At 41.4% G+C, this 144,179-nt stretch overlaps 1 protein-coding gene across 1 annotated transcript; it reads right to left on the bottom strand.

Annotated features, from left to right (window-relative positions):
• Positions 1-9,549: 9,549 nt before the first annotated feature.
• Positions 9,550-118,441, bottom strand: MBOAT1 (membrane bound O-acyltransferase domain containing 1). The gene is made up of 13 exons (XM_045847212.1): positions 118,012-118,441; positions 69,357-69,502; positions 68,277-68,354; positions 62,703-62,798; positions 50,046-50,101; positions 47,967-48,021; positions 46,325-46,508; positions 44,272-44,464; positions 39,357-39,460; positions 37,066-37,130; positions 34,956-35,088; positions 25,861-26,012; positions 9,550-10,900 (listed from the first exon to the last, which is right to left on the bottom strand). Exons 1-13 carry the CDS (start codon positions 118,105-118,107, stop codon positions 10,780-10,782), a joined length of 1,479 nt encoding a protein of 492 aa, XP_045703168.1. The 5' UTR covers positions 118,108-118,441; the 3' UTR covers positions 9,550-10,779.
• Between the last annotated feature and the right edge of the window lie 25,738 nt (positions 118,442-144,179).

A 144,179-nucleotide genomic window follows, 5' to 3' on the forward strand; every position in this document is an offset into this window, starting at 1 on the left:
TGGTTGCCACTTCTCCTCTTTCATTTCTGATTTTATTTATTTGCTCCCTGTCTTTTTTTCTTGATATGTTTGGCTCAAGGTTCCTCAGTTTTGTTTATATTTTCAAAGAACCAGCTCTTGTCTTCATTGATATTTTCTATTTCCTTTTTAGACTCTATTTCTTCTCTGATATTTATTTCCTTCCTTCTCACTTTGGACTTTCTTTATTCTTCTTTTTGTTTCTTTAGGGGTAAAGTAGGATTGTTTATCTGAGATTTTTTCTTGTTTTTTTTTTTAAAGTAGGTTTGTATTGCTATAAATTTGTGGCTTAGAACTACTTTGGCTTGCCCCATAGAGTTTTGGGGTCATTGTGTTTTTATTTCACTTGTTTCAAGATATCTTTTGATTCCTTCCTTGATGTCATTGTTAACCCATTCATTGTTTGTTAGCATGTTATTTAGCCTCCATGTGTTTGTGTTTCTCATTTTTTTCTTGTAATTGTTTTCTAATGTCATAAAGATGTGATCAGAAAAGATGCTTGATATGGTTTTAACTTCTTAAATTTATCGAGACTTGTTTTGTGGCTTAACATGTAGGCTATACCAAAAATGTTATATGTGCACTTTAAGTAATGTATATTCTGCCCTAGCCAGGGAACTCAGTTGGTTGGGTGTCATCCTGTACAACAAAAGACTGTGGATTTGATCCCTGGTCAGGGCATCAGGGCATGTACAGAATGCAGCCAATTGATATTTTCTTCTTACATCTCTCTCTTTCTTTCTGTGCCCCCCTCCCCCTCCTCTGTCTCTAAAATCAATTAACATCCTCAGGTGAGGATTTTTTTAAATATATATTCTGCTGCTTTTGGGTAAAGTGTCCTAACGATAACAGTTAAGTTCCTCTGGTTTACTGTGTCTTTAAGGCCACTCTCTCCTTACTGATTTTCTATCTGGTTGATCTATCCATTTATGTCAATGGGGTGTTAAACCACCCCCCCCACCCCGTAAGTACTGTAATAGTGCTGACTTTTATAACATTTAATATTTGCTTTACGTATTTGGGTGCTCCTAAAATTGGCTGCCTAGATGTTCATGAGAGTACACCCCCTTGCTGGATTGATCCCTTTATTATCATGAAATGTCCTGCTTTGTCTTTTGTTACAGCCCTTAATTTAAAGTCCATTTTGTCTAATATAAGTATTGCTACACTCTTTTTTCATTTCCATTTGCATGGAATATCTTTTTTCATCTTTTTTTTGATAGAATACTGAATTTTAAATTAAAAAAAAAGATTTTTATTTATTTATTTATTTTTAGAGAGGGAAGGGAGGGAGAAAGAGGGAGAAACATCAATGTGCAGTTGCTGGGGGCCATGGCCTGCAACCCAGGCATGTGCCCTGACTGGGAATCAAACCTGCAATGCTTTGGTTCGCAGCCTGCACTCAATCCACTGAGCTACACCAGCCAGGGCTTTTTTTTCATCTTTTTACTTTCAGTCTGTGTGTGTCTTTCAATCTAAAATGGATCTCTTATATGGAGTACACATATGGGTCTTTTTAATCCCTACAGTTACCTATGTTTTTTCACTGAAGCATTTAATCTATTTACATTTAAAGTGAATATTGATAGTTATATAGTTATTCACATTTTATTGTGTGTGATAGTTTTTGTAGTTCTTTTCTGTTCCTTTCTTATTCACTTACCCTCTTGTCTTGTATGTTGATTACTTTCTATCTATAATGTTGTGTTTGGATTCTCTGCTTTCTTTTTTAAGTTTTTTTATTGTACCTTTTCCATTTCCATTTATCCCAGTTATACCTTCTTCTACCTCCACCCATCCCTGTCTCTCACAATCACTGCACTGTCTGTGTGCACGAATCTTTATTCTTTTTTGATCAATCCCCACTCCCCAAACCCCCCACCTCAGAGTTGTCAGCCTGCTCTCTATCTGAGTCTGTCTGTATTTCACATATTAGTTCAGTTTGTCCACTAAATTCCACATATAAGTGAATTCATATGATAATAGTCTTTCTCTGATTGGCTTATTTCACTTAGCATTATGTTCCCTAGGTCCATCCAGGCTGTTGCAAAGGGTAAAATTTTCTTTCTTTTTGTGGCCAGGTCATACTCCAAATATACCATAGCTGCTTCCAAATCTTGGCTTTTGTAAATAACACTGAAATCAACATAGGGGTGCTTATATTCTTTTGAATTCATGTTTTAGGTTTCTTCAGAAATATATCCAGAAGTAGAATTGGTAGGTCATAAGGCAGTTCCATTTTTAATTTTTTGAGGTAACTCTATCCAGCTTTCTAGGGTGGCTGCACCAATTATCAGTCCCACCAACAGTGCATGAAGGTTCCCTTTTCCCCACATTCTGTTCAGCACTTGTTTGTTGATTTTTGATGTTGGCCTTTCTAAGAGGTGTGAGGTGATATCTCATGGTGGTGTTAGTTTTCACATCTCTAATGATTAGTGATGCTGAGCACTGTTTCAAATGTGTACAGGCCATCTCTATGTTCTCTTTGGAGAAGTGTCTATTCGGGTACTTTGCCCATTTTTAAATTGGACTGTTTGTTTTTTTGGTGTTGAGTTTTATAAGTTCTTTATAAACTTTGGATATTAACCTCTTATCAGATGTATTGACAAATACGTTCCATGTTTCAGTGGGCTGTCTTTTCATTTTTTTGATGGTTTCCTTTGCAAGAAAAACCTTTTTTAATTTCATGTAGTCCCATTTATTTTTTTCTTTTGTTTCCCTTGCCTGAGGCAATATATCAGATAAAATATTACTACAAGCATTGTCCCAAGATTTTACTACCTATGTTCTCTTCTAGGATTTTTATGGTTTTGGACTAATGTTTAAGTCTTTAATCCAATATACTTAGTTAATCCACTGATTTTACTGTTTGCCATTACCATTGAAAAAATTCTTTCCTATGTTTTCTTATTCATATTTTTCCCTTAAACATCTTATAAAACTGATTTAGTTTTATAAAGAAATTTAGTTTCCCTTATAATAATGTTTCCCTTAAACATTTCTTATAAAACTGATTTAGTTTGGTATGAATTTCTTTAGCTTTTCCTTGTCTTGGAAACTATCCCTCCTTCAATTCTAAATGATATCTGTGCTTGGTAGTCTTGGCTGAATGTCTTTGCTTTTTATCACTTTAAATATTTTGTGTTACTCCCTTATGGCCTGCAAAGTTTCTTTTGAGAAATCGACTGACAGTCTTATGGGAGCTCCTTTGTAGGTAACTAACTGCTCTTCTCTTGCTACTTTTAAAAATCTTTGTCTTTAACTTTGGCATTTTAATTATGATGTGTCTTGATATGGGCCTTTACGTATTCATCTTGTTTGGGTCTCTGAACTTCCTGGACTTGTATGTCTATTTCCTTCACCAAGTTAGGAAAGTTATCTTTCATTATTTCTTCAAATAGGTTTTCAGCCCTTACTTTCTCTCTCTCTTCTCCTTCTGGTACCCTATGATGTAAATGTTGGTATGCTTGATGTTGTCTCAGAGGCCCCTTAAACTCTCCTTTTTATTTTTTTTTCTTTTTGCTGACTTTATTGGGTGTTTCCCTGCTCCCTTGTTTTCCAAATTGCTTATTTAACTCTCCGGTCCATCTAATCTGCTGTTGGTTCCTTCTTTGAGGCAGCCACTGGCCAGCAGTGACTGCAAATGCTGCAGCTGGTCACGATACGAGAAAACATACACAGGGATGACGAGTCCTGTGGAGGAATAGGAACGGCATGGCCAGTCTCTCTAGTGGAGAGTGCCCTGAGTCACCGCCTGTGTAGGCTTTTATTAAGAATACAGATACAGTTTGTGGATTACAGTCTGGCAGGGAAGATTAAAGAAATAGATAGCTTTCAAAGGGGCTGGCAGAACTCATGCTGGGATTCTGGGCTGAGATTTTTCAGTTTTATCACTTAAAAAGATTACAGGACCTAAAAGCTTAGTTTCATTTCCTGCCTGTGACTTCATATTCTAATTCAAGAGCATCCTCCAGCAAGCAGATCTCACAGGATCTTGCATACTCTGTCCCAGGCCTGATTTCCCCGGGGGTCCACCGACTATGGTCTAGACTGCACCACCCCTGTTATTTCCATAGGCCTGAGTCAGGCAGAGGAGACAAAAGCAGCTGGGAGACTTGGATTTCTCACAACTAAGAACAAGGACTCAGGCTTTGGCAAAGCCGAGAGGCAGGGGTCAATGTCGATCACCCCTTCATTTCCACAGCTCCCCAAGTACTTTCCTGAGGCCTCCTCATGATCATGCCTGTCTTAGGCGATTTCCCCCTTGGGGAACCTTACCCGTCATTGGCTAACTAATCAAGCATTGGGGTCCACAACAGAATAGATAGTGTTCATGCCAGGGAAATAAGTTTTGTCTCCTTAGGGTCTCCTAGTTCAGAGGTCTCTTACTCAGCCTTAGCCACGGGGGGTTACAGCTTCCTGAGACCAGGCAGGGTGGACCCCAACACTTCTAATTTTTCTTTACTTTAGCTATTGTAGTCTTCACTTCTGACTGGATTTTAAAAAATGTTTTCTCCTTTTTCATGTTTTCTATTGCATTGTTGAAGTTCTAACAAAGTTTATTAAGCATTCTTATAACTATTGTTTTGAACTCTGTACATGATTGCTTGTTTTCATTATATTTAGCTTTTTTTCTGGAGCTCTTCATTCTGTTATTTGAGAAAAGTGTGTTTGTTTCCTCATTGTGGCTCACTCCCTATGCTTGTTTCTGTGTGTTAGGTACATCAACTATATCCGCCAGTCTTGGCTGAGTGACCTTATGTGGTAGGTATCCTATGAGACCAAGTGGAGCTCTCTCTCTGGTCACCCAAGCCAGGTGCTCCAGCAGTATCCCTTGTGTGGGTTGTGTGTGCCTTCTTGTAGCTAAGCCTTGATGTCTGTTGGTACATCAGTGGGTGGGACTGGCCCTTAGGCTGACTGGCTGTGAGGGGTGGCCTAGCAGATAAGCTGTTTGTGGGGCTTGACCCCACAGAGTAGGAGTCACTTTAGTGGGGCTTTGGTGCCAGTGGAACCCACCCTTCCTGTGTGTCATTTGTAGTGCTTGTTGGGTGGTTCTCTAGTGTGGTCTGAAGCAAGCCACCTGATGTGTTGATTCTGGAGACTCTTGAAAAGGGCTCTAGAGCAAGCAAAAGTTGGCCACCATTTTTGCTCCACTTGGGGTGCCTGGTTGGAGTTACAAAGTGATTTACAGTTGGCTGCCATTTGTGCTGGGCTTGGAGGCCCTTGGGAGAGGCTATACTGAGAATTGAGGCCAGCTGCCACTAGTACTGGACTTGGGACCCTTAGTGGGCACCACAATGTGAGCTGAGTCCAGTGCCACTTGTGCCAGGCTTGTGGCCACTCAATTGAAGCTACATTCCAAGCCAACACTGGCCACAGCTTATGACAGGCGTGGAGCTACGTGATGGAATTCACAATGCAAATTGAGAGTAGTCACAGCTTGAGCTGGCTTGGGGCCACTTAGCAAGAGATATAGGCCACAATGAGGCTAGCCACTGCTTGTTTGGGGTGTGTGGACCTTTGAGAAGTTTTAGGAAAGCCCACAGAGGAAGCCCAGGCAGGCTGTGTGGAAAAGCCATTGGAAGTGGCTTGAGCCAGTGAATGAGTTGGATGCTGCAGGGTCTCAGGGAATCACCAGGTCAAGATGATTAACCTACTAGCTATTAACCTACTAGCTAGGTTAATAGAAACCACAGGTTTGGTGTCCTCCTTCTTCTGTAAGGCTGGGTGGGAAGAGAGTTCAACAAAGAAACGTGCCTGCTGACATTTCTGTCTGGAGCCAGCTGCTCTGTCTCCAGCTCTGGCTCCAGTCCTCACCCAGAAGCTAGTCAATTCACTTCCTCCCTTTATGTTCCTGTCACTTTTTGAGCCGCTGTCCCTGCACTGGAGCCCAGGGTGAGTGAGATCTGAGCATGCAAGTCCATGTGAGGGCCACTCAAGGCAAACACCCAGGACTCTAGTAGACTTCCATCTCACTCAATTGCTAGCCCCATGGTTTTTCATAGCCAAATGTTATGGGGACTTCTTTTTCCAACCCCAGTGTCCTAGGCTGAGGACCCCTGTGTGGGGCTGGTGCCCCTCACTCTTCAGGGAGTCCTCCACAGGTGAAATGGTCCTTCGGATTCTTTATTACTGCACTGTGAGTGTGGGGCCAGCCAGTTTTGCATCTCTGCTGCTCCTATCAGTTTCCTCATGTCTTCTTTATATCCGTAATTATAGGACTTCTGCTAGTCCTCAAATGGTCCTCAATGATGGTTTTTCTATAACTTAGTGTAATTGTGACATGATCATGTGAGGGGCAAGCACAGTGTTTACCTACTCTCCCATCTTGACCAAAAGTCTCCCTACTACACTCTATACCTTCCTATTCTTAATCATTCTGAGCAGTCCACTTTCTGGGAATTAACCTTCTCCTCAGGCCATCAGTTTCTGCTGTCTCCTGAGTAGGTATGCCTAATTGTCCAAAGGTCCTGCTCATTTCCCTAGCAAATCAGTTTGTCCTCCTAACACAAACAAGTACTTACAGTCTAGCCCAACCTTTGCATATTTCAAAGTGTGCTAAGCATCATATTAAACAAAAGGACTTCTAGGAGCACAAGCACTGACAGCAGCTTCAAAATACCTCCCTTTGAACAAATTCTAAAATTTAGCTTAGCTCCCATCCCATGTTTTCCCTTCTCACCAGGTAGGATAAGAACAAGGTTACCACTGCCCTCCACTGACAGGACTTCTGCTGCTCCCCTTACAAGGCAGACATAGCAGCAGTCAGCATTTCCAACCGCAGATCTCTTTCCCCACTCCTTGCATCTTCAACAAGCTCCCCAAGTGACAGGGCCAGCCAGTCTGCATGTGGGACAAAGTGAGTTGGAGAGTTACTTTCAGCTATAAAATTTTCTCTCTGAAAACGAAAGTGCTTCTGCACCAGGCAATGAGATGGATTTTGGAGTTTGGCAGACCAGGATTCAAACCCCAGCTCCACTCACTACTGACTAGCTGGGTGACCTCGGGAAAGTTGAAGGCTCTGAGCCTTGCCTTCCACATTTGCATGAAATGGATAATAGTACCAAGTTCACTGACTGTATTTGGTTATACATACGAAAGCAGTCAATGACAGCTAGTTTTCTTTGCCTTAGTATCTGCTGGGTACCCTCTCATAAGTTTAGGGAGGTAGACAAAGCTTGTGTGGGCTGGACCTTCTCCTGAAAATATCTAAGGGCATCATGAAGTCATTCACTGAGCTTGGAACCTTCACTACAGATCCTCCTGGAGGGGAAACTAGCTCCCTGACTACCTCTATGGGCCACCCATGAAAACACGGCTTGCTCCTTTGGGCATTAACTGGTACTGATATGTTGCAAAGTCAGCATCCAATTTCAGGACAAGGGTAGGCTTATCTCTAAAACTAGTGGATGTGAGTCCTGGACAGGAAGCTGGAGAGCTGTGATGTTGCTCTCCCAAGTAACCTGCTGACACCGTGAAATGGGAGATTTGCAAACTTACAGGAAAACGAGGATATGCCACCCAATCACTGTGTAATTCTGATGCCGGGGTTCTCCTGGGCATTCCTACAGCACAGTCTGGATCATGTCTTTGTGATCACACTGTGAGCACTTTGATGGCACAGAATGAGTCTTTGTTAGCTTTCACCCGCACTGTGTAACAGAGTGCCAGGCCCACCTGCAGACAAGATGACATTAGATAAATAAGTGAAGCATTACTTAATGGTTGGACAGACCAGTGCAGTTCTGAGTATGTAAACTGACTGCCTGAGTGGTTATCCCACATGATGTGCTTTCAAAACACAAGCCTTTCTTTCAAAATCTAATTCTGAAAAGCAGAAGATTCCCAGGACAAAAATGACTCCATCACAACTGTCAAGTACAATGATGCATTAAACTAATTCTTTTCATCCCTCATTCATTCAACAAATATTTCCTAAATCTTCATTACATGCCAGGCACTGTGCCAAGAGCTAGAGACAAGAAGAGAAATAAGATGTGATCCTTCAAAGGGCTGGCATGAATCAATAAAAATTTTTCCTTTGTGGTCCTAATGTGCACCTGGGGTAGAGAAGGGCTGCCGCCCAGTAGGGCCATTGCTGAGCCTGCACCCCAGAGCCTGCATCCCAGTTCTGGAGACCACCTACCAACTCTCATTCCACCTCCCAGTCAAAACCTCAGACTAAATTATGTGTTGCTTTTTTCATCTACCAAATAATGTTCCTGTTCCTTATGGTTACCTTAACCAGTAAAATAATCAAAAACACTAAAATAGAATATTTTAAATTTGACTTTTTGAAACACAAAACCATAAACTGTATTTCTTTTAAACCAACATCTCACCAATTTAATAAATACATATATATTAAATGAATATTACATTTAAGATAACTTAGATCTCATGCTTAGAAACAGTCCTAACCTTCTATCTAAACTTGGGTTCTAAATGAAAATGGTTTTCTATGGGTAAAAGTCCTCAGGGGGGAAAGGTGCTCCCTTCAGTACTGAGTAAAGCTTCACAATAAGAAAAATGTGCCCATGTGCTTAGGCCCAGCACTCAGTTTGACACTGATAAGCCCAGATTCCAAAGATGTGTCTTCGACTCCATTTCATAAAGATTATCTGATTCTGGGTGGTCACTAGGGGAACCAAAGGTCCCAGTCTTCCCAGGTCTGAGGGGTCAGCAGAGTCCTTGGCAAAACAAGATGACTGGTCACTCTAGTGATCACCTCTACTCTCTCTACCAAAGTTCTTCTCTCAGAATTGAAGGTGGTTCCATACAGTGAAACCAGGTCATAAATCATATTGCAAGTCCAAATGCTGTGTTGTGATATGGATAATGCCATACACTTCATGCCAATGGGAATATCTACTATTTTTGCTGGTGTACAAGATATGTATTTTTGGTCTTATGCCTAAAAATACTCCTGTTGGAGACAGACCCTAACAGATTTCAGGCACCTACATGCCCCCCGCCTTACCCACTATCTAATATTCCTCCTGGGACAGCAAAACAGGGTTGCCCAAAGAATTCCTGGTAAAATTGGGGTAAGCCTCATACTCTGGCCCAAATGTGCTACTTTGGGCTACTTTGGGCCAACTGTCACTATTTCACATAAGAATTAGAGTTCAGGTTCAGGGACAAGCACATTGTTTTACATTTCATTGACCTAAGAGAAGCACCAGCTGGACACCTACCATATCACATACCATATCCCATTGCTTTCTTGGGGCACACATGGATTTGGATTTCAGCTCTACCACCATGTCTAACCATGGATGCAGCCAGAAAACACCTCTCTGCAAAACGGGAGTGCATGACCTGCAATGTTGGGAATGAAGGCCAGAAAGCACACCAAAAAAGAAAACCGTCCAAGTGCCTGACATAGAGGACAAATGGAACATGTTATACTGCTCAAGCTTTCAACAAGTAAAACCTTAAGTTTGTGCACATTTGTTAAAACACACACATACTTCAGAATATCCAGTCTCTACTGGTACAAACGAAAAGCAATTCCTCTGCTCAGAAGTATTTCTTTTATACAGAAACAGTTTTTATTCAGTAAGAAACTAACTTTCAAACATCTGATTTGAACAAATTTGCTTCTCCCAAGGTATGTGATTGAGGGCACACCACTGTAGCATATAATTTATTATTATTATTATTTTCCACAACATTTAATACCATGTTTCCTTCCCCCACATAGAGTATTAACCAACAGAAGTCCCCAGAAGGAGCCATAGCACATTCATAACAAAGCTAGAAAACTGTCTTTTCAGTTTTTGCTTTCCAATATGATAGTTCAACTAACACAAAATCAGATTTAATCAGCTCTGAGGCTGGAAAAATAAGTCAGCCCATCATAGCCATGAATATTAACACCACTATAAAAGGGGAGAAAAGAGCATAATTTCTTATCAACTTCTATATAACTTTAAATTACTTTAAAATTATTTCTTTGGAAGACATTCTTCTGCCTTTGGTGGTGTGACCCAGGGTGTTTTCTCAGGGCTGTCCTGGGCAAGCAGATGGTGCATGTGGAATGGAAAAACATCTGGAAAACAGCAGCCCCGCCTAGACTCCTGGCATATGTGTACAGGAGACTTTCTGATTTACAATCTTGGCTCAGTTCAGAAGAAAAAAGGGAAGAGATGCATCCTGGAAAAAATGCAGCCTACTTTAGGGCATGGCTGACTTTCAGTCCATTCAAGTGCTCACGGTGAGTCCTCCCGGCTCGCAGTGCTCAGTACCCTGAAAAACACCCCCGCGACCCTGCTCCTTGTGGTCTCCTGATGCAGTTTCTGTGTTCAAAACAGTAATGTCACAAGTCGAAGGATGTGGGGCTTCCCAAGGAACAGCCATGTGTGGGTATGTTCTAGTTTAAGAAACCTATGACAAGTCTCCTCAGCAATCACCTTCTAACTTCTGGAGCAGATGTCCGGGTCTCAACATCCACTTTCAGTGGCTGGAATCCCTGCCAGGGAAGCAAAGACCCAGCAGCCCAGATGGGCCGTTTCTGCAACTCTGGCAGGTTCCCCACACACCTCCACACCACTCAAATGTCCTATAAAACACTAACACAGATCAACTGGACATAGCTGATTTACTGGTACAAAAAGGCTTTACAAAAATACTCCCTGCACTTTTATTTTTAAAAATGCATGTAAACATTGCCTCTAAGTCACTGAAGAACACTTGAGCCTTTTCCTCTCCTCTTTCCAATGGTTTGCAGTTTTCCGTATCCAGCTTTTCCCAGAGATATCAATCTGTTTTTTTCTTATTAACAGAGTTCTGAGGCTGCCGTTGAATAGAAGATTGTGGTCTGATTGGCAGAAATAGTATTATCAGGAGACTTACAATGTGTAAATAAAAGTACATGGACCTAGGAATAAAAACACACAAAAGTTATATTTCAAACAAGGACACCAACGGGCAACCCCACATGAGCCGGAGATGGAAGGCTCTGCTTCCAGAGGAGTGCACGTGTTTGAACTCAGGCTCATCCTGGTCCACTCTACAGACACTGCCTTTGGTGGGGGAGTGGGACCAAAACTACAAAACCAGGCAGAGCAAACCCAGCAGCTGTTCTGCACATAGACATGAAGTATGATGTCCTGTCAACGGAACATGACTAAGAGAATGAACCCCACAAAAGCCAGAACCCCCCAACAGTCAACGTACAAGAAAGCACAGGGCCAAGTTCAAACACTGCACTATGTTCCCCACACACAAACGCACCTGACGCTGTCACTGGTGTGCACTACTCAAGCGTCCTTGGGTGTATTAGGGGCCAGAAGAATCCAAATTTTCAAAACTTACTCCTTAGCTCTGAAAATAACTTTCATCCAAACTAGTAAGAAACAAGTTTTACTTCAAGGTCGTGGACTCGTTATATTAAATGTGGTACTCAGCACAGTGGGTACAATGAAGACAATAAATACTGGACATATCAATAAATGCAAGAAATTAGAGGCAGGTTGCATCTGTGTAACTGTCCTATGATCATTTGGAAAGGCTGAACTTATACTTTCTCTAATGCTTTTTGAAGATCAAAGGCAAATAATGTTAAAAGGGGAGGAAAATCCCACAGCTGATTTATGTATCATTCCTTGGCTTCCATGATCACAAGGTCAGGATTAGAATCAGATAGCTCACATATCCCCCTAAACTTCCCCAGCCTTTAGCAAGAGAAAGGCCTCTCTGAAAATGTCTGCAGGACAGTCAAGTTCTCTAACAGAAGCAAACATATCTTCACTCTTTCATTCTTCCAATGAGGTTTTTTACTGTTTAGAAGGAACCAAAGCATTAAAGTAGGATCTACAAAAAGGCAAAGCCGCCACCCCATCCCTCAGGAACAGAAAACAAGTACAGGAGTAACAGTACTTTTTTTTTTAATGTTCAACAAACTTTTACTGTTGTTATTCTCCTATATTCTATCAGCCACTATACAGACATTGTGGTAGGTTGGATAATACCCCTTTAAGATAGCCACACACTAATCCTCAGAACATGTGAATATATTGCCTTTTATGGCATACTGGACTTTGCAGATGCAACAAGTATAGAATCTCAAAAAGGAAAGATCACTCTGGGTTATTGGGTGGGCCCGGTGTAATCCCCTTACAAGAAGTATATATGACAATTCCATTGTATAAATGTGCCACAGCTTTTTTATTCACTCATCTGCATTACAGGCACTTAGGCTGTTTCCAAATCTTGGCTATTGTAAATAATGCTGCAATGAACACAGTGGTACATATATTCTTTTGAATTGGTGCTTCAGGATTCATAGGATATATTCCAGCAGTAGAATCACTGGGTCAAAGGCAGTTCCATTTTTAGTTTTTTAAGGAAAGTCCACACTGCTTTCCACAGTGGCTACACCAGTCTGCATTCCCACCAACAGTGCACTAGGATTCCCTTTTCTCCACATCCTTGCAAGCACTTGTTTGTTGATTTACTAATGATAGCCATTTGGGTAGGTATGTGGTGGTATCTCATTGTGGTTTTAATTTGCATCTCTCTAATGGCTAGTGATGTTGAGCATCTTTTCATATTGCCTATGGGCCCTCTGTATGTCCTCCTTGAAATGCCTATTCAGGTCCTTTAGCCACTTTTTAAAATAGGATTGTCTTCCTAGTGCTGAGTTGTATGAGCTCTTTACATATTTTGGAGATTACACCCTTGTCCAATGTATCATTGACAGATATGTTCTCCCATACAGTCAGTTCCCTTTTCATTTTGATGACAGTTTCTTTAGCTGTGCAGAAGCTTTTCAGTTTGATGTAGTCCCATTTGTTTATTTTTTCCTTTATTTGCCTTGCCCTAGATTTATTGGCAAAAATATTGCTACATAAGATATCTGAAATTTTACTGCCTATGTTATCCTCTAAGATTTTTATGGTATCACAACTTATTATGCAGTAGTAAAAAAGAAGGAATTTTTACTTTTTGTGACAGTATGGATGGAACTGGAGACTATTATTACTAAGTGAAATAAGCCAGCTGGTGAAAGACAAATACCAAATGATCTCCCTTATAAGGGGAATCTAAAGATCAAAATAAACTTATGAGCAACACAGAGCTAGAAGCATAGAAACATGGAACAGACTGACAGCTCTAAGAGGGGAGGGAGGAGGTGGGGACTGGTTGAAAGAAGGTGACAGGACTAGTCAAAGAACCTACTTGGACCATGGACATGAACAATGGTGTGGGGGTTGATGGTGGGATCAGGGGGTGGGCTAAGTAGAGGAGGGCAAAGGGGGAAATATTGGGAAAACTGTAATAGCATAAACAAAACATTTAACAAAAAAAAAAGTACACAGGACAAGTCTACCTGAGAAAAGGATGTGACGGTGGAATCGGAGGTTAAACTGATGTACTGGGAAGACTGAGGAAAGGTTCATGAACATAGGCATACAGGCAGCTTCTACTAGCTTCCCTCAGAGATTGTTAAAGAATCCCAGAAACAGATTCAGTTGAAAGAGAATCACTTTTTCTCCCAAAAGCTAGATGTGGCTTCTGGCTGCCCTTGATGCCCCTGCTCTGCTGGAGAGAGGCCCGGGTGCCTGTCTACTCTGCACTGATGCCAGTGAGGATCCAGGCCCCGCTCAGGTCACAGGTGCCCGTGGGCTCCTGCTCCGTGCTGTGGCTCCCTGGCCTCACATCACCAGGCGCAGACGTTTCCTTGAACTGTACACACAGGTCATGGTGTTGGGTCCCGAACAGATGCAAACTTAACCATAGTCCTTTCCAGAACCCACTGAACTCCCAGTTCTGACACATCAGCAACTCAGATTCACACCCCCTGGCTTAGGCAAGTTCCACATGGGGGCCCTTTCTTTTTTCTTCAGACACCCCGCTGGTCCACAGCGACAGAGCTTTTGAGTGCAGTGATAAAAACATCAATATTTTCCTCCTGGGTGGCGTAGCTCAGTGGATTGAGCACGGGCTGTGAACCAAAGCATCGCAGGTTCGATTCCCAGCCAGAGCACATGCCTGGGTTGCAGGTCACGGCCCCCAGCAACCACACACTGATGTTTCTCTCTCTCTCTTTCTCCCTCCCTTCCCTCTCTAAAAATAAATAAATAAAATCTTTTTAAGAAATCAATATTTTGTTCTTAAAACATTGAAAGTTTTATTCTCATAAAGTCTGGGTTCTTCATATATTGTACCTTAAACAAGTTTGTTTCAATGCTCCCCTGCATACCAAGAGCTAATAAAAAGGAGCAGCTCAAATAAATGATGCTATCAAAACTTCCTGAGGACAATGATTAACGAGTCCCCTGATATCACCTCCCATGAGAAAAATCTGCTCAAAGGGTACATACTTATCCATATAGACAAGGCAGCTGACATAATTATTAAAACTGTGCCTCAGTGGGCAGGCATTCTGTGTCACCTCTCAAAGCTGGCTTCCCATTTCTCTTTAGTGCCATATTTTATTTAATTTTTTTTACTTTTCAACTACAGTTGACGTGCATATTAGTTTCAGGTGTAAAACAGTGATCAGACATTTATATAACCTACAAAGTGATCAATAAGTCTAGTTCCATTCAGACACTATACATAGTTATTACAATATTATCGATTATATTCCCTGTGCTATACTCTTCGTCCCCATGACTGTGTTTATACCTGGCAATTTGCACTTCTTCATCCTTTCATGTTTTCACCCATTCCCTCAACACCCACTCTAATCTGCCAATCACCAGTTCTCTGAATCTATGAGTTTGTTTCTGTTTTGTTCATTTATTTTTTTTAGATCCCACATATAAGTGAAATCATATGGTATTTGTCTTTCTCTGTATGACTTATTTCACTTAGCAAAATACCCTCTAAGTCCACCCATGTTGTCACAAATGGCAAGGTTTCACTCTTTTTTATGGGTAATACTACATTGTGTTATGTATCACACTTCTTTACCATTCATCTACCGATAGACTTAGGTTGCTTCCATATCTTGACTATTATAAATAGCACTGAAATGAACATAGGAGTGCATAAATCGCTTCAAAATATTGTTTTCAATTTCTTCAGACAAATACCCTAAACTGTAATTGCTGGGTCATATGGTAATTCCATTTTTAATTTTTGAAAAAACAAAACAAAACAAAACAAACCTCCATACTGTTTTCCATAGGGGTGCACCAATCTATATTCCCACCAATAGTACATGAGGATTTATTTTTCTCCATATTCTCACCAACACTTGTTTGTTCATTTATTGACAATAGCCATTCTGACAGGTATGGAGTGGTATCTCATTGTGGTTTTGATTTGCATTTCTCTGATTAGTGATATTGAGCATCTTTTCATATGTCTGTGGGCCCTCTGTATGTCCTGTTTAGAGAAATGTCTATGCAGGTCCTTTGCCCATTCTTTTTTAAATTGGGTTGTTTGGGGAGTTTTCTTGGTGTTGAGTTGTATCATTTCCTTATATATAGGGTCTGGCAGAAGTAATGCCTGCTTGAGTGTGGTTGGTAGGGTAAAAATATGGGTGTAATAATTTATAGCTTTAATTTGAGCATTTCACCTAAAATGTAATATGATGTGCTTGATTGTGATATTGTTATGCTACAGAATTACATGCTTATGAATTTGTAATTAAAGACTTTGTAGCCCTGGTTAGTGTAGCCCAGTGGATTGAGCACCAACCTGTGAACCAAAGGGTTGGTGGTTCAATTCCCAGTCAGGGTACACGCCTGGGTTGCAGGCCAGGTCCCCAGTTGGGGGGTGTGCGAGAGGCAACCACCCATTAATGTTTCTCCTCTTTTTCTCCTTCCCTTCCCCTCTCTCTAAAAATAAATAAAATCTTTTAAAAAATCCGTTTCTTTAAAAAAAAAAAGACTTTCTAATAATAGAGGGGCAATATTTTTGCCAGACCCTGTATTTTCTATATTAACCCCTTTTTTAATGTATCACTGGCAGATATCTTCTCCCATTCAGTAGGTTGTCTTTTCTTTTTCTAATTCCCCCTGCTATTCAAAAGTTTTTAGCAATGTAATCCCACTTTTTTTTTCCTTGCCCAAGGAGATATCACCAAAAAAAATATTACTAAGAGCAATGTCAGAGCATTTACTGCCTATGTTTTCTTCTAGGATTTTTATGGTTTCGGGTCTTACATTTTAGTTTTAAATACATTTTCAGTTTATTCCCATATATAGTATAAGAAACAGACCCAGTTTCTTTTGCATGTGTCTCTCCAGATTTCCCAATACCATTTATTGAAGAGACTGTCTTTACCACGTTGTGTATTCTTGCCTCCTTTGTCATAGATTAATTGACCATATGGGCAGGGGCTTATTTCTAGGCTCTGTACGTTGTTTCATTGTCCTGTGTGTAGGCGTTTATGCCAGTACCATGCTAATATGTACACTTCGCCCTGCAGTACAGTTTGATATCGGGTAGCATGCTACCTCCAATATTGTTCTTTTATCTCAAGATTGCTTTGGCTCTTCGGGGTCTTTTGCGGTTTCATATAAATTTTAGATTGATTTATTCTAGTACTGTAAAAAATGCCATTGGTTTTTTGATAGAGATCGCATTAAACCCGTCAATTGCTTTCAATGGTATGGACATTTTCAGATTGTTAATTCTTCCTATGCATGAGCATGGTATATCTATCTGTCCACTTATTTGTATCTTCTTCAATGTCTTATGGTTTTCCTAAGTCTTTTTGATGCAATTATAAATGGAATTGTTTTTTAAATTTCTGATAGTTCATTATTGCTGTATAAAAATGCAACCAATTTCTAAATATTAATTCTGTATCTTGCTCCTTTACTAAATTCATGTAGCAGTTCTAGTTTTGGGGGGCATTTTTAGGATTCTCTATATACTAGCTTTACAAAAGTAGCTTTACAGTTGTGAGTATGCAAAACAGTATTCTTGTATTATTTATTGTTGTGTTCTTTTCCATATGAATAACTATAAACCCATTTTCCCCACTCTGTAGTATCATGTCATCTGCAAATAATGACAGTTTTACTTCTTCCTTTCCAATTCGGATGCCTTTCATTCACTTCTCTCCCTGCCCATCTTGATAAATGTGGCTAGGACTTCCAATGCTGTGTTGAAAAAAGTGGCAAAAGTGGGCATCCTTGTCTTGTTCCTGATCTTAAGGAAAAAGCTTTTAGCTTTTCACTGTTGAGTATGTTAGCTGTGGATTTGTCATATAGTTTTTTGTATGTTACAGTATGTTCCTTGAATCCCCACTTTGCTTTTTTATTCACCTGATATGATCATATGATTTTTATCCTTCATTATATGTATGTGATGTCTCACATTAAGCGATTTGCATTACTAAACCAACCTTGCATCCTAGGGACAAATCCCACTCAATCGTAGTGTGTAATATTTTTAATGGACTGTTGAACTTGGTTTGTTAATATTTTGTTGAGGATTTTGCCTCTCTGCGGATTATGCATCAACAAAAGTCCTATGGAATCTAGCTAAAGTTCTGCAATTTCATTTCCTTTCAAAGGGCCTGCTCGTGGTTCAGTGACCTTTCTTGATGTTTAGACTCTATTTTATTTCCACTTGATCTTTATTACTTCCTTCTGTTTACTTTGGGTTTTGTTCATTCTTGCTTTCCTAGTTCCTGTAGATGAATGATTAGATTGTTTATTTGATATTCTCTCGATTCTTGATATAGGCCTATATTGCTACAAAATCCCTCTTAGAGCTGCTCTGGCTGTATCCAACAGCTTTGGGGTCATTGTGTTTTTACTTTCATTTTCTCAAATTTATTGAGACTTGTTTTGAGCCTAACATGTGGTCTGTTCAAGAAAATGTTCCATGGGCACTTAATGTATCTTCTGCTCTGGGGTGAAGTATCCTGAAAATATCAATTAAGCCCATCTGGTCTAATGTGTCCTTTAAGGCCACTGTTTTCTTGTTGATATTCTGGTTGATCTATTAATATACTGATGTCAATGAGGTGTTTACATCCCCTGCTATGACTGTATTACTGCTGATTTCTCTGTGTTCATCAACATTTGCCTCATAATTTAGGTGCTCCTACGTGGGGAGCACAGATGTTTACAAGAGTTATATCCTCTTGCTGGATTGGCCCCTGTATCACTATGAAATGCCTGCCCCTCTTTGTCTCTTGTTACAGCCCTTAATTTGACATCTACTTTGCCTGATATATGCATTGCTACCTCAGCTCTTTTTCTTTTGTCATGAAATGTCTTCTTCCATTACTTTACTTTCAGTCTGTGTGTGTGTTTTTTGATCTAAAGTGGATCTCTTATAGGCACCAATGTATGGGCCTTTTTTTATCCATTTTGCCACCTTATGTGTTTTTATTGCAGCATTTAGTTCATTTACATTTAAACTAATTATTGATAGGTATTAGTTATTGACACTTTTTTTTATTGTTTTTGTGGTTCTCCCCTGTACCTTTCATATTCTCTTGCTCTCTTGTGTTGACTTTCTCTAGTGCTATGTTTAGATTCATTTCTCTATTTCTTGTGCACCTATTGTAAATTTTTTATTTTTGGTTACCATGTGGTTCCTATAAGCTAAGTTATATTTATAACAATTTTAAGTTGATGGCCACTTATGTTCGAACACATTGTAAAATCACTAAAGTTTTTACCCACCCCACCTACATTTGTGTTTTTGTCATTATTTTTACTTTTGTGTATGTGTTCGTGTGAATCTCTTATATTGTTATAATTACACATGATTTTTCTACTTTTGCCTTTTATCCTTTGAAATAACTTTATAGTTGATTGATCCACTGCTTTACTGTTTGCCTTTGTGAGAATTTTCTTCTCTCCTGTATTGCCTTATTCATATTTTTAATCTTAAAATCTTTTCTACTTAAAAAAAAACCCTTTATCATTTCTTGTAAAACTGATTTATTGGTGATAAACTTCTTTAGCATTTTCTTGTCTGGGAATCTCCTTATCTCCTTCAATTCTAAATGACAGCCTCCCTGGAAAGAGTTATTTTGGTTTTAGGTCTTAGCTTTTCATCACTTTGTATATTTGGTGCCACTTCCTTCTAGCCCAAAATATTTCCATCGAAAAAACAGTTGATAGTCTTTTGGGAGCTCCCTTGTACATAACCTGCTGCTTTTCTCTGTTGCTTTTAAGATTGTCTTTAACATTTGGCATTTTAATTATGGTGTGTCTTGATGTGAGCCTCTATGAGTCTATTTTGTATGGGACTCTCTACATTCCCTAGATTTATATGTCTATTTCCTTCATGAGGTTAGGGAAGTTTTCAGTCATTATTTCTTCAAATATATTTTCAATCCCTTGCTCTCTTTCTTCTCCTGTGGTACCCCTATAATGTGAGTGTTGTTATGGTTGATGTTATCCTGGTGGTCCCTTAAAACTATCTTCACTTTTCTTTTCTTTTTGCTGTTCTGATTGGTTATTTTCTGCTACCTTGGCTTCCAGATCCTCTGCTTCATCTAATCTGCTACTGATTCCCTCTAAAGTATTCATTTCAAACTGGGTCTTTTGTGTTTTCTGTCTCTTTGTTGAAGATCTCACTGAGTTCACCTGCCTCCCCTAAGTTAACTGAGCATTTTATAAGCACTGTTTTTTAACTCTGTATATTGCAGATTGCTTGCCTCCATTTTATTTAGTTATTTTTCCTCGTATTTTGTCCTCTCCTTTCATTTGGAACATGGTTCTTTGTGTCCTCATTTTGGCTGACTCTCTGTGTTTGTTTCTGTGTGTTAGGTAGACTGGCTATATCACTCAGTCTTCACAGAGTGGCCTTAGGTAGTAGGTATCCCTACTGTCCAATGGCACAGTCTTCATTGTCATGTGAGCCACGTGCTCCAGAGGTGTCCCTTGTGTGTGCTCTTCTATTGTTGAGCTTGGATTGCTGTGACACATCAGTGAATGGGAATGACCCTTAGGCTGGTGGGCTCTGAGTGCCAGCCATGACTACAGTACACAAGTTGTTATGCAGAGACTGACTGCGTGGAACAGGAGCCACTTTAGTGGGGCTCTGGTGCCAGTTGAGTCTGACCTTCACATATGTCATTTGTGGAGTTGGATGGGTGGTGCTCGCATGTGGTCTCAAGATGGCCACCAGCTGTGTTGGTTCCAGAGCCTTTTATGAGGGTCTCTGGTACAGGCCAAGTCAGCTACTATTAGTGCCCAGGTTGGGGCTGCTTTTTGGGAGATACAATTGGCCTGCGGTTGGCTGCTGCTTATGCTAGGTCAGAGGAACTTAGTGTAGAAACTACTCTTTGAACTGAGATCAACTTGTACTAGTACTGGGCTTGGACCCTTTGGAAAACACCGTCATGTGAGCTAAGGCCAGTTGCCTCTTGTGTCAGACTTGTGCCAGGCATTAGCTGACGCTATGTTCCAAGTCAACATTGGCCGCAGCTTATGCTAGGCTTGAGACCATCTGATGGAAGTTACAATGGAAGTTGAGACCATCTCTGCTGGTTTCAGGCCTGGGGTGCTTAACAAGGTGTACAGGGCACACCGAGGTGAACCCCTACTTCTTTGGGGTTTGTGGACTTTTGAGAGATTTTAGGAAAGTCAACATCAGGAACTGAGACAGTCCACTCCTATGGAAAAGCCACTGGAAGAGGCTCAGGCTAGGCATGCAAACTGCATAGATTGAGGTCTCAGGGAATCATCAGGGCAGAGCAAACAGTGTTAGCCACATTAATAAAGAGCTCAGATTTGGTACCCACCTGCACTAGGCCAGCTGGGTGGTAAAAGGAGAACTCTACAAGTCAACATGGCACCTGCCAGTACTTCTATTCCTGGAGAGAGCTACCCTTCCAGCCCTTGCTCTGAAGCTTGTCAATTCAGTTCTCCCACTGTATGTCCCTGGTGTGTTTCAAGTTGCTGCCCTGCACTGGAATGAAGAGCAAGTGAATCTGAGTGAGTGAGTCCATGCATGGGACCCTCAAGAGGAATACCTGGGACTCCAGCAGGCCACCATCTCACTCAGACGCAATCCCCACTGGTTTTCACAGTCAGATGTCATGGGGACTCCTTTCCTGGCACTGGTCTCCTGACTGGGTCATCTGGTCTCCTCGCTCCTCAGAAAGGACCTCCACAGCTGAGATATCCATCCTGATTCTTAACTGCCACACCATGTGTGTGGGATCTGCCCATTCCACATCTCTGCTCCCCCTACCAGTCTCCTAGTGGCTTTTTATATCCTTATTTATGAGACTTCTGTTCAGCTAGTCTTCAATTGGTTCTCAATGATGATGGTTCTATAATTTAGTTGTCATTTTGATGGGGTCGTAGGAGGGGATGGGCACAGCATTTACCTACTTTACCATCTTAACCAGAAGTCTTCAGAGGAGTAACAGTAATGTAACCAGTGGACGGGTGAAGACCCACAGGAAATGGCCATCTAATGTACTGTGTAAATCAGGACATCACTGAGAGTGACAAAGAGTTCCACAGATAAGCATGCTGGCTCAACAAGTGTAAACTGGGACTCTCAGAGGCACACCCTACACATAGACATGGTAACTCCAGCTTTCAAAGTCTGCTCACCTAAAATACACTTTATTCTTGCAATTATATATATGTGGCCAAATGTACACTGGAGCAATTATGTTAAAACCAAATATTCTGGTAATAAAGAGAAAAAAACTTCAGTCCCCCAGTGAAGTTTACTGACTTATTCTGACATTCTATATTTCTCTAAAATTTTAAAGAGTACTTCATCTTCTTATTATGGAAAAGCTCAACTAACATTTATTGGGCAGGCTAGGAAGTGAACTAAGTACTCCAGATACATAGACGAATAAGGCATTCTTCCTGCACTCTACCACAATTTCTACACAAATTCTAACATTCTTACATGCTGAATTTTAAAAAGTGTTATTTAGTTGTGTGAAAATTTGTTTTACACAACTCTTTCATATAATGGTTCTGCTATGGACTGAATGCTTGTTTTCCCCAAGAATTCATGTTGAAGCCCTAACTCCCAATGTGAGAGTACAGTATTTGGAGGAGCGGCCTTTGGGACTTAATATGGTTTAAATGAGGCCATTAGAATAGGGCCCGCATGACAGGGTTAGTGCCTGTCTATGAAGAGAAAGAAACCAAAGTATTTGCAAGCTCTGTGTCTTTCCCCTTCCCTTCCCTTCCCTTCCCTTCCCTTCCCTTCCCTCCCCTTCCCCTTCCCCTTCCCCTTCCCCTTCCCCTTCCCTTCCCTTCCCTCTCTTCTCTCTTCTCTCTTCTCTCTGTCTCTTTGACTCAGGCTGTCTTGGTCTTTGTCTCTTCTTCATTGTCTCTCAGTTCTTTCTCGTTTCTCCTCCCTCCTGTTCTCCTTCTCCCTGTTTCTCTATACATCTTTTCCTCCTTCTCCTTCTGTCTCTCTCCATGATGCCCTCCCTGTCTCTCATTCCCTCTCCCTCTGCCATATGAGGACACAGTGAGAAGGCAGCCTTCTGCAAGCCTGGGGGACAGCTCTCACCAAGTATGAGACATAAATGTCTTGTTTAGGTAATCCAGTCCATAGTATTCAGTCATAGCAGCCCTGACTGACTAAGGCAGGTTCTTTCATGATATAGTAGCCTCCCTCTCCTTGTTCTAGAACTTCAGTTACCCGAGATCTACAGTGGCCTGAAAATATTAAATGGAAAATTTCAGAAATAAATAATTCATGAATTTTAAATTGCACACTGTTCTGAGCAGTGTGATGAAATCTTGTGCCATCCCACTCCGTCCTGCCTGGGCTGTGATGCATGCCTTTGTCCAGAGTCTCCACACTCCAGACACTCCCTGCAGGTGAGTAGCCTTTTCAGTGTCAGATTGACTGTCATAGTATTGCAGCGCTTGTGTTCAGGTCACCCTTATGATACCTAATAATGGCCCCAAAGCACAAGTGTGTGATTCTAATCATTCCAATATGCCTAAGAAAAGCTGTAAAGTGCTTCCTTTAAGTGAAAAGTTATGTATATACAGGGGGAAAACATAGTATATACAGGGTTTGGTGCTACCCATGGTTTCAGGCATCCTCTTGGGGTCTTGGAAGGTATCCCTTGTAGATAAAGGGGGACTACCATACATTTACGAGTTCAGTTAGGGCTCATTTACAAGTTAAAGAAAATAATTAGACTGAGAAATTTTAAAGTGGAGATTTGAAGTCACTAGAGTTTGAAAACTGACCAGACATAAAAATGAAACAAATCAGAAATTTAAATGTTAAGCAGTGAAGGATATACTGAGAAATGGATGCACATAAAACTGGTTTGCTGCCAGTTACCGAAATTAGCCCAAGGCAGGAAAAGATCTGGAATGCAACCAGACCCACCTCTGCTAAGACCATGCAGTTTAACTTCTTTTACCAGATACAGTGATTCTCTTAAAAGATTCTGAAAACGCTTTTTGGAGACACACTCTATAATAGCTGTTGACACTATGTGGCTGCTTAAATTCAAATTAACTAAAACTAGACGAAATGAACATTTCAGTTCCACAGTCACACTAGGCAGGTTTCCAGTGCTCAACGGCCACGTGCTGGTGGCTGATGCACTGGATGGCAGTTCTGCTGCTGTAAAAGCTTCTATTAAACAGCTGATCTAGATAAGGAATTTAAACTAGATATAGAGGCATACCTCAGAGACATTGTGGGTTGTTTGTACCACTGTAGTAAGTAAATATTTCCATCAAGTAAGTCACACACATTCTTTATTTCCCACTGCATTTAAAAGTTATATTTACACTATACTGTAGTAAACTCAGTATGCAACATTATGTCTAAAAAATAATGTATGTACCTTAATTTAAATATACTTTAACTATCATCTGAACCTTCAGAGAGTCATAATTTCTGCTGGTAGAGGGTCTTATCTTCAATTTATAAAATATGCAATATCTGAGAAGCACAATTAAATGAGGTATGTGTGTGTGAGCGACTATGATAATAAGGTAACACATTAGGCTGAAACAAGATAACACATTAGGCTGAATCATCTGAATTCACAAAATTAACAGAAATGTCAATTTTACCCCAAACAAAGGCGTTTTTGTCCTAATGCTCTATACTGGTTTAAAAAAAATGGAAATCTACTTGAGAGTCACCTGGATTAATAACTCTTTAATTCTCACCCTAGAGCCCTGCCTCAGTGTAGGAATTAGCAAACTTTAGTTGGTTCAATGCATGTAATCCCAAATAAATCACCACTTAGTGGGATCCCTGAACAGTAATTTTCTCCCAAAGTAACTTCTCCTTAAAGAAATTTTTAATAACTGTATTATTGATCTTGCTGTTAAAAGAACTTTGGTCTAGCACTTACTTGCTGTATAAGTTTTGTTAAGTTACCTCTGAGCCTTCACTTCCTCATGTAATAAACAGGGATACAACTACCTCTCTCTTCTCAGCTCATCACTTTCTACCTTGGGTCCTGGGTTCTGCACATCCTCATGTATCTTGAGTCTTCAGTGCACACAGCCTTTGCCTATCACAAGGGGGCTTTTCCCTGCTGTTCCCCACGTTTAGAGCACAGCTCGCAGTGCTCCACCTCACCCACCACCCTCACACGTGCTGTGCCCACCTCACTCTTACCATGCAGCTTTCAGGCCTTAGCTCAAATGCCACTTCTTCCTAAAAGCCACCCTTGAGGCCCCGTCTGAGTCAGATTCCTATTACCTGCTCTCTCAGATGTTTGTACCACTCGCTCAGAGTATGTGAGATCTCGTTTCCAACAAACTGTCCTCTAGAAAAATATGTATATTAGTAAAAACCAACTCAACTTCCATATTATACTGACATAACTCCTATGATCTAATATGTATTATAGAAACAAATTTTATTGATGAGTATATATAGCTCGCTCTACCTTCTTTTCCTATAACCTGAAAAAAGCCATCCTGTGCAGCTACTGTGAACAGAAGTGTCTTTGATCATTCCTGACCAATGAATCAACTATAGGAAATCCCCAACCTACAAATAAGGTATGTTTGCATTCCTTATTTCTAAGTTACTTTTCTGACCATCGCTATGCTCCAAAGTTTATGAAACTGTATTATATAATGTGCAAGCCATTAGATAATATAAATTAGCATTACTGAAAACAGACTGTATGCCAGGCACAGGCTGAGCCCTTTCCACATCTGCCTCGTTCAGTTCTAACAAATGTGCTTTGAGATGGATTCTATTCTTAGCTTCATTTTAGAGTTGAAGAAATAAAAGGCAAAAAGAGGTCAGTAACTTGCCAGAGGTCACATAACCGGTTTGAAGAGTGAAAAAATTTGACTAATTCAACGTAAGAGTGAAACAATGAGAGTAAGCAAGAATAGGTCTGCAGTTCAGCTGGACCACTGGCATTTGAATATAAGGACCTACACCCTTCCCCGGAAGACCTCTTGGCTCTTGTGTGAACCTCCCCCTCCACCACATGCAACTGGCCACGCAAATCCTCAGGCCCATCCACCAGAACTGCTATCTCTGTAGGACACAGAGGTCTCCTGCAGAACCCCCAAGTCAGCTGTCCCCAGCAGTGGGCAGAGTCCCCCACATCTCCCCACTTCAGTCCTTATCTCAGAATGGCCCACAGACTCCAACATAACCTAACCCTGGGAAAAGAGGCAAGGGCGGCAAATTCACCCTCTGAGTTTGTAATTCAGACCTGCCCCTTCGAAATTTACTGCTTTTAAGCACCCCTTAATTACGCTATGGACGGCTGAAGGGCTTCCTGTCAATTCTGCTCATCTGTACTGGTATGTGTGTTAGTATCTCTGGACCTAAATCTTTCTATGGACATTTTTACATTGAAGCCAAATTTAGAAATAGTACTGGTTGATCCCATTTACCAACTCCTAAGTCAAACCCAGAGAACATATACAAGTTTACTGAAGAGCAACTGAGAACAATGGAACTTACTTGTATAAACTGATGGTTGGTTCAACTGCCAACATCACGAAGGGCGCCACTGTGTACGAGACGGCCAGCTGCGTGGCAGCCCAGGTGATGGCATCATAAACAACCTTGAGGGCTTTTGAAGAAAGGAAGTAATGTCTATAGTTGTTCCTCACCTGCAAACCAAGGAAGGCAAAAGGGAGGGTAAAAAATAAAAAACAACTTCTACTCTGCAAGCAGGTATACTTTATGGACACAAAGGATCGAAACCACGTCAGTTCTGTTTTCAACTAAAATAGTACCATCGAGGTTTTTCTTATTGTGAAAACATACATGCTCACTGTATATTTTCACAATAAGAAAATTATTTAAAGAAGTAAGCAAAACCAACTTTCTTTTTCTTTTTTAACATCTCCCAGAGAAAAGCACTGTTTACAAATTAGGCACATATCCTTCCAAGGCTTATTTTATTCATAGATATCCACCCTTAGATTTTCAATGGCATCAATATATTTTTAGTCTGTTTTTTCTTTTTTTTTTCTTTTTATTAATCATTGTTCATATACAGTTTTCTCCTTTTTACTCCCAATCCAGTTCCCCCTCCCACCCACCCCCCCCCCTTCCCTCCCATTACCACCCTCCCCTTAGTCTATGACCATGTGTCCTTTAAGTTTGTTCCTGTGAACCCTTCCCACTGTCCCCCTTAAATTCCCTTTTCTCTCCCCTCCGGTCACCATCAGCCTGTCCTCTATTTCAGTGTCTTTGGTTACATTTTGCTTGTTTCTTTGTTTTGTTATTTAGGTTCCTGTTAAAGGTGAGATCATATGGTATTTGTCTTTCACTGCCTGGCTTGTTTCGCTTAGCATAATGTTTTCCAGCTCCATCCACGCTGTTGCATAGGGTAGGAGCTCCTTCTTTCTTTCTGCTGCATAGAATTCCATCGTGTAAATGTACCATAGTTTTTTGATCCATTCATTTACTGATGGGTATCTAGGTTGCTTCCAGCATCTAGCTATTGTAAATTGTGCTGCTATGAACATTGGGAGGCATAGGTTCTTTTGAATTGGTGTTTTAGTATTCTTAGGATAGAGTCCCAGTAGTGGAATTGCAGGGTCAAAAGGCAGATCCATTTTTAGTTTTCTGAGGAAGTTCCATATTGCTTTCCATAGTGGTTGTACCAGTCTGCAGTCCCACCAACAGTGCACTAGGGTCCCCTTTTCTCCACAACCTCTCCAACACTTGTTGTTTGTTGCTTTGTTTATGATGGCCATTCTGTCTGGTGTGAAGTGGTATCTCATTGTGGTTTTAATTTGCATCTCTCTGACAGCTAGCGATATTGAACGTCGTTTCATGTGTCTTTGGATCCTCTGTATGTCCTCCTTGGAGAAGTGTCTATTCAAGTCCTTTGCCCACTTTTTAATTGGATTCCTTGTCTTCTTAGAGTACAGTTGTGTAAGTTCTCTATATATTTTGGAGATTAGACCCTTGTCTGAGGTGTCATTGGCAAATATGTTTTCCCATACAGTTGGTTCTCTTTTAATTTTCATACTGTTTTCTTTAGCTGTGCAGAAGCTTTTAATTTTGATGAGGTCCCATTTGTTTATTCTTTCCTTTATGTCCCTTGCTCTAGGGGACACGTCATTAAAAAAGTCTCTTCGCGAAATATCTGAGATTTTCTTACCTACGTTCTCCTCTAGGACTTTAATGGTGTCATGTTTTATATTTAAGTCTTTTATCCACCTTGAATTAATTTTTGTATATGGTGTAAGTTGGTGCTCAAGTTTCATTTTTTTTGCACGTGGCTGTCCAGTTCTCCCAACACCATTTGTTGAAGAGGCTATTTTTATTCCATTTTATATTGCTGCCTCCTTTGTCAAATATTAATTGACCATAGAGACTTGGGCTTATTTCTGGGCTCTCTGTTCTGTTCCATTGGTCTATGTGCCTGTTTTTATGCCAGTACCAGGCTGTTTTGATTACAGTAGCCTTGTAATATAGTTTAGTGTCGGGTATTGTGATCCCTCCTACTTTACTCTTCTTTCTCAATATTGCAGCAGCTATTCGGGGTCGTTTATAATTCCATATAAATTTTTGAAGTGTTTGTTCTATGTCTGTGAAATATGCCAATGGTACTTTAATAGGAATTGCATTGAATGTGTAAATTGCTTTGGGTAGTATGGACATTTTGATGATATTAATTCTTCCAATCCATGAACACGGTATATGTTTCCATTTGTTTGTGTCTTCCTTGATTTCTTTCTTCAGTGTTGTGTAGTTTTCTGAATACAGGTCTTTTACCTCTTTGGTTAGGTTTATTCCTAGATATTTTATTTTTCTTTTTGCTATTTCAAATGGGATTTTTTTCCTTGATCTCTGCTTCTGCTGTTTCATTGTTGGTGTACAGAAATGCCTTTGATTTCTGGATATTGACTTTGTGTCCCGCTGTTTTGCCAAATTCATTTATTAGGTCAAGCAGTTTTTTTGGTAGAGTCAATAGGATTTTCTATGTATACTATCATGTCGTCTGCAAACAGTGATAGTTTTGTTTCCTCCTTTCCGATTTGGATGCCTTTTATTTCTTTTTTCTTGTCTGACTGCTGTGGCTAAAACTTCCAGTACTATATTGAATAGAAGTGGTGAAAGTGGACAGCCTTGTCTTGTTCCTGATCTTAATGGAAAAGGTTTTAATTTTTGCCCATTGAGAATGATGTTGGCTGAAGGTCTCTCATATGGCCTTTATTATGTTGAGGAATGCTCCCTCTATTCCCACTTTGCCGAGTGTTTTTATCATGAATGGGTGCTGTACCTTATCAAATGCTTTTTCTGCATCAATTAATATGATCATGTGGTTTTTGTCTTTGCTTTTGTTTATGTGATGTATTACATTTACTGACTTGCGAATATTGAACCATCCTTGCATCCCTGGAATGAATCCCACTTGGTCATGGTGTATAGTCTTTTTAACGTATTGTTGGATGCGGTTTGCCAGTATTTTGTTGAGGATTTTAGCGTCAATGTTCATCAGTGATATTGGCCTGAAGTTTTCTTTCTTTGTTGTGTCTTTATTTGGTTTTGGAATTAGGATGATGTTGGCCTCATAAAAAGAGTTTGGGAGACTCCCATCTTTTTGGATTTTTTGGAATAGTCTGTGAAGGATAGGGGTTAGCTCTTCCTTAAATGCTTTGTAGAATTCTCCTGTGAAACCATCTGGTCCCGGGCTTTTGTGTGTTGGGAGTTTTTTTGATTACTGCTTCAATTTCTTTTGTTGTTATTAGTCTGTTCAGACTTTCTGCTTCTTTTTCATTGAGTTTTGGAAGATTATATTTTTCTAGAAAGTTGTCCATTTCATCTAGGTTTTCAAATTTTTTTGGCATACAGTTCTTCGTAGTAATTTCTTACAATCCTTTGTATTTCTGTGGTATCTGTTGTAATCTCTCCTCTTTCATTTCTGATTGTGTTTATTTGGGTCTTCTCTTTTTTTTCTTGATGAGTCTGCTTAAAGGCTTGTCTATTTTGTTTATCTTTTCAAAGAACCAGGTCTTGGATTCATTGATCCTTAGAATTGTGCTTTTAGTCTCTATATCATTTAATTCTGCTCTGATCTTGGTTATTTCCTTCCTTCTGCTTGCTCTGGGCTGTCTTTGTTGTTGTTCCTCGAGTTCTTGTAGACGTAGGGTTAGGTTGTTTGTTTGGAAAGTTTCTAACCTTTTTAGGTGGGCCTGTATCGCTATGAACTTCCCTCTCAGGACTGCCTTGGCTGTGTCCCATAAGTTTTGGGTTGTTGTGAGTTCGTTTTCATTTGTTTCCAGAAACCTTTTGATTTCTTCCCTAATTTCATTCTTGACCCATTCATTGTTTAATAGCATGCTATTTAATCTCCATGATTTTGAGTGTTTTTTGGTTTTTTTTCCTTCGGGTTGGTTTCTAGCTTCAGTCCCTTGTGGTCTGAGAAAATGCTTGGTATGATTTCAATTTTCTTGAAATTCTTGAGGCTTGTTTTGTGTCCTATCATGTGGTCTATCTTTGAGAATGTTCCATGCACATTTGAAAAGAATGTATATTTAGCTTCTTTTGGATGGAGGGCTCGGTATATATCAGTAAAATCCATTTCATCAAGGGTATTGTTCAATGCCACAATATCTTTGTTGATATTTTGTTTAGAAGATCTGTCCATTTTTGATAGTGGGGTGTTAAAATCTCCCACTATAATTGTGTTGCTGTCCATATCTTTCTTGAAGTCCTCTAAGATTTTCTTTATGTATTTCGGTGCTCCTATGTTGGGTGCATATATATTTACAATATTTATGTCTTCTTGATGGATTCTTCCCTTGAGTATTATGAAGTGACCTTCTGGGTCTCTCTTTATGGACCTTTTTTGGACGTCTATTTTGTCTGATATGAGTATTGCTACCCCAGCTTTTTTTTTCTTGACCATTTGCTTGGAAGATTTGTTTCCAGCCCTTCACTTTCAGCCTGTGTAGGTCTTTTATCCTGAGGTGGGTCTCTTGTAGACAGCAGATATGTGGGTCATTTTTTTCTTATCCAATCAGCTATTCTATGTCTTTTGATTGGAGCATTTAATCCATTTACGTTTAAGGTTATTATTGATAGGTACTTATTCATTGTCTTTTATGTATGTGTGTTCCTCTCTCTCTCTCTCTCTCTCTCTCTCTCTCTTTCTTCTCTCCTCCTTAAAGCAGTCCTTTTAGAATCTCTTGCAGAGCTGGTTTGGTCGAAGTGTATTCTTTTAGACTTCTTTTGTCTGGGAAGCTTCTTATTTGGCCTTCAATCTTGATCGAGAGCCTTGCTGGATATAGTAGCCTTGGTTGCAGACCTCTGGTTCTCATTACCTGAAGTATTTCTTGCCATTCTCTTCTGGCTTGAAGTGTTTCCATTGAGAAGTCAGCTGTTAGCCTTATTGGGGCTCCCTTGTATGTTATTTCCTTCTTCTCCCTTGCTGCCTTTAAGATTCTCTCTTTGTCTTGAAATTTTGTCATTTTAATTATGATGTGCCTTGGGGTGGGTCTCTTTGGGTTCCTCTTGATTGGGACTCTCTGTGTTTCCTGGATTTGTGTGACTTTTTTCTCGTCAAATTAGGGAAGTTCTCCTTCATTACTTGTTCAACTAGGTTTTCGATCCCTTGCTCTTCTTCTTCACCTTCTGGTATCCCTATTATACGGATATTATTGCGTTTCATATTGTCTTGCATTTCTCTTAATCCCTCCTCATTCTTTCTGAGCCTCTTTTCCTTTTCTTGCTCTTTCTGGATGCTGTTTTCTACTTTGTCCTCCAGCTCGCTAATCCGATCTTCTGCTTCATCGATCCTGCTTTTCATTCCTTCTACTGTGTTCTTCAGTTCAGAAATTGTATTCTTCATTTCCTCTTGACCTTTGTTCAGAGTTTCTATTTCCTTTTTCATGTTTATATAGTTTGCAGTGAGATTGATATAGTTTCCCTCTAACTTCTGAAAGCTCATTGTGAGTTCATTGAACTTCCTGGTAATCATTGTTTTGAACTCACTATCTGATAGTTGGGTTGCCTCTATTTCATTTAGCATTTTTCCTGAGGCTTCCTCGTTTCCCTTCAGTTGGGGGTTGTTTCTTTGTTTTCTCATTGTTCGTGGGTTTCTTCTTTGTTCTTTTTGTTAATTTGAACTGTTCTGGTTCCCTGTATTTATGGTGTGAACTTCTGTGGTAGAATTTTTGTGTGTTTCAGTGGTGCAATCTCCTTCGTGTATCCTGGTGGTCACAGCTTCCCCCTACTCTTTTTTGGGATCAGTTGGAGGAGTAAGGCAAAATGGTTTAAAACAGCAAGATAGTATACTATGATATTTACTTTAGCAGCCAGTAGAGAAGAGATGGGTTATCCTTTGGCTCCTTATAGTGTAGCCGTGATCCTCCACCCCCCTGTCCACGTTTTAGAAAGGATGGAAAGAAGGTAAGACTCTTACTGGGGATGAGAGGATTGTTAGTTGGATCTAGAAAGCTGTGAGGCTGTGGGAGGTCAGCTTCTAAGGTAGGGTTGGACTAAAGATTAGTATATAGGAGTAGTGAGTAACAGAATAGAGACAACCCCCCACAATAGTATAGTTCAGAAAATTGCAAAGTGGGCTGAGATCAGGTAAGGGGTATTGAGAAGCATTTACAATTGTATAGACTAGGTCTTACTAGCAGTAATAGTAAAGTGACAGTCTTGTGGCAGAATCGATGAGGTCTAGGTAACAAGAATAAAGAGTATAGAACCTTGAGAAGTGTATTAATGGAACGCAGATGAAGGATAGTAACTTATCAATATCTTGTGACTGTTTTTTCATTTAGTTAATATGTCATGAGGCTTTTTCCCCACATCACTAAGTATTAACCCCCAAAGCAATTTTAAATTATTTATGGAAAAGTTAGCTTGTCTCCCAGCCCCCTGCTACAGTAAACAATGACGTGAGGCTACCGTGGTAGATGAATCTCTGCACTGTTTCCTAACTATCTTCTTTGAAGAACAGTAATAAAGTAATACTACCATTAATAATGATGAGAGCAGCTACCATTTTTTAAGTGCTCACTGCATGCCAAGCCTGTGCTGATGCTTTACCTGTAGCATCATGCTCACGATAGTTACATCAACATATCTGTAGTTTCTCCCAACAAGCCTGTCATGTAATCATCATTATGTTCATTTGACAGACAAGGAAACTGAGAGACTCTTTGAAATGGAAAATGCTAGGCCAAAGGGTATACTCATTTGTAGGTCTTTTGACACATGTGACTAGATTTGCCTCTAGAAAGACACCTAATTTCCAAATCTAAGAAGCAAAGGCAGAGCTGAAATAGGCTGGCTTGTGGGTAGGTCAACCTTCAAAAGCAGGAAAGGCCTCCCTGGGCTGCCAGGAAGCCGACTCCTCTCCTCATCAGGATAAAAGCTGGAGGTCCATGCATGGGGGGTGGGGGGGGGGGGAACGTGTGGGCAATGTAGGAAAGCATGTAGGAGATAATATTAGGGTGCCTGCTTGGGTCTAAGACACTTCATGACTGCTTGATTTCATTCTCAGTTCAGAAAAAAATGGAAATACCATTCTATTAACCCTTTCCTCTCCATCCCTCTACCTTACTAATTTGTGAAAAATGTTTATAAGCCACCCAGAAGAAATGCTTTACTTCAATCAATGCTGCTGGGCCAGTTGAGACCAACTAAATCAAAGATATTGTAAGAAATAATACTCTCAGTATATTCTTGATAACAAACCAAACTCTAGCTCTTGTTTCTTAGTTTGTTGTGGCCTCTGTTTCTCAGTTTTCTTTCATAATTCAAGTAGGCACATAAATTGGAGAAAATAAAATGTCCTCCCTGTTTCCTATGCACGAATAGATACATATATATTTTATTTTTCTTTTTTATTTATTTTTTAGGATAAATAGAATATTTTTAAATTTTATTTTAATTGTTGCAGTACAATTTTCTGTCTTCTACTCCCATCCTAGCCCTGCCCTCCTCCCTCCCATTTCCACCTGCCCCTAGTTTTTTATCCATGTGTCCTTTATACTTGTTCCTATAAACCCATCCCCTTTTCCCCTGAAATTCCCTCCCCTCACCCCTCTGAACACTGTCAGTCTGTTCTCTATTTCAGTGTCTTTGGTTATATTTTGCTTGTTTCTTTGTTTTGTTGTTTAGGTTCCTGTTAAAGGTGAGATCATATGGCATTTGTCTTTCACCGCCTGGCTTATTTCACTTAGCATAATGCTTTCCAGTTGCATCCATGCTGTCGCAAAGGGTAGGAGATCCTTCTTTCTTTCTGCTGCATAGAATTCCATCGTGTAAATGTACCATAGTTTTTTGATCCATTCATTTACTGATGGGCACCTAGGTTGCTTCCAACAGTTGGCTATTGTAAATTGTATAGCATATTTTTAAAGTGTGCTCATCAGTATGAATAGCAATCAATTATCTAATGAGGGGAAGGGATTTCAGGAACAACTATAAAGGACACATGGACAAAACCAACAGGGGTGGAAGCAGGGGAGGGAAGTGGGGATGGCTGGGGTGGGGGGCAGTAGTGGCGGATAAATGCAGACAACTGTACTTCAATGATGATAAAATAATTTTTTAAAAAAGAAAACCTAAAATAAATAAATTATCCACCTTGTTTACAAATACATTCCAACACACCTTCATCTAACTAAACTAAAAGTTCTGCAGGGGGTCTCTTGTCTTGTTCACTATGGTAGCCTGGCACCTAGGACCCTGACTACACATAGTAGAACTCCTGACACATTCAGAGAACAGATAAGTGAATAGCTATGCTGGGGCTCCAACATCCACATCCAAAATACAGCTCAACAAATGTCAGTAAAAGCTGTTGACATCTGAGTAAGAAAGGCCGCAATCATCATCGAAGACTGAATAAAATCAAATACGAAATTCTGTATTTGACAATTAGAGTACATTGAATTGTAATTACTTATATACAAATTCATCTCATTCTTTGAGGGAAGGCATATTTTTTATTCTTTTATTTTCCTGCTCTACAGCCAGCAAATAATAGGAACAGTCTAGAACAAAACTGCCCCCAAAACCTAGAGAACCAGACTTACAAAATTCACAAAGAATTTTACACAAACTAACTAATTGAATCATACATGAGAGGTTAGAGTGATCTCTAACAGAACACAGTTCTTGTGGCTGCAATTTTACCGGCTACTCAGAGGGTCTGTGAATTATTTCTAGACTTAGGATAATGAAATAAGAAATGAAGTTTAAGATAAATGAAGGCTTACAAAGACTACATTAATTACCAATCGTTGTCACTTTTGATTAGTAGACTGCATATCCTCACAGCCTTTAGTGATTAAAAATGTTTTCATCTCTTAAGTTATTAAACATTGTTCCTAAAATTGCTTTTGTTTCACAAACACCTTCTGTAAATATTATGAAGATAAAATGGTTAACCATTTTATGGCCACAAGTTCCTATATACCGAAGTATTTCTCTAATGGGAAGACTTCTGTTGTTTAATTCTTCAAAACATCACTCCCACCCCTCATCCCCTGTCTCCTAATAGGACTAAATGACAACAAACATACAGGCATCAGATTACTAAGGAAAAGACTCCACAACCAAAGCAAGCTTACCGTTCTGGCTGCTACTGTGACAAGTATTCCAGTCAGGAAGGTGAAATAGTAGCCCGGGTAGACCCCGTGCCACAGGGCAGACAGGATGAAGGTGAACACTGTGGGGTACCAGGGGACTCGCTCGTAGCACACTCTGTAAAGAGAGGCAGGTGTGACGAGCCACAGGTCAAGCACTCCAGAAACTCTCAGCTACACTGGCATCTCTTTGAGTTAGACCTGCAGAAATCACGCGCTGCATTCCTGACAGCCTGCTTCGGCCTGCTCGGGGTCTCGCAGTGCAACCCAAGCAGCCTGAATTTGAGTTCTCTGGACCACCACCAGACAGGCAATTCATGTTCAGTGTTTTAAGAAGTATAAACTTTTAATGTCCACAGAACTAAATGACCTGGACCCCATCACCCTATAGCTAATAAAAATCCAAGTGCTCAGTCTCTGCCCAGCTCTTTTCACCAATGGCCTAAGCTACCAGGAATAATTTTGGATAAATAAGGCCATTGGCACCAACAATTTCGGAATCAGGACAAGGGTCTTTAGAAATGGATATTTTCATTTAGTCAAAATTAATTTACATTTTCAACCTAGTCCCTGTGCCATCTAACTAATCAACTCTGCGACCCTTTCCATCACTCCTGGCAGTGACTCCAGCACAACATCAATGTGTCAGCTGTATGACCTTTCAGTTCTCACTTGCCTATCGGGTGTCAATCCACGGATTTGCCTTAAGGTGGGATATTATGTGGATCTAAAACTGTCAGCAAAATACCCTGGAGATCTTTGGCTTCGCTGTTGATTAGTAAAACAAACCAATAGGGGACTTTCTCCCAAATGGAATCTAGGATTGCCATGACACTGTAAGAAAGTGCTACACAGTTTACTAAAAGAACCCAAACAGAAAATAAACCAGAAACAGTCAACACCAGCCCTGCACTTCAACCCAAACTAAGGAGTATGGCTCCCTGCACATAGGAAGAGAACGCATTTAGGGGGAAAAACAAAGGACTGCAACCCCATTTGCAATGTTTCTTTGAAAATGAGAAATAGTGTGTATGTGCACTTGTTACTTACCTTCTGTACCTTTTTTTATAAATCAAGTATTTCATTTTCCAAAATGTATTTTTTAATTTTTTTCATTTTTTATGTGCACATATGTATGTTCAAATCATCTCAGAAGTCCGAATAGAGACTGTAGGACTCTTGGTACATTAGGATGACTCAAAATACACAAAGAGGGATTTATGCTAAAATTATTTGCAAAATTAACAGCAATAGTTATTAAGGGCAAATTTCCCAAAACTGCATGTTCAGATCAATTTTCAGACAACACTGTATGAGCTTACTTTGTCTCTTCTTTTACCCTAGTTTTCACCTAATAAAAAGGCTACTTATCAAAAACAGAATCTAAAGCTTAGTATTTTAATGCTCTCCCTGCACTTATAGGACAGGAATATTTACTAGCTAAAGTCTGAATGACAGCATATTATTCCCAGATAGCATATTATCAGTTCCATAATAAGCCATGTTTCTAATTTTGGAATGTGTAGGGAAACAGAAGTATCAACAAAAATGCAAAGTGTTGAAAGCATAAACATCTAAGGGGAGCTTTTAATGCTAGAAATAGATGTGGTGATCTTCAGTGACTGGATGCTAACAGTGACCCCCTCTGAGAGCTGATCTACAGACTCTCCTCTAGGCTAGAGGCAGCGCAGCCCGGAGGTGAAGGGCCGGCTCCACTGATCTTCTGCTTGGCCTCTCATCCATTACTCATCAGTTGTATGACTCTGGGCAAGTTACACAGCCTCTCCGTGCCTCACTTTGCTCATCTGCAAAGTGAGGATAATAACTACTGACATCTCATAGGGTTGATATGAGGTTTAAGGAGTGCCTGGTGCACAGGAATGGCGGGATAAAGTGTTTGATACATTAAAAGCAATATTCTGTATTGTGACCTCAAGTCACTATATTTCTACTTTTTCACTTACAGGGCATAAATGTTCATACAAAACAACAGTGACCAATGACATTACCGCTGGCAGACTACTGCTGTTCAGTCAACACCTCCCATCGAAACACACCCCAGCGCCACGCGTAATGAGGTCACTTCTGTTCTTACCGCTTTAGCCAAGTAGCTGTCTGAATATTCCAGTTTCCTAGGTACATTTTGAAACTTGTAGCAGTCTAGAAAGAAGAAAATAACACCTAACATTAGCTTTAAAAATACCCCTAGTAATGGAAACTCCTCCCCAGAATTTCCCTGGCAGCAGATTCGATGTGCTATTTCAATAGAGACTCCTCAGTCAGGAGTATATCAGCTGTTCCACTGAATTCAGTCAAATTCTGATGTTTATAAGATTAACTAAAACTTGGCTTGCAAAGTCTCAATTTTTCTCAATTTATTTTCAAATTATAGGAAAACTGAAGGAATGTTTTGTGGGTTTTCCTTCTTCACTGGCTTAAAAAAAATTGTTTAAGTCATCTGAATTTTAAAACTCAATACCCTAAAAGGGGATTTGTCATAGGAAAAGTTTCATCATGTGAATTTATGGTCTTTATGGAGACAACCTGAATATAATTGTCATCGTTTCACTATGTGGCCATCTATAAACTAGGTCAGTCTTGTGAAGTTCTACGAACAGCTGCATGTGTTCAAATGCTTCCTATTGTATCTAGAGCAGTAAGATTTTATGCATGAAGGAATCACAATACATAAAAGAAAACAAAGAAATATCACCAAAGTAAATCAATCGCTGAGAAAGACACATTCCAAAATAAGCCATCAGTCAACAAGGTCTCCTCATTCAAAAATAAATGAAGTAATTAAAAGTCTTATTAAAGGCCGGTGGTAGAAAGCATGAAACATACATTCAAAACCTGGAATGCCTAATGATGGTAGAAAGTACAAGTGCCACTTTTTTTCTGTTTCAACCATAAGAAAATCTGAGATAGGTCATGCACTGGACTAACATAATATTTTTGGAAAGAAGAGAGGGAGGGAAGAAAGATCATCGATAGATATCGATGATGATATATAGACAGAGTTTTTATTTCAAAACCCTAAGGAGTCCTATCTATCCATATCTTCTGTGGCTAACAAAATGTAATACACCCAGCATTAAGGAACCTTAACTAAATTGGATTTCCTTGGTTTTCTTCAGCTCCTTGCTCTATATCAACTCAATTAAAAATACAACTTTCTCCTCCTTGTTGTTCTTTATAATAAATATATAACCTAATAAGTTAGCCCTTTCCCCGAACACACGCCCCCAGTGAAATGACTCTGACTTTTGGTGCACAGCTGAGGAGACTGGTGCGCCACTGAAGGTCAAGGGGAGCCACTATAAAGGACATTTACCCACAGCAGCCAGCAGTGGTCCAAGAGTATTGAGAGAAAAACTTTAGAAGAAAAGGGGAGGAAAGCCATAACACATTTGTACTCTCTCTGACATCATATGTATAGAAAAGAGGAGCCTGTAGATTATCTACACTGTTTTTCCAAAAACGAGAAAGGTTGTTCTGGAGGCTAGAACTTGTCCATTTAAGATGAAGAGAAGCCTCAGGCATCAAGTAAGTGGAGGGTATCTGCCGTAGTGTCCACCTAATGTGGGTAGCAGATGGTTGGTCAGTCCCCGCACCGCTGGCTTCTTGCTCTCCATGCACATCCCCTTCTGCCCAGACTCTCCAATGGCACTCTGCCTCCCTGTGATGGCTAGAAAACTCCAACCAATCACAAACATGAGTCATCTGGCTGCATAGCCAACACTGTCTGCTGAGGACCATGCCCTTACTCCTATCCCACTGCAACAGCAAAGGGTCTGAGACTTGGTATTCCTATCAACTTGGACTGCTGACAAGGCCAAGAGTGACGTGGCCCCAAGGAGACCATCTGTAGCAATGAAGACATATCGAGAACTGTGGTTCTAGAACACAGCCAGCTAAAGAAAAACCACACAGTTTCCAGTGGCCTAAAGGCTGTGTGCCATGACAATCCTTCATAAACACAAATGTATTATCAGTGTTCCCAAAGGAAACACAGAGAGCACTTGCAATATTGAAATCTAAATACAGACACTTTCAGTCTGTGTTCTTGATTGAAGAGAGTAGAAGATGAACAAGAGAAAATGGCTTCTGTACTTTCTAGTAGAAAGAACAGGAATGTAAATAACAAGATTTTTCCTGGCTCCTTTTCATATATTTTTGTGCTATTATTCCTTGAAACATTAAAAGTATCACACAGTATCTTTTAAAAAGAAAAATACAAGGAGGAAAAATTTCCAAGATACAAAATGTGCAGGAGGCTGCTGGACCTGCATCTGCTGAGAGCATCTTTTCCTTGGACACCGTGCTCACAGCAAACCACTGCTTTATGCACTATGGCAGCTTCGTTCAGAAGCATGACAGACTCACCTCAATTTTCCAGATGTTTAGGTTAGAAAGCAGATCCCAAGAGAAATTTCCATTCTTATCCACTCCGCTGAACCCAAAGCCAGCTGCATTATTCACTGCATCAGCTATGGTTTTTAAAACAACACATTAGGATATGGAACAGAAGTCACATTGCCACTTTAAAATTTAGATACCAATGTCTGTCTAGCTTTAAGATTGAGAGATATGCAGTAGTTTCCTTGGAAAGGAAACCCCCCAAATTTAAAGCACCTGGTACTGCTGTGAATCTGAGAAGCATTTCTGGCTTTTTGTTGACCTCAATCTTCATTCATTTTTACCCATTCACTAGCATTTAGTGAGCACCTGCTAAGTAAGAAGAGAGGCACTAGGTGCCTCACAGAATGAAACATGAAAAAAGGAGAGAAAGGAAGAACCAAAACAAAGCAATACGGAGGATTTAGTGACCAGCTTGATATAAGAGGACAAAGGGGAAGAGGGGAAAGTGCACTCAAGCTCAGAAGCAGAGACCAGAAGAAACGAAAGACCCCACTAGGGTCCAAGAGCTGTCATTACAGATGGCAGGACCTGAACTGGGAAGACAGCACTAAGTCAGGAGACAGAGCTCTGAAGAGAAATGAGAGTTAATTCTGAATATATTAAGTATCACATGCCAGTTGGACCTGCCAAGGTGCAATTAGTAAAGTTTGGAATATGAGAAAAATGAGAAAGCTAGAGATGTGAATGTGGGGCCAGCTGCCTTAGAGGCCCCATGTATACACGATACCAATGTTGTCCTTCCCATCCAGTCATTCTACAAGCTCCTGCTACCATATTTATTTGATGTCACTGAACTCTAAGAAAATGTCCTCCTGCAGTGAGTATACATTTCTAATCAATTCCTTAATGAAATGTTTTTATAAACAAATAGAGACTTGATGAAATCAATATACCTTTACTATGATAACCAAGAGGATAGTTTTCTCTTTTTATTTATCTTAAGTTCATTAATTATTTTTTAAAGAAAATGCTGTAGTAAAACTAGTGAAATCACAGCACAGTAAAGTCTTAGATCTGGAGGAGATCTTAGAGAAAGCTTCCTTTCCTGTAGCTCTATTCCTTCTGCTTCTAGAATTCAAGCCCAACTCAAGATGGACTTCTGAAGGGCTTCTCTAAAGAAAAACAGCCTGTTCTATGTTTATCTCCTTCAGTTTTGGCATAGTTGATGATTTAACATAGCTTATCTTACTCTTGGCTTCACTGTAAAATGATCTGGTTTCTTTTAGAAGAAAGGCTGAGAAGTGCTGAGTCCTGCTATGTCCTTATCCCCAGCCAACTGGATGGAAGCTCAGTGGAAAGCAAAAACAAAGCAAGAGTGTGCCAGTTAAGGAACTAATAGGTCTAGCCCTGGCTGGTATGGCTCAGTAGGTTACACACCGGCCTGTGAATCAAAGGGTCACTGGTTCAATTCCCAGCCAGGGCTCATGCCTGTGTTGCAGGCCGGGTTCCCAGCTGGAAGTATCCAAGAGGCAACCTCACACTGATGTTTCTCTCCCTCCTTTCCCCTCTCTCTAAAAATAAACAAACAAAATCTTTAAAAAAAGAAGAAGAAACTAATAGTTTTAAATGCGTGAGCACAAATTTGTGAATGACAGGAGATAAACTACACTGGGAGAAGAAGGGCTCTTGACGTCGGTGTTGACAACTAAACACAGAGCTGGACTGACCGTGCTGGGCCCAGTGTAGCAACCCCGGAATTCCTTCTCTACCTCCTGCCTCAGATCTGGTGCATGCACACACACACACACACACACACACACACACACACACACACACACTTGCTATCTTTTAGGGTTCTATACATTACTTTACAGACATTCTCATTTAATGCTCCAAGTGGGTTCTGAAGGCAGATCTCTGGGTTCCTATCTCCACTTCAGCAACAGAGTGAATGCGCAGCCTTGAGAGAGACCTGTTCTCTTGAATATAAAATGGCTATAATAATGGCACCTATTTTTTTAAGGTGAAAGGACTTCTTTTAATTAATTTATTTTTTAGAGAGGGAAGGGAGGGAGATAGAGAGAGAGAGAAACATCAATGTGAGGTTGCTGGGGGTCTTGGCCTGCAACCCAGGCATGCACCCTGACTGGGAATCGAACCTGCAACACTTTGGTTTGCAGCCCGTGCTCAATCCACTGAGCTATGCCAGCCAGGGCATGGCACCTATTTTAGAGGGATGTGGAAAGGATTAAAAGAGCACAGCCCTGGCTGGGTGGCTCAGATGGTTGCAATGTTATCCTGTCCACCAAATGGCTGTGGGTGAGAGTCCCCAGGGCACCTATGGGAGGCAACTGATCAATGCCCATCTGTCTGTCTCTACTCCCCCTTCCTCTCTCCCTAAAATCAATTTTTAAAAAACAGTACAAAACTGCCTTTACTTATATTATGCATGGCTCTAACATATTATTACAGATAAATTAATTAAAGCACATATATTTTAGTTTGTGATTTTAGAACACCGCCTGGGCTAAAGTTCAGTGTCACTAATTATTACTAATTAGTAGGGAAAAAACAACCAGAATTGCACACTAAGTCCAAAGAAAATAGCTGTATTATTTTAATATAAACAGTAACTAGAACTAGGCTAACACAGTGCAGCTCAGCTGAGATTCATCAAGAGGCCAGCTTTAGGGATTAAATTTATAATCATGCATAATTAGTACATCAATTATATGTAAATGGTGTTTTAAGCAGCTGAATAAAAACAATTATTCAGTTAAGTAGTTTAAATATTCCCTGTTATACTATTCACTGCTTCGTTATTCATAAATACTACACAGGTTAATTGCAGACCAGCCAGCCCATGCAATCTAAACTGTAACAAACTTCAAATTGAGGCCATACAAATTAATGAAGTGTTTCTATGGAAGCTACCAAAAAAGATAAAAAGAAAAAAAGAAAAAAGCAAAGTCCATAGAGAAAGGGGTACACAAAAAGGGGTTACTTCTATAGTCCAAATAGCTGGGGACACCCCCATTCCCTATGACACCTCCCCACTCAGACCCTGCCAGCACAACCCTTCTCATGTTAGACTTTCCCTGTAAGGCCGTGGAATGTCCTTTCTTTCCTCCTTAAATCAGGAGCTGATTTAGTCCAGAAGCCAGCCCCTAAACCCTGGGATACAGAACATGGGAGCAGAAGGGTGGGAGAGAGAAAGAAAAAGGAGGGTAAGCGAGGAAGTATAAGGTAGTAAAGGGAGTGAGAAATTATCTCTCAACCACACACACTCTCTCTCTCTCTCTCTCTCTCTCACTCACACACACATACACACACTCATGTTAGAGCAAAGTGAAAATACTATTTCACACAGAAAAATAGCTTGGTGTCCCAAGTAGGTCCAACCATAGTAGGTATAATGCCTACATACTAAGGAAATTATCTTTAAATAATAAAGCAAGTGCAGAAGAAGGGGTAAGATACAAGGGGACTTCCCCAATGACCAGTCCACATTTGTTACCTCCTCACCTCCCCTGGGGACAGTCCATGATGGGCTGTGCCAGCTGGCGTGCGTGTCTGTGTCCCCATGGAGGGTGGCACTCTCAAGCGCAGAGGAGATGTCCTACTTTTGAATGCCTTAGAGCACGGAACCTATCACTCCACAAAAGCTCCTTGAATTAAACTGAATGTGACAACAGACAAAATTTCCTGCACTGAAAATTTTTTTAAAGCTCCAAGTCAGATCTGTCTGGCCAAATGTTACATAAATACTACTTTGGATCAAACTTATCCCTGAACAATTGGACCCTTAAAAACAATTTGGACCGAGAGCTAGGGAGAGGCTAGAATGGGGCGTTACTACTTTGCTTAGTGGATGCAGAGTTCCTGTTTAGGTGGGTGTGGAGGTGGCAATGGCCACATGACCAGGTAAGTGAACGTAATGCCCGTGAGATGTGCACTACAGACAGTAGTTAAAATGGCAAGTCTTTTGTTACATATACTTTTACCACAATAAAAAGTAATACATAAAAAATAACTTAGTAGCTACAAACTTTAATTTGGGGCTAAAACCTTGGAGCATCAAATGAGAAAAGAGGAACTCCGTAAGTGCTATGCCCTCACTCATGAAATACGGGCTAAGCACTAGGGTCCAAGTTTAATAATCTGTATGGCTTCGTACACGGCCACTGCTCTCGGACATCGGGCCCAAGTTGCCTTTCACCGGGACGTTACACTCCCACTCCTGAAAGGGTCCAAATGTGAAATTCATACCGCTGTGGTGCCTTATCAAAGTCCTGTACCATTCTTGGTAAGTAAGTAGAAGGATTTATTGCTCACTTCAGCAAAGCTTTAAACTTTCCCAGTCTAAATTGTTTGAACAGAGATAAAACTTAATATTGACCAAGTTACCTCACGAGGTGGGGAAAGTACATAAAAACCAAATGAAGTTGAACTTTCTACCTTAAAAAAAATCACTTGAAGTCAGCTTCTTTCTAAAACATCAAGCTTAACCAACAAGTTCTTCAAAAGTGTAACCTACATTAGCACGTGTCGGTAAAATTAATGTGCATGCTGTACTTTGTACAACCAAGAAAAATTACAAGACAGCCAGATCATTCTGGACTTTCTCCCTAACTTTCCACCACGCTAAAGGGCTGTTTGACTGGTGGAAGAAGTTTCCAAGGCTGGACATCTGTTAATAACATTGGGTTTAAACAGCTGCTGGGATTGCTTTTTTCCTTATCATGGAGTGTAACTGATTGTATGGATGGCCGGGAAGGGGAGCGCTTCACTGGACAGTAAAAAATGCCCTTGGCTCAACCGCTTTCCATTATGTATTGGACTGTCTGTGGCTTGGTGATTCAAAGTGATGTTCTGGCTAAGCCGCCCAGGGAGTATCATTTTTTTCCTCATTCATTTACAGCCACTCCAACACACTTACCTAACGTCCAGGCAAAATAATACTTGGGCTTTGAGGCTTGCATGACAACATACAAGTAGCACAGTCGAGTCAGAAAGTTTGCTTTATGAACAAACCAGTCATCGACTAGGCAGGTGACAGGGAAGGCCTTCGTGAGCGTCAAGAACAAAAGGAGGGACACCAAGGTCATGCACAACTTGCGTGTCACAGCGCCCTGAAATTAGGGGGAAAAGATCAGTAGAACTACTCAGAAGACTTCTGCATGAGGAGGACAATTCTGGCAAGGGCACATGAAGAGCAAAGCTATTCTAATAGCTGTTCCGGCCACTGTCCCTAGAAGGAGTGGCAACAGGCATTCTTCCTCATGGCACAAATGGCAGGATGGCAGGATGGGCACAAATGTTCTATTTAGATGCAGGACATACTTCTGACACTTGCAGACTGAATGTATCAAAAACGAAAGAAAATTTTCACCAGGCAATTCTACTAACAAAGGTAGATAGTTTCATTACCCAGCACATAGAGAAACACGTATTTCAGAGTGGCAGCCTTCCACTTCTGTAGCCAGTAGAGCCAAGGAAATGGGTCTGAATTGCCAGTGGGGAGGCTAGAGCTTCTTTAGGAAGGATTCTGTGCATGTGGATTAAATGCCTATGCCAGGACATGGCAGGTAATAGAAAGCTTTAGCAACTTTCCAGGATGGATAAATGCAGTCTGCTCTGGGCTTAAGATGTACTGACATTTTAAATTCCTCTGGACAGACTGATTTTTCCCAGTTTCCCTGGCATTCCAGGGAATGCCATTTAACATCAACACAACTATAGTTCCCCACTTTAGAAAAACAGACTACTTTTATCTGTAACACCGGGAAAGCAATAGTACCACCCCCAGAGGGTAGGTTGGGGTGTAAGTGATGAACATAAGGAGCCAAGAGCAGTGTCTGGCTCCCACCGGAATGCTCACCGTGCTTAGCCAATGGTCGGGCAGTGGGCAGCCCCTTCCCACCAATGTGTCTGTAGCCCACATGCAACCACCCCACTTCACGTGCTCTGTGCACAAAAATGCAAGAGTCTCCTTGGAGAGTGATGTTAATTAAGACTCGACGATAACATTATTTTCTAAATAAAGCATGTGCGACATAAAAGCACTACTGTGACAGACACTGCAGGGACACACCTATGGTCACTTTGATGTCTCATAGCCGCAGTGACTTCACCCCTAGACTGTTTCAGTTACCAGTCGGAGTGGAGACATCTGGCCAACAATAAAGTGCTGAGGAGCCAGCTGTGTCAAAATTATCTGAAAATTCATGCTTAATGCACAAATCACTTAAAAGTTCAAATACTTAATTTTGCCTAGACTTAGCATTTATAAAATCTTGAAATTATCCTCAATTTCTCCCTTATCCAATGTTCCCCATTCCTTCAATTAATGACAAATTTCCCTTAAACATAGGATATTTTATCTCAAGAAGTTTAGTTTATTTGTAAAGTTTGATAACTCTTCCTTCTGTAGACTAATTTGACATTAATAAAATTCAGATTAAAATTAAAATATTATTTTAAAAAACAATCTTAAACTCTCTCAAAGTCAGTAAAACCAAGCTTTGGGCAGCGTGAAACTGGTTTCCCTTGCAACAGGCGGGTTCTACAATATAACCATTTATTCTGTCCCCACTTCCTCTCCCTCCACCTTTTACTGACATATTATCCTTCGGCTGTATATTAATTTCTATTCATAAAGACAAAACACCCATAAATTTGAATGTTAACTAGTACAGTGCTGAGCCCATCGCAGGCACTAAATACTGGCTGCCTAATGAATGGATGGATTGCTTTAATATTCTCAGCCAGTGAGCTCCTCTGTGAAATAAACATCTGTTTCTCCAACACAGAGAACTGAAAATAAATACCAATATTGGTATTTTAAGCAAATGGAGGGAAAAGTTATTGGCCAAACTTTCTGATAAACTGTTCGGCTTTTCAATTAGAACAGTTATTAGTGACAGTCTGCTCTGGCAGCAAAACTCCGTATTCCGGACCTCTGGGTGAATACTTGGCCACTAAAAACTTACAGTGGGAGAGGGCTCTGGCAGGCTGTGGAAACCTTTTTCCTTCCAGTTCACTTCAAGCAACTTCATGCGTATATGCCTCCCCTCAATGAAGGCTATGTAGTCCTTGAAATTGTTACAAGGTCCAGCTATGACACTCATGAAGTTCAGAAGGTAGCTTAAGTATTCCAAAAAAGAGGGTTTTACTCTGTGAAAATAAAGAAGTTGAAAAGCCTTCAGTCATTATTTTTTCATATTTGCAAATAAGCAAATCATAAACACAGGTGTTATCTTTATAGTTTAATAAACATAACAGGATCTTTCCTTTCTTCTGTTTCTCTAAAAATCCATCTAAGAGAGAAATCTTGAAGTTAGTGAGGTGAGTGGCTCAGAGAAAATGCAGCGCTCTGTGGCTCCCTCTGCTGACCGACCACTACTATAAACACGGAGGGTGGGGTCTAGGGCAAAGGCAACTCTGGTGCTGTGAAATGCTTTCTCATTTACCTTAGCCCTCTACAGGAGAAAACGAAGGTAATAAACATAAGGCAGTCGGGAGAATCGGATCTACTGTTAGTTGACTGAGATGCTTTGAAATGGGAAAACTACGTCCTGACTGCCAAAATAAATACAAAACAGATGATGGGTGGAACCCGTTTCCACTTGAAGAAGCCACACAAAACTGCCCTTGTAACAGTCTCTTGTCTGCTTTGGCATCAGGCACCAGGTCAATAGACAGGGTAGTGGCAGGGAAAAAATTCTGTAGGAGTGGTTTTGTTTAGTGTTTTAATGGCATTTGAAGGGGCATGCTCTTCTAGCAGGGTAGAATTGTGGGAAAGGGCTTCCTAAAAGGCCAGTGGTGACCAGTCACTGGAGTTATGCCTACAGCACTTACACTCCCACATGCTTAGCAAAGAACCTGACACAGTAGACTCTTCCAGTGACTCTCCATTGGTTCCAAGTCCCAAACCCTTAGTGAAGAAATGAAGCACTCACTCCTGTTACCACATGGGCCCCTCCCCCTTCTCCCACTCATCTCCTACTACTTGCTAGCAGAAACTCTTGGCCGTGGCTGCACCACCATCCCCAACACGCTACCCCACTTGTCATTTCTACCTCCATATGATATCCTCCTACTTTGCAAGACCTCCTTCCTCTCCGACACCCACCCCCTTTCTACTACACGGCAACACCAACCAAAGTCCCCCTTCAACATTCCTCCTATCCCCAGCCAGTACTTACTGCTTCAGCTTTACTTCCTATCTTGTTTCATGCCAGCATTTAATCATCCTGATGGGCACTGATAACTGTTTCTTGAGGACCCTAAGACACATGCCCAATAATTCTGGAATGGATCTACCCTCAGTCAAGGAGAATCCCACAGAACTAACAAAATTACAGATCCACTTACTTTCTGACCCAGCAATGCCACTCCTGGGAATCCTACGACTCTACCCAAACCCATCGGAAATGACCTATGGACAAGGTTACTCATCATTTACCATTTGCAAAAGCTAAAGACTGGTAGGCACACAAGTGTCCGTCAATAGCAGATTCATTAAATAAACAATATTACATCCACATAAATCACATGCAAATATTTTGTAAATGAAGCTCTCTAGATATTGATTGATATACAAAGCACTAGAGAATATATTATTAAACTTACTTAATAGCAAGTCGACGTTGCTCAGCAGACAGGTCTTCAGCTCTTCGACCGAGTCCTGTGAAAAAGAAAAAATTTAGAAGTGTTTGAAGTGAAGTAGATAATTAATCTTAAAAGAGGCTTGTAAAACTCATTTGAAAAAAGTGATTAATTTTTGTTTCATAAATCAAAGTTTTCCATTTTTTTAAATGCCCTGGATCAAAGCACTACCCATAAGTCCACATGTAAGGAAGACTCTCTATAGGTTCTTATGAAGAGGGGGAATTCAGGGGTTACTCCAAGTTAATTCACACGGCACGACATGGATCCGAGAACCCTCCCCATCTCCTGCACTGCTTACCACACTATATGTGTCTTTGTTGCTACATGAGAGAAATATGTCTGCCTTTGCAGCCCACACCAGCATAAATGCCTCTCTGATATGCTGAATGAAAACACCTGGTACAAGCTGAGGGCATGGGTGTGCAATGTAATGGGGAAAGAAACAAGGACTCTCCTCTTCCAAAACACAGGAAACGTAACTCCAAATGCAAGGGAAACAGGAAAGAATCATCAGGAGATTTTACTTCTTTTAAAACTCATCCATGCCAGAAAAACTCCCTAACAAATTACACTTGTGGTTCTCACAAGACGTATATGTTAAGCTAGTGTCAAACAACCTGAAGTGTCATCTCATAAGCATTAGAAGTCAACTTTAAAACCATAACATCAGTTAAGACTGATATGGTCACTAATCACTAAAAACAACTCAAAGAGAAGGCAGAGTGGTTCCAGAATTTACTTCTTCCTCCCACACACAAGAAAAAAAGACACAGGCAAACATTTTGCAGCATGTAAGGGATGTTCCAGAAAATAGGGTAAACTCCGAATGCTTACAAAAGTAAATCTAGGCAAAGAGTCTACGTAAAAAACAAACCAACCACAAATAATAATTTAAAAAAACACAAGCAGCAGCATTTGAAAAATCACAGTCATGTTTCTAAGACCTCATCAAATAGTATATCTCTGGCAATCCCAGAAATTAAATTGATTTTAACTATTGATTTATGTTGCTGATGTCAGTCTATAATCACTTCCAAGTAGATTTTCAGGTACAAAAACGCTGACCAACTCACCCGGGTTCACTCAGGATTGTGTCACTTTGGGCACTAAAAGCCTCATATCCTACAAAAAACTCTCAGTTCTGGGCAAACCAGGGCAGTTGGTCACCCTAGAAAGATGCCATCCTGGGTATAAAACTACCCAATTCTCTACAGAATGTCTAAGTCACCAGTACGAACTAGAAACACACAGCATCGATGTGAAATTAAATTATTTTCCAAGCTTTAAGGAGAAACAAGAAGCCTAGCGGAGACTGTACATCTTCTCAACAGACAGAGCAGTTTTAGCAGTCAGAAAGCGTTTGCTGGAGAAGAACAAATCCTCAGAATACACGTTTACTACTTGCCCCTGACATCGCTTAAGCCCATCTTCCTTCGGATCAAAGTGCTGTGCTCCTTCCTTAGAAACCAGTTTTAACGGTGGAAATTGCATTTTCTGGCCATTTCCAGAAAGAATCTGAGTAAAGGAAATGTTCAGTTTCTATACAAATAGAAGACTCTTTCTTCTCTCAGTTTTTTAGAGTCAGGCTCATTTTATTAGATGATTTTCCAAGCCAAAAAAAAAAAAAAGGAAAGAAATCTAACATTCAAAATGGTTAACCAGCCAATGCTATTTAATTTTATATTATTACCTCATGACCATCTCAGAGATTAAACCATAAAAACAAGGTGCCATTTTTTCTTATCAGATTTGGAAATGAAGGGCAGAGAGTACCATAAATTAAGTTAAATTTAAAACATTATAAAAGTAAACAGAAAACCCACTGTTCTTAACGCAAATATTTCAGCAAATTTAGGCTACAGATTCAGGAGAGAAATGGTAAATAACAGCAGGGAAGGTTAAAAGCTATGAGTAAATAGGCCTACAAATTTTTGACAAGATACAGCAAGATCTGCCAGCACTTGTCTAAACTTGGGGCTGTGTAGAGTATAAAAAATGTCAGGGGGACTTCAGAGCAAAAAGGAGGGCTGTTTTTCTCACCATCATGAACTTGGAACGCCAAGGTTGTGATCTTCTGAGTGACGATCATGAGAGGCCTGAAAGGAAGACAGAAAATAATGAAGATGAGCAAAAGTGCCCCTGGGACTTTTATTCTACTTCTCTATATGGTGGTTTTTCATCTTGAAGATTAGTAAATAAAATACAAAAGCACTGAATTCAAACTAAACAATTTTTATTTCCCTTCTGAATCACTGTACATAAGTAGCTCTAACGATGCTGAACAAGATCACACTAGGAAGTCCCTCTCCAGCTATTTATTGCGCAAAGTGTGAGTTCCAGGCCCAGCGCCACCAGCATGGCCTGGAGTTGTTGGAAATGCAGAATCTCACACTCTATTCCAGAAGCAGGAAATGAGAATCTGCATTTCTAACGAGATCTCCAGGACATCTGAATGCACATTAAAATGTAAGCAGCACTGGTTCAGACACATAATCCTGTGCCCTGGTCCCCCCTGGATGAGACACAGTTTGGCTTCTCTATCCTAACACATTTTAATATGCTTTTATTCTATGAAAGGCTATCCTTCCATGCACACATAGTAGAAGGTACATTTGTAAAATGGAGCTACCTATAAATAAACCATTTAGTTTAGTTTAGTTTAGTTTAAACAAAAAATAACACCCATCTCAATTTGGAAACAGCCATAAAATAAAAACTTGCCCAAGAAGTACCACCCATGTCAACAAGGGTGCCAAGATGATTCAACACAGGAAAGAACAGTTGTTTCGACTAATGGTAGTGGCACAACTAGACATCCACATAAAAAGAATACAGAAAGTAATTAAACTGGATCAAGACATTAATACAGATGTAAATCTTCATGACCTTAGATTTGGCAATAATTTCTTAACAAAAGAAAAATAATACACTAAAGGATATCATTAAAACTTAAAATCATTGTACCTCAAAGAATGTGCCCTTCAAGAAAGTGAAAAGGCATTCCACAGAAGGCATGAAAATATGTGTAAGTCGTGTATCTGTAAGATTGGTACTAGACTGTATAAAGAACTCCTACAACTCAATAATTAAAAGACAACCCCTCCAGCTCCTGGATGCAAGGGGCAACGGTTGGAGTGAATAACTAGTGTCCTAATTACTGAGCAAGGGACAGTTGCAGGTTACTGCAGCATCTTACCCACAGTAAATCTGAACAAGGTATTTGAGAACTGACTATGGTCTTGTTTGACCGTGGGTTTGGGTATTTGGCTTCTTTCTCTCTCCATTGCCTGGTTAACTGAGACTGTATATATATATGTATCAAAAACATATGTGATCACTTTCTGACTAAGAATGACAATTCTAGAAAAAAATCAGAAATGCATGTTGTTCATTTATTGGAATAACTCAAATATCAAACAATAACAAGTTACATAAATAAATAATGGTACAGATATGGACTACTCTGCAGTCATTAAAAATAATTTTGTAAAAAATATTTATTGAAGTAGAACAATCTTTACAGCGTGAGGAAGCAGGCTATAAAACAGTATGTATATGATATCATTTTTGTAAAGAAAAATGTACATACGTGCATGGAAAAAGTACTAAGACATACATTAAACTATCAACATTGTTTTCTTGGGAAGAAAAAATTACAACTGAATTTAAAAATGGCCAAAGGATCTGAATGGATATTCCTCCAAAAAAGATACACAAATGGTGAATAAGTACATGAAAAGATGCTCAACACTAATTAGTTACAAGAGAAATGCAAATCAAAACCACAATGAGATACCACTTCCCAAGCAGTGAAAGGACTAGAACTGAAAAGACAGATAACAAGAGTCGCCCAGGAGCTGGAGAGCTGGAACGCTGGCATACTGCTGGTGGGGGTACTGAGCGCCTCAGAGGCCTAACAGGCTGCTTTAGAAACTGTGTGGCAGCACCTCAAACGGCTAAACACGGAGTTACAGGATGGCCAAGCAATTCCACTCCTTGAGCCTCGAGCTTTTATCTTTCATGGGACTTGAAAACATTCTAAAAGAAGCAGACACACAAAAAAACACATAGTGTACGACTGTGTGGTATCTATGAAATGTCTAGAACAGGCAGATCCACAGAGGAATGAGGCAGACTGCTGGGTGCCTGGGTTGTGGAAACTGAGAGGAAATAGGGGTGACGGGGAATACACACAGGTTCCTTTAGAGAGTCATGAAAATGTGAAATTAACTGTCATGAATGGCTGTATTCTGTAAATTTACTCTGTGAATACGTTAAAAAGCCACTGAATTGTATACTTTAGATGGATGAATTGTATGGTATATGAATTGTCTATCTCAATCAAGTTGCAATTTTTTAAATGCACCTGTTTTTCCAATCGTCTACCCTAGTTGAACACTTTTAGTAGCTCTATTCTTGTTCAACAATACAAAATAAAATCCCACTGCTCTAACTACCATACTTTCTTTCAAACCTTCTTTGTTTATCCTGGCTTTCTGATATCTATTCTTATGGCTTCCTACTGCAACTGCTGCCTCTGACCCCTACAGACTAATGCTCATCTATATGGAATGCTGAGGCTCTGGTGAATGCCCAACGGCAAGGATTTCCAACCTTTCCCATCCCATGGCACACACAAACTAACTACCAAAATTCTGTGGCACATCAAAAAAATATACTTTTTGCTGATCTGGAAAAAAAATTAGGTATAATTTTGATTCAGTCGCACCAGATAGCTACTGTTGTGTTGGCTGCTGTCATTTTTTGATTTGACAATATAAGGGGAAAAAGGCCAGTGCCCCTGACTGAATAGTCAGGTACTGCATGTTTAAAAATTTTTGTGACACACCATCATGCGGTGGCACACCGGGTGAAAATCGCTGTCCTGCAGCAGTGTCCCTGGCATGACCCTGGGATGCCCGCAGCCTCTGAGCCCTGAGCTCAGGCCAGGCTCAGATGTGTGGGACGATGGAATTCGACACAAACTACTTTTAGGCCAAGTGCGATGTGTGTCAACTGCACTTAGCCACTTCTCTGTGAGTCCACTTCCTCTCTAATTCTCCTCATTCTAATTCCCACTGTCCATCTCTTTAACATAATAAGCATGTAATATTTTCAACTATCAATATAAACTAACAATATAAACTATCAGTATAAACTAACAAGATAAAGCATTTCAAAAAAGTACCAACGAATACACTTTGAAATGTTAACACCTACACCCGACTTTATATCTTATTTACAAAAGCCCAGTGACCAGTGGCCATTGCTTGAAGCAAGATTCTGACTGCCCTGTATGAAGCTAAGAGAAGAGTGAGTCTGGCTGCAGGGGGGAGGACACCTGTGCTCTGCCGTGCCTGGAGGGAAGGTGTGGCAGACGGCAGCCGTCGAGGTGGTCAGGTTAAGGCAGCAAGATGTGCTCACAGCTAACACTGCTGCGACCACGCTCTTTTATAATAAAAAAATAAATAACTGCTATTCCAGAATGCTGAGGCTGGATCCACAAATAAAGGCTAGATGGAAGCCTTCCACCAGATCAAATTCATCTTATAGACCATTATAATCTCGCAGCTCACTGCCTGATATTCACGAAGCCTCTGACCCACAGCGTGTAGCAGATGCTGAGAGCTGTGTTTCTTGGAAGAGATTCACTGTAAGCATCACACTCAAGGTAGTTTCATAAATGACTTTCAAAGCAGTACAGTGTTCTTTCCAAAGCCTTTTTGTCATCTTTTTTTCCTGATAGATTGAAAGTCCTAGGAGTCACTAATAGGAACTAAACTCCCTGTTTTCCTTATACAAATCCCAATGAAATTTTTTTTTTAATTTGAGACACACTCTCTGGTGACTATGCAGTTTGCAAATCAAGTAAATTCCTACATTTGATTTAATTCATATGAAAATATACATATTCATATATATATATTTAAGGGTCTAAAAACTAGATTTATCAACAGACATTAAATACATCATGGAATTAACCTACCTTTTTGTCTCTATAGAAATACAGCATTTGTCTTGCTCTATCTGGGGTTAGATTTAATGTATTCCATGGTTAACGCACACACTGAGCGCAGCATTTAGTAGTCTGATACTCACACGTGCAGTGGCCATAAGAACGAGCCTCTCAGATCAGCTGCTAGAGCAGTGTGACTGACTGGCTCCAGCTGTGCCTTGATTCTGCCACCTCATCTGTTCTAAACCCATGCCTCCAGACCCAGGCAGGCCCCTCCCCCCAAGGTGTGGTACTCCTCTGTCCTCCGGAATTTAAGCCCAAGGACTTCCCATTGAACTTGTCAAAATTGTCTTAGAACTGCACGGTAGCCGCAGACCACTCTTTCTCCTGCCCCCCTCTCATCTCAGGGGTCAGACATGCCTTTCAATCCGAGGCTCTCCCAGCCTCATCCACTGGCCTCCCCAATTTCCCTCACAGGCATTTCACCCAAAAAACCTCTTATACCTCTGATCCTATCACAGCATCTGCTTCTCAGAGAACCCAAACTAATGCAACACACAATACTGAATATCTAGATCGAAGTCAATAACTAAGAATACTCAATATGAAATCTGCATTAGTGGGTCTATGTGGAAACCATATTATTGTCCTTGTTTAGAAAAAAAAGTCCCTTTTTTGAAAAAAAAAAAAAGAAAACTAAAGAAGCTATGGATCAAATATTGTTGCCAATCATCCAGACATACTTTCCCATAATGTACTCCTTCTGTTTTAAACATCTGAAGAATTTTCTAGCAACCGTATTAAAAAAACAACTCATACATGTGATCACTGATTATAATAGAACATACTGATAACTTGTGAAAAAGCAGATCTAAAATCCTCAAATGAAAACCTGTTCACTAGAAGGAATGAATTTAGAATCCTCCTACATCCCTACTTTGCCATGGGTACAAGGAAGGGCGCCATATGCTCTTGCTCAGAGCGAGTCCTCTCTGAGCAATTTTTCATTGATGAATTTATTTAAACTTATGGGTAGATCCAGTGTCAAACTTAAAATGCACAAGTTATTGAAATTCGAGAGTCAAACCCATGAAGTTACTAATTTTAAATAAAACTCAAATACCATCTATGGTGCATTCCAATCAAAACATAATATAATCTAAGACATGTCTGTTGGTTTGTGGTTGGAACTCATACTTTCTTTTTTTGCAAAAATGCAAAACCCAGCATCCACAAGCACATACTACAAGCACAGGAAGGACATAAAAAGGCTCTTTGATACAGCCAAAGAACAGGACAATGAAGCCTTAGAACTTGAGCTGCTCTCAGACTTTCCACCCCCTGAAAAGTATGCCCTGTCCTTGGATTTGTATACACCTGTCAGTCATGTGCCCTGCACTGGAATCCATGGGAACCATCTGACCAATCTGAAGTCAGGGTTTGAGTTCAGCACGGTTGAGGTAGGGCCACTTCTTTTTTGTCCCATTAGTTTTTTTCATGACTAAAAAGAAAGCTAAAGAAAACCAATTTTTGCTTCCCAAACTTAAGATTATTACTCCAACTGGGATAAGAAAATATAGGAGAGAATTAAGTAAATGAAAACAGGCAGTTGGAGATGTGTTTAGAATGAAAAGCAAGAAAACAATGCCATCTACCTCTCCCTCCTCGTAAACATAAAATCAAGGCCTGCTAATACAGATTTCAGGCAACTTGCCAGAAGTGGTACCCAGTCACCCATTTGCATGTCCCATATCAACTCCCAACAAAAATAACCTGTCTTTAAAACATTAAACAAAACTCCATTTTGAGCAATATCCAATAAAACCTGCCTGTTTTACCTTAATCTTTGTACCTAAAATGGTTAAGTTCTCTGCCCTGGTAAAGCTAGGAGGGAACAGTGAGGTAACGTAGTCAGCAAAAAAGCCAACCAGACACACAGCTGGCTGGCCAGCATCTAGCTGGATCTGACCCTCAAGGGTCTTATCTTCCCCAACAGGTCATTTTAGGCCCAAAAAGTTATACTTCATATTTTTATTACTTCTTGGGCTCACTTTAGCAGCACATATACTAAAATTTGTATTACTTCTCTGTTTATAATCCAAATCCATGTATAACACTTACATACTAGGAAAGCAAGAAGTGAGGCAAGCAAGAAGTTTGGCGGGGTGGGAAAACACAAGTACAGCAAACTTCCAATCAGCTGTAACCTAGGCCAAAACTGCCAATGTGAACAACAACCAGAGGTGCCAAGGTACAATGCAAACTGTACCTAGACCAAGCAGCTGAGGAGCAGAGGAGGCTCAGACAGTACCTACCTCCTCATGTCCCTGCTGCTTCTGCCCTGTCTGTACCCCCTGCTCACTGGATTACTTACTAAGGAGGCTATTGATGCTATCACAGCTTTAGTGGAATGCTCCTAAATGCCTTTCAAATGTGCCAGCATCGTGGAAGAAAATAAGGGATTCTGGGAGTCACAGCAAAGAATGAGCACAGGTCCATCAGGCTTCCTAGGGTTGTAGTTGAAGGTATCAGGAACTCCTCTGGACTCAGAGTTTGTGGTATCTGTTTAGAATCATCCCATGTCAAACAGAGCAGAGTGGGCTTGTACTCTTTCCACTTACCATTTCAAAGATTTCATCTCTATACTTTGGCACTCAACAAAAACAAAATCACCAGTTCTCCATTGTAGCAGGAGCCCACCAAATATACTTCATATAACCTAGGAACCCATATCTTCAGAATTAAATTCCAGGTGACTGTGCTACTTATTAAAGAGCTGGCAACAGCATGATGGAGAAACATGAAATAATCAAATACTGAAATCTCTTTGCAAATATGTTCTTTTTACAATCAGAGAGAATCCAATTATTTGCACATACTGGGCTGCCCAATAGAGTGATCAGGATGTCATAACAGAGGAAAACACTTCCCATGGAACAACAGGGCAAGTGACCTGCACCGGGAGGAAGGCAGGTAAGTGACACTGCTACTCTGAGTTACAAGACACATAATAGGGTAACGAGGAACACAAATGGCCCTTGTTCTACTACTATAGGCTATAGTCCACTATAACATGCATGCAAATATATTTAAATAACATTTAGGGTGTCTCATTATTATAATAACATGAAAGAATAAAACAATTATTAAAACCAATAAAGCACACCCCCTACAGAATCACTATCTTACTGTTTTATTTCCTCCTACTTTTTTCTACACATGTCCATATTCATAAGAATGGCATCTTAATCATGTCATTTGTTTTGAGGTTTTTATTTTCTATCATCTTTTAAGCATTTCCCAGTATCACTAACATACTTTGAAGACATCATTTTCGATGGATGCATTTTAGTACCGTCATTTAATCATTCACCTCTTTTGGACCATTTGGGATACTTCCAGTTTTTCATTATTATTGACAACAGTTGAACATGCTTATGAATAGATTTGATTTCCTTAATAAGGTAATTCAATTTCTAGGAATTTATCCTATTAGAGGATATAAACATTTTAAAAATTCTTGTTTGAAATTTATGGCTAAATTGCCTTTCAGAAGGGTTGTATGAATTTATACTCCCACTGGTAGTGGAGAAGAGTTCTCTTTTCATAATGTTTTCAGAAGCACATGAGCAACTCAAATTGCCAACGTGGTGGTGGGAGGGCAATAATCCACCTGAATCTGGCCTACCCCAAAAAGAAGAGAGTTCTTCTTGCTGCTCCCCTCAGAAGACAACCCGGTTTGTACCCTTCCATGAGCAAGAAATAAGAATCAGTTCATTATCACAAACTTAAAAGGGAATCAAGAAACAGCTCTATTACAAGCAATTGCTGAGCTTCCCCCAGAAGAACAATAAACGTGCTAGTATCTGCAATCGCCCACGTTCACTGAGAAAGCACAGAGGACACTCACCACTGCGTGCATTGATCTACACTGGATTAGCAGCACTTACACAATAATAAGAGTGTATTGTGTGTTATCCTCACCGTTAACATCAGTCTAGCCCATGAAAACTTTTATGACTTTCAGAATGATAAATAAAATTTCAAGCACCAGATAATCTAAAATACAGCAAGTTTATGTGTTCCCCAAGTTAAACACATATATTGTTTGACACAAACACTAATCTAATAATCCAGTCCCATTCCACTCCTGTCTGTGCTCTTATGCTACAGGTGTGAGAATGGGTGCGGAGCACTTAGGTTTGTACACATCCTCAAAAGAGCGCAGCTGCCACGTCAGACTGCTTTAAACAGCCAGACTCAACTTGGGAACACTCCTTATTCCTTGACAGAATCATAAATTTTTAAACTGAAAATCTTATTAGATTTAGAAGGAAAATGTGTGGTTGCTTACATAGTCATAAAGAGAACAAATTGGTAACAATTTGTGATCTAAAACAAGGGTCCCCAACCTCTGGGCTGAGACAGGTACCGGACCAGGCCTGTTAGGACGTGGGCCACACAGCAGGAGGTGACCTTGAATATAATGCACTCGAATCATCCCGAAACCATCCCCCCCACAACCCAACCCCAGTCCATGGAAATTTGTCTTCCACAAAACCAGTCCCTGGTGCCAAAACGGTTGGCGACCAATGATTTAAAACATCTTGTCCACTTTAGGTTGATATGGACCTCTCCCTTTACATTAACTGATATTATCCAAGAAGATGAATTCATGTCAGTGAGGCATTGTACATTTATGGTTGGGGGGGCGGGAATGCTGCTTAATAATGCACTATAAGTAAAAAGACATACCTTCAAGAACTGGATAATATGACCACTCAGCAATCAGAGAATTAAGTTGCATGCATTTACAGGTGGAAGACATGTTTTGTACCCTTTCCCTAACAACAACCCTTTCCAGTTCAAACATTCTACAGTCTTGCAGGTAATGTCTGAGATGTCTTAATACAAGGAAATCCAAAAATGCCAGAAAACAATATCACTTGAGACAACTTATCATGGCTATGCTGCTGAAAGTCAAGTTGACAGGAACTGATTTCCATCCCCACCCTGCTGCCAAAACCAAATCCACAGCATTTCACAAACACATTACTGTTTCCCACAAATACCCTTTATTTTTCCTTGTGGTAACTTCCCACAATTCTGATTATGCTAAAATGACATAACAATCATTCAAGAGCTTATGGTTTTATGAATGAAGCCAGTAGAGCGGGACATGTGACAAGAGGTGGAAGAGATGTGGACAATAGAGGCACTCTTACCTGCATAATCAGGGCGGGGTTGAAGGGTGGTGGTAGTGGTGCATTTGTTAGTTCAGCAAAAGGTATGCAATCACAAAACAATGTGTATCCATTTCCTAGAGCCACCATAACAGATTACTACAGGTTGGGTGGTTTAAAACCACAAACATTGTCTGGAGTCTGGAAGCTGAAAGTCCCATATCAAGGCATTGGCAAAACTGGTTCCCTCCTGGGCATGAGGGAGAATCTCTTCCATGCTTTTTCCTAGCTTCCAGCAGCTGACAGCAATCCCTGGAGTTCCCTGGCTTGTAGCTGCACCATTCTCATCTCTGCCTCCACCTTCACATGCCTTCTTCCCTCTGCATGTCTATGAACTGCATCTCTCATGGACTTCATACAGAACCACAACCATGATGAACTTAGGGCGCAGCTTAATCCAGGGGGTCTTCTTCTTAACCAGTTACATCTACAGAGATCCTATTTCCAAATAAAGGCATATTCTGAACTTCTGGGTATACATGGATTGGGGGCAACACTAATCAACCCAGTACACAATGATATGCTCACATTTGAACTTCCTATATAAACTTGAAATAGATAACTGGATATTCACTCCACAGTCCTTGCTCACTGCTGTCTCCTATAACTAACTGGGCCTGCATTTGCAGGTTCTCCATCGGTGTCTGCTGAATGACGAACAGATGAACCTTCTGATGAAGGACCAGGGTCCTTCCCTGGCATGTGGGCCTGCTGAATGACGGCATCTGCCTCTTACACAAACCCCCATCTACGGCTCCAGAGCCACTTCCTCTAACACAGACTGAGAAGGTAAAAGAAGGTAAAGATGTTTGCAAAGCAATCTGAGTGCAGGATCCTTAATCTGTATAATCCTCCCCATACCCTTACAGCACTGTCACCCACAATGAATTCAATAGCCATTACTTTAATATACTAAACTTGCTTTGGTGACTTTCCAAAGGACCCAACTTAGATTTAAAGAAACCATGTTCTCTCCTTCCATATATAATGAGCTTATATGTAAGTACCAACTGTAATAAACAAGTTTTAGAATAAACACCGATGACACTAGATAAGCGTACACATTGACTGATGAAAGCAGCAGGGCCCGAGTGCCAGCTACAAACACTCCAGGCCCGAGGGTCTCCGTGCGTATGGTTTATGGGCCACGGGCAGCACCAGCCACTGAAAGCCAGGTGCAAGGTCCAAAATGCAGTGAGTGACTGACTGGTGAGGGAAGGGACCAAGGTGGGATGGCAGTGGCAATCAGGGAAGGCTTTATTAAAACAGTGATCTTTGAACTGGGTTTGGGGAAAAGAAGGAAAAGATTTCCACATAGACAGGGATGAGAAATATTCCTCTAATCGGCAGAACATGCAAGGCAGAGATGCAGAGGCACAGACTAACCCAGCATGCCTGCAGATCATGGGCTTTTCGGCACTGCTGTCATCTGCAGTGCACATGGAAGGTGGAGGTGGCCAGAGATGAGGCAGGGCCATCTCATCATCTGCTTGGTACTCTAGAACCTCATTGGTTAGTGCAGAGAACACAAACCAGAGAAGGGGCAGGGTGGTAGAAAAGATGGCCAGTTAGGAAACCTGCAGACACGGGTGGCCCTGAGTGATGGCAGTGGGCCTGCAGAGCAGCAAATGGGGCCAAGAGACAGCCAGGCTGCCGACCTGATAGGACGTGGGGACATAGGGATGTGGAAGCTAAGGGAGGGGAGATGGCTTTCTGGGACATCCACAGACACCTGTCTGACATTTCTGTGCTCCTGCAGAGCTGTTTCCTCTTCCTGGCATGCCCTTCCTCCTGCCTGAGTGTCTCTAGGCCCTGGCACTGCACCTAGTATACCGGGAACCCACAAACAGCTGCAAGAAGGAATGAATGAATGGACACTTTGTGCCTTGAAAAGAAAAAGTGATGTAGATGAGAAACAGGTAACAATCCACTTTGGGCTAAAGTAAAAGTTTTTTATTCAATATCCCAACCAAATGGCTAGGGGGGGTATTTAATTGAGGCTTCTGGAAACACTGAAGAAAAGACTGACAAATGCTAGGTAGGGTATTTAACTCATTCGTTTATTGAATGACTATTAAGAAACTCTTCTAAGCATTGGAGGGGTGAGGACATGGTTCTGTGGTGAAACCAAGAAATGAAGTTTGTTAATTAAACACTAGGGAGAGTTATGATCACCATTTAAAAGTTACTTTTAATGCTATAACTGCCCAACTATAATGTTATCTTTCTTGTTCCCATACTTTCCATATTTTGCTAGCAATACACACCAATAAAAATAAAAAGAAGTTTGTGGGCTTGTTTCAGAAAAAAATGAAAAACTGTTCCATAATCTGGGGGAAAAGGAGCACAGAGCAGAGACAACTCAGAGACAGATAAAACCCAGAAGCCTGAGGGTAAGAAAAACTGATGCACGAAAAGCCACTCTGAGACCAAACCGTAGCCACGGAAATGTCAGTGCCACAGTCTTTGCGTCCCAAAGCAACTCGTGCCTTCCTGAGCCTCTTTACAATGGGACGGGTTAGATGCCCAATTTGCAAAGCTCACAGAAAGAAGCTGTGAGTTATAACCCCTTTATTTCACTGCCTATCCTCCAGTAACTCACCAAGTGAAATTCAGTTTAACCTGAGGGAAGACCTCAAGTTCTCTCCGACCTCAGACTGCCCACAGGGAACAGAACCAGCTCCTCAGGAAGTGACATAGACAATAGAGAGTGTGCTGGGAGGTGTCCCTGTGCCTTAGTGTCCATTCCTCAGGACTCATGAAAAGTTGTTACTGAATGAACATCAACAAAGCATAGAATTTTCACTGATCCATCCATCGTCTTCACCAGGTGACCAATCAGGGGAAGCGTGGCCCACCAGGCAAAGGCAGGGTGACACAGCATTTTCGCAGCTATTGTGGAGATCCCCCGCTGTGCCATGCACTGCCTTTCTAGGTGCTGCAAGTCCGATGGACCTGGTGGGGAGAGCTGGAGCAGCTAGAGGACCCTCAAGAGGGTAAGGGAGCGGCTATTTATCTGCTGGTATGGAAGAATTTCTGTATTAGTAACTAGGAGAGGTAAATGGCAACTCGGCGTTAAAGGCCTCAGAATAGGGAGTCAGCAAACTTTTATTGTAAAGAGCAAGGAAGCAAATATTTTAGGCTTTGCAGCTCATATGGTTTCTGTCACAACCACTCAACTCTACCGTCATCGTGCAAAAGCAGCCAGAGACAATGCAAGTGAGTAAGTGCCTGGCTGTGTTCCAACATAACTACAAAAGCAGGTGGCGGGCCAGATACTGCCCACGGGCCATTGTCTGCAGGCCCTGACTGACAGCACAATGGGGCTCGCGGTCCCACAGAGCAACCAAGTCTTCACCCTCACCTCATCAGCAAAGTCTTACAAACAGACTGAACCAGGCACCCACAGTTCTGATGTGTGTGCTTGGTCCTTACAGACCCCAAGAGAGGGAGTCAAAGCCAGCAGTCGGAATGCCCCCCACAAATTAAAACACTCACCCAGAAAAGTCCGTAGTGAGAATCCCATAGTGGAAGATGTATATTCTGCTGATGTGGCACATGGTCAGGTATCCCATTGCAACAAAAAAGGAGTATCTGAAACCAAAAATGCACAGGATCTGATTATTATGCATTACAAGAATGTACTCAATCAATTTTCTCTTCTTTTTCCTTCTCACCCCCTCATTTGCAATGTCACAAAGTCCTGTCTGGTCTGTGTATGTCCCAGCCCCTCCAACCCCCCACCGCTCTGAGCCCTTCATCCCGTCTCACCTGGACCCCTGCAGTTCTCAACTGTGGCAGCGTAACGAAATCAGGTGAGGAATCCTAACAAACCACGGACATCGGGGCCCCACCCCAGATATTCAGGTTTAATCCATACAGCATGCACAGAGTAGGTATGACTCCAACGTGCAGCCAGAGCTGCCAACTGCTCACTCCTGAGGTCTTGCCCTCAGCATCCCCCCTTCACAAACATCACATTTACACAATGACCTTTGTAAATAAAAATCATCACCGTGTGCCTACCACTCTTTTCCTGAAACACTTTGTCCTCTTGGCTTCAATTCTCTCTGTTTTCTTCACACCTCTTTGGTTAAGTCTTCCAAGACTCTTGCTCAGCCTCTTTTTCCACCTATTCCTTAGGTGTTAACATTCCGAGCGCTCTGCCCGCCATGCCTGAGACTCACCACCTACTCCATATCACCCCATATCACCACCCTATAGTATAACCAGCCATCCACACACACACCTGCCACTCAGAACATTCGTCAACATGTAATTATAGAGATGTGATAATCTCATTAACTGTCTCCCTTGCTGGACTGAAAATTCCATGGAGGCAAGGATGACATATGTGCTTTGTTCATTATAGCCACCTACTGTGTGTTGAATGAACAGTTAAATAAGTAACAGTTACTCATATTAAAAGTCTCCAAAGGGTCTCGCTGTCTAGTCACATGAAAACTCCTGAACACAGCATGCAAGGTGCTTCCCACACACTAAGCTCTGCCTCGCCTTCCTGCTCTCATTTCCAGCCATTCTCCGCATCCACTGTGTGTTCCAACTACACCAGATTGCTCGCACCCACAATTACATCCTGCATTTTGAGGTCAGATATCTTTCTGCAAGCTCCTTCCTCTGCCTGCAACTCCTTTCTCCATCCTAGCATCTATCCGGGTATTGTCTATCTATAAAATAAGTCTCAGCTCCAATGCCACCGGCTTGGTCTTGCTCCATCCATTCATGCCGTCCCCACTCTCAGCACAATTCATTGCTCCATTGTCTGTATTTCTCTAGTGCTACATACTAGCATATGTAATTATAATACTAAAACCATAAGTGTTAATTTCCCCAACTGACTGTGACCTTGAACATCCCAACCTTTGACCTAACATATGAGAGGTTAACTATTAGTTGAAATAAACTGAAATGAATACATTAAACATTTTAAATGACTCAGGAACCCATCAGAAACATGCATTCATAAAGTATAAATTTTAAACATGTATATTCTGATGTTAAATTTTCTTAAAACACACAAATTCACATTAAAAGAACTCCTAGACCAGTCCAAGGACTAGTAAATAGTAGGAATAATAAAACTCCATTTGGTAGCAAGGGGGAGCCAGATAAGGAGTGCAGAGAAGTTCTATACATGCTAACACACTATATAAAACTTTATATTCGCTTTCCCATCATTTGCAATCAAAGATTTCCCCCTACCCTGGATTCATCCTTAACCCTTTCCAAACCAGAAGGTGGTGAACAAAGCAAACAACTAAGAAAAAAACAGCTCCCTTCAGAGATGACACAGAAGCTGAAATAGGAGTCAGGCTGGTTGGCCTCCAACGTACATTCCCTTTCGCAGCCAGTCCGTGAGGGTCAAGGCAGAAGCATAGAGCATCTTCAAAAAACAGGTTCTTCGGGGCCCTTTCAAATGCAGCCATGCCTGCTGCTTCCTCTTTCCCTTAGAACAAAAAGCAAGCTCTGTGCAATTGTCATAATAAGAGCTGCCTAACAAGGATGGTGCCAAGTACTGTGTTCCAATAAATAGGGCAATGCATTCAAGCCCTGGACAAACCTGAAAAATCTCAGGAATCCAGAAGTGGTAGAGAGAGCATGTACTCTGGAAACAGACCAGCATGGGTTCAAATCCCAGCCCTGGCAAAACTAATCTGTGGTGTGAAATGTCAGGACAGCAGTTATTTTAGTGAGGAGGGCTGTAGTAATGGCTGAGACGGGCTTCACAGTAATATTCCCCTTCCAACCTGGGTGCGGAGTGTGTGAGTATATTTACTGTGTGAAAACTCATCAAACTGTACACCTATTTACCTACTTGAGTCTCATTTCCTCATCTCAGGGGGAAAACTCTTATGTCCCATTGCATTGTCCTAGAAAGAATACATTTGCAATAATGATAAATATGAAATATAATAATATATTAAATGATACACTAAATAATACTTGATATGATTTCAATTTTCTTGAATTTGTTGAGGCTTGTTTTGTGTCCTATCATGTGATCTATCTTTGAAAATGTTCCATGTGCATTTTGCTTCTTTAGGATGAAAGGTCCTATCAGTGAAGTCCATTTGATCTAGGGCATTGTTCAATGCCACAACGTCCCTGTTGATATTCTGTTTGGAAGATCTATCCATTATTGATAGTGGGGTGTTAAAATCCCCCACTGTAAGTGTGTTGCTGTCTATATCTTTCTTGAAGTCCTCCAAGATTTTCTTTATATATTTGGGAGCTCCTATATTGGGTGCATATATGTTTACAATGGTTATGTCTTCTTGATGGATTCTTCCCTTGAGTATTATGTAGTGACCTTCTGGGTTTCTTTTTATGGCCTCTGTTTTGAAGTCTATTTTGTCTGATCAAAGTATTGCCACCCCAGCTTTTTTTTTTCCCCTGTTCATTTGCTCAGAATATTTTTTCCAACCCTTTGCTTTCAGTCTGTATAGGTCTTTTGGAACTGGAGAGCATTATGCTAAACGAAGTGAGCCAGGCGGTGAAAGATAAATACCATATGATCTCACCTACAAGTGGAACCTAATCGACAAAACAAACGAGCAAGCAAAATACAACCAGAGACACTGAAACAAAGAACAAACTGACAGTAACCAGGGTGGGGGTATAACAGGAAAGAAGGGGAAGGGTCATCTAGGAACATGTATAAAGGACCCCTGGATGAAGACAATGGGGTGCGGGGGAAGGCTGAATGTGGGAGGTGGGAGTAGGCAGGGCAGGGGAGAGTAGTGGGGGCAAATGGGGACAACTGTAATTGAATGACAAAAACAAAAATAAAAGAAATAAAAATAAATGGTACACTAAATAAGAGTTTACATATTAAAAATAATGAAATCTAATATATTTAAAAGATCTTGGCCTGGCACTTGGCACAAAACAGGTACTCTGAAACTGGCCTCTGTCCTGGGAGATACAAACTATATTCTACTCCAGTTGGTTCCTATGTGGTAAATTAATGCCCAGGACTTCTGCCCAACGTAGCAGTTTGGGAAGGAAACAGGTGACACCCCAGAGATTCTCTTAACAAATCCTGAATAACGATGGTCAGTCCAGAAATGGATTAGTTCCATGTGGCAGCAAACACTAACCTTCCCCTCCTCGTCCCAACCATATGCCAGAACTGTTAAAACTGGCTCAGTAAAGAGAAGAGGACGATTCACAAAAAAATCATGAAATCCTGGTGTTGAAGAGAACTTAAGTGCGAACTACCACAAACCCCACATTTGATAGGGGGGAAATCTGATGCGCAGAGAAGCTGCGTCACTTGTCTGAACTCACACAGCTAGAAAGAGCCAGATTTCCTGACTGCGGTCTCCTGCTCTTTCCCGCATCAATAGGAAACAACTCTATCCTCTGAGAACTGAACCACTCCCTGCTTCAGCAGTACTGGCAACTACACAAGCAAAGAAAGAGAGAAAATCTTTTCTGGCATCCTTTCTATTTGGTCTTATGACACAGCCCTCTGCTACCACAATATTACCGCCTGTCTGTAAAGTTCCACTCTGCCAAGGCTGGAGTCTCCCATCCCTGGCTGGAGACTAACACAGAGATCCTCAGGGGGCCTGGCACAGGGTTAGTGTGCACATAAGTTCTTCACCCTCTGAAGAATGGACCGCACCCCATCAGCATCTTACAAGTGTGGGCAGAGCTGACAAATTACAGTTTGTAAGGAAATGCCCTGTAGAGATGGAACAACAGTTTTATTAATCATTTCATTGCTTCCAAAATCAAGTTTGGAAAAAGTCAGCTATTTTCACCCTACTTTTTAAAAAAAACATTTTGTCATAATACAAAGCGTGTCCAAAACCCATTCTTTCCAAATTAGAAATATGGGTTTCCTATTTCCCCTCCAAATGAATGATATGCTCTCCCTCAAGGAGGGCACTTAGAAGAGAGATGATTAGGATTCAAATTTTCAGAGCTCATTTGGATACTAAGTTGAATGACTATAAATTTAAAGCATGAAAAAATATTTTCCCTTGAAAACCAAAAATTTATTTGAAGTCATTACAAGACCATGCACTGAAAAGTTAAATTTCAGTGACTTTAAGAAGGAAAAGCATTGTGCTAATAATCTTACCAACCAAAGAGCTTTCCGGAGCTGAAATGAGGTATCGGCTTTTTCAGAGACACCGTCAGAAAAGCCTTAGTCATTCATTCCATAAATATTTATTGAGGCGCTACTTGTGCCAGGCTTTGTTCCAGGCTCCGGAGGATGCAACAGTGAGTGAGAGAGGAAGGTCTGTGTTTTCACAGAGCTCACATTCCAGGGTCACTGACCGGCAGAACTGTGCTGCGGCTTCAGAAAGACCCTGGAAACAGAGCCAGTGCAGAAGAGATGCCTAAGCATGTAGCCTCGAGGTGGAATGAAATTACTTCTGTACCTTGAAATCAAAATATCCTAATAAAAATATATCTTCTTTCTTTAACAGTTTCAGTACACACAGTTAAAGTAGACAAAGTTCTGATGACCACATATGTAGCAGGGAAACCACAGTCAAATTCAAAATAACAGACATACATGTCCATCACCACCAAGTGTCTTCCTGCCTCTTCTGAGATCCCGGTCACAACCCCCTGCACCACCCCGCCCCAGGGAACCTCTGACTGATTTCTGTCGCTACAGATTAGTTTGCCTTTTGAAGAACAGAATTTGTGTGGCTTCTTTCACTCAGCATATTTATTTGAAGTTCATCCACGTCATTGTGTGGATCAATCATTCATTCTTTTTTGTTGCTGAGTAGTATTCCATGGTGGGGACCATTTGGGTTATTTCCAGTCTGGAACTAATGCAAATGGAGCTGCCTAATTCTGACATAATGTCTTTCACCTGAGACCCAAATTGCACCCCCCCCCCACCTTTTTTGTAAAGTTTTCTCTAAAGGCTCCCAACATCTATGGCTCCCTGTTTCTCCTGATATCCCAGAGAACCTAGGGTTTGCCACGTGTGGCATAAGGAAAGGGTACTCCTTCCCCTGGAAACACATTTCAAAGGTCATGAATAACCTTCCCTTGCACAGTTCATTCCCATGGTCCTACCTGTGAATATTGGACACACTTGCGGTGACCATGATTCCATAGCATGTTAACACCAGCACAAACAGATGTGCAGAGTACCTGTGAGACATGTAAGGGGGAGGTAAAACAGTGAATGTGTTTCACATTAACATACCTATTGACTACCCATACTGATACTCCACCTCCACCCCACCAAGAGGCAAGTGATTAGTTAACTCATGTTTATATAAAAGGAAATAAATCAAGTATTTTTGTTCTGTAGAATTAAGAATTTAGCTTGAAATGATACAAGGAAGTCATGGCATAATCTGCCAGTTGCAGCCCCAGTAATGTCAGGAATCACACACAGGGTACTTATGCTTCTTCATAGACACAACTGAGAGTCTGGAAGAGGGTTCTTTACTTCTGCAGGACTTTTTTTTTTTTTAATTTTAAAATCCCAGGACCACTAAGCTGTCCCAGATACCATGACTTTTACCTGTCTTGGTGGCTGATTTAAAATACTCATCAATCTTGCTCAAATTTTATTTGAAAGAATAAAAGCAGCATTCTAGTGCCCTGAACAAATTCACAAATTTCCTTAACTTGTACTTCTAGAAATGCAGGTTCTTAAAGCTTCTTCCTCAAAGAGTGCCACTCCCAAGGTTCTTCTAACCCACTTACCTAGCAAAGAAAGGTCTAACCTACATGCCTGCTTTGTTCGAGAATGACTCCCATGCCCTAAGACCAGCACTGTAACCACTGTTTCACTCCATGTTCAGGACAAACACCAACACCTCCAGCAGTGACGCAAAAACAAAACCCGTGTCCACAACATTTAGGGATGCTTCCTTGTCAGGAAAATTAAACCTTATAAAAATCCATTTACATGACCCAAGAGAGACCAAAAGAGTGCAACTTCAAGAAAAATTCACCAAATTGACTTTAAATGGGTAGTCAAATTCATTGATTCCAGATTCTTACAGTAACTATAAATTTCCTCAACATCCCCATTATTTTAAGTACATATATATTTCTTTCCTTAGAACCTGGGAAATGCCAAGAATACTGCTACAAAACACCCAGATGATAACCATTAGAATTTATGAGGCTCCTACTCACCAGCCAAAACAAAAGATGACAAAGTAGATGCCAAAGATGGTGGCAAACGTGTGCCGGGCCAAGGGACTGGTTTTACGAGGACTTAAGTAGATGCGAAACCAGAAAGCAGCACATAAAGCAACGAGCTGGCACACCACGAAATTCACCTGTAAGGGAAAAAGGGAGAGAGAAACCAACCTTTATTGTTTGGCCTGTGTGAGAATGTTCTTGACATTTTTCAGATTCTCACGTCAAAGTGTATCTCAGATTGGACTTTTCCGCAGTGGAGTGTTCATCTGGAGGAGGAGCAGGAGACTGCAGGGAGCTGTGTCCTTCTCGCCTGCTTCAAGGAGAAAGCATCCCAAAACAGGCAGACCTCGTTTTATTGAACTTCACAGTCCTCATTTTTCACAAACTGAAGGCAAGACCCTTCACCAGCACAAAATCATGTCTCACTTTATTGCCATACTTGTATTATTATGGTGGTTTGGAACCAAACCTGAAATATCTCCCCTAGTTTCTTTTTCAATTCTTTAAGATTAGTTGCTTTCCCACCCACACAATACTAGCAATGTAAACCCTTTAGGTGACTGTGAGGTCAGTTCACTAGATCTCTTCTCACCACCCCCAGCACAATCCTAAAATAAAGAATATGTTCTTTTAAAGATGCAAATTAATCAGATACAAGAGTCTTCCCTCATCTGGTAGCTAAGAAATCAAATGCTTCTTCAAAGAAATCATCACCTGTTTTATGACTCTAATTTTTCTCCCTTTAAATTAACAGCCAATAAGCAAAAGCATTGCTCAAATTCAAGGTGGGGCAATAAAGATCAAAAAAAGCAACAGCCCTGCATTACGTTTTCAATGTCAGTGCTGTCCAATTATGCCAAGTTGGCACCAAACTTCCTTAGAAAAACCCCAGTGATCTATCTCTCAAAAATATTTCCCCTAAAGGAAAATATAAAATAATTCCCTGACACCTATAAGAAAGACCAGCTGACTTAAAACAAAATCAAAATATATTAAGTGATATAACAGTCAATGAAAACTAGAAATGCTGTTTAATCTTTTCAGAGTATTCTGAATGAAAATTTCAGTATTAATTTGCTTTTAGGGGACACTTAATTGAAAAGGGACTGAAAATATAAATATCTCAATACACCCTCAGCTTCAGCCTGGGAAGTTTTCCATGTTATAAAAAGATACAGCTGTGAAATTCATGAGGGCTGGGCTCAGAGGTGGCACCAGAGGTGGCAGACATCACCTCCCCTGAGGTCATTTCGGTTTCCCAATGAAAAACAGGAATACTTTGGACCCCTTCTAATTCATAGGAAATACTACTTTCCAAGAATTTTTGTTCCTTTTTAAAAATGGACTGTGCTGTGTTTCCTCTCCATTTGGAGCTCATTCTTCATCAGTCTTCCCAAAAACCTATTTCCTCTGCTGCCCACCCCCACTTTATACCCTGAAAGGCACAGAGGAGTTGAGCTATGATCCTATCCTGCATAATTTTGGTCATATCTTTTTATATACCGTAAATGCACAACCATGAACACACACACACACAAAAAACAGAGAAAAATAACCATCTTAGCAAGTTTCAAAATGTAAAGGAATTGGCAAATGGCAAGTTGAAGTAATGCTCTAGGTCATCAATCAGATGTTCTTTCGTTTTCTCACACCAGGGTCCAGCCTGCAGCCACAGCAGAATACAGTTACTAAGGAAAGTACCAAGGGAAAATTGGCTCCAGTCCTTTTTGGTGGCCAGTAATTACTGACCATCCCTGGACCTGATTATAGACCAGTGGTTCTCAAGAGGGTAGTCCCTGGACCACCAGCAAGAGCATCCACCTTAAAACATGTCTGTTAGAAATGCAAATTTTCAGGACTCACCTAAGACCAACTGAACTAGACATTCCCAGGGCAGGTGCAACAATCTGTGTTTTAACAGAATTCTCCCAAGTAACCATAATGTACACTCAAGTTTGAGAAGCACTGGAATATAGGAGAAAGAAGGAGTGTCCCTGCCATCAGGACCATGTGCTCTAAACACAAATCACTTTGTGTTTACAAACACAAGTGATTGTAAATTAATATGACAATAAAATTGTGTGAACTTGCTACATTATATGTCCTTTAGATTCTAAGTATAAGGAGAAATAAGACTCAGGGGGACAATAAGAAATAAAGATCATGGGGGAATTAAAGACACTAAAAGTACTGCTCCCTGGGTCCTATCCCAATACTTCTGACTCAACGGGCCTGACATTGGGACTCCTCAACACATTCAGCGGATTCTACTATGCAGGCAAGATGGAGACTTCCTAGTTTGGAAGTATAAAGACAGAGACCTACAGATGCACCCACAAGGAACTGGGTTTTCCCAGAATGAGGAAAATCACAAATAAAGGACAGGGGGGTTGCACTGTGAAAGCTTTGGGGGTGGGATGAGATGGAACAAATTCAGGAGTGAGCAGAGCCTGAAGACCATCACTCAGCCAGCCCAGACCGCCTCAGCGTCCTGAGAGTCTCCCAAACCATGTCTGTCTTCTGTAAGACCCCTTTAAACCTACCTCCAAGGAAGAGACAGCCTTACTGTGGAAAGACTACACCTAATCTCATAACCCTAGAGATTGAAAGAGAGGAAAAGAAGAGTCATTGGGTCATTGAAACAATCTGCCATTTTTTTACTCACCATAATATAATGCGCAGCCAACTGAAAGTCCTATTTCTGACATTAAGATGTCAGCTGGGTGTTTCTCAGTGATTCACTGATTAATTCTGCAAACATCTACTGTTTGGCTCTATATACCAGATGCTGGGGACTGGGGGCAGTGAGCAAGACACTGTCACTGCCTTAAGGCAAAGAGAGAAAGAAGACTTGCATGCTCTGGGTTTCAATTCCTTCCTTCCTTCCTTCTTTCTTTTTTTTTCTTTCTTTCCTTTTTTTTTTGTGCACAAACTGTGTCTTTGTGAGAACTGGTCTCTAATGTCTCTTCCAGCTCAAAGGGTTTATGATTCTATGATTCTATATCTAACCCAAATTCTTTTCTTTAACTGTTCATGGTAAATGCCCAAACCCAAGACTTCATTATGGATTAAAAGCTTCCCCCTATGCAGACACAACGCCTCCCCTCGACCCTCTACCCAGGAGTGAGTCACGGATGGTTAGCTGAATGTGCCACAGCGAACTATTCCAAGGCAAAAGTAGAAACACACCACAGCACCACTTAACTCTAGCAGAAGGATTCTATCAGAATTGCTCTCCAATTACCAGACATACATCTTGAAAGGTACAGGCTGAACCACAACTAGATACCATTTCACATCCATTACAATGACTATTATTTTAAAAACATAATAATAAGTGTTGGCAAGGATGTGGAGAAATTAGAACACTTGTACACTGTTGGTGGGAATGTAAAATGGTACAGCCACTTTGGAAAACATTATGGTGGTTCTTAAAAAATTAAAAATATAATTACATATGATTTAGCAATCCCACTTCTGGGTATATACCCCCAAAAATCAAAAACAGGATCTTAAGTATTTGTACACCCATGTTCTTAGCAGCATTGTTCACAATAGCGAAAAGGTGGAAGCAACCCAAATGCCCATCAACAGATGAAGGGATAAACAAAATGTGGTATAGACACACAGTGGAATATTATTCAGCCTTAAAATGAGCAAAATCCTGGCACATGGTACAACATGGCAGAACCTTGAAGATTCTGTGCTAAATGAAACAAGCCAGTCACAAAAGGACAAATAGTGTATAATTCCACTTATATGCGGCACCTAAAATAGTAAAATTTACAAAGAGTGAAAGTAGAATGGTGACCTACAGTAGAATGGGGTGGGGGTGGGGTTGTGATTTAACAGGTGCAGAGTTTCAGTTGTACAAGATGAACAGTTCTAGAGGTGGGTGGTGGTGACGACTGCACAACACTGTGAATGTACTTGATGCCTCTGAGCCGTATGCTTAAAACAATCTAAAAGTTAACATTTTAACCTATGTATATTTTACAAAAAAGAAACTTTAAATACCAGCTGGAGTGTGACACCAATTTCTTTGTGTTTGCTAGCCTACGTGAACTCCAGCAGCTACCAGAAACTATGACCATCTCTGTGGCCATGAGCAGCCAGCTGCCGTAGCAACAATTCACACAGGAACAGAATTAGATCTTTGCTCCTATCCTCTCTCTAAGGGCCAAAAATTGAAGACATTATCTTTTAGAAATACAACCTGAAATGGGTTTGGTTTGATGTATGAGATTTGCTTCCAAATGATGCTGAAGGAATGGAGAGAGTGGAGTGAGCGTAAATCAGTGGTTCTCAACCAGGGATGGCTTGTCCAGCAGGGGTCATTTCGGTTGCTATAACCAGAAAGAGGCAGGGGAGGCTACTGGCATCTAATGGTAGAGGCCAAGGGTACTGTCAAATATTCTTAAAGGCACAGGAGAGCCTCCCACAGCAAAAAACTTTCTGGCCCAAAGTGTCAGTAGTGCCAAGGTTAAGAAATCCTGGTATGGATAAACAAAGTTGGCCACAAGTTGAAAACTATTAAAGGTAAGTGCTGGGCACATGAAATTTCACTTTTGTGTATGTTTGAATTTTCCCATAATAAAAAGGTTCTTAAAGTTATACAACTCTAGGAAGACAGCAAATCACTGGCCTGAGATGATACAGATATTAACCTCTTTACCCACATCAGAGAGACCCCCGAGGGAGTTAACATATACGAGCATAGAAACAAACCAAACAATAAAGACACCATTTCTTCCTAAACAGAAAAAGAATCACCTTTTATGAAATGATCAAACTTCCATGAGAAGAGAATCAAATTATAACAATTACAACAGAAGAGACCTACCTTTAATTATCAAACGAAGTACCACAACCTTCCCATCCTATGACCAGCAACAGACCTATGGTTACTACATGAAGAGCTGACAGAGCCAGACCACCAGCTGCGAGACCCCGCTCCACCACTTACGGTTGAAGAATTGCAGAAGCTCACTGCGTCTTCGCTCCTGGTGTATGTGATGGAGGTAATAACAGGAGTACTACCTCACAGGGTTGTTACCAGAACTAAAGAAGTTAATACGTTAAGATCACTTGATGCATGCCTGCCACTGATAAGCATTTGCTGTTAATATTATTCTATATCTATTAAATTGATACACAAGTTGTGCATAGAATAATCTCAATATGCAGTGACTAGGGTGGAGCTATTGAGAACTGGCTTCCCGTCTCCTCCCAGCCCACCTTCAGATTCCGCGGGACTTTCCCTTGTGTCCTTCTTCCCCAGGGAGGGGCAATGCAGTCAGGACAAAGAGCCAGTCTCTGAGTTTTCCAGCTCCTGAGTGGAGTTTTAGAGACTTTATCTAAAGCACAGGTAAATCTGAAAAGTTAAAGCAGTCTCTGGAAATATAGGAAAAATATATCTTTTCCTTTTAATTCTAAAAACTTGTCTTCATAGATCAAGAGTAAAGCTGACAAATTTAAAGCATAGAGTTTTGACCATAATCATGAGGAAAGAAAAGCTCTTAATGACAGAAGGGGTATTTTTCTGCATAAAAATCAATGAAGGGTTCAGCCAGGTTGCTGCAGGAGGGACCCAGGGGACAGGAGTAGTGCTGAGACCTGGGGCAGAGAAGTGAGAATGGTGCCCGGCCTCTCAGAAGACAGCCAGCCGACCCTATGGAGAAGCACTGATTCCAAAAGGCTGGGTGACCAAGTACACAGACTCGGGCACCACCCAGGCCCCTCTCCCAGGCTCTAGGAACAGCAGAGGGGCCAGCGGAAAGCCAGCAGGCCTGAGAAGGCCCTGACGGTGGACTGAGAAGAACGCTGACTGTGAACCCACCACATGGAGCCATGGAAGGGACTGCGTGAAACAGCAGGTGATGCAGCGTCAAGATTGGTCAGCGTCCTAGACCACAACTGGCTCCTCTGAGCAGAGGCCAGCAGGGCCCCAGGGCACAGGGACCTGACGCCCTCACCTAGGCCAGGAAGGTCTGTAGACCCCTCAGGGATTAGCTCATTTGCAGGTATAGAGGAAGACAAACTAATGTAACCACTCTCAGAGGGGAGGTGAGCTGCCTCAAATTAGCTTGAACACTAACTTAAGTTTAGTAGGAAGAAGTTAAAGTTACTTTTTTTTTGGATATCTATGTCTGTGACTAAATTTTAAACCCACTACTGTTGCCACTATTAGAACGTGAACAAAAATTTTGTGTCATACAAAAAATACTCACTTGTCGTACAAATAATACTCAGTATTATTTGTAGTAGCAAGAAGAAGAAAGCTGAAAGTTCAAAGATTAGTAAAGATACCAGTTAACACAGGAAACAGCTACAGGATGCACCCTGCATTATAATCCTTTCGAAAGGGACATGGTAGTAACTGCTATAGGCCATACTTTTGACTGATTCATGGAAATGTATTCACTGAAGCTGAATACTGAGAGAATGTTGAGGCCTTATTTCAAAGCCAAAATGAAGTAAAATCTACCTAAATATGGCACAAGATAGGAATAGTAATTAATGGTAAACTCTTTAAAGATAATAGCATTAAAATGGGCATTATAATAGTATTATAAATGGGCACTATGTTAAAATGAAAAACATTTGTTAGAATAAAAAGTAGAATATAAAATTGTATGTATATTCATAAATATATTAAAAAACGGTAGTGGCATATGGAGAAAGCAAAGACGTATAAAATCGAAAATGGCTATTTTACCAAGATGATGAGAATCTAGGCAAATTTTTTTGTAATCTTTTTTTTTTTTACCATCTGTCATTATAAACTCCATGTGGAATTTCCCATACCCACACACTCAGAATCAAGGTACTCTAAGAAATTCATCAAAATCCATATTTAATTCTGCTTACTCTGTGCTCACAGCTGCACTTACCAGCACCTATATCAAGTTTAGGGAGGAGTTCGGCATACATGGAGGAAGCCAACCTGTAAAACATTTCATCAGAGAGGAAAAACAGCCCCAGCTGGCGTAGCTCAGTGGATTGAGCGCGGGCTGCAAACCAAAGTGTCGCAGGTTCGATTCCCAGTCAGGGCACATGCCTGGGTTGCAGGCCATGACTCCCAGCAACTGCACATTGATGTTTCTCTCTCTCTACCTATCTCCTTCCCTTCCCTCTCTAAAAATACATAAATAAAATCTTAAAAAAAAAAGAAAAAGCAGCACAATGTCAACAATAACAACGTGAATGGCCAAAGAGAATGAAAACATATACTGTGACGCTCATAGATAAATCCTTCACATGTAAAAGAAACGTGTGAATTCTTGTCTTTTCTACTGATCCACTCCCTCCAAAGCATCAAAGAAAGCTGAGCTTCCACCTATGACCCCCAATAGCACGTGCCCCACACTTCGAGGGTCGTGTGGGCCTCCTGCGAAGGGAACAACAGCACAGCTGTTCTGATCCGACTCTTAAGCGCCTGCGAGACTGACACAACTCAGATTCAGCCAGAGCTCGCTTTCCACAGCTCTTGCAAAATTTCAAAGTAACTGCAAGGAAACAGAACAGGTGTCTGAGGATTAAGAAGTACAAATTGGTAGTTACTAAACAGTCATGGGGATGGAAAGTACAGCCCAGGGAATACAGTCAATAACACTGTCATAACTGTGTAGGGTGCCAGGTGGGTACTTGAAATATTGGGGGATCCCTTGGTAAATTACATAATTGTCTACCACTATACCATACACCTGAAACTAATATAAAATAATATTGAATTCAACTGTAATTAAAAATAAAATCCTAAAAATAAAGGCCTATTCTATTCCAAAAAAAAAAAAAAACCTCATGTGCCCAAGGGTTTGGCTTCCTTATGTCACCGAAGTGCAACCAAACTGCGCTGCAATTCTCCAATGTGAGTCTCAAGTCTCCCTGCCCTCGTGTGCTGCAGAAAGGCATTATTTGGAGATTTCTATTCTATGGCCTTCCTATTCTTCCAATGAAAAAATGAACTTTGCCAGGAGCAAAAAGCATTGCCCTCCTCCTAATGAAGAAATACAAGCAGTCTATTTTTAACAAAGAGCAAATATTAATAGCCCAAAATGACTTCCTCTACTACAGTGATTTACCAATAGCTCACCACGGAGGTGTAGGCAACAGTCCAGGCCTGGAATGCTTTCCTCAGCAACACTGCCTTATATGCACCAAAACAAACCCCATCTAATTAAACAATTCCTTATTTAAACGCAAGCCATTCCTCCTCCACCAACAGTACTCTTTTGCATTACCCCGTACAAATAAATGTGGCTGGGGAAGAGTACAAAAAATGCTACTCCTCTCTGTACCATGAAACAAAAGGTGTTTGTACCAGACTGTTTAGCTACTTCATATTTTCAAAGAGATCCTTGTTACACTTTCATTCCAAACTCTTTGGAATGTCAGCAAGAAATGCTTTAAATCTGTAATGAGCCCATTTTTTTCCAAGCTGGTAGACAAGCAAATATTATTTAAAATCGATAATCAGTGTGTGTAAATTTATAACCAAACTCCTAATTGATATTTCATATCATAACAATAACTGCATTTACTGAGTGCTCACCATGTGTCATGCAGTGACAAAACTACATAAATGATTCAATTTAAGCCTTACAACAACTTTATGAAACAACTTACTAACCCTTTACATAGGAGGAAAATGAACACAAAACTGTTATGTAGAGAAAGCACAAAATGAACAAATAAAACAAAGAAAAACTCAGACACAACAGGGTGCGATTACCAGAGACAAGCAGGGTGGGGGGAATAAAGGCTAAAGGGGGTCAAATAAATAGTGACAGAAGGTCACCCACAGTTGACCTTGGGTGGCAAACACACAATGCAATATACAGATGATATATCATGGAACTGTACACTTAAAACCTATATAATTTTATTAACCATTGTCACCCCAATAAATTTAATTTAAAATTTTTTTAAGAAACAGGTAAGTGCAGTGACTGAATTCATAAAGCTAGTCAGCTGGGGTTTAAAACCTGGCCTGAGTTCTCACTCATTATATTGTAATGCTTCCCCTCCAACCCACCGCATTCTCCCCAGAAATACCACCTTCAAGGAGAATTTAGTAGCTGCCTATATGAATTTGCTCAGGTGACCATAATAATGCAGCACAGACTGGGGGCTTAGACAACAGAAGTTTATTGTCTCCCAGTTCTGGAGGCTGCCCGCCTGAATTCAAGGTGCCAAGAGGGTTGGTGTCTTTTGAGGCCCCTCTGCTTGGCTGGTAGACGGCCACCTTCTCCCAGTGTCTTCAGATGGTCTCCCCTTCAGACATGACTGTGTTCAAATTTACTCTTTTTATAAAGACACCAGTCATACTGGATTAGGGCCCACTCTAATGGCCTCATTTTAACTTGATTACCTCCTTAAAGAGACTATCTCCAAATAGTCATATTCTGAGGTACTGAGGATTAGGACTTCAGCATTTGGGGGAAATACAATTCAGCCCACAACATTGCCCAATAAAAGTCCACTACTCAAAGGCATGAAACGAAAACACTCTTCATTTCCTTGCTTCTATGGATGGAAAATAAGCAAGCCCCAAACCAAGGGCTGTGAGGGAAGCTGAGTCTTAGCATAAGTTGGAGTCTCCTACTTGCTCACTACAAACAGCTCGAGAGGGTCTCCCCAGCACCTGCCCCTGCCTCCCTGCTCCAGCCTATGTCAATTCAAAAGTTCCTTAGCCTATAATGAATGAGTTTATCAATGTGGAGAAAGTTCATCCTTAGTCTCTGTCTCAAACACGCAAGTTTTAAGTAATAACAATCAGCATTCATTGAACAGGTACATTTATTAAGCTCAACAAACGTTTGCTATTTTTTGAGATGATTCACATCTATTATCTCATTTAATCTTCCCAACAGCCTCAATGTCCCACTGAGAGAACAGAAACAGAGTGAAGGGCCCTGAGACACTCAGCTCTCGGGCACTTCGCAAGCTGCATGGAGGGGCTTAGTCGTGGCCTATGACTGCCTCCCAAGGTCTGTCTTGTACAGGGGGGAGACGTGAATGCAACTATGGGCTCAAAGTTCTTTCCAACTGTTCTTCTCTGAGGCTTGCACAAACTTCCTAGAGTTGAACAACTCACATAACAGGCCCCTTCCACCATCTCCAAATAGGTTATCCCGTCCCTCTGGAATGAGATAATGACTCTCAATTCTGAGAAAAGAATCCTATATACTTGGTTAGAGCTTAAATTTTACTGGAGGCATGTGGCTTACCTTATTATGTAGTATCATGTCATACATTAGTTATGATTTAGAATCAAAAGCCTTTTAACAACTGATTCCAATGGATATAATGGGGGGAACATTTATGCTGCCTCTTTAGCCATGACCAAAAAAATCTTGAAATATGTAGTATTTGAAGTATGATGTCTTCTAAGGATCTGACTCCAGATTATCTCTCCCTGCCCCCATAAATCACATCCTTACAATCCTAGTCCCAGCAGGCAGGGAATACTGAATAGAATTCACAACTATTCAAGGAGTCCTGAAAAACCCTGTCCACACACAAGCTGTCACCACTACCTATGAAGACACACAATTTCCCCATTTATTAATTCCATTATTAGCCAGTCAAAATGTTTAATAACAAAAACAACAGCAGCGACAACAGCAGCAGCAGCAGCTAGCATTCAGAGTGTTCGCCTACATCCCAGGCACTGCTCTAAGTCCTTTTGCCTACATAACCCCTTTAATAGTCACAACTATTTGAGGCTCTTTGAAGCATTCATCTTATAAATGAGTAAGTTAAGTCACATAAAGGTTAAGAAAATTTCCCTTCTATCACACACCTAGTAAGTGGAAACACTGGAACTTAAATTCAGGGAGTCTGACGTTCCAGAGTCCATCTGCTCAGCTACTACACAATGTTTCATTCAACTCAACCTTCTCAGGTAACTTCAACCTCTCACTTTCCAGACAAAGAAAGGGGAGCTCGGAGACTGTCAATGACCCAACTGGCTCACACAGCCACTGAGTGCCAGACTTGGGACTAGAACCCCTCAGAGTGTCCCACCTAGCGCGGGGGTCTCTGGAACATACTGGAAGAAGAATTGTCTTGGGCCACGCATTAAATACATTGCAATACATAATCACATTGCAACACATAATCACATAAAAACTCATACTGTTTTTAGTAAATTTACAATTTTGTGTTGGGCCGCATTCACAGCCATCCTGGGCTACATGCAGCCCATGGGCCTCAGGTTAGACACCCCTGGAAGATGTCTTGATTCTGGTCCATCCAGCACACCTTCCCACAGTTCCCCCACCATCTTTGGACATGGGATGGAAGAACAGAGCACAGGGGGTCAGGCCCCTCTGGAAATAAGGTCTGTCTGAGCAGTGAACCCTGGGCAGCCAAAGAGAGAGAAGGACACACTGTTACAGGAAACACCACTGAACAAGGAAGCACAATGTTTGGGGGTAACTTTATAATCTTGACCAGGGCCTGGGTATGTCAGCCTCTCTCAGTCTGGTTCCATACTAGAAAGTAACCTCAGCTAAGAGTTTCCTACCACTTACGAGGTTATGTGGGAGAATGATAACATTTCCTCAACAAGACCATAATGGGCACTAAGTGGACTGTGAAAGTGCTTTGTAAACTACAGAGCTCCACAAGTACAGCAGGACCTTCCATGGCATCATTTTGTTCCAGTCATGTCATGATAATGTAGGAACGTCACTCTTACTCATATGCATTAGCCTACAGTAAAACTGGTTTTGTTATATGCTATTTTGCTGAAAGGCGAAGAACCCACCAATAACATTAAGTGAGCACATACTGCGTTAGGTTAGCTGCATACTGTCAGTCAGCTAACCAGCGGCCACACTGACCACTCGATGCAGCGCTGCCCACTAGCTGGCCATTGTGTAGGACCCACTAAGGCAGTAAACACTAGAATCAACCAAGGAACTATAAAAAAATTTAAAATAAAAAGAACTGATCCTAGAGCTCCCCTTTGATTTGGAAGGAAGTTAAGGGGAGGCCAGGTATCTTTTTTTCCCATAGTCCCCGAGAGATTCTAATGCACAGCCACAGCTGAGATGACAGCTTCAACTTCACATGCTGCTAACTGGGAGGGAAAAGGCAGTTTGATGAGTATATTTAAAAGATTTTTTAATCAGGCATAAAATAGACCAGAGAATCATGGACTATCAGCAATAATCTGGTCCAAGCTCCTCATTTTGCAGGTAAGGAGAACAGCTACGTAGGCCAGAGTCTCCCAATTCCATGCGCATCTGTTTCCACCTTATAAATGAATGGCGTCAAGACTTCATGCCCAGAGCAGACTGTCATGTCTTTATTGAGTCTTTTCTGATATACACACTGACTGACCAACTGCATTTTGCCTCCCTAACATTCACTCCATCACACCTGCTTTGTGAACTCAGAAGAGCTATGAAAAGGTGTAGCACACTGCATCCCTAACTTCTCACAGAAGGTTTAAAAACAAACAGGGAAACCAACTGACTCATATAGAACAGGAAAAAGCCACACAAGCTAAGCTAATCAAACTATTATTCTATATTCCCAGGACTGACTAAAACATTAAAAAGTTTCAGGTCCTTCTTCCCAGCATCTAGTAAAACTATACCTAAATGGAGTCAATCAAAAAGAGCCACTGAGGTTTTATTTTTTTACCTAATTTCTTTATTACAAAGCTTACAAATGCTCATTTTAACAACCTGAACAATACAGAGAGGTGCAGTGAGAAAAAGGAAATAGTGTCCCCATCCCAACCTTCTAAACATACCACCTACCATTCTTCTTAGCAAAAAAGAAGTTTTGATAACCTTGTCCATGTTTATAAAAATATGCCCATACATACTGGTTTCTCCTTTTGTTTAACATAATCATGGTATAAAAGTTATTCTGTAACTTGATTTTTCACTTAGTAAAATATAATAGACATCTTTTTGTGTTTATTCATACTTAACTCATTTATGAGGTCTGTTGGAAAAAGTCCATTCATTATTAATATAATCGATGCAACATTGATGTGACATCAATGTAACCTGGAAGCTAAGGAGAGTGGACTGGGATGTGTCACATTGTTCACATGTGTGAACAATGACAACTTCACTGTACTAGTCAGTGGGGGTGGTGGATGCCATTGAGTGAGCATGTGTACTGTGTGGGCTTTGCATTCAAAATGAGTAAGCAAGTAGAACGAATTTGCATCAAATTTTGCCTTAAGCTTGAACATTAAGAAGAAACTATTTGGATGATTCAGAAGGCCACAGTTATGGAGAAACTGGTGATTGGCAGCTTCATCACAACAATGCACCCGCTCATAAAGGACATCTCATGCACAGTTTTTTAGTGAAACATCAAATCACCCAGGTGACTCAGTCCCCCTACAGCCCAGTTTTGGTGCCCTGTGACTTCAGGCTTTTCCCTAAACTGAAATCACCTTTGAAAGAGAAGAAGTTTCAGACCATCAGTGAGATTTAGGAAAATACGATGGGGCAGCTGATGGCAATTGGGAGAACAGTGTGAGGTCCCAAGGTGGGTAATTTGAAGGGGACTGAGGTGTCATTGTCCTGTGTGCAATGTTTCTTGTACCTTGTTCAATAAATGTCTCTATTTTTCATATTATGTGGCTGCATAGCTTCTTGACAGACCTCGCATACTTTTAAAGCTGCACAATATTCCACAACATGGGAGGGACATACTCTCCACTTCTTAGATTTCCATAAAAGTAAAATAATTTCCACCCCTTTCCCCGGAGGGGGGGGGGAATATAAAAAAAAAGAATTTCCTACCAAATGTACAATGAGCTCCTATACAGTCGAAGACCTGTCCTAACTGTAAAAATACAATTAGCCATCTTCTTTCACAAATGAGATCTGAGTTTATGACTGTACTTTAAAGAGGCGACAATGATTACTCTAACATTTTTTAAAATTTTACTTATTTTAAAATTGTTAGGCGTACATATTTGAAATTAAAGAATTGATCAAGAAATAAAGCCCAACCAGCATGGATCATAACTCAATTATACTATAGTATCATCTTTCTTATAAAAAAAATAACTACACACATTCTATTTGTTGTTCCATATCACTAAGGAGGCAGTAGACATAAATATCGTGTTTTCCCAGTGGGCAAAATGGAGAGGTTAAATAAGGTTATTTAACAGGAGAGAGGGAAAACAGACTCCCAAGTTGCCTCTTTCCCCAACAACCTACATTGCCTCCTAAACAAAAAACCCAACGAACAAGCTCTTTCCTGGAGGACTTCAGTAAAACCGCTCCACTCCAAAGAAAGCACCCTACATAGACACACATACTCCCCTACCAATAATTCTGCTGCTATTTAAGATGTAGCTATGAGTGAGGTTTTGGGGGACAATGGAAAATGCAGAACCAGGGCTATATTTTCTTACACAATACCCCAGGGTATGACCAATTATCTCAAAGTGAGTTATGAAATTGTCAAAAGTTTCAAAACAGAATTAATTTTAATTCAGTTAAGTTAAGAATAAAACACAACACCCTTTAGCTTTTAGAAAACTGAGATGTTGTGGAGCTAGATGATGTGACGACCCATGGAGTGGAGACATCTGAGGGTGGTGGTGCCGTATTCCAGGGACCATCAAAATAGGAATGAATATATGGACTTCTTCCTGCTCCCTAGGAACTAAGCTATTTTCAGCTCTTACTATATAATCGCCTTCTCTAAAATATATGTGTGTTATAAGAGAAACTATAATGTGGACCAAGAGTCCAAGTAACTGTGCATCCCTGATTAATAAAAACCTTAGCCTTCTCAAGAGCAAACTTCACAATGGTTTTCAAAAGCAGGAAACAAACTGCCAACTACAGGTTAAAAAAAATTCAAGTAGTAAGCAAGCTCTTCTTTGGTGTCTATTCATTCTCCCACCTACAGAGTTATAGGAGAAAGGGAAGGGGGCAGGATCTGTTCTTTAAAAATTTAATTCCAACGAATGCCTAAATCATATTCCATTTCTTAACCTCTCCGCTATGCCATAAACCACAACATAACCCCAATACTCCACAACTGCTCTGTCCGAGTCGCCAGCCAGCTCCTTGTTTGCTGAAGCCAATGAACCACTTGCAATCTTTGCTTGCTGTGAGCTCTTGGCAACATTTGACACTGTGCATCTTTCTCCGCTCTTTCCTCTTGACTCTGACACCACATTTTCTTAGTTGTCTTTACCTTTCTGGTCACTCCTCAGCCTTTGAGAGCTGCTCCCCTGCTGCCTGCCCTGGGGGCCATCCCCGGCCAGCTTCTCTTTTCTTGCCGTGTTATGTGCCAAGGGATCGCTCTTACTCCTGTGCCTCCAAATACCAGCTCGTGACTTCCAAAGCTTTTGCTCCAGCCCAGATGTCTCTCCTGAATTCCCAGGCATATACCCTCAGGCTTACTGGAATCCTCATTTGTATGAACCACAGACACCTAAATTTCATTATGTCCATAACCAAGCTTGCCATCTACCCCTCATCTATTCCTCTCTTATCTGAGTGTGGGGCCCTTCAACAACCCAGCTGTTCAGGTCCCAAACTCTAAGTGCATCTCTTATTTATACCCACCTACACAGAATCAATCTCAATTTATTAATGCTATCTCCTAGGTCTATCTTCAATCCATTTGCTTCCCTCTCTGCATCTATCATAATTCAGGTCACCATTCATTTCACCTGGACAACTTCAAGGGCATTTAATTAATTTCCCTGCTTCTGACCTTACCCAACCCTCTCCTTTGCCTCCCTCCCAGTACTTCTCATCTCAGCTCAGAAGTCACCTCCTCTAGGAAGCCTTCACTGCTGCTGCTGCTCCCACAGCATTCTCAGCTTCTGCTATCACAGCCCTTCTCACACTGTTGTAATGATCTCATTACCTGGACAAATAGTTCCAAAAAAGCAGAGGCCATGTCTATAGTTTAATCAATGTATCCTTAGTGCCTGCTATATATTTGGTTCTCAATATTGGAATGAATGAACAACTAATAAATGAATGAATGGTATGTTTAGGAGCAAGGGAGGTTGGTCAGCATGTTAGGGGAATAAGAAAAGATAAAGAAAAGGCAGGGCAGTGATCAGGTACCAGACGGCACTGAAGATGCTTATTCTTTATTCTGTAAGGACTACAGTTCAGGCTTTTGCTGTGCATTCAGAAGTATTTACCGAAAGGCTGATGTGCAAGAATGGACTGTTTTGACTTCATCAAAAGTGTTTTTCTTTGAGTTGCAAGTGTCACGTTTTTTAATTATCGAAGTCATTTCATGTACACCTATTTAGGAATAATTAATAGAAACCAAACCTGATGATCTCTTTTAAATGCAATCCTCACTCCCAAAGTCAACGGAGAACCGAAACAGTTAATCCCATTATTCCAACCCCAGCAGCATCACTGACAGCAGGAAAACCTGTTCCATTCTTTACCAGGAAAACAAGAGAAGACAGTAAATATGCTGCAGTATAAAGTGCTGTGAAAGACAGATTTCCAGCACTGGCTAAGTTTTCTTGTCCTTTACCTGTGAAAGCAAAGGAGGTGCTCTGCCCTATTCTCTCAGCTCCTGCTCTCAATGCCAAACAGAATGCATGGTTGTCCTTTTGCCTTTCCAAACTGTAGTTAGCAAATGCCCCATGTGCCTAAGTTTTTGTTCCAAGAAAAGGAAATTCCCAGGAGAACTAGGAACGAAAGGAACTAGGAACTAGGAATGAAAAGTCCTACAAACACATACATGTGAAGTATGTACATGCATATTTAACTGACATGGATCTAGAGACTATCAACATTATGTTTAGTAGATACTTCAACGTGATAGAAGGCATAAAAACGCAGGGAAGAAAAGGCAAAAATGTAGAAACACGTGAACGTGGTTTAGCTTCCCTGGATGGACTCGATAAAGAAATGGCAAGTTCTCACTGTGTCACACAAAATAGGAATTCTGTGGTCTCTGAGTAATAGATACTGGTATTTTCTAGGCCTCTGCTCCCATAAAAGAAAAACTTCTGAAACTTAATCTAAGATTCAAATCTTAACATTTACAAAACAGGTTTAAGCAATTAAAACATTTTTAAAAGATACCACAATTTAATGGAAACATTTCATCAGAAATGACTGATGACTCATTTTGGAAAATATCTGAGATAGGCGCAAAATACGTTTGGCTGTTTGTGAATAGGAAGACATAAAAGAGATTTAAAATTTTGTTTGACTTAGTGAGAGATAGGCCAGAAATCAGACAACTGTTAAAATCTGAGTACTACATGCAGAGTGAGGCAGTGCCAGTAAGTATTTAGAAATCCTGGGTTCAAAGTGCAGAAAAATGATAAAGACAAAAAGGGTGGGGAAGGTGCATAGGAATGGAAAAGATGAAAGGGACTTAGTGTCCATTGCATCTTACAAGAACTAGTACAAACCTCAGATGAGGTCTCAGAACTGACAGCACAGCAGAAATGATAAAAACTTGACAAAGCCTAATTATTTTTCCTGTAGAATGTGAGGGTCCCATGAACAAAACCCCAGTGGCTTATTACTCTCTGATTGGTGACATCTAGCATGGTGCCTGGCACACAGTAAGTGTTTAATCTCTGCAGGATGAATGCATGGGGAGAGGCGTGAAGTGGAAAGCTAAAGAAAGCCAGGAGAGAAAACAGAAGACTAAGATGGTGACAACAGATAGTGGCACCTACAACTGGTGGCTCCTCTGTCTTCTTTCTTTACAGCGGGCCACATGCCGACCACAGTCAGGCTTTACAGATGAGAAGGCTGCTTTTCTTTGTTCTCTAGAGTTGAAAAGTGAAGGCCAATGTTAACCTGAGGTTCTCACCATTCTACCTTCCTCTTCTTAGTGTCCAAGGGACCAGTCCTACCCAAATCCAGTATGGACCAGGCTGAGGGGCAGCAGCTCCCTCTCCATCCTGCAGGCCAAGCTCCACAGACTACCTGGCTGTCCTGAATGGCCTTGACCAGCCACTTCCTGGGGCCTCTGGACTCAAAGGAAAAACAGAACTAATAATAACTATCAAGTCTTCTGCAGAGGTTTGCATGTTTTATGTAAAATAAGGTATTGAAGGAACCTGAAAGATGATAGCACACTAACTAATCAGATCTGTGATGGTTCTAATCGCAATTCATGTGGTGCACTCCAGACTCTGGTCCAAGGAAAACGTACAGGGACAATGAACGCAGGTGTCAGTGGGCCCTCTGCTCACCTTTCAGGTTGGGGGGGTTGTACTGGCTTTTCTCTCAGAGTTAAAACTGAGCCCCACAATATGGTTAATTCTTTAGTGTCTGTGGGGAGAAAGAGACATCTAAGAGGGGAAAAAAAACCAGGTGCCCAGGTTACCAATCAACAGCAAGGTATGCGGCAAAGCCACACCACAGGACTCCAGGCGGCCACTTCTGGAGACACACGCAGGAAAACCTGCACGGCTGTACGCAACTGCGCGGGGGGGCCAGTAAAGCCGGGACGGGGTTGGGGCCCAAGAAAGACGCTGCCTCTTTCAAGCAGCTTCAGGAAATCAAGTTCCTGAAAACAGTTCCACTCACAGGTTCTGCACTGAGTAAAAATGCTACCAAATAACCAATTACAGAGAGGAATTTTCAAAGCAAAATGTAAATTACTATTCTTTAAATTCTTTTATTTTCTATTTTCATGTCTGATATTTTGAGTACAATCCAGAAGACAGGCAGTGACACCTATGAGAGCCAAATTAATTCACCCTGGACAAATTATTTAATGAGAGAGTCAAGAAACAAGAATTGAGAGCAAAGCCACTGTACTGATGCGCTCAGAATGCAGAATGAAGACTTCTGGGAGCAGGCTGATGAAACAGAGAAGCATCAAAACATATTCCCTCCCATCAAAGCCCTCAAAAAAATTTTAATAAAAATAATATGGCCAGAAAGGCCCAAGGAGAGAAATTATCTTAAATAAAGACACTGCTTTTTCTTAAGTGGAGATTTTTAAGCTTAGGTTCTTAAGAGAAATTTCTATTTTTCTCTAAAGGGAAATTCAAGAAAATACTATGACCACTTGAAAAAGACATATACAATTGCAACACATAGCAAGTAGCCCAACAGCATCATAAGGGTTGTCTGCAAAGAGCTATTTAGAGCCTGATGCCGAGGGTGTGTTTTTGGTTTCATCTGGTTGAGAATTAAATACTTCAAGGTGTAGTGGTTAAAAGCACAAAATCTGGAGTCTGCACAAATCCAAATTGTGGACCCGCCCACTACTCACCTTCTTCATCTATAAAATAGACAACAGACAACCACCTAAAATAGACAACCACCTTACGGTGGTTGTGAGGTTTTAATGAATATGGGTAAAGTATTAATATTTAAAATAGTGCCGGCAAAGGACTCTCTAATTATTTATCATCATTAAAAATTATTTTTACTTCAGAAATAATTCAGTTTTTTTAAAGATGAAGCTGTACAAGTCCCAAAGTTGGACCCAGAGGAAATTATGTCATTTACTACCAGTTTTTACTTCACCTCAAAGATAATAAGTGGTCTAACCTCAAAATTACTCATTATAAAGATGGGTAGAACTGAACAGCTTACAAAGCTATTTCACATATACTAGAAACACTAAAATTTTGTTACAGTCTAACCTCCCACCAAGAATTACCTGCTCCAGTCACTGCTCAGAAGAAAGCACTAAAAAAGACCCTAGTTGCTGGTCTTCCAACAATAAAAACAAATGAGGCTGGTGCTTAGTCACCCTCACCAGTGAGGTGACCTTTGACCTTCAGGAATTTACATTTCTCTCCTGCTTCATTATCTCCAGCAGCAAACAGAAGGGCTCCCACCTTGGGGATGCTATAGGAAAAAATATTTCTATTAAAAAATCCACCAAGATGTGCAGATATGGACAAAAAGTGAGGCACAGCATTGTGATTTCTCATGAAAATTGGCAACTGCTTCAGAGGTGTATGATCCCCAAATGGCTGCTTTCTCTAAAGCTTCGCATTTATTTTCTCACTTTTGTTTTTTACCCCTAAAGCTCAGCCTGCCTGTCACCACCTCTACCACCCCATTTCCAGCCTTCCTTTACTCTGAGGCCAGTTTCTCTAATTCCCTGAAGGCAGAATGATGGGCAACTGGGCAGATTAGCCGTCAATGAGGATCCCTCCCCAGACTCATGCCCTACAACTGTCTAGATCTCAGGCGCACTGTTGCACATCAAAGCCATTCTATCTCAACATAGAGGGAAAGTCCTTTGGCTTTTATAGAGAGAGTACATAATGTCATTTTTTCAGTGGTGTAAATTTTTTTAAAATCTATTCACTCCAGAACCACACTAAGTAAAGTTGCAACTCCTTTCCCCCTTGTGTTGTTTTGTTTTGTTTTGTTTTACATTTGAATTGTACCATTCCCCAGAATAAGGCAGAAGTTACCACCTGCTCTACTAGTTTCCAGGAATGTAAATTCTATGGGAAAGAGGAGGGAGGAGGCAGAGGGGCACCTGCACAGAAGGAAACAGGAAAGTCCCTATAATTTGTATGCAATGTGCACACAGTTCTGACTTGTTTATTCAATGAATGGACTTCCAGGCTGCCTCACATGACACCATTTCCCTTTACAGCAAGTGCTAAACTTGCTATGGCTATCTCCTGCTATACAGATTCCATCTGCAATCTTTATCAATCAACTAATGCCACAGAAACATACCAGTTTATGAAAACAGTACTGCAGAATTGTGGGAAATAAACATTTAAAAATTAACAGTGGTCTTAGACATGGCCTTTCCAAACACACCTGGAGTCAGAGCGAAGCCATCCGGCCCCTGGCCCCGGACCCGACACTGACGAGCTCTGAGGCAGGCTCCACATGGGCTGCAGTCAACACCTGCTTTGAATTAAACATCGGACAACTCATCTAACACCTGAGGGCTGTTTTGTAACTGGGGAAATCGGGAGATTCACAATGACCCACAAAATCCTTTCTGACTCAAAATTTCTTCTGTGTTTAATGCTCAGCTGGAATGAAGCGCCTTAGCCTAGGGGAGCAGGCTGACCTCCATCTAATAGCTAAGGATTAATTGATTCACTTTGTGAAGCCACTGATGACTACAAAACAGCATGGGAAATAAATACCTTGTGCTGGCCCCAATCTAAGGGGGCAGCAAGGTTATTCCACCAAATGGCCACTCTTCATCAAAGTTCAGCTCACCAGACTGGGTATGTAGATGGTATCAAAGATTTGCCAAGAACTGGATTTCCAACAAGCCAAAACAACACCTTCCTCCAAAGAACTGGGGAGAAGCAACCACTGAATCTCTCCCTGCCTTTGGCGACTCTGGGAATGGGCTCTGCCAGCCTACTGCACCACTGTATACCGTCTCATACCCTAAGTGACTGTGTACGGGTCACCTCCATCACCAGACTGTATTTTCCTTGCAGAAAGGAACCTTGCCTGGCTGAGCTTTGCATGGCCCAGAAAGTAACGATTCCTGTGTTCTTTTGAACAAACCTCCAAGGTAGCTTGATGTCCTCTAACCTGCTTTAATCCCCCTCCTCATGCCTTTTTCCAACCACTACTTGCCATTTTCATACATTCCCCAAGGGTCCTGCCTACCCTTCCCCACACTGGCCCTGGCATTACCCACCCTTGGCTCACCCCTGCCATCTCCCACAGCCTTCCAGTGTGGACTCTCCCACAAGCCTCACAGCCGCTCACTAACACCTTCCATGCTCCAGTAAACGCCAGTGGTCCTGGATCCCCTGCTCCGCACTCTCTGACCCTCCCAGAATCAGCTGCTCTTTCTACTGACTAAACTCAAGAGCTGTGTGCCCCTGGTTAGTCTAACAACAAAATGTCACTTTTGACATGCCCTAAACATTATTTGAATTTCTGGCCTTTAAGTGTGACACCTACTCTCCTTTCTACTACTTAACAAATACCAATTATTATTTTTTTACCATGGCTAAAAACATACCATGTATCCATGGATAAGTGAATTTAATGAAAACTTTAATTTCATGAATGACATCTCTTATGTAGACCTGTAAAATGTTTGCAAATTGGCAGTGCAGAGATTTTAAGTTCTTAATTAGAACTTAAAATTTAAGAATTAAAGAAAGTGAAATGACCAGAAATGAGTTTGATTTGGCCCAAATGGAGTTTAACAAAACATATAATTAAAATAGAAATAGTAGCAAAGGATTGCTGTGAACGAATCCATTTTAGACAATAAACACAGCAGGCTAAAAATAGGAACCAGACGCTTTAATCTCACCTACTTCTCAGCTGCCGAAGTTCTTGCCTTTCCAGCTTGGTCGCCGCCATGAGGAAAGATGACTTATGAATGACACTGTGGCCACAGAAGAGGCCACACTGGCTATCACAGTGGTGACACCCCCACCAAGCACCACCACAAGACAAGGGTGGCGAGAGCCACTCAAAAGGGGTAGGACCACCTCAGAGGGAGGAGGGAGCTCAACATCCTGGGCCACTTCTCTTTTCTCCACCCTTTTAAAAATCTCTTCTCTTTCACCTTCTTATTATCATCACTCTTCTGCCTTCTCCTTCTTCTGGCTCCCCCTTTATTCCCAGAGAGCCTGAGTTCAGGCATCGTGCTACAGGTACATACTACTATGAACAAAAACAACAGGCACTTTGCCATCCACCTTGTAGAGAACAGGGTAAATCTAGCACAACAGATGACTAACCACGGGCCTCCTCAGCCTTCACGTGGAGGAGACAGAGCCCGAGGGCACCGGGAGGACAGCACTCACGTCTGCGTGGGGACCAGGTAATGAAGGAGGGATCATCCTAGTGTGACTGTGCTTCCAGTGCGGAGCATAATTAAGGGGCATGGTATGTATATGTACTATCTCCTGCCTCAGATTCCTAAGAGAGTATTTTGCACCTATAGTAGATTTAAGGAAGGGACAACAATACACACATTTTCTCATAGGTGGCCTGAGCTTTGTAGTCATGGCACTTGGGTCAGGGAGTCAGTCCCTGCTCTTCTGCAAGATCTGGGTGACCCTGGACACACTACTCAAATTCCTCAGTTATCAAATGGGAGCATAGTGCCTACTTCCAGAGCTTTTAGGAGAATTTGAGTGATACCTTGCTACTTAAACAAAAGACGACTCAAACTTTACAAGCTGTTAATCATTCTTCCTGGTCCCACATAATCGAGGACTTCTCATCTCGGGAACATTGGGAAGAACCCTCCTCCATCTTATCCTTCCTGCACTCAGGTGGCCTGAGGGAAGAAGCTATGACTGCCACTGGGTGGCCCTTCCTTCCTCCAGGGGAAGGGAATGACGTGTGGAGTCTGAAATCTGGCCCTCTCTCCTGAGAAGCCTGCCCAAAGGCTGCTAGTCTCCCCCGGCCACTCCTCAGATGTGGGACAAGCCCCCAGTGCAGCTGCTCCACCTGCCACAGAGACAAGTCAGCTCAATCCATTCAGGTGGCAGTGGGTCCTACTTTAGCCCCAGGGCCACACTGACATCTTCCTTTTCAGCTTCCCCAGTACCAGAGCTGACAGCTGAAGCCCAGCTGAGGCCTGTGCATATTTCTCAACTGATGCACTCACTGATTGGTAGGAGGTGGTGAAAATGGAACCCTCAAACCCTGACAGTTATTGTGACTATAGAAAATGATAGAGAACTTTCCACTGAGGGAGAAAAATTCAGCAAACACAATGGAAAGGACTGGTATTACAGTTATAAAAAGAACAAGTTGATATACGATGCTCCTCAGACACTGGAAATCTCTTCACCTTATCTCTCAGTCTGCTCGAGAGGCGAGGCTCTCACTACAGCCAAAGAGGAGAACTCCCTGTCCTCTGCCCCCGCCCCCCATTCCCTTCTCACTCAGGGCACCTGGCAGGCCGCTCCGTCCTCGAGGCTGGAATGTAACGACAATAAACCGTAATCCAATCCATGGCACTACGATCCACCTGGAAATGATAATGTGTTCACAAGGGGGAGGTCCACGTGGATTCTATTAAACAAAAAAATGGAAAAAGCTGAGTCTGTGAGCACTCTGTCTGCAGGTGAAGAGGCGCCACAACCGGCTAACCCAGGTACAGGCACACGATGCAGGCAGGTCCACCTGCCCAGCACGGCTCAGTCACCGCGACCACGACACCCACCCTGCTGATGCCCTTTCCTTCTAAGTAGACTGTGAATTAGCAGTTGAGAAATACAGGGTCCAGCAGAAGTAATGCCTGCTTGAGTGTGGTTGGTAGGGAAATAATATGGGTGTAATAATTCATACGTTTAATTTGAACATTTCACCTAAAATGTCATATGGTGTGCTTAAGTGTGATATTGTTATGGTATAGAATTACATGCTTATGATTTTGTAATAAAAAAGGGGGCATTATTTGTGCCATACCCTGTAGCTCCCTATATAGGACATAGATGGAATGACTGACTACCCACCCTCAGTATTTCCATCCTGCTTATCAGGGGAATTAGTGACAGTGAATGGGCAGAACGACATTCTGTTGATTGGCACCCATCCATGAACACCATCCAGTATAAGTCCACTGACAAAAAGCAAGATTCTAGACTAATTAGCAAAGCTAAGAAACAGGATTCTGAACAGTCATGATCCCTCCAAGTCACTGCTGTCGGCCAAGTCTTGCCCAAAAGGCCCACTACCCAACTCCAAAATTTTTGACATCGCTTCCCTGTGATTGAACAGTATTTAAGCAATACAGGGGTCTCCAGCCAGTGACTCACGGCACAATGGGCAGGAAGAGGCAGGGGCTCAGCCTCAGAGCCACCCATGAAGGGAGCACTCAGGGACCACGCAGGTGCTGGTGCAATGAGGAAGTTCAGCCTGGCAGCAAAACCAGCTCTGATAAGCATAGCGTCCCTGGTCACTGAGCAGATGGAATGGGTGGGAAGACAGGAGGAGAAGGGGACACTGTCTGTGGTGATGCCATGGACAACAGGTGGACAGAGAACAGCTGGTGACAACCAGGGTAGACTGGACAATACTGGAAGCCCAAACTGACAGGGCAAACTGACAGACAAGAAGGACAGCCACCCTTGGAGAGCAGGACCCTGGTCACTTAGCAGAGGCTGAGAGCTGGGCCTCAATCCCTTGAGTTCAGCTTTTCTAGTCTAGGAAGACTAGCCCCTGTGTGTCTAGAGGGCCCAAATGTTGTGGTGATTTGTGTGTACCCCTCAAACCTTCCTCTACCGAATCAAGTACGGAGAACAGAATCCCACCATGATTCTTGCAAGCTTAAAACTCCCTCAGCTCCACCCCTACCCCCTGCCATCTTCTCACCTCCGCTCCCTACCTACCACTGTCCCCTCAGAAACCGTCCCCTCACCCCCACCCCCAGGCATACACACATGCCCGGCTAGGCATCTGCCTCTCTACAACCTCTGTACTACCTACACGCACCCGACATTTTAACTGCCATACATAACTGAATTTTTGTGTGTGTATCTATGTTCCAGCTAAGTCTGCATTCTCTGCAGGCAGAGAACAAGTTTTACTCACATGTGTAAGCCTCACATCCAGAACACTGCCCAACACACAATACTACGAACTAATTTATTTTATTCTCTATGCTCCAAGCATTCTATATTTTTTCATCCCCTCCTCTCAACAAACCCACGAGGCAGGTGTTATTATGTCCATTTAACAGATGAAGACTGAAACCCAGAGAGTCCGTGACTTGCCCAGGGCCTTGCAGGTACATAACACCAGCTCTGCCTGACTCCCTGCCTGTAACAAAGGCTTCACATCAATAAATTAGTAGGAAGAAGGAAATGGTAGTAAGGGGGCTGGAATTTGCTGAAAGCTTCAGTTATGTCTCATCTGCAGGCATTCCACCCATTTCCTCCCCTGGAAACAAGAGCCTGGCTTTTCCACACATCCCGACAACTTCTGCCTCCCAGCTCTACTGAGATACAATCGACATCTAACGTTGTGTACGTTTAAGGTTACAAGTGATGATTTGATACACATATGTGGTGTGAAACGATTACCCCAATAAGGTTGAGTAACATATCCATCACCACCCAAACTCACCTTTATTTTGTGTGGGATGTAGTTAAGATCTACTGTCTCAGCAACTTCCAAGTGCACATTCAGTGCAGCACTGCCAACCAGAGCCACCAGGCTGCACATCAGACCCCAGAACGCCTTCCTTCCAGGACGCCGAGCTTCTACCCTCTGACCAGCGTCTCCCCGTCTCTCCCGCCCCCACCTCCTGGCAGCCACCATGTTTTACGCCGTTTCCTTGAGTTCAGCTTTTCTAGATTCCACACACAAGTAGGTCACAGAGTATTAGTATTTGTCTTTCTCTGACTTACTTCACTTAGCATAATGCCCTCAAGGTTTATCCACGTGTGTCAAATTTGGCTGAATAAAATCCCACTGTCAGTATATACCACATTTTCTTTATCCATTCATCCATCAGTGAACATTTAGGTTGTTTCCCTATCTTAGCTACTGTGAATAATACCTGTGATGAGCAGGTATCTCTTCAAGGTTGTAATTTCATTTCCTTCGTATAAACCCAGAAGTACTGTTGCTGGATCATACAGTAGTTCTAATTTTAGTTTTTTAAGGAACCTCCGTACCCGTTTCCACAATGTGTGTACCAACAGGTACTCTGCCTTCAATGTTTCTGACAGACACGTTCCCTGTGCCCTCCCTCTCCAGGTCCAAGCACTTAAAAACCCATGTGTTCCGAGTTTCAGCACCTCTCCTAGAGCCCAGGGTGAAGGACTGAGAGACAGAAAGAGAAGTGACAGTGTGCGGTCCTGTGTGGAAGGGATAAGAACATGCTGCAAGTTCACCGGGCACGTCTTCCCTGGCTGGCCTCTGGGTCTGAATCTGTCCAGTCAGCGAGGTCAGCATGAAAAGGCCTCACTTGGGGGCAGAGCTCTGGGGAGCCTTTGAAGAAGAAATACATATAAAAACATTCTCAAAGGCACACCTTGAACAACAAAATGGGTAACAATTATATCTGTGTCTGGGGCTTAAGAAACGCCACATGAGAAAGAAAACATCTACTTCTGAAAGTAAGTAAACTAATCAGAAATTTGGAAGAAAACCCTCAATGTCTTGTATTACTCCCAATGATCAATTTCTAGTTAATTTAACAAGTTCCACAATGACATGTGGAAAGCAAACCACAAGCCATTCAGCTTCAAGCAAAACCTGTAGCCTGTAAATATAACCATAACACTGTTTACCAAGTTGGTTGGAAACATTTATTTTAAACTTAAACCTCTTTGGGATAAAAATAACCTATGTTTATTTCTTTACAACATCTTTGAACACCAGAACCTGCTCCTTCAGATGTTAATATCCAGTCCTCCCCAGGACAGGAGAGAGGATTCTTAAGCTGCCTGGAGTGTTTGAACACTGACCAGTGGCAACTCCGTCTGCACTAACAACCTAATCCTAAGGGGTCAGCCCTCTTACCATGATCATGTTGGACTAATCCTGAAGACCTGAGCAAAGGAGTCAGCATGCCACAATGGAGACAGCATGGACTTCAGTGTCAAGACAACCAATTCTACCACCCACTGTGTGTCCCTGGACAAGTGATCTCATCTCCATGAGCCTAGACTTTGTCTATAGAATGTGAAGGGAGCAAGATTATTGTTGGTGTAATTCTGAAAAGTCTATATGAAAATGTCTGTAACACAGCCAGCACAAGCATCCACATGGCTCTTCCACATGCATTTTATGGGGGTGTTCTCCAGGGCAAGTCTCTGCGATGGTCCCACAGTCCTCACTTTCTTCTTCCTACTGCCCCAGTGAAAACAGTCCCAAAGTCTTAATGCACAAATTTAAAACAAGTGGTGAAGAGATCCAGCAATCTCCATCTTCGAGAGAGAGAGAGTGCACGAGAGCACCATGTCACCAAGAGACCTGTGGATTAATTAATATAAAAAAGTAGAGAAATAATAATTCCATTGATTAGGTCAAAAAAGGGAGGAATTTAACAAAACACCAGTTGCCTCTAGAAGTTTAAAAGCACAATGGAAACACCTTCTGGGGCACAAGTAAGAGACAGCCCTGTGAATTGGATGGAATAGCACGCAGAGAAAGATTCCAGGGTACTCAGACATGCCTCAGTCTTCATAGGAACAAGACACAGAAGGCTGAAAATGGTAAACAACAAAACACATAGCCACAGAAACAAAGGCTGGCTCAGCCTTGGAAATAACAAGTCCCCTGATCACCATGGGAAACTTGAAATTCCCAAGGGAGCAAAAATTTAGAACAAGTCCCTAAAGAAACAGAAGTTCAGACAAACCTTCACACAGTACTCAGAGTATTTATGCTCTAGAAAGTCACACTTCCTGTGAAAGACCCTGCAGCATACCCTAGGCAGCTCCTGGAGGGGAGGTTGATTCTTCAGATTCCCCGAGAGTCTTAGACTGGGACACTTGGGGAAATTCTGACTCAGAAAGATCAAGGCTGGGCCCAGCAGTTCAAAAAGCTGCCCAGGGGACTGTGACAGTGACCGCTCTTTGGGAATGAGTGCTGTAAACTGAGGACACTTTCGGTCACCTCAGGATGCCTTAGGCCCCTAGGACATGTTGAGCCCATCCCACCTTTTGACTGCTCCCATCTACCTGGCTCTTTCTGAAGAATAAATGTGAATAAATTAATTTTCTTCTTTTCACTAAGGCATTCCTCAGCTGAATGAAAACCCAGAGCCAAGGCCCTAGAGCAGGAGCACCTCACACTTCTTTGCTCTCCACCTTGAGGTGAATCAGTCCACCCCCATCCTGCCTGGAGGAAAGGGAACCTTCTCCTGATGTCCCTAGCTGACTAAGTGCTGGATCCCATCCCCTTGCACATTTAACCCATTCTGCACCAACAAGTCAGTCTCTGTCAGCTTCGTCTCCACACATTTTGTGATTTCTTTACTTCTGACTTCAAATACAGATAACTCTCCTCTACCTTTAAAAACAAAAGCGAGACTCCCCATAGCCCTTCCTGCCATTGTGCCTCGTCATCTCTTCTTTGAAGTCACTAGCTTTCTCTCACGAGCTGGCTACACATGCGTCCGCTTCCTCCCACCTCGCAGCCTTCCAGACTCTGCAGTGTGCCCTCTTCACCACTTCTTCTCTGAAGCTGCCTTCTCCGCCGCCTGCCACAACCCTCTTCTCAAAAAACTTCACCCCTCCCCCTCCCTACAGGGTCCTGCAGCACCCCTCCCACACTCACCCATGTCCATGCTACTGAATTACCTTCCTAACTGGGCTCCTCCGTGCACCCTCGGCCAGGAATGTTTGCAGGCACGAGCCTCCGCTGTGGCCTCAGCCCATCATCTCCTCCCTCAGGGAGCTCATCCTTCTCCTGGTTTCACTTGCCCCGGATGCCCAGGACTGCCAGATCTCCGTCTTCCCAACGCTGCTCTCTCGAGCCGAGCCGCACACTGCTTTCAGGGCATTTCTGTTTTTAAACCCTGCTCTCCTGTGAACATGGCTCAAGCAGATGTCATCGCTTCCCCTCCTTAGTCAACCTCTATTCCCAGTTTCTCCATTCCTGTCAAAAGCCCCATTTGCCAAGAATCTCGGGACTCCAGGTCTGTAACGACTCCATCTTCTCTCTTCACATACCCGCCCCCCACGTCCCCACCCCAGCACCCCAATGGGCTTTATGATGGGATAGCCCCACACCACCTGCTATTTTGCACAATTACTTTTTTTTTTTTGATTTGGAGTTCTTTCGTGTTTGTGTTTTAAATAGTAAAATACTATGTTTTTTTAAAATACAGATGTAAAAATTAAAAAGTTAAAATTTCCCTCATACTCCCCAGTAATCTGGGTGACTGTTAGAAGGGTCAAGGCCACTCTGACCTCTGGCTACACTTTGGTGACTATCATTCCACACCTAGATGGATAAACAGAGCATTTTCTAAATTTAAATAAGATCACTTAAATTTAAATTCTGCAGTCTGCTCTCTTCACTCCACATGATGTACATCTCTCGAATGACCTCATGCTCTCTAATACTTACATATGATTCCATAGCTTGACTATACCATAATTTAGTCTAACTATTTCTCTATTGCTTACCATTTAGGAATCTTTCTATTGTTAAATGGCCATTAACAAAGGTCGCTCCTTAAACCACTGACTTGTTAATTAATACTAAAATAAAAATCAATGTGTATTGGCTGCTGGACAGGGAACAGAACTCAGGGCCGGCAGGGAGAGACATCAGGGAAGAAATGGGCAGTTCCTAATGATGGGAATCACCCCCATACAGCTTCTGCTTGAAAACCACCAGGGATGGGGGGCTCATGAACACCAATGGTGATCAATTCTTTTATCTCTATGGCTCTTGTTAATAAGGAAGTTTATGATGGATTGAAACCTAACTCCCTTAAGTTTCTGCCCCTTGAGTTTAATTCTGCTGAGGACACATCATAATTATACTCTTCAAATACCTGAACACCGCTATCATATCACCCCTACGGTTTTTCTCCTTTAAGTCACACACCTCCTCTTCCTTCAACAATTTCTCCTGACATGCACTGGGCCCAAGGCTGCACACTTCGCTGCTCCCCTTGCTTCCGTTATACCTCAGTTTGCCAATGTCCCTCTTAAAAGCTGACACTCAGCTCTGGCTGGCATAGCTCAGTGGATTGAGCGCGGGCTGGGAACCAAAGTGTCCCAGGTTCGATTCCCAGCCAGGGTACATTCCTGGTTTGCAGGCCATAACCCCCAGCAACCGCACAATGATGTTTCTCTCTCTCTCTCTTTCTATCTCCCTCCCTTCCCTCTCTAAAAATAAATAAATAAACTCTTAAAGAAAAAAGTAAAAAAAAAAAAGCTGACACTCAGCACTGAACACCTGGGGAGGCACAAACCGACCAGCAGAGAGTAGACTGCTGTGGCCACCTGCCCTTCCACAATATCACCTGCTATGGACAGGAGAGCAAAATGTGTCCCCTGGGTCACTGTATCACTTTGGACAATCCAAACAGGGCAGATGAACAACTGCTTTACATTCTAGTTCATTAATAGATTTACCCAAATAGTCTCAGAATTCTCTTGCTTTGAGGCTGTACCTGATACCTTTCGGCATGACATACATGAGTGGATAAGAGTCTAGGGTGGGAACCCAAACCCCTGGGTCCAAATCCTGGTCTACTGCTGACCAGCAATGGGTCTTACACAAGCAACCGAGCCTCCCAGTTTTTTATGGGGCACATTATTTCTTACCACACAGGGTTGTTGTGTGGCTTAGGTAATTCATGTGGAGTGTTCAGCACTATATATATAGGAAGCACTTATTGCAGAAATTTTTATTTATAACTTTATTAGCACTATGACCAGAAGTTAAAGGTAGAAATGTTGCCATATGATAGAATAAATAAGAACACCTATGGCCCATACCTCTTCAAGAATTAAGCTGTATTTTTCTCTTCAGTAGAAGAGAAAATTATGTCTCATATATATATCACACACACACACACACACACACACACACACATATATATATAGAGAGAGAGAGAGAGAGAGAGAGAGTGTATCTCCATAACTCCAACTGGCTAAGTAAAAAAACTGCCTTTTATTGAAAACACATGATAAGAAACAATGTTTGTTGCCCTGGCTGATGTGGTTCAGTGGATTGAGCACTGTCCTCCTGCAAACTGAAAGGTCGCTGGTTCAATTCTGGGTCAGGGCACATGCCTGGGTTGCAGGCCAGGTCCCTGGTTGGGGGTGTGTGAGAGGCAACCACACAGTGATGTTTCTCTCCCTCTCATTCTCCCTCCCTTCTCCTCTCTAAAAATAAATAAATGAAATCTTTTTTTAAAGAAACAATGTTTGTTTACCTAATTAAAAAAGTCACTTCCTGCCTACACTAAACTTACTTGCATTTCAGCTTAGATCTCTACCCTCACATTTCACTACAGCCAAAAAACAAGTCTTCTTTCCATCTGTGTCCATATTCTACTCACTGCCTCCTTCTGCCCCATCTTTTCTACCTTGAAGTAACCTAAATCCCTTCATCCTCTAGCATTCTCTAAGTCTTTTTTTCCTCTTCACCAGATTTAAACTGAAAACCCAACTTCCTCCCCAGAAAAGGCCCACACCCAGCTCACTGCCCAGGTATCCTACCCATTCGTTAAGATAGTCCCAAAGACACACTGACACCTAAGACGTTTCAGTGGAGTTAGACAGTTGTCCAGCTCAGACCACTAGAAAGGAAACTCCTACAAGACAGGAAATGTGTACGTATTTCTTAAGTTCAGTGCTATAACATACAGGGCCTTTTCTTCTATTGGCTCAAAAATGTGATAGGGCTGACAATGGGGAAACAACAGCAAACAACATCTACACACTGACTAAATGGTTTGCTAAAACCTTCCCCATGGGTCACCGACCCCATGGATACTCACAACCACCCCTTAAAATGTAGATATCATTAGCTCATTTTACAAACAAGGAATGAGGCTCCGGAAGTTCAAATGGCTTGTCCAAGATCACACATCTGCCAAATGCTAGCTCCAAGCCTAGAACTCACCTTTTCTCAGTCCCATTCCAGCACTCTACCCACTACCTGAGAGTAGGGGGAAATCACAGGGCAGATCGCAGAAGGAAACCCGAATGTAACTCACACACCCTGGGTCTATAATCTGGTCTACTTTCCCTTATGAAAAGATTTTTTTTCATGAATTCTTGTGGATTAAACATTATGTACTTAGAATGCTTTTGTTGAATGGAGAACTGAGAGGCTAAAGAGCATTTCTAAGTCAAAAATTGAACATGAAAGGATCTCAGTGTGCAACTGTAAATGAATGGAAAGTGTGGTTTGGCGGTGGCTCTGTGGTTTGGTATTACGAGGAGAAAAACAGTTATCTTATTAATCAACTATCCACTCATGAAAATTGACTGGAGAGAAGTGTGAGGATGCAGAGTAAAATAAAGGTTTACATCTTCACTGAAAGTAACTTAAATGTGTGCAAAGATTTTAACAGACCTAACTTTCAAGCAAAAAGTAAATCTAAAGCACAAACACATACCTATGTAACTGCCTGTGTTCTTTCCATTCCTCTGACTAGAAAATTCTCAAAAAACAGATTGGTCCTGACTTCCATTTCTGACAATATGGTGAGCTCAGTGTTCACAGATACAGCACAACTAATGATTCTAGATTAAAAACAAACAGCATCATTTTTTAAAATAAACTTTACTTTTTAGAACAATTTTAGATTTACACAAAACTTGCAAAGAGAGCTCCCATATGTACCCCACAACCAATTTTCTCTATTAGTATCTTACAGCTTATGGTACATTTGTCACAGTTAATGGCCCAGTGTTGATACACTAGTATTAACTAAAGCCCAGACTTTATCCATATTTCCTTAGTTTTTACCTAATGCCCTTTATCTGTTCCAGGAACCAATCCAGGATTCCATCTTACATTTCATTGTCATGTCTCCTTAGGCTCCTCTTGGTTATGACAGTTTCTCGTTTCTGATGACCTTGACAGTTTTGAAGAGAACTGTTCAGGTATTTTGTAGACTCCACCGAGATTTGTCTGATGTTTTCTCAATGTTAGACAGGGATTATGGGTTTTAGGGAAGAAGGTCACAGAAGTTAAGTCTCCTTTGCACCACATCATATTAAGGGTAATGTAGCATCGATATAATTACCAGTATCAATGTTGAACTTGATCACTTGGCCGAGGTCATGTTTGTGAGGTTCCTCCACCATACTCCTCCCCTTCCCCTTCCATACTGATCTCTGTGGAAGGATATCACAAGCGCAGCCCACACATAAGGGGCAAAGGGTTGTGCTTCCACTCCTCAAGGGAAGGGTATCTACATGAATTATTTAGAATTTTTCTGCAGGTAGATTTTTCTATTTCCTTCCATTTATTTACTTATGCAATCATTTATATCGGTATGAATTCATAGATGTTTATTTTATACTCTGGCTTATAATACTTTTATAACCTATAGATTATAGATCAATAACTTATACTTTTTATTTATATTTCTGTATTCTAATACTCCTTTATTTTGTTGCTCCAATTGTTGTTTCAGCTTTGGCCATTAGAAGCTCTTTCAGATGGCTCTATGTCCATTTGACACACTCTCAACATTATGAGCTTGTTTTTGTTTTTGTAGTTCTTTACCTTCTGGCACTACAAGATACTGTACCTTATTTTGAATATATCCTGCCCCAGTCCCAGAACCAGCCATTTTTACAAGGATCCGTGGTTCCTCTTATTGTGCAAAGGTATTAGAAACCAAGACCTAAATGTAGGTGTACTCATTGCTAAGGGAGTGTCACTCCTTGTGGACCCTCTTTGCTGACAGATCAGGTAAATATATGTGTATGGACCAATGCTTGAATACACACACATCTACAAATATTCCTACATGTAACCATCTGTATCTGTATTAAACTAAGCATGAGTTCATATTGATGTGCTTGATTATTTTCATGCACAGCTGAAGTAGTGGGAAAGGAAGAGAATTCCTCAGAAGCTGGAAATTCCAGAAAGCAGAAATGAGAAATGCAATCACCCCTGGAGCTGGCATTTGCCCCGGGACACACACCCATCCAGGTAACCTAGGGCTTGGGCAGCAGACATAAAGCAGGCAGAGAAAAGAGAAGTGAACGGAAGAACTGGAGACACTGCATAAAACAAAAACACATCTTGAAGGCAGGATCCCTCCTAAATTTCTGAAAGGTGGCACCTCACAGGGGAAAAGGCCCTCCTCACAAAGACAGTGGGGTGTGTGTTTATATGGGTCTTGGCCTGGGCAGTGAGACAAAAGGTACAAAGACTCCCCTGAGAAGGAGAGTTTAGAGGCCTGAGCTCGCATGCCCTATATGGAAAAAAAGAAAAAGATAAAAGAAAAGGAAAAATAAATCCAAAGCAGTAAATATAATTTCAGCGGCCCAGCTAGGGGTACTCCCAGGTGCCCCAGCAGAAGGAACCATAAAATCTCTCAAAAGGCATGTGCTTTAAATCCAGGTCTCTAAATATTTCCACAGATAAAGTACAACGGAGCATGAGCACTACCAGTCAAAACAGCACCAAAGACCCTTGAAAATGAAGGAAACCCACCACAAAAACACAGATGATTCCATTTATACGAAATAGCCAGAACAGGCCAGGTACAGAGAGTAGATCAGTGGTTGCCAGGGTCTGGGGAAGAGGAAGGAGGTAGGATTTGGGACAAAGTGGGAATTGCTAATGATATCCAGTTTCTTTCAGGGGAGGGAGGGGCAAAATGTGCTAAAATTAGATTGTAACAAAGGTTACACAACATTGTAAATAGACTAAAAAACACTGAATTATACAGTTTAAATATGTGAATTGTAAGGTATAGGATACTGGAATAGAATATTACTGGAAAAAAAGGGCAAAATTCAAAAAGTCTGGAATTTATCTAATAGTTACATATCAGTGTTGATTTTTCAGTTTTGACAAATGCACCATGGTAATGCAGGATGTCCACACTGGAGGAAATGGGTGAGGTGTGTATAAACACTCTGTACTGCCCTGGCCGGTGTGGCTCCGCAGGCCGGAGTGTCACCCCGTGAACAGAAGGGTGGCGGGAGCACAGGGCAGGGCACAGGGTGGAGGAGGTCTCTCTCTCTCTCTCTCTCTCTCTCTCTCTCTCTCTCTAAGCAATGAAAAACAAAATGTGCTCAGGTGAGGATTAAAAAAAAAACAACTCTTTGTACTATCATTACAACTGTTAATCTAAATTATTCCAAATGTTGTTAATCCACAATTTTAAAAAAAGGTTTTTTCCCCTTAATTATCAAAGAATGTGATACATCTATTGTGATGCAAAGGGAAGTTTTAAAAGCTGTGCACGTTTTTTTCTGAAAGTGGTGCACCCCATTTATGGTCGCATACTAGCATTCTAAGGTCTTCATTGGGGGCCACTGCATGGTGTGTGGCTTTTGCCATCTTTAGTCAATTCTTTCATCCAAGTGCATTTCCTTCTGTGAAGCAATCTTCAGTCTAGCTGTTCACATTACCCCTTTCCTTGTTCTTTCACTTCTCCAATTCTAGCAATTGGCAACAGAGAACCAAATCTAGATACATATTACCCTCATAAATGTTTCAGTGTTGCCAAGTACAAAAGAGCTGACTTTCCAGCAGCTCTCATAAATCATTTCACAGCCCGCTATCTGCCTTCAACTTCCCTCTGCAACTTCAGCTGAGATGCACAGTCACCATGCATTATCCGTTATTATGATGAAACAGCACCCCACCCTAAACCTTGATGAAATTATTCTTTTTTTAATTTTACATGTTGCCCTTCTTTCAAACTCAGATAACACAACTGGCAATTAGATAAAGATATATCAAAAGGCATTCTAAATCCTTCGGTTTGAAGACAATTTACACATAATTCAATTTAACTTTTGCAACTTAGTAAAGCTAACTATAAAAGTGAGGTCAATGTTAACTCAGTAACTCAGGTTACAAAAATAAATGTTAAGATAGTCTTGTGCTATACCTTTTTTGCAAACTCCCACCTCCAGTCCTGATATGTGAAAAAAAATCAAAAACCTTTCTGTCTTTCCCTCCACATTGACCAAAAAATTGCTTCCTTTTTGCAAAATAGCCTACAGGTAAGTTAATACATTGTTTTGAGAAGAATGGGCAATTATCTTTTAGAGAAGGATATAAAAACAGTTCAACATCCCTAGCACACAAGACTACTGTATTTTTCAGACTATAAGATGCACCTTTTCCCAAATTTGGGTGGAAATGGGGTGCGTCTTATAGTCTGAATGTAGGTTACCTGGCTCTAAGGGGGGGTGAGCAGGTGGTGGAGCAGGGTCACAGGTTATTAACTATTTTACCACATTTTTTGCTTCAAATTTTTTTCCTATTTTCTTCCTCTAAAACCTAGATGCATCTTATGGTCCAGTACATCTTATAGGCTTAAAAATACGGTAGACCTTCTCCACATGGTCTTTTTGCCAGAGTAAAGTACCCAAACCTTAAGGCATTCTGACCCTACTCCAATAAGAAAGTAAAAGAAACGAAGATTCCAGAGCTTTGAAGTTCCATTCACTTCCGCCAAGCTGCACGGAAATGCACACTGCTTCACTGGAAGAAATAAGAAAGTAAATTATACAGGTGCAATCTTTTTAGCTATGTTACCACATCCACTAATACGCGGAAAATAAAGAATCCTGGTTTCTGGTCTTTACCCTCAAAAAGTGTTCTTTACCATCTAAACCAAGCCTTCCTACTGTTGAAGATCTTGGAATCAGAGCATTTAAGAGCTAAGTAGGCCTGAAAGAGCATCATTTCCAGCAGGAGAATACCAAGACTCCTGGAGACCAGGCTTTTACCCTTGAGATGCAGGGGATGGGGAGTTTTCAATGCCCTCCTGCCTAAACCCAACATGTGCATCTCTCCATCTGTGGGGAAACTGGAACAAACACCAGTCTCTGCCTCCTCCGAGCTCCATGCTCCCCACCCCATGTGCCATGGTGAGTGGCCCTCACTGCTCTCCACATGCCTGGAGAATGTGACCAGAGCAGGTGGTACCAAGGTGAGAAGACCCCTCCCCAGCCCCCTCACCCACCACCCCCATCACCAGCAGCACGTTCAGCCTTAGCTAAGGGACGACTCAGTTCCTGGAAGCACAGAAACAGAACTCTCAGAGAAGGCAGAAAGGAAGTCAAATGTCACAAGAGCTCTGCATATGCAGATATGGATCAACCTCTAAGAGTCACTGTGACAAAAAAAAAATTTTTAAAGAGATGAGTGGAAGAACTGTACACATACAACACTCGTGTCAGAAAACAGACAAAAGGATTCTGTGTGCCTGTGCCCAGAGCCCATCTCCAAAAGGGCGCCCCATCTGCCAGTGGGGCGGGGTCTGGGCAGCTGGAAAAGAGGGGGTGGGGGACCCCTGCCTCTCACTACATCCCCTTTTCTGCCTTGTGACTTTGATACTAAGTACATAAGCTACCTAGTCAGAAAACTAGTTTTTAAACTGTATCTATACAAAATAGAAACAAAAAAATTATGTTTTTAATTTTCAATTAAAATAAATAGTTAAATAAAATACAAACAACAGCAACAACCAAAAAAGCAAACATAATGGCAGGGAGAAAATGTCTTTGGAACAAGGATGCCTCAACCCAGTGACACTCACAGATAAACCACTTCATGAAATTTCACAAAGTGACTTCTGACTTCAGCAACTTCCTGCAGGCCTTAGCAACCTGTTGCTGCTGTGTGCCTTTGTTGATTCTGTCTCAAACTGGAGGTACAGAATGGTGAATAAAACAAAGGGGGCCCGTATTAGGGAGCGGGAACAAACTAGTCTTTTTTTTAAGTTACTTGTTAGAAATAAGAATTTAGAGCCACCTGAATAAAACACCTTTTCAAGTGTACCCCTGCTCTTTTACAACTTAGACTAGAACCTGACCTCCTACCGTGATTTGGTAACTAACCAGAGAGGGGACCGGCTGTGATAATGTGATGGCTGGGAAATCCCCAGCACTATCAGCCCAGATATCTTCATTTAACATATAAAACCACTTTCATGCTGTTGTGAACTTTCAGAACCATTACTGCAAACCAGATCAGTACTACTAATGCATAAAAGACTAACCACTGATAACTTTTAAAAGTTACAGCAGAATTCCACCATTACAAAGAAGTCAGTAAATGATTGACCAAGTGCACAGTTCTTGGATAAAAAAAAAAATCCACATTACAAGTGGGTTAATGAGTTCACCTTGTGGCAGGTGGTCATGTTTCCCTATTAGTGGTCTATTAGCAAAGTGCGTGTTTAACCAGAGTAAATGACCTGAAGCCACTTTTCCCACTGGTTCCTCCGCACCCTCACGCTGCCCTGGAAAACCACTGGAAACTGCCGTCAATAAGATGGCAGCAAGTTCTCCCTTTATCTTGTTTACTGAAAGGCTGGACTTACTGAAAATAGAAAGCTTCTGAAAAGCACACAACCACTGTTAGTAAATTACACATCTTGATTTCTTTTTACCAGTCGCTGCTACAAAAGATACTTCCAGATTGTATTTCCTTAGATATAATCTCTCCACGAAATTTTCCTTTATAAGTGGAATTTTGAAGGCACGAGGCACGATGCTCAGAGCATGTGGGTACACAGCACCTTGTATATGTGGGGCTTCCAACCGCTAAAGGAAACTTCACACGTTGTTCATGCAAACCTGAGATGACTGGTCCAAACAATGATATTAATATCTGCATATGTAATTGCATGTGATACATACATCAACTTCACATAATGAAAACAGGAATGGAGCATTTAATATTTAAACAACCCGAGATTAACATCTAGCTATCAGAAATTTGGCCATGATTTAACTTTCAAATCCGGTATTAGATCTAGTCCATCTGAAATGTAGGTTCCAAATAATCAACAGACCTAACCGGTTGGTAAAAATAACTGGCTCCCAATTTTATCTTAACTGAGTCATTCATTCCAATGCAAGAATGTAAATAAAATTCTACTTCAATCCAACATTAATTTAGTTCCTAGTCTGCACCAAACATACCGAGATGACTGATTCACCACCTACGGAGAATGTTCACCTTTTCTCCAGTCTCGGCATTTCTGTTCAAACAGCTTCTTCTTCCCAGAATATGCTGCCTGCCCCACCTGGCCCCACCCCAGCACCTTCACTTCCTCCTTCTCCTTCAAAAGCAACAGCTCCCAGGAAGTCATCCCAGCACCCTCTCAGGACAGCCCCACAGGTGCTGAGGCCCTGTGTTCTCGGGCCATGGCACCTGCACACGGCCCCTGGAGCATCGAGCACATGTATTAACAGGTTCCTAGGTAAAACAGCAGTAACAAGTGCTTCCAGGCTTGTCTCCCAGAAGGCTCAGGTCCTCATTAATCTCTATATCCCCATTCTAGCCCAATGTTTGGCTTACCATCCTCAATACGCAAATACAGTCCTGTTCCACTTACAAACAGAACTCCATTCCGAGAAATGTATTGTTAGGTGATTTTGTGATTGTGTGAACACCTGGACAAACCTTGATGGTACAGCCAACTGTTCACTCAGGCTATATGGTATAGCCTACTGCTCCTCGGCTGTGAAACTATCCAGCATGTTATGGTACAAAACAACACGGGATTAAATCAAAGGACAAGAAAAATGATGCAATGAAGAGATGCAATAAACATGGGATGTATGAAGCACAATATTCTACAGCAAACTTTTAAAAAAAATTTTAATTTTCACCCAATATGTTTTTTAATTGATTTTAGAGAGAGAGGAACAAGAGAGCGAGAGTGAGCGAGAAAAAGAGAGAACCATCAATGTGAGAAAGAAATATTGATTGCTTGGCTGCCATACAAACCCCAACCAGGGATTGAACCCACCACCGAGGTATGTGCCTGAACTGGGAATCCAACCTGCAACCCCTTGTTCCACGGGATGATGCTCCAACCGAGTCACCCAGCCAAGGCAGCAAACTTTTTTTTTTTACAAGTAGAAAGAGTGCACTCCAAAATAATGATAGAAAGTATAGTATAGCAAATATATAAACCAGTAACACAGTCATTTATTACCATTCTCAAGTAACATGCACTGTATATAGTTGCATGTGCTGTGTTTTATGCGCCTGGCAGCGCAGCAGGTCTGTTTGCACCAGCATCACCACAAACATGTGAGGAATGCATTACACTCTGATGTTACAATTGCTACAAAGCCACTATGCCTTAAGAATTTTTTGGCTTTATCATAGTCTCATGGGACCACGGTGGTTGACTGCAAAGTCATGTGACACAGAACAGTGGATGAGATAACAAAGGCAGAGCAGCCGGCTGGGTGCCTGTCAGCATAAGCATTCAATACACAGAGGTTTTGGTGTCACTGGCCAGAAAGGCAAACTAAGGTCAAGTTGTGAAGAACACCTCTCGTTCCACAACAGGAAAGCGAAAGCTCAGGACCCACCAGGTCTCTCCTTGAAATGCGAGAGGGTACATGGCCGCACCCACACCTCCACCCTATCTGTCTTCCTTTCAATTACTGTCAAAGCAAGCCACCAGACTGTGACACCAGCCAGGCTGGACTCACCCAGGGTGCCCTACAGCAGAGACTGCTCATCCCCCTGTTCTGTGTGCAGGGCTCGACTACAGGCAACTCCCACCTCCACCAGCCCTATCCTATCTGTTCTGAGGAACTGGGCATTTATACCTCACAGTATTGCCCTAAACGCATCTTACCCTTTGAAGTCCCGGGGCTGTTCTGCAAATCACCCTCCACCTCCCAACAGCAATCTCTTCAGAACCACAAGGAACTTTCTACCACACCTGCAGTGTGGCTCCAGGAAAGATCAAGATGCTCAGGGTCAGTCACTAGCCTTATCAGATCTCTGGGACCCCAGAGGGGACACCGCTGCCTGCCTAGAACCCTCCCACTCATCCCAGACCCTCATGCCCAGCAAGCAAGTTCCACTTCCCAACTCGAAGCTGTGGGCTACGCCTGACTTCCTCATCTTCCTCCTCAGCGTCCTCCTCCTCCTCCTAGAGGACTCCTGTTCCCAGGGCGACCTTCTTCTCTCAGCTCTCCCTCGGCTCCACCCAAAACCTCAGTCTGCCCAGCTCTCCCCTTTGTCTTTCAGTGAGCTGGAGAATCATCAGCCTCCAGGCATTTTCTCTCTCCTTTTACCACTACAATGTGTGTGTGTGGGGGCGGGGGGGGCAAGTAGGGAAAAGAACATCACTTCTTTGGACCATTTTTCTTTCACCATCTATACAAAATCTTTCCTCCCCTCAAACTCTACCCAGACTCCTTATATTAAATGAGATGCTGTCCGCAGAGCAGCTGGCTGGCTGGCTGTCTGACGGCAGAGTAAGTCCTAGCCTCTCTGGTCCTTCTTCACACTGTCTGACTCTACCACCCTCCACCATCCTAGAGACCCTCGGTCCTGTGTTGTCTTCTCCACCTCACCTCCCTGAATTCAGCTGGGAAGCTTCACTGTTTGAGGACAGTCCATCAAACCCCCATTTCCCCAGGCTAAACCAAACTGACTGGCACCCCAGCTCCCATGTGCCTACCCTGACTTTCACCGTGGCCCAGAAAAGCTTCCCTGTGGATCTTCTCCTGCAGCATCCCAGCCTCCAGCTCTCTCCCTTCCTCTGCACCTGCTCCTCAAAGTCTTTCAGTCTCTGGATAGTTCTCTTTTCACTTTCATCACTTCCAACTATTTGCCAGTATCTTTCTTTCAACACCTTTACTTCTTAACTTTTCGACAGCCTTCTCTGGAAATATCCAACTATCTGTATTACTTTTGCTCCTCAAAGAAGCTGCTAAATGAGAAAGATTATGTATTGACACAAATTCATGTGTCTAAAAATCTATGGCTTTCAGTGGGTTGATTACACCCATTAAATTACCTCTGGTCGGTTCTTCCTCCACTCACCCATAAAGACTACTCTAAATCCTCACTCATCCTCAAAACCACTGCTCCCCCCCATTCCCACATGCTTCGGCTGTGACCCCTGCACCAAGCTGCAGAATGAAAATCCTTGTATCACCTAAACCCTCTAACACCCTCCCTTTGGTGGTAAGCAGTGGCTCTAAACTTCAGCTGGCATGAGACGTACCCAAAGGTGCCCTTCCACTCTGATATTCAGATTCATCAGGTCTGGAAAAGATGCCCAAAACACACATGGCAATAGATTCTGATGAATGATAGTCCACTCACCAAACTTTGAAAAAAAATTAGTCTACAGCACGGGTCTGCAACATCTGGCCCATGGGTCAAATTCCTCCGGCTGCCTGTTTTGGTGTGGCCCGCATGCTAAAAATGTGTCTTATACGTGTAAAGGGTTAAAATACAACAAGTGAAGAAAATTCCACGACACCTGAAAATGATATGAAATTCAAATTTCAGTGTCCATAAATAGTTTTAGGAGCTCACAATCACGCCCAATTATTTACATCTTACCTGTGGTTGCTTTCATTCTACGATGGCAGAGCTGAGTGGTTGTGACAAAGACTCTATGTAGGGTCCACAAAGTCAAAAATATTTACTGTCTAATCCTTCAGAAAAAAGTTCGCTGGCCCCTGGCCTGCAGGATACAGTGTAAACCCCTCACCAGAGCATTTCAGCTTCCTGGTGATGTGAGTCCTGCTCACTTCTCCAACCTAGAGTCCTGTGGTCCACACAACAGCAGCCTACCACCCACTGCAGTGGGCTCTTGGTTCCTTGAACGAAGCACACAATTCCACACTCCATACCTCTGCACGTGCTGTTCTTTTTCACCAGTTTGCCTGACAAATTTGGCAATTTGTTTACCTGAAAACTTGGGTCTTCATCCTTCAAGACCCAAGTGCTGCTTCTCCTTCTCCTGAGAGATGCTGACTGATGACCATGCCTCTTATCTTTCGCCTGTGCTGGATTAACTAGTCTCCCAGTTATCCATCTAGCAGGGGTGTCCAACCCGCAGGCCGCTGGCTGCATGCAGCCCAGGATGACTATGAGTGCAGCCCAACACAAAATTGTAAATTTACTTAAAACAATGTGAGTTGGTTTTTTTTTCATTAGTATTTGTGTATTTAATGTGTAGCCCAAGAGAACTTTTCTTCTACCTGTGTGGCCCACAGAAGCCAAAAGGCTGGACACCCCTGGTACAGCAATGGTTCTCAAACTTTCAGGCACACCGTTAAATCACCAGCAGCTGGGCCCATCACCAGAGCAGCAGATGGGGGCGCCAGGCAGAGAATGTATTGGGTAGGCCAAAAAGTCTGTATGGTTTCTTCCATAAAATAAAAGTCACATTTTTCATTATCACCAATAACTTTATTGATTTGGATTTTTTGAGTATGTAGGCTGTCTCCTGCTATTGGCTTCTAGTAGATAGAGTCCAGGGGTGCTGCTCAACATCTTCCAATGCATAAGGCATCCTCACAGCAAAGAATTATTTGGCCAAAATGTCAATCATACCAAGAAACTTTGCGAACCACTTTTGACACGTTCACGTGTCACAGGCCCATTGCCCTGCCTGGTGTGGCTCAGTGGATTGAGGGCCAGCCTGTGAACCAAAGGGTTGCCTGTTCAATTCCTAGTCAGGGCACATGTCTGGGTGGCAGGCCAGGTCCCACGTTGGGGGCACCCGAGAGGCAACCAACTGATGTTTGTCTCACACATCAATGTTTCTCTGCCTCTTTTTCCCTCCCTTCCTCGCTCTCTGAAAATAAATAAAATCATTTTTTAAAAAGGCTCTATTTAATGAAGTTTTATAATGGGTATCAGTAACATTGGCATATACTGTTACTAACGATAAACATTTATTGAGAGCCCACTATTTCCTTTGAATACAAGAAGGGATAAAAACTCCACCTCAAAGAGACTTTAAATAAGTTTGAAATTCAGCATATAAACCCGGCAAGATTACTAACAACATAAGGCACCATTTATTAAATCAAATGTAAACTGTGTCAAAGGTAAACAGTGAGTTCCACAGGCACCCTATGTGTCTGACGGCTTTCCCTTCCCTGTTCCACCTGAGTGCCATCTCCACACCTCTGTCAGCAGCTGCACTGCTCTGTGGCTGCACTGCGCTTGTACACTTACATGAATCCCCTGTCTCCTCTACTGGTGTGGAGGCTCTTCCAGACAGGCACCATCTCGACTTTTTTTTATCCTTGGACTCTACAACCTGGCCAGGTACCTGGCACTAATAATATTAAATAAATATTTAACTGATTTAACAATGACTATGGAATGTGAGCTGAGCATTTAAGTAAGGGCAAGACTTAGATAAGAAAAGGGTTGAAGGTTGGGCTTTCCAAGAACGTGCAAGGGAACCAATGGGGTGATTCAAAGTTCCAGGCAAGTAAAGGAACCTTGTGGTCACAGCCACACCCACCGCCAGCCCTGCATGAAAGGATCAACCCCCTGCGGGCCTCTCACCAGTCTGGAGAGCCAAGTTTTCTGAGCTGGTCTTCATTCACCCAGCCTTTTCAATTGTAACACAAGCTTACCCTTAATAGTCCCAAAACTTTGCTGCTTTAATCTCAATATCATTTCCTACATTCTTATGTCCGGGTCTATGTTTTTCATGTCCCTTTTTCTGCTGATTAACTTAGTAAGGGAGGGAGGGTTAAACAAACAAACCGAAAAACTCCTAATTTAACACTGACTTGATATTTTATACAAACACAAAATTTGGGGGTACCAGTCAATAAAAATAGCCTTGGCACCCAGAATTCCCCCACCAAAGTGGAAATTCCTCAAAACCAGGAAACAAGTTTCAGCTTCCAGTCCTAATACAACCATGCACCACACAAATTAATGAGGCCAGTATCCCATCTACCCTGGTAGCTGAGTCAATCTTGCAGACTTAGAAGGCTTTGGTTAAAGTCAGATCATGTCACACTCCACAACCACAACAAAGTGGACAGGACATGAACAGATGGTTTATTTTTTAATTTTTTTAATTGTTATTTATTGATTTGAGAGTGAAAGAGATAAACACTGGCATGTTGTTCCACTTGTTTATGCATTCATTGGTTGATTCTTGCTTGTGCCCTGACTGGGATCGAATCTATAACCTCAGCATACACAGCCTTGGCATATGAGGACGCTCTAACCAGCGAAGCTACCTGGCCAGGGTGACACGAGCAGATGATTTAAACAAAAAATAAAACACTCATCCTCCGTTCCTCGATTCCCCCTAAATTAGAAAGAAAAGTTCTTATCTAACCTATCTTGACTAAGTGAAGCTTTATATCTGAATAATGGTACTAACTGCCAGAGCTCCGTATTTGCTGGACAGACAAAGACTCGGACTCACAATTTAGAAATCAACTCTCAACACACTCATTTGGGAGGTACGTCTGAAGACCCTAAGTCATCATTCATTTCCTATGTTCTGCCTGGAGCGCTGTGCTCTACTTGTTCTCATTAAATAAGACGATTTCACATTGAACACCTGTAAGAGGATGTCAGACTAATAAAAGTCCCTGAAAACTAAAACCACAGACTTTGTTCCTCAGTGTGGTCACAAGTGCACACAGGCTTCCCCCAGGAGTTAACAGAACAGGTATATGAAAGAATCAGAAAAAAATAATAATAACAGCAGTTTTCACTCACATAGTAGAATGCTCAACAGATATTTCAGTTTTTGCAAATAATAAACTACTCGACACAGGAACATCCAAAGCCAAAGAAGTTCTCAGCAGTGCATTCAATTCAGAAATTATGAAGGTACATGTGTGAAGTCATTCACTGGGGGGAAAAAAATCAGTGTCTTTAAGAGGCAGATGAAGAACAATTTGGGTAATTTGAGGTATATATTTTATTCTTTTTTTAGCATATTGCAGGCCCATAAAAGTCACTCTTTTATGCAACAGGAGCAAACACTGATCAAGGACTGTGCTCCTGAACTGCCCTCCAGATCAGACCCTACCTTTCTCTGCCCCACTCTGTGCCCGGGGAGGGACCCCTGCAGACCCAGCCAGCCTGAGGTGGAAGGTGGAAGGGGGATAAGGGCTGAGGTTCTTAATCTGCTCCCCACCCCGTCCTGGCAGGGGTTGGGGGCAGCTCTCCCTGGGCAGTGACAACAGGACTTCCTTCCTTTTCCCCTCCGGCCCCCAGGTATCCACCCCAGGTATCCATACCTGACCATCCACTGTCAGTTTCCCTAATGCTGCCCACACCCCTCTAAGTAATTCATTCAGGTTTCTTCATGGCAACCCACTGAGCTGAATTTTGTTTCCTGCCAGGACCCTGTCTGATACAAGGACCTTCCTCATATAGGGCATTTTATATCTACATAAAACTTCTCACCTCCCAAATGTAGGTCTTATTGCCATCTCCCATTTTACACTCGAGGATGCTGAGGCTCTAAGATGTGGTCACACAGGAAGTTTGCTGATGGAGCAGGAATTACACCCAGGTCAGTCTGACATTTAAGATCATTAAAAAGCCCTTGAAAGTGTGAAGAAGACCTCACGCTTGCAAACTCTCGAGCCACCATATATCCTGACTTGGGATATTTCCCTGAGTCTGAAATAAGCTAGCTGGGGCACTGCCCTATAAGTGCTTCTCACCAAGTCATTCAGATTGGACCCTGCTGGAGGGAGGAGGGGCTGTGCTAAGATCCAAGAGATCACAAGTGGTCCTTCCTTGCCCACCACCCACATTCTTCCTTCAATCACCCCAGAAATCCTTAAACATCCCTTAGACATCCATTAAACACCCGTAAGGCCCTTATATTTATTTTTATAAATTAAAAACAGGGTTTCTTGACAGAAATCTAGGAAAGTTGGAGATGGAGGTGGATGCAGTTAAAAAGCACTTGACAACATCACACTGGAACCTCCCAGTCATTACTCGCCAGGTTCCATTAACAAGTTCTTTCCACACACAAGGCCTCACTGGATTCCTCTCTGAACCTGTGCAGAGTAGCTTAAAACAGAAAACACAATTAAAATAAATTCTGATAGGGTGGGGGGGGTAAGTACAAAACGAACTCCTCTTAAGGAAATTCAGCTATCAGTTATATATTCATCTCAGGGCTAAAGACTGCTGTTATTTCTGCCTTTGTCTGGGTCGCTAGATCCCTCCACCCTCACTACACACTGAGGAGTAATTTACAACAGCACGAGGTAGGATTTGATACCTCTCTCAATGCAAGTTCTAAACTCACTTGCATTTTGCAACTGATAAGAAAGCAATGGTGAGATCAGGTAGGGTTCTGAATCAGATCTTCAGAGGAAACCAGGTAGAAGGTGGATCAAAAAATAGTATCTGAGTAAGGCAACTGCCTGCTCTCACTTCCTCATTACTGAAAGAATGTGAGTGGAAAGGGCGGCAGGTGTGCTCTTGGAAAAAAAAAAATCACTAGTGAAAGGCAGAGGAAGAACCCTGGCCAAATACTCGGCATGGAACAAAACAGGCAAGAGTGCAGTGGGCCCTCCTTCAGCAGCCCCACCCGATTCCACTTAAATCAACAAACACTTGTTGACTCAATACCAAGCCCAAGGTGGATCCAAGCTGTAACGCCTGAAGCAGACAAGAAAATGAGTAAGACAACCACAGTCCTCAGGAAGATTTCCTACCAGGAATTACTGTTCTTTATTGCCATTGTCAATTTTCATGGTCGCAGACATATAAGAAAGTCCGAATGACTTCAGCAGCGCCCCCTCTTCTCCCACAAACCTGTCCAACTCGGGAGCCCTGGGGAAGCCAGTGTCCTGTGTCCTTCCTCCCTGTCGGATGGACATCACATATGGTACAAAATAACTGTCATCCTGATTTGACAAGTCTCACTGCTGAAGTTTAAAATCCAAGTCTCTCATTCAAAAGCTATAGGCTATAGCCTCTAAATTAACCAAGTGTAATTTTTATGTAGAATCATCTACACTAAAACTAATGACTTCACTGGTGGGAGAAACAACTAAATCACCTATCAGAAGACTTTAGAACTTGGTAACAGGGAACAAAGCAACTCAAAACTTTTTTATAAGTTCTTTTGGACGTGTCGTGCAAGGTACATCAATGTCTTCCACACTTACAGGAGAAAAACTCACTCAAAAAAATGCCCACCTGTCTGGTTTGTAGCTATAAAATCTGCTATGGGGCGGGGACAGAGGGAGATAACATTATCCGCAGAGACTCCACGCTCGCACTGGCTCGGGGAGTGGTCTCGCGCCCCGCGCCGCACTCACCTGGTCCAGCGGGATGCCCAGGAGCTGGCTGAGCGGGTGCAGGCAGGTGGAGCCTGTGGTGCGGTAGGAGAGGCTGGACCGCGGCTCGGCTGCCATCCCGCATCTTCGGGAGGCGGCTGCCCCGGCCCCACCACGCGCCACACTACTCCGCGTCCTTCCGCCCAAGAGCTAGTGGGTGACCTGCCGAGGGGCAAGCGACCTCCTCGCTGGCGGGGATCTGGCGGCGAGGCCGAGGGACACGATCGGACGCCAACTCCCGCGGCGCAAACTTAGCGTTGGCGCCACGACCAGCGCGCCGTAGGAGGGCCGCGCCGTGCACGCCGCTTCCCGCTCCCTCCTCTCGGCGCTCATTGGCCAGGCTTTGGGGACCGCCCGGGAGGAGGGAGGGAGGCAGGAAAAGTGGGGACGCGGAGCCCGGCCCAGAGCGCCGCCCGGCCCGCCCAGCCTCACTCGGACCAAAGCCGCCGGGAATGGAAAAGCGATCCCCGCGGGCGCGCTGCCGGCGCGCCGTCCCGAGAGCGGGAGGCTCCTCTCCTCCTTCCAGTTCGCTGTCCCAGCTCTCCGCAAAACGTCACGACCTCCACCCACAGCACCCAGGCGGCCGCCTTTCGCTGAGGCTAAACCCCCGCCCCTCCCTATTTACGCACTCACCCTGCTCCCAGTTCCACCGCCGGCTAGGATTTCCTGCGCTTTCCTTTCGAGCTTTCTCCCTCGCAGTCCTTACTGCAAAGGGTTAACATGCCAGTGGCTGGAGCCCAAGGAGAACCCCGCGCTTCGAGCCAGGGCCCCAGCACCCAGTCTCGCCCTCTTTCTTGAGTTTCATCACCAACAAACTGCACTGAACTTTAAATGGCCATACCGGAGTTTCTCAACATATGTCCCCTATTGAGGGGCAAAAGCAGTCCCTACCACCACCCTTTGTCACCGTGGAGATTTTACAGGGGGCCACCACCACCAGATGACAATCTCGCCACACACACACAGACACACACACAGGCATATGCTTGAAAATGAACTATACTACACAGGCTCATTAGACACCACCCGGGTCTAGAAACTGACCAGAATTGAAGCACTGTTCCTCTTATCTTGAGCAAGATAACAGCTTGAGCGGAGTGTTTGAGGAAGATGGGGCTTGAAAGCACCGTTTTAAAAAAAATCATCACATACAAATTGCCACATAAAGAAGTTCTACTGATACCGTAGTACGATCAATATTAAAAGAACTATTAGATGACACAGTATCAAGAGAATAGATAAGGTGCACTGTAGATTATTTAAATAGGCTCCTGGAGAACTGGATATGATCCTAAGATTCCTAAGAGCTGCACCATGAATGCATGGCTCTCTTTTCCTTCCCCCTTCATCCCTGTTTCCATCCTCATTCAATTGCAGATTCATCATCATAATTATTATATGCTGGATATAACTTTGTAAACGTTGTTTCATATACCAGTGACAATCACGCATGTGGTAGTTATTATAATCTCTACAGATAAGAAACCTGGAGCTTATAGAGTTGAAGAACTTGGTTTTATTTAGAGAGGTTCAGTAAAACACATCTGTCTGATTCCCGAGCCTGGGCTCTGAGCCATTATGATGCTTTGCCTCCTCTGAAACAAAGCACTGCTCTCTTCATCAAGAGGCCCACCCACATACTTGACACAGGCCTGTCAGTGGACAGGCACTATGTTTACTGTTCAAAATGAGGTGGCAGCAGGATGCTAAGGGCACTCGGTCTCACCTGTTTTCCATCTGCAGTAGAATGAGACTTGATATCAAAGTCAGGTCTTTAATCTCCCTTCTGAAAGACTAAACCATGCTCAGAATGCGAAGTCACCCAGAAGATCCAGTGCTCATCCTGATGACTGGTCTGAAATTAAAGGCCAGACGAAAAGACCTGAAAACGTTTCAGGAAGGCAGCATGACACTATGGACTGATAAACCCTCAACACCAGTCACATGCCAGACCAGGCCCTAAGCAGCAAAACTGAATTAAAGCAGTCCTCAAAGTTTCCAAAGATAGAACTCCTCAAGACGATAAAATTGTAATGATATAGTCTGTCTAGATTAGACCAAAATTAATTACTACAAAACCATCAACAATGATATGACCCATATAAAAATGGAATTGCCATTTTAGTAATACTAAATGTGTATGTGTTGAAACTGTATACTCACAGAGCATATTCATTTATACCCTCCTTTTGATTCTGCCAACAACTCTATGAGGTTGGAAGGGCAGGTGTCATCATTGTATTATCATGCCATCATTCTCCCTGTTTTTAAAAAATATATATTTATTACTTTTAGAGAGGGGAAGTTAGGGAGAAAGAGAGGGAAAGAAACATCAATGTGTGGTTGCCTCTCACACGCCCTCCACTGGAGACCTGGCCTGCAACCCAGACATGTGCCCTGACTGGGAATGGAAATGATGACCCTTTTGTTCTCAGGCTGGAACTCAATCCACTGAACCATACCAGCCAGGGCCATTCCCTCCATTTTTATGCATTAGAATACTAATTTCTGGTCATGTGCAGCTAGCTTATACAGCTAGTAAACAGTAAAAGTGGGATTCAGATTTGGCTGTTCCATTTTTGTTTGTATTATACAGAAATCTTTTTATTATGCTAGGAGTCCACCTTCAGGAAAACTGCAGAAATTGTTGTCTTCATAGGACATTAAACTCCATGCTTAACATTTGAGAGCTGATCTGCAGAATGTTCTAATTGGCCCACAGTAGGTATCACTCTTGCATAAGAGTGTACATACATACATGTGTATATATGAAAAGTCCATTATCTTTTAAATTTTATTTTAATTGTTGTTCAAGTAAGTTTTCTGTCTTTTACTCCCATCCCAGCCCACCCCCCAGTGCTCCCCACCTCCATCCCAATTCCACCCCCCCACCCTAGTTTTTGTCCATGTGTCCTTTACACTTGTCCCTATAAACCTTCCCCTTTTCCCCTGAAATTCCCTTCCCTCTCCCATCTGGACACTGTCAGTCTGTTCTCTATTTCAGTGTCTTTGGTTATATTTTTCTTGTTTGTTTATTTTGTTGTTTAGGTTCCTGTTAAAGGTGAGATCATATGGTATTTGTCTTTCACTGCCTGGCTTATTTCTCTTAGCATAATTCACTCTTGCTTTTTAAGCAGTTTCTTTAAGCATTATCCACTGAACCTCAGGAAATATAGATTTTGCAGTCAGTGCTCAGTTTTGTAACATTTTAGCTCGACCACTTTGTGTTTGCTTGGAACATATATTGCCACCTACCTGCATAACATTTTTTAAGGTTGAGATCGCAGTTAACATTGTTTTTATATTTGTACATGTTCACAAAATGAAGAAATATAACTGAACACCAACCAGACTTAGTTATTAGTCCTGAGTAATACCACGTTTTCCTAAGAATATCCATCACTTGGTCATTCAAGATAAATCAACACAAATCGGCTCAGCATCCTAATTTACGTACATACACCTAACTTAGGTGCTGATGTGTCTAAAGACAAAAGGATCAAAGACAATATACCAACCTCTGAAAGAAACCAGTTATGAGAAATGCAAAGCAGAAATCAGTCACTGATAATTGAATGCAGAAATAAAGCATGCTAACAAAACTACTTTAGCTAAAAATAGTCAGAACAATATTTATAAATATGATTTTATTCAACTTCTGAGTGGTCAGGACTGGAGCTGAAAACCTAGAAGAGGAACAGATAATGAAAATATAAAGAACTCAGCCTTCAGAGCAAAACAAAAGGATCTGAAAGTTAATACTGCCTTTTACTGACTGTTATTGTGACTGAGTAAATTAATTAACTTCCTCAAATCTCAATTTTCTCCTCTATAAAGTGGGAATAAGGACTATGATCTCTTGGGGCTGGTATAGAACTGAAGGAAAGGTTATATATGAAATAACCTATCACAAAGTAATTGTTCAAAATATATTAACAGCCTAGCTAAAGTCTACTCTTTAGGAACTAACATTTTATTTTATTTTATTTTTTTGACCCACACCCAAGGATATGTTTATTAATTTTAAAGGGAGAGAAAGTGGGGAGAGAGTGAGTGAGAGAGAGAGAGAGATCAATCACTTGCCTCCCGTTCATGCCCCGACTAGGGATCAAACCTCCAACCAAGACATGTGCCTTGACAGGGGATCCAAACTGCAACCTTTTGTTGTTTGGGGACGATGCTCCAACCAACTGAGCCACCTAGCCAGGGCTAACTTTAAGTTTAACTTTGGTCTTTTGGGAAGTAAATCTTCCTAAAATATATCCCCACGTACTTAAGTGGAGTTAGTGCTCATGACTGAACTTATAGTGATGAGATAGGCATTACTGCAAACAAGGACCATCCTGCAATAGTGATGCCTCGGAGTCCATCGACACGTCTAGAGTTTGTCCTCGCAGTGAACTACGCCCAAAGAGGTAAGCTTTCTCAATTACTGTGTCCACCTTCTAGTTTTCAGTCTCCTCTTTTGTCTTCATATTTCAGCTGTCACTGTCTTGCCTCCTATTTTTGTTCTCCTGTGATCTGGGGAACTCTATAGATTGCTGTAGAATCACTAGGCTGTGAAAGCTGAGTGCCTAAGGAGTTCTTAAAGAAGTGAAGTACTTCAATTTTAAGTAAACACTAGGCTATCTTGGATATTCAGAGGCTTTCTTTTTTCTTTACTTCCTGTTTCTTTGGCTGTGTTCCAAATACATAATTACGTTGCCAAAGAAGAGTCCCATATAATAAAGTGTGATTGAAGACAATATTGGAGAATACAGAGATAGGCAAAATCCTATCTGCTTATGCTGCCAGGATTTTCTGGTTGGTTGCAGTGGGGAGCGGGTGTTGAGAGAGAGAGAGAGAGAGAGAGAGTCTAGCCTGATACCCCTGGAGCCTCAGGTATCCTGAGATGCTTGGCCCCCACCCTCTCCACCCTCTACCCCTACCATACCATGGGTATTGTTGCTGAAGCCACTGTCACCTTTGGCTTCTGGGAATGCCATAGCAATAACCCTTTACTCCAGACCATATATTCACTTTGGGGGCCACTTGCAATGTCCCTCAACTCTTATATTTTTTACCTTACTCTTCACCCTCTGTTCTTCACCCTGGCCCAATAAAAGTGCCAAGCACAACAGTATTTCAAAATGAATGGGTGGATGGTTTCCTGGCAATCAGCACAGCCAACAGGACACATGACTGTCTCTTCTTTTCTCACTGAAGTCCTCATGATCCAGATTGTTGTTCGGAGCCTATGTGGCCTTCCGTCAGCACATTACACTGGGGAAGCCCCAAATGCTGAGTATACTGTCTGTGATTTATAGGACCAAAGTAGGTACATATTTATTTACCCTGTTGCCTGGGTTCTTTTCCTATACTCCTGATGTTCCATTTCTGCAACATAGCAGCTACTGTCAACTGTCAATCTCCAAGAAAATGGCATCACCCTTAGTTGACCACAAGGCATTTTTTTTTACTTTTTTATTGAATTTACTGGGGTGACACTGTTCAATAAAATTATACAGGTTTCAAGTGTACAATTCTATAACACATCCTCTGTATATTGTATTGTGTGTTCACCACCCCAAGTCAGGTCTCCTTCCATCACCATTTGACTGCAAGGCATTTTTTGCATACATAGTGTCATCCTTTAGAATTAGCATTCCCCAAGTTCACTTGGGGAAACGGTGTCTTTGCTTATGAAAGTTGATTCAACATTCAGTAAATATTTATTGAAGAGCTATTATTTATAAAGCATTCTTCCAGGTGCTTGGGAGACACATCGACTCCAAACAGACAAAAATCCCTCCCCTGCTGGAGCTTACACTCTAGTAGGGGAAGGAGTAAACAAAAAAAACCTCACATTAATATGTCAAAGATGATAAGTGCATAGAACATAAGGAAGGTGCAGCAAGGTGAAAAGGTGAGTGGGGGCAGGATATGTGTGTTGCAGTGTTTAATAGGGTGGTCAGGAGAAGCCTCATTGAGGTCATACGTGAACAAAGACCTGAAGAAAGCTAAGGAGTTAATGGAGCAGATTTCTGGACAAAGAACATTTTAGAAAGAGGAACTGACTAGAGCAAAGGCCCTAAGACAGGAATAGGCCTGGCAGGGTGGAGAAACCTCAGGCCGGCCAGGAAGGCTGGAGCAGAGTGGATGAGGGAGAAAGGAGGAGATGAGCCAGTGAGGCATGGGGGTGGGGAGCAGGCTACAGGGGCCTCGGAGGCCCTTCTAACAACTTTGGCTGCCCCTCTGACAGTAGTGAAGAGTCACTGCAGGAATTTGAACAGAGGAATGCTTATACTCTTTAAAACACTCTGCTTTTTCTCTCCCCCCAGCCCTTGGTAAGCACCATTCTGCTTTCTGTTTCTATGAATTTGACTATTTTAGATACCTCATATAAGTGGAATCATACAGTAATTCTGCCTTTTGGTTACTGGCTAATTTCACATGGCATAATGTCCTCCAGTTTCATACATATTATAGCATGTGTTAGGATTTCCTTCTGTTTTAAGTCTACACAATATTCCATTGTATTTTTTTCAAAATTTTTAATCAATTTTTTTGTTGAGGTACACTTGGGTTGCTTATACCTCTTTGCTATTATGAGTATTGCTGCAATGAAAATGGATGTGCATGTATCTCTTTGAGACCCTACTTTCAATTCTTTGGGGGCTTGCTAGATCGTATGGTAATTCTATTTCTAATATTTTGAAGAACCATTGTACTGTTTTCCGTAACAGTTGTGACATTTTACAATCTCAGCAACAGTGAACGATTCCAGTTCCTCCATGTCCTGGCCAACACTTGTTATTTTCAGTTTGTTTGTTCATTGTAGCAATCCAAATGGGTATGTGGTAATATCTCATTGGGGCATTGATTAGCATTTCTTTTATGATTAGTGATGTTAAGCAACTTTTCATATGCTTTATATCATCCTTAGAGGAAGTTTCTATTCAAGTCTTTTGCCCATTTTTTAGTCAGGTTATTAGATTCTTTTAAACTATTGAGTTGTAAGAGTTCTCTTATATTCTGGATGTTAACCCCTTAGCAGACATATGATATGCAAATATTCTCTCCCATTCCATAGACAGCCCTTTCTCTTTGTTGGGTCTGTCTTTTGGTGCACAAAAGTTTTTGTTTGATATACTTCCCACTTTCCTTTCTTCACTTTTGTTGATTGTGCTTTTGATCATATCCAGGAAATTATTGCCAATCCAATATCACAAAATTTTTCCCCTATGTTTTCTTCTAAGAGGTTTCCTGTTTTCAGTTTTATGTTTAGGTCTTAGTCTTTAATCTTTTTTTCAGTTGTGTTTTTATGGACCTTGAGAGCTTGTTTGGAGTTTCTAGCAGGGAGCTATTTGTATATCCTTCACCAAAGCATGGTCCTCTCCTCTATCAAGGAAGGTTGTCCCCTCCACCCAAAGCACAGCTTCGGGAGGGACACATGCGGAGTGGTGAGGGAAGAAGCAGACACCCGCCAAGTCAGCCAGATCAGCCAAATCAACCCTGGCGATCAATGGAGTGACAGATGTCACAGGCAGATCACCCTCACAGCTAATCCCTTTCGAGTTAATTTTTAGATATGGTGTAAGATAAGGGTCCAACTGCATCTTTTGCATTTGTTGAACAGATTGTCCTTTTCCCATTGAGTAATCTTGATATATGTCAAAGATCATGGACCATACATTGACCATATATGGAAACGTTGATCCAAATTCCTTCATTTTTAATGTTAAACCATTAAACTATCTTTTTACTTACTAAACTCTTTTAAGTCTAATCCATAATAGGGCTTACCATTTTCCTGCCTAAGACAGCTTTCTGCCAGAGAGGAATTTTGTCAGATGTGAAGATGTTTGCATTGTCCCCCAGCTGACACACCTGTGAATGCAGTCTCCCTGGGCTGCAGTTTCCATGAGAGTGTGTGTGTGTGTGTGGGGGGGGGGGGGGAGGGAGGGGGGTGGCGGGGGGGGGGATACAACTGCCCTGCAAACTGTAGATTTTAAAAACTATATTTATTGAGAGATGCATCATGTTTGTAAAGTGTAGTAATGTGTACATAATTTAAAGAAAACCAGTCAAATGAAACAGATATGCATGTTCCCACAACCCACTTGAAGAAAGAGAATATCAGAAATACCATCAACAGTGCTCTTCAAACGGAGGCTTTCAGCCCTCTCGCCTTTCCTCACCCCTGCTCAGGTACATGAAAACTTTCTTGGGGGTACATACATATCTACCAGTTTAAAGAAATCTATTTTTATATGCCCAAATTTCATATATACTCTTCCTAAACCAAATTTGCCTGAGAACACTGGAGTTCACAATTGTCCTTCTATTTAACCAAAGTGCCCACTGCCAATACCACAGAGGACCAGGTCCTGGGGAGTGCACCCTCTCATCTCCCGGTGGGCAGGCCTCCCGGAGGACTGAGCAAGGCATCATAAACCCACAGGGCTTCCTTTGTCTCTCATTTCATACATATTTCTGTTAAGAGTAAAGCATGACTTTTACCATCAAGTATTTTGGCTCCTGTTAAGATATTCTGAAGTTAGATCTACATTGATGATAAGGAGTAGGGGTGGCTATGATAGTTTTCACCTCTCTATTCCCCAGTTCTTTTTCAAAGAATGAGGAAGAGACCTGGGGGAGCAAGCCAAGAAGAACCTGGGTGAAAAGTATTCAACACTAGAAACCTGAGCTTTTTCCATATATTTAAAATGAAGCATTTCCGTTGAGCTAGTCTCAAGACTGTTTCCTAGGGTATGTCATTTGCTGGAAATAAAATCATTTTGAGATGAAGAAGCAGACTTATTCTAATTCTTTTCAATAAAACTGGAATGTTTTCTGGGACTGCCAAAATGTTTAGGATGATTTGTACAAAACCCAAAGATAAAATTTTCACATAAATCATTTCATGTAGTATGTAGTATTCAATGTAGTAATTAAAACCTCTTTTACCAATTATAAATTTTCTTTGTAATTATATGGATTTCTCATCTTTTTTCTTCCTGTAAAATGCCTACCATTTTTGCCTACTAATAAAAAAATTTCTAAATGAACTGCTAGTCCCACCATTCTTACCAGTATAAACATTCCTCTTTATAAAAAGCATAGGAGGTCACGATTCTTCTTACAGAGAATGTATTCCCAGACTTCCAGTCAAGATGGCAGTGTAGGATGTGGCAGTACTCATGTCCTCCCACAACCACTTCAAAATTACAACTGAACTACAGAACAACCATCATTCAGAACTGCCCTAAATTAAGCTGAATGGGAGTCTCCCAAATAGGGATTTAAAGAAGTCACATGGACACTGGTAGGAGGGACAGAGATGTGGAACAGGCTGGTCATACACCCACGTGTGGTGGATAAAAATCAGGAGGGATATCTGGGCTGTGGGTCCTCCTGAAGATTGAGGACTCCCAGACCCACACCTGGTTCCCCATCCCAGGGTTCCAGTGCCAGGAAGAGAAATCTCCATAACTTCTGGCCAAAAAAGCCAGCAAGGATTGTGGCTGAGGGAGACAGTGCTTCTGAAGTCCATGCAGTTCCTCTTAAAGGACCCACACACAGACTTACTCTGACTCACCACCTCTGAGTTGCAGCACTAGGGCAGCAGCATGAAAGGCACCAGAGGCACATGGGGGAGGAACTGAAATGCCTGGCATTAGGGCAAGAGGTGGACAGCTTTCTCCCAGACAGAAATGTTAGCAGAGACCATGGTTCATTTGATAAGTGCTCCCCCCACAGAGACAGCATGCAGGTGTCATCAACCTGGATATCACTGTTTGCCCTCCCTGGTGATTCCCTGAGACCCTGCACCATGAAATTTGCAGGCCTACCAAGCTGTTTCCAGTGCAGGGCAGAGGGGAATAAATGGGAGGGAAAAAATAGGCAACTATAACAGCATAATCAATAAAATATACTTAAAAAGAGAATTACATTTATATGCATATTTTATTTTGGATAAGAATGATATAGTAACCAATAGATCACTTTCAAGCATAACAATCTATAAGGACAAAACTATATAAAGGAAATAGAACAGAAATGTTATTCAAGATTTACATATTTTCATGTGGAAAAGCTTGTTGGTATATGTTCTAAGTGGTTGGTTGGTGACAGTATCAAAATTTACAATATGTTCTATTAAATACTTTTAAAAGCAATGTATCACAGTATCATTTTTAAGTGTCAATATTTATAACATGCTAGAAATTACATTCTTTGCAACTACTTCAACTTACAATAAAAACTTTTGATGTTAACTTGAAATGTAGAAGCAAATACATGTCTTTCCCAAATTGTTTAAGGGAATAAGTGAAGAAAATATTTGCCTTAAGAAGTCCTATGTGACCCTTTTCAATGCATCACTGTCTCAGAAAGGCAGCAATTCTTTGAATGTTAGGTATGCACTTGCTTCTTTTAGCAGCTTTAATACATGTGTATGCATCTGTAAGCACATATTGTTAGGTTTAGCTGGTTTTAACCTCTGTATAGGAATCTCCTCATTCTTGGGTATTGTTTCACTCAATAGTATGTTTTTGAGATTCATTCGTTCAGAGATGTGTTAAAACAGCTTCTTCATTTTCACTGCTGTGTAGTATTCATTTGCCTAAAATGTACCACAATTCATTTAACAATTATCTGGTCCATTTGACATCTGAAAACAACTTATTTCAGGTTTTTGCTTTTAAAAACACCAATGTAGAATGCTATTATGAATACACTTGACCTCTGGCAAACACGTAAAAAACTTTCCCTGTAGTGTAGACTTAGGAGTAAACACTGCTGGCTCATACGCTGAGTGCACGTTCAACATTCCAAGGTAAGGCCGAGCCATTTCCCAAAGTGGCTGCACTGTCACACTTGGCATTGGCAGCCTTCTCAGTTTTTCCTCAGACTGGTGAAGATGAGGTACTTTTATTGTTTTGTCTATTAGTAATTAAGTTGAGTGTGTTTTCATCTGTCTGGAGGCCATTTATGTCTCCTCTTTTCTGAAATATCTATTCATGCCTTTTGCCTATCTCTCTGTAATTTTTGTGGTTTATCTATTTCATTTTTATTTTTAGGAGTAGTGTATATGTTCTGGAAGCTAGTATTGAATATTGATCAGTCATAATTGTAGTAAATATCTTCGCCCAGCCTATAGCATGTGTTTCACTGTCTTTACAGTATTTTTAAATAAATCATCTTAATATAAATTTAGCCACACTTATCCATCTTTTTTTTTATTGTTGCATCCTACTTAAGAAATCTATCCAACAAACTGACAGTGACTGGGGTGGGGGTGGGGGGTAATGGAGGAAAGAAGGGGAAGGGGCAAGTCAAGGAGTACATATAAGGGACCCTGGGCATGGACAACGGGGTGGGGATTGACTGTGGGGACAGCGGGGTGGGCAGGGCAGGGGAGAGCAACCAGGAAAAGGAGGGACAACTGTAATTGAACAAAAGTAAAAACAAAAACAAAAAAAAGGAAAGAAATCTATCTTACCTGGAATTCACAGGTAAAACTGTTCTCTATTGTCTCCAAATTTTTAAAAAACAGATTTATTTTTTGAGCAGTTTTAGGTTTACAGAAAAATTGATCAGAAAATACAAAGATTTACTATATAGCCCCACCCTCACATTTTCCTCTACTACTCACATCTTGTATTAGTGTGGAACATTTGTTAGAATTGATGAGCCAATATTGCTATGTTACTGTTAACTAAAGTTCATAGTATACATTACAGTTCACTCTTTGTGTTGTATATTGTATGAGTTTTGACAATGTACAATGAAATGTATCCATCATCACCGTATCGAATGGTATAGTTTCACACTATTCTAAATGTATTCTGTGCTGCACTTCTTCATCCCCCCTCCCTGACACTCCCCCATCCTGTGCCTCTGTAGTTTTGACTACCCCAGAATGTCATATTGTTGAAATCATGCACTATGTTATCTTTTCAGATGAGCCCTTTTCATCTGACAATATGTTTTATAGTTTCCTTTATGTTTTTTCATGGCTTGACAACTCATTTCCTCACTGAATAATATTCCCTTGTATGGATGCACGACAGTTGTTTATACATTTCACCTACTGAAGGACACCTTGGGTGTCTAAAACTTTTTAAAGTTTGGTTTTGTAGTAAAGTACTTGTCTCATCTGAAATTAATTCCTGGGTATGATGTGAGATAGAATTCGGTGTTCATTTTTCCCCCATATGGACTGTCAGATTTTCCAGAACATTTTATTAACCTTTCTGTCTTTTCCTCGCTGATCCAGCTGTCATATAGCAAGCTTTTATTTTTGCATCGACCTGTTTCTAGGCCCACTGTTTTATTCCACTGGTTGTCTGTCTACCCTGGGCCCACACCACATTGTCACACTTACAATACAAGTGTTACAAGTCTTGGTACCTGGTAGGGTATGGTCCAACCATGTATCCTTTCAAGAGCATGTTGGCTAATCTGGGACCTTCTTTTCCATATAAATTTGAAAACCAGTTTTTTGGGTCCAGAAAAACTCCACTGAGTTTGGCTAGAATTACATTGAGTCTACTTCTTAATTTGTGGAGAAAGTCTGACTTTGTGGTGAACTGAAGTCTTTACAGAAACTTTTGCCCCATGAGGACAGTATTTCTCTCTATGTATTCAGATCTTCAGATTTTCAAGAAAGGTTTATCATTTTCTATATACTAAATGACTTGATCATTCTTATTAGATTTATTCCAGATACATTATATTTTTTATCCTCTGTTTTTTTACATTATGTGTCTTTATTGTGCGTTACTTTTGAAAGCAATCTATCTTACATGTAGCTGTCTTTTAAATTTGTATTATTAATTGTATTTATTTGTATACAGATTCCTTGGAGATGTCTAAGTATAAAGTCATATCACTTTCTAAAAAAGGTTACAGTTTATGTCCTCTTTTCTAATCCTTACATTTCTGTTTCTTTTTCTTACCCCATTAAGATGGCTAAAACCTCTAGTATTTTCATACAGAGTTTGATAAGACATAGTCCTCTTGAATGCTTTATTGGGGAAACTAAATACATCAATACGACACAGTGTGACAGGACTTAGGAATCATTTCTAGAAAGTGTACAAAAACTAAGACCACATTTAATTCCTCCTTAAAAGACAGAGATCAGTTCCTGCCATGCATTTATCATTGTAGCTTAAAATCATAAACTAATATTTTGCTAATTGAAGAAAATTATATAACATTTACCAAGTCTTAAGACAGATAGAACATTGCTTTGAAGTGAGAAGATAGCTTTTAAAAGCATCAATCATTTTATTAATACCTTTATTAAACATAGGACCTATTGAATGTAGGCCCATATTAAGGATAATGCCTTTACCAGGCATTGTCCAGACCATACAGATATAATGATGTACAAACACAGCTCCCAGTCATTAACCGGGGGAGGGGAAGGGACTGTGTTTAAACAATGAAACATTTTTGTGTCAACTGGTTCTTCCAAAATACCAACCACTGAATAGTGCTCATACGTAATCCATGACAGACACTGTGGAGACAGCATATGGGTGAACCACTGTGCTCACACTGAACTAAAAGCTGCCTTTCTAAAACTCTTAACCATAATTTCTAGTTCTGCCAAAGAAAAGAAAATGATGAAAATAAAATGTATTTCTTCCAACTGACAGTAGGTAAAATCTGTAAAAACATCCTTTTTTCTCTCCCTTTTTAAAATTAAATTTATTGGGGTAACATTGGTTAATAACATTATGTAAATTTCAGGTACAAACTGTATAATATAACATCTGTATGCTCCACTGTGTGCTCACCACCCAAAGTCTCTTCTCTTCTCTCTCTCTTCTAAGCCTTCACTTGTCTTGCGTAAACTTCCATTCCTTCAATAGCAGTGTGATTTTAGGACCCCTATCATCCTGGCCACATTCCTCCTGAGATCCTATTGTTTGTCCCTGTCTCTCTCAAAAACCATTATGCACAACTGAAAATAATCTCCCAGTCCAGAAATGATCAGAACAACATAGGTAGAGACTATCCTCAGCTATTTCTGGAAGTTAAAAATATCTGTGTCACAAAGAAGTAAATTTACATTAGTTCGTTTAGTGTCAGTGGTATAGGACTAAGACCTATTGTTATGTAGTTCAGAAAATCAGATTAGAACTTAAACCAGTAAGAATTTCTACTAAGAGCCTTTTAGAAATAGCTATTAGGTCATGCCTCTTCAATCCTATAATTATCATGTAGCTTTTTTATCATGTTTTCATTGTTTCTTTCAATTGCAAATAACAGAAATCCCATTAAAGCATCTTTGGAACAGTTGTTTAACAGGCAGAGATTTATTGGTTTGCATAACTAGTCAGATCCCTGAAAAATTCAAGAGTCCTAGCACTTCAGATGCAGCTAGACCCAGGGTCTCAAGGTTTTCAGGATTGGTCTTTTGCCATCTCCAGGCTTTGCATTCCCCCTGTGGTCACTCCATTCTCATGCAATAATGCTCCTTCAGATGGCAACATGGCGGCAGCAATTCCAGCTGATGTCCTGTCCTTTCCACAAGCAGAGAGATGCTGTCCTCCCAACACAAACCTCAAGATTGAAGCTCACTGGCTCTGGATAGGTCATGGGCCCAGCCTGACTCAATCACCAGATGTGCCATTCTGGTTGGCCAGGTCTGTAACCATGTGCCCATTGGTTGAATGTGGGGAAGGAGTAATTTTACAAGGAAAAAAAGGGGTTTCTGTTATCAAAAGAAGGGTGAGTGGTTGTTAGGTTTTCAATAAAAACAAATGTCCATTTCAGCTCTAAAATTTCAGATATATTTACCCCTGTTAAATTGAACCCGCAGTTCTAATTCTAATGTTGACATCTTCACTACCTAGCAGCATAGTATTGGCTTAAACATTTAACACTTTGAGTTTATTTACCCTGTAAAATGAAGGAAAGAAGGAGGTGAACTAATCACTACAGCTATTTTCACTCTTAATTCCCTCATTTCATGATATATAGGTTAAGTGAGTGGAGGAAAACAGGACTTTAAAATACATTCTCCATGTGGAAGGATTAGAGATTTTTCCCTTTTTTTCTTCTTCAGTTTTCTATCCTGAGGCTGGATTATACCTTTATAAATATTTACCTTTTAATTCAAAAGTAAAATATGAACATATTCTCATTTTTTTAAATATGTCAAATGTACAAGGTGAAGTTTCCTTTGACACCACTCAAGATGAGTCTCTTTTCTAGAGAAAATGACTCACCAATTTGCTGTGTATTCAAACATATCTTTACTTTGAGTTTTAAACCTGTCTGTGTGTGTCTGTGTCTATTTCTCCATGTGTTTTATATGTAGGAAGGGCTGATTTTATACCTAAATCTTGTTATACTTTACTTCTTGTTCTGCAAATTGTATTTTTGTCACCTAACAGTTTCTTTCAAAGACCTTTCCATATTCGTGCACACAGGTCTTTGCCATTTTCTGGCGTGTGCCACAGTCTGGAAATGCTGTGCTGACTGCAATTCCAGTGCTGACGCTCCCAGTTCTGCCTGCTGCCAGCCCTGCTGCAGCGAGGGTGCTTGTACTCCACCACGGCCACACAAAGACAGACACAGAGTTGCCGAGCCATAGACTGTATGCATGTTTCATTCTGACAGACACTGCCAAAAGTGTACTGTGGAGTAGCTATAAAAATTTACACTCAAAAAATCAATAAGGCTCCCCAAGTTTTTACATCACCAGCAGTATTTGATACAAGGAGTTTGTTCCTCCGATGAGTAAAAACTTGTGTTTCTTTGTTTCACCTTGCATTCCTCTGTTACTGATGGAGTTGAGCCTCTTACTTATTGCTCATTAGTATTTCATTTTTGAGGAACAGGATGCTCTGTACATGACTTTTGTCCATTTTTCCCCTAGGATTTTTTCTTTCTTTTAGAAACAAATGTCTGTGTTCTAAGTGTTAGTTTTGTTTTGTTGAAGTGCACTTTTTTGTAACTCATTCAGGTAAGAACTGCAGATGGTTGACTTTCTAAGTCTGTACATTTCTGAAGTGTTCTCCACAGAGTATGCATGGATGGTTTTGTTTGTTTCAATGCATTTATTCTGTAATTATTAGGAATATCGAACATTCATCACATGTTTATTCTGAAAGCTGTCATGAATTGGAAGTCTTTTGTGATTTAAAATATGTCACTAAGAGAAAGCACGAGCAAACATACAAATCTTAAATCTTTGTGTTATGCCTTAAAAATAAAACTATTTCAGCTAAAAATAAAATATATTCTCAAATGAAAACAATGATAAAATTAAAATTCCTCTGACTCTAAGGTTTATCAAGTATGCTAGCTCTCTGGGAGTCCCTAAATTAAATTCTAAAAATACTCATTGAGTGCCTACTATCAATTAATCAGCAAGCACTCTGCTAAACGGAAAAAGGCTCTGGGGAAGTATTCAAGAGAGGAATTCTGATTTCAACATGGCAAATGATCACCAAAATAGAAGGGGGAAGTGGGGATCTAAAGAAATAGTTTCAATTGCAGTCCCTACTTAACTCAGATTTTTAAAAACATATTAAAGAAAGGTAGAAGGAAGGAAACAACCAAGAATCAGCAAAATATGATATTGACCTATAAAAAATAACAGGAAGTCCAAAATTCAGAATTATTTGACACTTGCCTTGGAAGATGTGTCAAGGTAAAGAGAAGGAAAACAGGGGCCTTGAATTCAGAAAGAATTGGGTGTAGCCCTGCTCAGGGTGGCTCAGTTGGTTGGGTGTCATCCTACAAAACCAAAGGTCACTGTTTTGATTCCCAGACAGGGAACATGCCTGGGTTGTTGGTTTGGTTTCTGGTATAGGCTCAAGCAAGAGGTAACCAATCAATGTTTCTCTCTCACAGTGATGTTCCTCTCCCTTTCTCCCTCCCTTGCCCTGTCTTTCTCTAAAAAAAGAAAAAAGAGAATTGGGTATAAAGGCTATCTCTGCACTTATTATTCACTGGCTTTGGGAATTTGAGTAACTTACCCATCTGAGTCTATTTCTCAATCTTTAAAACATATATAAGGACTTTTCCTCAAGAGAATGTATTACATCAAATAAAGCTGTGGGCACCAAGCAGTCACTCAAAAGATTCCTCTTCTTTCTCCAACAGGCCTGAACTTACACAAGTTTCTGATCAATGATTTGTCTGAAATCATGGTACATTCACCTGATATTACAAATGATATAAAACAAAGGAATAGGAATTGTTTGTATATTAGGTGAAAGTGCAAAATCAGAGAAGTTTCCTCCTACCTTGCTATGTGACTTTGGCAACTTGGTAAAGAATTTGAACCTCAGTGGACTCATCCATAAAATTAACATAATTCTATTCAGCTGTTTTACAAATTATTGTGAAGAGCAAGTCAGACCACTTGGGAGAACTCGTGTAAATGCAGAGCACTCTGTCGGTCAGTGGTCGCTGACGGGCACCGAGGTTAGATGTGTAAACGGTGCACTGTGCCAGGGCTGTGCTGGAGGGGCTGCCATTCACCCCTCAGACGCGGCGGGTTTCTGCCTCCAGGCAACAATTTTCTGACTGGTAGCAGCAAACACCTTGTTCACCACTATTATCTCACTGAATCCTCATAAGAATCCATCAAAGGTTGTATCATTACCCCTATTTTAAAGCGGAGGTGGTCAAGTACTTTTCGAAATTCACATGGAGCTGACACAAGTCAGTGAGGAGATTGCCAGGCTCTCTGTTCATTTCCTATTGCACTGTCCTCAATTCACCACAGGCTCTGTGGCTTCAAATGACAGAAGTTTTTTATCTTACAGTTCTGTAGATCAGAAGTCCAAAGTGGGTTTCTGTGGGCCCAAGGTGACAAACAAGGTGTCAGCAGGGCCACGCTCCTTTCTGGAGACTCTAGAGGAAAATCTATTTTCTTGCTTCTTCCATCTTCTAGAGGCTGCCCACACTCCGTGGCCCATGGGCCCTTCCGTCTTTAAATGGTCACATCTTTCTCACATCACATGACTTTGATGCTGACTCTTCTGCTTCCCTCTTCCATCTTTAAGAATCCTCATGATTATATTGGGTAATATCCTTACTTTCAGGTCAGCCAATGAACTACAACCTTAATCCATCTGCAACCTTAACTCCCCCTTGCTAAGTAACCTAACATATTCACGGCTTCCAGGAATTAGGATGTGGACATCTTTGTGGGGCCATTATTCCCCCCACCCAGACTCCGAGCCCCTGCTCTTTTCCTTATACCATTATCCCTTCTTACTGCATAGCTAAAATCCTTTTCAGTTCTCCATGAAGCTTATACAAAATGTGGGAAAAACTAGAAAACATGGCCTCTACTCTTAAGGAGCTTCCAGTGAAGCTGGGGTGGCAAGATTAACACAGGTAAAGTGCCACACTCGGTTGGCTATGCAAGTGACATAGCCATAATAGACACCACAGCTAGGCCTCAGTTTACAAAATCTCTGGCCATGGAAACCTATCACTGATTTTTAGTCCCATCACTGTTGTGCTCAAAAAAACAATCTTTTAATTTCTTGAGTGCAAACTGGGAGAACTGGAACTGATTTGGGGATTGGGCAGCGCAGAGAAAGTGATATACCCACGGCAGGTGAAAGGGGACATGTGCTGAGGAGGAAGTAGCAGAGCAAAGTCACAGAGGCAGTGAAGGCCCAGGGATGGCAGCCAAAGGAGAGGGACTGTGCAGGGGACAGAACAGGTGGCATCATGAGATGTCTCAAGGGGAAGAATCATTTTTCAGTGCAGATGCCTCATGGACAGGCCAGAGCTTGGGACCCTCTGCATGAAATTGCAGACAAGAAGCACGCCCTCAGCATGCTGCCATTTCATTCACTGTGGTGGCAGCAAGTCTGGAAAAGGGGGATATCCAGGTAGAGCAAAGTCATCAGTCAAATTCTCATCAAAGCCATGAGAACTGAAGGAAGAGGACTGCTGTGGCTGCTGAGAGGAGAGGAGACAGCCTGCCCTGGGGACACACTGGAAGGAGAAGCTCTGAGCATGCACAGCCAGGAGAGCTGCTCCCTGAAACCTCTTCCAGTCCTGGTTGTCATTTTGCATTCCCAGGCTGGGTGTATTTTAAGCATCTTTATCCTAACCAGCACTCTGCTGCTGCAAGCCCCAGACACTGCCAGTATCAGCATTATCTAAGGCACGTGTTGAAACTGCACATTTAGGGGCCTCCATGTCAGACCTTCCAAGTCAGACTGGCTAGATTCTCCAAGGGGATAAAATTGAGAGTCACGGTGTCTCTGTGAGAGAGGTCACTGCAAATAGTGTCGGCATAGGAAACGTCCAAACCTGTAAAGGATTTCTATGAGTTCATTTGAGCCAAACTGACAACATATGCCAGGAAGCAATACATTAAATACTCCTGAGAATAACAGTTTTGCAGCTTCTTTTTTACCCCCTCACTCGAGGACAAGCTTATTGATTATGGAGAGCGGGGAAGAAAGAGAGAGAGAAGGGGAGAGAAATGTCAGTGTGTTGCCTCTTGTACACACCCTGACTGGGGACCAAACCCACAACCCAGGCATGTGCCCTGAAGCAAACCCAGCAATCGAACAGTGACCTTTTGGTTTATGGAACAATGCTTCAACCAACTGAACTACACTGGCCAGGGTGTCTCTCTCTCCTTCCTCTCTCTCTCTCTCTCTTTCTCTCTCCCTTTTCAATCCATACCTGAAGATTTTTTTTCATTCCTTTTAGAGAGAAAGGAGAGGAAAGAGTTGTGAGGAGAGAGAAACATCGATGTGAGAGAGAAATATCAACTGGTTGCCTTCTTGTACGTGCCCCCACTGGGGATCCAACCCACAACCTGGGTATGTGCCCTGCCAGGAAGTCAAACCCATGACCTTTGGGTCTAGAGAATGACACTCCAACAAACTGAGCCACAGTGGTCAGGGCTGCAGCTTCTTTCATCCATTACATTCCCTCCTTAACTTCCCGAAGGGAACCTAAGGGAAGACTGGAGAAAGCAAGGTGGGGATTGGATTACAGGATAGTTAACAAGATTAGGTGCTCTCTTGAGGGTTAATTCCCCTTTGAGGAGTATTACTGCTGGCATTTCAAAGGTGTGTCAACCTAGATGCACAAGAACAATGGACAGGGCTGGCTTAAAGCCTTTCACCTAAGGAGTTATAGACCTCATTTGAGACTACCCTCCATGGCCTGCTGAGACAGGAATTTGTGATCAGATCTCCCTGTGTGGTTACTTTCCATAGAACACCTCTTTTTCATCCACAGGAAATTAATACCATCAGGTAAAAGTCAATGAACTGGGGCAAGAGGAAGAAACTGTGAAGAAAAAGACGTGTCTTCCTGGTACTGTGGCCACTGTAGAAAGTGGCGAGGAGAAACGTAAGTGTGGTTGCCAACAAATATCCAGCCTCCTTAAACTGCTTTGAGACCCAAACTTTTGTGGTGCCAGCTACGTGATAAGCCGTGAAAGATACTAAAAGGACCACACTTTGTTCTGCCTGCAATGGTATTATTTTAATCATTTCATCTTTTCTACAGCAGTAAGAAGAACATGTATTAATGGCAGGGAGAGGAAGACTATCAACAGCATTTAAAGGGAGTAGATCTTCCCTCAGTCTTATACTCACCAATGGCTGCTGTAAATTATAGGTGAGTTGTAAGGAAAGTAATAACGTTGATGCCTTCTGATCCAAGCAAAAGGGTTTTTCAGTTAAAAAAAAGAAAAGGAACAAAATAGCAAATGTACTATTATACCTGCCATTTTTTTAAATCAGAAGCTCAAGTTTTATTTATACACAAAAAGGTCTTTTTTAAGGTTAGGGTTAGGTATTTACTTATTCTATATGCCACAATTATTTTATCTATATTTCATATACTTACTTGCTCAACATTAAACACTTACAGTGAAATGGTTATGAATATATAAAGTCAGTTCTTACATATTTTCTCCTTGCACATATATGCCTGAAGACTTCACTTTGTATATGTCTATATAACAAAACCAACTCAAAAGTTAAACATTGTTCTGTTGAAACAGATATCTATTGCTTTTAAAAGAGTATAAGCCTGTGCTAACATCTGACATTTATATACCTTACATGTTGCTATTATTAATTTTATTCCAGTGGAGCTTTTGAATGGGGCTCAGGATTCAAAACTTTTTGTTGACCTGACCCACCTTTTAAAATCCTTTAAACCTTCAACACTTTCTTTTTATCATCTTCTACACAGAGAAAGAAATGCCTTCATGTTACTAAATCGCACCACACCTATCAAGAGTATTTGCCTCTAACAGGTGTGGCTGAGTTGAGGCTACACCTAAGTCTTTTGTGTGCTCAGGCCAAGTGAGGATTCTGTGGCTGGAGAACAATTGTTTCATTTTCTTGGTGCTTCCTTCCTCAAGAAGAGTTGAGACACTTTTTAAAACCTAGACTCCCTCCTCCTTAGTTGGGCATGTGATGCAGACTACGGGACCATTAACAAATTACTATTTCTCTTTCCTTTCACTTTTTAAAATTTCATTTCATGGTCCATTTTCTTAGAAGATTCCAACTATTCTTTCAAGCCAGCGCTTGAGTCATGTTTTCTCTCAGGGCAATTTTTGTTTAGCTGTGTCTAGCTTTAAACCAAAGTTCAAAACCTTGGCTAAACATCAGAATCACCTGGGGAACTTTTATAAATTATTGGTACCAGGGCTCTATTCCAGGCCAATGAAATCAAAATCTCCTAAGGGGATCCCTAGAAAGACATGGACAAGCATATTCTAAAATCTGTATTAAAGGCAAAGGACCTAGAATAACTCAGACTGTTTGAAAAGAAGAAAGAGGAAGGAGTCACTTTACCTGACATTAAGGTGCTATATCTACAGTAATCAAGACAGTGTGGTACTGATGGAGGGATAGACATATGGATCGATGAGACAAAAAGGAGAATCTAGAAATAGACCCACATAAATATGCCCAGCCAATTTTTGACAAAAGATGGAAGAATAATATAATTGGGAAAAAATAGTCTTTTCAAGCAATCATGCTGGAACAATTGAATGTGCATAGGCAAAAATGAATCTCAGATTAAACCACACACCTTATTCAAAAATTAATGCAAAATGGATCTCAGACAAATATAAAATATAAAACTCTAGGTCTTTTAGGAAAAAACGTAGGAGAAAATCTTCAGGACCTAGGGCTAAATCAAGAGTCCTTAGACTTGATGCTAAAAGCATGATCCATAAAAGGAAAAATGGAAAAATTGGATCTTGTTGAAATTAAAACTTTTACTCTGTAGAAGATGCTTATAAGGGAATAAAAATACAACTACAGAGTGAGAAAATATTTACAAACTATATATCCAGCAAAAGGGTCATTTCTAGAAAATATAAAAAGCTCTCAAAACTCAAAAGCTAAGAATCCATTTAAAAATGGGCAAAATCCATGAAGGCACATTTCACCCAAGGGGATATACAGGTGATGAAGAAGCACATGAAAAAATTTCAACATCATTAGTAATAAGGGAATTGCAAATTAGAACCATTGAATTAAAAAGGAAAAAAGATAAAAAAATTCAGAGGCATGGACAACAGTATGGTAATTGCTGGGGGGAGAGGGAATGGAGGGAGTAGGGAAGGTATGGGGGGAGAAATGGTGGAGGAGACGGACGGAGACTTGACTTGGGGTGGTGAACACACAACACAGTGTACAGATGATGTGCTGTGGAACTGTGCACCTGAAACCTGCATAATTTTGTTAACCAGTGTCACCCCAATAAATTCAATAAAAAGGAAAACAACAAAAACAAATTAAAACCATGAACTATCACTACACACCCACTGGAATGGCTAACAAAAAAGTAATGATGCCACCAAATGCTGGCAAGGATGGGAAGAAACTGGTGGGTATGCAAAATGGTATGGCCACTCTGGAAAATAGTTTGGCAGCTTCTTATAAAACTAGGAGCACACTTACCATATGACCCAGCAATTCCACACTTGGTCATTTATCCCAGAGAAATGAAAACTGAGGTTCAAACAAATATCTGTACATGAACATTTATAGCATCTTTATTCATAACAGCCTCAAATTACCCAAATATCCTTCAATAGGTGAATGATTAAATAAAGCATCATAGATCCATACCGTGTAATACTGTTGCGCGTGGGTCACCGGCCAGCAGTGACCACGGAATGCTGTGGATGACTCGACGATAAACACGCGAGAAAAAACATACACAGAGACAAACTAGTTTCTGTGGAGAAGTAGGGACGAAATGGCCACCCCTTCTAGTGAGGAGCACGCCGATCCACCGTCCATACCTGCTTTTATTAGGCTCATCCTGCATAATAATTCAGGTAAAGTACAGCACTCACCAGGGGAAGTAAGGAACTATAGAAAACAAAGAACTCTGCCCGTCTATTGAGTTGGGGGTCAAAGAGCTGTAAGGCTGAGGAACAAACTAGCTTCCTCCTAAGACCCTTCTCATTCAACTGAGAGCATTCCAAACAAAGAAGGTTTCACAGTAATTTACATGTTCTTTCTTAGGCCTGATCACCCCGGGAAATCCGCACTTCCCAGTACCGAGCTGTACTACCCTGTCATTGTTTCAGGCTTAGGTGGAGCACGGGAACTAAGGCCACCGAGAGATAAGGAGATTTTCTTCCGGACGCTGAGAACTCAGACTTTGTCAAAGCCGAGGAGTGAGGGTCCATCACCCCCCTTTTGCTGCAGCCCCCCAAGTCCTTCTTTTGGGGGGGGCCTCCCAAAAGTGATCGTGCCTGGCTTGGGTCGTTCCCCCCGTGGGGAATCTTACCCGTCTTTGGCTAACCGACCAAGCTTTTTGGGGTTCAGCAGCAGAAGCAGCATTCCTGCCAGGAAGATAAGCTTTTATCTCCTTGCCGGCTCACTGTTCCAAGGGTGTTCCCTTAGCCTTAGCTAGGTGGGGGTTTCAGCCTCTGATACCAGTCAGGGCGGTTCCCAACATAATACTACACAAGTTGATATATGCAACAATTTAAATGAATTTCAAGGGAATTATGCTGAATGTAAAACAAAATCTCAAAATGTTACACACTGCATGATCCCATTTACATGACATTCTTGAAATACCAAAGTAGAGGGATGGAGAACAGATTGGTGGTTGCCAGGGGTCAGAGATGGGAGATGGCATAGGGAGCCTTTAGGTTATGGTGCAGTTCTGTATGTTGATTGTGATGATGGTTAGATGAATCTACACTTGTGGGAAAGTTGCATGGAAACACACACACACATGAGCTTATGCAAAGTACACTAATAAAATACTGCTGCCTGAGTCCTGTCCCATAACAATGAGATTAAAGTTTCCTGGGGTGGGGCAGGAGATCAATATTTTTTAAACCCTCTCCAGATGATTCTAATGTGCATTCAGGGTTTAACCACTGTTTTAAGTAGGCACAGATTTCCAAAAATATGTAAGTTAAGAAGATGAGCCCTGCCTGGTGTGGCTCAGTGGATTCTGTGCCAGCTTGCGAACCAGAGGATCGCTGGTTCAATTCCCAGTCAGGGCACATGCCTGGGTTGTGGGCCAGGTCCCCAGTAGAGGGTGCTTGAGAGGCAACCACACATTGATGTTTCTCTACCTCTCTCTCTCCCCCTCTCTCTAAAAATAAATAAATAAAATCTTTTTAACAATTTTTAAAATTCATTAAAAAGAAAAGAAGATTATAACTTCCTTTATAAAAGAATCCTTGCTCTAGAATATAAAATTGATCCCTAGCAGTCTTTCAAATAGTGAGCCCTATAAATCACTCAAGAAATTTAAGGTACACATTACCTTCCAGGAACACATATATTCATTGTTCATGCTTAAGCACATGACAATGATATGGAGGTTTTGCTATAAAGGAAAATGAGTGGTTTCTAAATAGATGTATATCTGCAGGTGAGTGCTGTCCTTAGTGGTCATCTTTGGAAATAGTACCAGTGTGCTGGCAGTACTCAAAACAATATTACAACTTGTTTGTTGGAAAGCTCCAGACCCACCCCTATCGTTCTATGAGAATGGAGCAGGAGTGCAAACTAAGACCCACATGTCACGTCATATGTCTAAATAATTAAAAGTTATAAATCAAACTAACAGTTAAAATATGTTCCATCCTTCTCACTTGACAAGAATGCCTTCATAATAAAAGAGGGAAAAAAACTACATCAAAGCAGTGTTTTTTATATGATGGAAATTCAGCAAAGTATCAAAGGCAACTGAGTTGAATTATTATTGAACAAGTCTGGATGGGTCAATAAACTTGGATGAGTAAAAAGATTAAGATATATAATTTATAAATTAATTATTTCAGAAAAATTTTTTCTTTTCTATCAATAAAAATCACCAGTTATGTTGTACTAATTAAGATTTTCCCATAATTTGTATTCTATTGATGGCAATGATTTAAAGGATTAAAAAATGAAATGTATTTGTAATCAAAGTATATACAATTCAAGTGCATTTTCATAAAATTGTAACCATTAAAAATCAAAAATTAAAATTACTTATATATATATATAGATAGACCTTCCAAAAAAATCATTTTTCTTCCAATTTTTTTAAATCATCTATTAAAACAGTGGCAGATTACAAATTATAATTAATAAATATTAAAACTTAAATTATTTAAAGTTGGATTTTTGTATTTTTTGAGACTTTAATTACACTTTTTTTTAAGATTTTAATTTATTTATTTTTAGAGAGGGGAAAGGAAGAAGAAAGAGAGGGAAACATCAATGTGTGGTTGCCTCTCGCACGCCCCCTACTGGGAAACTGGACAGCAACCCAGGTATGTACCCTGACTGAGAATCCAACCAGCGACCCTTTGGTTTGCAGGCCAGTATTCAATCCATTGAGCCACACCAGCCAGGGCTAGTTACACTTCATTAAATATTTGTACAAATATAGCTACTCACAATTTTAGTCTTCAATGTCCACCTAGGAGCTAATGTAAAGAATTAGAGACAGACTTCATACATGTTACATCTAGACCTACAGATCTATTTTACAATACTACAAATTGTTTAATGTTGCATAATCTTTTTCAGCCACCATGTGCAATTCTTATGAACTGCTTCCTCAGTCACAAATTGTAACACAAAGGGTGAAAATAGATTGTGGACACTAACTGGAAAATGATACTCCCTTAAGTAAATGTCTACTGCATT

The sequence above is a fragment of the Phyllostomus hastatus genome, unplaced genomic scaffold, assembly GCF_019186645.2.
Source record: "Phyllostomus hastatus isolate PE091 unplaced genomic scaffold, TTU_PhHast_1.1 phas_contig_524, whole genome shotgun sequence".
Lineage (NCBI taxonomy): Eukaryota > Metazoa > Chordata > Mammalia > Chiroptera > Phyllostomidae > Phyllostomus > Phyllostomus hastatus.

Coding starts and splice junctions, on each gene's coding strand:
- MBOAT1 (XM_045847212.1), bottom strand. CDS start 118,107: ATGGCAGCCGAGCCGCGGTCCAGCCTCTCCTACCGCACCACAGGCTCC. Junction 46,509..47,966: donor CAACGTCGACTTGCTATTAA/GTAAGTTTAATA, acceptor TTATTTTCACAG/AGTAAAACCCTCTTTTTTGG. Junction 10,901..25,860: donor CCAACCATCAGTTTATACAA/GTAAGTTCCATT, acceptor TTTTATTCCTAG/GTCCATGTACTTTTATTTAC.